Source organism: Balaenoptera ricei, chromosome 5 (assembly GCF_028023285.1).
Source record: "Balaenoptera ricei isolate mBalRic1 chromosome 5, mBalRic1.hap2, whole genome shotgun sequence".
NCBI classification, from domain to species: Eukaryota; Metazoa; Chordata; class Mammalia; order Artiodactyla; family Balaenopteridae; genus Balaenoptera; species Balaenoptera ricei.
The window spans coordinates 90,830,139-90,974,317 of NC_082643.1; the positions used below are offsets into that span (position 1 = coordinate 90,830,139).

The 144,179-nt window shown below is 44.1% G+C and overlaps 1 protein-coding gene across 5 annotated transcripts; it reads right to left on the reverse strand.

The window, feature by feature from the left end:
* Positions 1 to 6,395: 6,395 nt before the first annotated feature.
* Positions 6,396 to 67,706, reverse strand: SLC34A2 (solute carrier family 34 member 2). Of its 5 annotated transcripts, none has more exons than XM_059923240.1 (13): positions 67,633 to 67,706; positions 22,516 to 22,630; positions 22,274 to 22,408; positions 20,743 to 20,871; positions 19,117 to 19,260; positions 17,805 to 17,916; positions 14,867 to 15,062; positions 14,004 to 14,099; positions 13,453 to 13,573; positions 12,123 to 12,290; positions 10,621 to 10,737; positions 10,394 to 10,518; positions 6,396 to 8,832 (listed from the first exon to the last, which is right to left on the reverse strand). In XM_059923240.1, the coding sequence occupies exons 2-13, from the start codon at positions 22,625 to 22,627 to the stop codon at positions 8,227 to 8,229; spliced, it is 2,061 nt and encodes a 686-aa protein (XP_059779223.1). In that variant the 5' UTR covers positions 22,628 to 22,630; positions 67,633 to 67,706; the 3' UTR covers positions 6,396 to 8,226. The 5 variants fall into 5 exon arrangements, with proteins under 5 accessions (XP_059779223.1, XP_059779222.1, XP_059779221.1 ...); XM_059923239.1 differs by having other exon boundaries at positions 67,437 to 67,702; XM_059923238.1 differs by lacking the exon at positions 67,633 to 67,706 and adding an exon at positions 61,089 to 61,155.
* Between the last annotated feature and the right edge of the window lie 76,473 nt (positions 67,707 to 144,179).

Consider the following 144,179-nt stretch of genomic DNA (forward strand, 5'->3'; position numbering starts at 1 on the left):
ACCAAATGAGGAAGCATAATTTTATTTTATTTTATTTATTTTTTGGCTGTGCCAAGTGGCTTGCAGGATCTTAGTTCCCTGACCAGGGATCGAACCTGGGCCCCAGCACTGAGTCCTAACCACTGGACCGCCAGGGAGTTTCCTGGGGAAGCATAATTTTATATCATGGCAGCATAATTTATCCTCTATTCACAGCCAATACGTTAGCCTGTACCTGAGGAGGATGATTTATTCTAATATGACACACCAATAACATTGAGCTGAAGCTAATAATTAAATAATGCACTGTTGGTGGACCTGTAGTTCTGCTCTACCACTCCAGGCAGGAGATAGGAGACATTCTCTGAAGGAATTAAACCAAAGCAGCCATACTAAGAAGAGGTGCTTGAAAATGAAGTGCAGGAAAAGCACTGGACTTCAGGAAAAGTCTCTGCTTTGGAGTTGGGTTCTGTATCAGTTATCTAATGCTGTGTAACAAACAACTCCGAAACTTAGTTCTTTAAAAACAATCATGGGACTTCCCTTGTGCTCCAGTGGGTAAGACTCCATGGTCCCAGTGCAGGGGGCCCAGGTTCAATCCCTGGCTGGGGAACTAGATTCCACATGCTGCAACTAAGAAGCCTGCATGCCACAACTAAGGCCTGTTGCAACCTAAATAAATAATAAAATAAATACTTAAAAAAAAAAAAAAAGAAGGAAATCTTAAAAAAAAAAATCATGATTTTATTTGCCCACATTATAGGTCAGCAATTTGGGATGGGCTTTTTGGGCTGCAAAGACAAAATAAATTTTCATGTAAGTATGGACTCAAATTTTTTCTTTCTTTTGTACCCTGTCTTGGGTAATCCAAGCAAACTAGAGAGTAAAAATATCAAATATGAACTCGAGAAAACAGGGTAGCCATCCTAGGAGAGTGGCAAAGCCCAAGATGACAGTTGTTTGAAAGGCAGACAGAACCACTATTCCAGACTGAGTCAAGAGGATAAGAGTTTTTAAAAAAGAAAAAGAAAAAGAGAGAAACCAAAATGTAATCAGAAACTTTGGAACAATAAAGAAAAAAATATTTACAGATATGACAGCACTGATGTGTTATTGAATTATTTTCAAATCAAGAAAGAAAATAATGTTGGTTCACTATTTAGTTCTGCAATTTATCATAATCATATAATCACAGTAATATAACTATTGATTATTGGTTTGGAAAATGAGCAGCAGTGGAGGGATGGTGTGAAAGCTAAATCTCATATACCAAAAAACAGGAATAGATGCATTAAGAAAAAGCCATTATAATCATATGATGGTTATGGAGCAATATTCCAGAAGAAAGCACTATAAGAATTGGAAAGGGTTGCCTCTGGGGAACCAAACAGGAATATGTGGAAGGATGGGGCAAATGACAATGTCGACAGTTATAAACTCTCTCCAACTATTGGATTTTTAACAAAAATAATGTAAAAATCCTTGTAAAACAATGCCCACTACCACGTCCTTGACTGGGACTAGAAAGTGAGTCACTCAGAGGACAATACAACAGTTTCCTAAAGGCTAAGGGTTCTTTGCATCCTGTCTCCCCCCTCCCCCCACCTGCTTGTAGCCCTGTCCCTCAACTGACCCAGGTCCATTTGGAGACTCATCACATGACACTAGTCTAGCTCATCCTAATAATGAATCCAAGGCCAGTTCTGGCCTCTGTGGCTTGGGTTTGATAGTAACTTTCTTAACTTGGTATGACACTTTGGAAATACTCAAGCAAAATGCAAACAAGTGTGGGAAGTGTGTCTTGTACGACTGCCATGCATGTTAGTCCAGTACACTTTTGAGGCATAACTATATGCCAAGCACTTGGAGTAAACCAACCCCAGGGCTAAACGTTTATATACATTGCCTCATTTTAATAACCTTGGGAAGCCAAAGGTTTCTGTCCCATATTCCAGAAGAAGAAATTGACATTGAGAAAGTCTATTAGATTTGCTAGTAAATGACACAACCAGAGATGGAACACAGCTCTTCAAATGATCCCAACCTCCAATTTAGCACCATTCTGTGGTGCTGACCCAGCCCTCTGCACGTGCTTCAGCTGCCCTAGAGAGTTGCTACCAATTTAGAGTCTTCTTGCTCACATTCCTTAATTTAAGTCAACTTTTCCTTAACACTTTGATTGGCATGGGGTGGTGGGCAGGGCCAGCTTCTTGAGCATGCAGTCACACAGAAGGGCCTCATTCCTGGCTGAAATGCTCTGCTGTTGGGGTCCTGAAATTCTTGACAATTTTATCTTTTAACTTAGTTTTGCAAGTTAAGTCCAATAGGGCAATGGAGCATGCGTGTGAACAGAGGCAAATGGGCATGGTGTGCACCCACAGTTCTTTGCCACCCCACTCATTTGCATAGAGCATTTGCAATGCCTCATGAGTACAGAACTCCAGTAGACCCACAACAAGTGGGAGTACAGCGAGACTCAAACTACAGGTGTGTTACATCTAAAACCGATCAAGCAGGGGCCCCCAAGAGACCATGCTTTCCATTCAAACCAAAATTTTGTCCAAATACAACAAAAGAAATAAGAAGCCCTATCACATCCTTCCTCACTCGTGTTACTTCCCTGCATTAGCAATCCACTCAAGGCTGAAAATGCTGATGCAGAAGCAAAGGACAGCCGGGAATTCTTCTCCCTTCCATTGCTTCCTTACTCATCAGGAAGGTAAGGAATGTCAGTAGAATGTGCACAAACAAGAAAAGAAATTAAAACAATTGAGTGAGTTTTGTGCAGTGTCCCTGCTGCTGGGAGCAAAATACATGAATGAGCCACAACATATAAGTTGTGTACTTCCAGCAATACTGCATTTGAACTAAAAAGTTCTTGCTTGTATTTAAATCTGGCACCACACAATATAAAGAGGAACCATAAAAATTCATGCTATGATCAGAAATAAATGAAAACGAAATGAAGGAAACAATAGCAAAGATCAATAAAACTAAAAGCTGGTTCTTTGAGAAGATAAACAAAATTGATAAACCATTAGCCAGACTCATCAAGAAAAAAAGGGAGAAGACTCAAATCAACAGAATTAGAAATGAAAAAGAAGAAGTAATAACTGACACTGCAGAAATACAAAGAATCATGTGGGATTACTATAAGCAACTGTATGCCAATAAAATGGACAATCTGGAAGAAATGGACAAATTCTCAGAAAAGCACAACCTTCTGAGACTGAACCAGGAAGAAATGGAAAATGTAAACAGACCAATAACAAGCACTGAAATTGAAACTGTGATTAAAAATTTTCCAACAAACAAGAGCCCAGGACCAGATGGCTTCACAGGCGAATTCTATCAAACATTTAGAGACGAGCTAACACCTATCCTTCACAAACTCTTCCAAAATATAGCAGAGGGAGGAACACTCCCAAATTCATTCTGAGGCCACCATTACCCTGATACCAAAACCAGACAAAGATGTCACAAAAAAAGAAAAGTACAGACCAATATCACTGATGAACATAGATGCAAAAATCCTCAACAAAATGCTAGCAAACAGAATCCAATAGCACATTAGAAGGATCATACACCATGATCAAGTGGGGTTTATCCCAGGATGCAAGGATTCTTCAATATACGCAAATAAATCAATGTGACACACCATATTAACAAACTGAAGGATAAAAACCATATGACAATCTCAATAGATGCAGAAAAAACTTTCTACAAAATTCAACACCCATTTATGATAAAAACTCTCCAGAAAGTAGGCATAGATGGAACTTACCTCAACATAATAAAGGCCATATATGACAAACCCACAGCCAACATTGTCCTCAATGGTGAAAAACTGAAACCATTTCCTCTAAAATCAGGAACAAGACAAGGATCCCCACTCTCACCACTATTATTCAACATAGTTTTGGAAGTTTTAGCCACAGCAATCAGAGAAGAAAAAGAAATAAGAGGAATCCAAATTGGAAAAGAAGAAGTAAAGCTGTCACTGTTTGCAGATGACATGATACTATATAGAGAGAATCCTAAAGATGCTACCAGAAAACTACTAGAGCTAATTAATGAATCTGGTAAAGTAGCAGGATACAAAATTAATGCACAGAAAGCTCTTGCATTCCTAAACACTAATGATGAAAAATCTGAAAGAGAAATTAAGGAAACACTCCCATTTACCATTGCAACAAAAAGAATAAAATACCTAGGAATAAACCTACCTAAGGAGACAAAAGACCTGTATGCAGAAAACTATAAGACACTGATGAAAGAGATGAAAGATGATACAAACAGATGGAGAGATATACCATGTTCTTGGATTGGAAGAATCAACATTGTGAAAATGACTATAGTACCCCAAACAATCTACAGATTCAATGCAATCCTTATCAAACTACCACTGGCATTTTTCACAGAACTAGAACAAAAAATTTCACAATTTGTATAGAAACACAAAAGACCCTGAATAGCCAAAGCAATCTTGAGAAAGAAAAATAGAGCTGGAAGAATCAGGTTCCCTGACTTCATACCATACTACAAAGCTACAGTAATCAAGACAGTATGGTACTGGCACAAAAACAGAAATAGAAATATAGATCAATGGAACAGGATAGAAAGCCCAGAGATAAACCCACGTACATATGGTCACCTTATCTTTGATAAAGGAGGCAAGAATATACAATGGAGAAAAGACAGCCTCTTCAATAAGTGGTGCTGGGAAAACTGGACAGCTACATGTAAAAGAATGAAATTAAAACACTCCCTAACACCATACACAAAAATAAACTCAAAATGGATTAAAGACCTAAATGTAAGGCCAGACACTATCAAACTCTTAGAGGAAAACATAGGCAGAGCACTCTATGACATAAAACGAAACAAGATCCTTTTTGACCCACCTCCTAGAGAAATGGAAATAAAAACAAAAATAAACAAATGGGACCTAATGAAACTGAAAAGCTTTTGCACAGCAAAGGAAACCATAAACAAGATGAAAAGACAACCCTCAGAATGGAAGAAAATATTTGCAAATGAAGCAACTGACAAAGGATTAATCTCCAAAATATACAAGCAGCTCAATATCAAAAAAACAAACAACCCAATCCAAAAATGGGCAGAAGATCTAAATAGAGATTTCTCCAAAGAAGATATACAGATTGCCAACAAACACATGAAAGAATGCGCAACATCATTAATCATTAGAGAAATGCAAATCAAAGCTACAATGAGGTATCACCTCACACCAGTCAGAATGGCCATCATCAAAAAATCTACAAACAATAAATGCTGGAGAGGGTGTGGAGAAAAGGGAACCCTCTTGCACCATTGGTGGGAATGTACATTGATACAGCCACTATGGAGAACAGTATGGAGGTTCCTTAAAAAACTAAAAATAGAACTACCATATGACCCAGCAATCCCACTACTGGGCATATACCCTGAGAAAACCGTAATTCAGAAAGAGTCATGTACCACAATGTTCATTTCAGCTCTATTTACAATAGCCAGGACATGGAAGCAACCTAAGTGTCCATCGACAGATAAATGGATAAAGAAGCTATGGCACATATATACAATGGAATATTACTCAGCTATGAAAAGGAACGAAATTGAGTTATTTGTAGTGAGGCGTATGGACTTAGAGTCTGTCATACAGAGTGAAGTAAGTCAGAAAGAGAAAAACAAATACCGTATGCTAACACATATATATGGAATCTAAAAAAAAAAAAAGAAAAAATGGTCCTGATGGACCTAGGGGCAGGACAGTAAAAAAGACGCAGATGTAGAGAATGGACTTGAGGACACAGGGAGGGGGAAGGGAAAGCTGGGACGACATGATGAGAGAGTGGCATGGACATATCTACACTACCAAATGTAAAATAGATAGCTAGTGGGAAGCAGCCGCATAGCACAGGGAGATCAGTTCCATGCTTTGTGACCACCTAGAGGGGTGGGATAGGGAGGGAGGGAGGGAGATGCAAGAGGGAGAGGATATGGGGATATATGTATATGTATAGCTGATTCACTTTGATATACAGCAGAAACTAACACAACATTGTAAAGCAATTATACTCCAATAAAGATGTTAAAGAAAAATAATTCATGCTAATAATTTCTAAATTTCAACTTAGAATAGCATTAAATAGCAATTTTAAAAAAAGACAAGTCAAGAGAGAAACCGTGGAAGAAAGGAAAGCTTGGTATTTTTAGTACTTACGGCACTTTTCCCACTTTTTGAACGAGGGGCTCCACAAATTATATAGCTGGTGCTTTTGGTCAGTAGTGATATGAAATGAGAAAGACCTCAAATTTTTAGGAAATAGACCCAGGAGGCCCTCATTTCCCTGTAATTGAAAGCAACCTGCTCCTTTTGGGTTTGATTATCTTTTTTTATTTTTTCATTTCCCACAACCAGTAAAAAAAAAAAAAAAAAAAAAAAAATCAACGCAGGTACAAGGATTCAATTTTTAAAAATCATCAGAGTACAAAGAAGGCCACAGTCCTGCCCAGGTTTAACTTACATATTTACAGGGTGTGTGACACGGGTGTGGCTGCAGAAGCAGTTTAAAAGGCAGGATTACAAAATATACAAAGGTGGTCTTTCTTAGTAGAAGCCAGCCTTGTTTCCACATGAGAGCACTTCATGACACAAATCACAGAACTATTTACTATATAACTTATGAAAAATGCTGTACATTGCATGAGTATAAATATAGAGTATCAATGGCTCTGTTTGGGAATCCGTATCTACACAGGGAAGGTCAGGGGAAGGCTCATTTTGGTACTACAACCTATGAAAGTGATGGAGAAGCTAGGATGGGGGAGGGCAGGGTCTGGAGGCACGTCTGCACTGACCCCTTTTCCCAGACTCTGTTGAAGCTCACTCACTCTCTGGGGAGACCTGGGGTTGTTGAGGATGAGAAGCAAGGGAAAGAGGAGGTGTACATACCACAGGGGGCTCTCGAAGGCACAGAGAAGGCATCTGGGACAAGAAAGAGCACACTTCTCGGTCCCACAGACACACATGGACCCCACTGCCACTTGATGACATGCCCTGGTTTCTGCCCTCAGTTTTGAGCTTTGCAGGCATGGAGAGCGGGCAGAAAGTCAAAGTTCTTCTATCTATGGGAGTATGGGAGAATGCTGGGAAAGAGGTTCTGGCTTAGATGGATGGACGGGTGGGTGGATGTATGGACAAAAGTTGACCACCGAAAGCTGACCCAGATAGTCATCTTGCACAGGACAGAGAGAGGCACAGAGCTGGCCCATGCTCAGGTGCTTCCTATGATTCAAGGTGGCACAGTGGAGGGGACTCAGAAACTGCGTATCTTATTCCAAAAGACTCAGCAGGGATGATTTTTATCAGCACTAAGCTTTAGCCAGAATGTCTGCCAATTTGGCTTCTAAATGAGCCAGGTTAAGAAGCACCCGAGGCCTTTGTGGCCGCTGAAACATCTCCCCCAAATGTTCCCCGTTTCCCAGCTCTCTTCCTCCATCTGTCAGCTCAGGGATAGGACCACTCTCTTCTTATGAAGACTGGAGCGCCGGGTGAGCCAAAGCTCTCTGAAACCCTCTCTGTAGCTCAGATGTGGCTCCCATCCTGGAAACTGGAGGGCACAGCAGGTAAACTACTGGGACTAACCCTCCCTGCCCAGGTGAGAAAACCCTGACAGGGGACGTGGGGAGCACTGAGAAGGGGGAAAGGCCCACATCTATGGTCTTCGCCCAAGTCCCCAACAATGACACCATTTGCCCTGAATTGGGCTGCTCTGGGACACATGGGGGCAGCTGCTCTTGGTTGAAGTTGGTCTTTGGTAAAAGAGAGAAGTCTGAGCTGGATCATAATAAAGAAAAGTGTATGTGTATATGCACCTTTGACAAAGAACCTGCCATAAATTCCTCCCTTGGGGCTTTTCCTTTGCAAGGGGATGGTCTGAAAAAAAGTCCTACTGACCAACCCCACTGTGTGTGGGAGCGGGTGTGATCACCTCTCTGGCCAGGTTTCACTATCTAATTCTCTTTCAGTGTTGTTCTGCACCTTCCCGGGCCTGGAGGACCCAGGCAGCATGGGGCTGAGATGAAACTACTGTGCGGGCTGATACGCTGGGCCAGGGAATGAGAGTCGGGAGGGATGTCATTTCTCAACGGGGAACAAACCCTCCCAAGGTGGAGGAAGAACCAGGAGGGAGCGGGAGCCCTGTGGGCGGTAGGGCCCTCCTCCCGCCTCCAGGCAGCTCCTACCTACAAGGCTGTGATGCTGGAAATGGTTTTTGTGCCCGAGGCATCCACCTCGGACTTGGGGACCCCGTCCTGGGCCTCTTTGTCCATGGCCATGTTAGCAAAAGCCTCGGGGGACTTAACGGGGACGTCCTGCTCCTCCTGCAGGTCTTCACAGCACTTGCTGCAGCGGCAGCACTTGGGGCAACCACACAGCAGACAGCAGGTACGGCAGCAGAGCCGCCGGCAGCAGCTGGTGGACGCAGTGATGAGTTTGTCCCAGGGCTTCAGTGAGTGCATCCACGGCGGCAGGAAGTTCCAGTTCTGGAGCTTGTGGGGCAGGACGCGCGGGCAGTGGGACTGCAGGAGCCTGAGGACCACCACCAGGAAGACCACAAAGATGATGGGCGCCCCCACACCCACCAGCACTGGCCAGCCGACCAGCGAGAGGCCAAACACAGCCAGAGGGATCAGGAAGAAGAAGATGACCAGGTAGAAGACGGCAAACCAGCGGTACTCAGCTGAGATGCTGCCCAGCCCCTTGGCCAGGCGGATGGGCAGGCGGGTGAACGGGATTGGGTACCACAGCAAGATGCCTGAGATGTTGAAGAAAAAGTGGCACAGGGCAATCTGAAACGCAAGAGGTTGGACAGGTGAACGGGTCTGCTGCACGGTGGGGTCGGGGAGAAGAGGGCGTCGTCTAGTAGCGGAGGCCTGAGTCTTCCTCGTCTTCATAGCTCAGCCCAGAGTGGGACCCGTATTACCTGAGGTCCTACTATGTGTCTGGGGGGTAAGGGAGGGAGGGCGAGGGAGGGCAAGGGAGGTGACTGGCTGAATCACAGCTCAGTTTTCAGGGCCTGAAGTCCTTTAGGCCAAATCTAACAATGAACTTCATGAATGTGCCCGCTGCCACCCAGTGCCTTGACCCTGCCGCTTCCAACTGAGCAGTTAAGAGCTGGTGGGGCAGAAGGAAAGGTGTGCAAGATAGCTGGCTTTCTTGGCTCAGTGGCCCTATGTCAGGGAGGGGAGAGACAAGGAAAGATGGTTACAGTTAATAAAGATAATAGCAGCAGCAGCTGATGTTTATAGAGCGCTTACTATGGGGGAGGCAACAATTCCAAGCACTTTTATGGATTACTTCAATCCTCAAAAAATATCCTGAGTTGGCAACATTATCTCCATTTCATGCAGGAGGAAACTGAGGCACCATGAGGTCTAGCTATTTTCCTAGAGTCACACAGGTGGGAGATGAGATTCAAACCCAGGTAGCCTGTCTCCAGAGGCCACGCACTTTGCTAGGTGTGCCCACCAGGTACCAAGCATGATGCTAAGGGCTTTGGACCAGCCCTGTCCGATACATTAGCCACTATCTATTGAGATGTGGCATAAGCATAAAATACACACTGGATTTCAAAGACTCAGTCCAAAAAGGAATGTAAAATATCACCATATTTTTAGATCAGTTACATGTTGAAATGATAATGGGTTCAATCAAACACATTATTAAAATTAATCTCCCTGTTCCTTTTTTACCTTTTGAAACTGTGGCTACTAAAAAATTTCAGATTTCATGGGTGGTTCACATATTCTACACTCACTCTATATTTCTATCAACAGCATGGCTTTAGACAGTGCCTCATCAGATCCTTATAATAATCCTAATGAGATAGGGATTATGGTTCCCATTTTTCAGATGAGGGAATTGATGCTCAAAGGTTAGGTCACCTAAGGGCACTTCCTGTGTAAATGGTGGCACAGTGATTCAAACACCAAAGGTCATCTTGCCCAAGGTCACCTAGTTGATCCAGGCAAGGCAGGTCCCCCTGATTCTTCTCAATGCCAGGCTCAAGACACAGGTGACCTCCCAGTGCCCAGGCAGAGTTCACCAAGAGGAGGGCAAGGAGACGGACAGTGGTATCTACGCTTCCTGGATACCCTTTCCACCTCTAGTAAAATGGCCACCCCACCTTTGTTTAAACAACCCCTGGTGATGGGAGTCTTGACTACCACTCTAAGGAGTAGATGGCTTTGCTCTCAAATCTGTCTCTCCGTGGCTTCTCCACATCACAGTTTTGGACATAACAGAGAAAAGCTTGGCTTGGTTTCTTGGTTAAAAACCATCTGCTTACAAGACCATGGATAGGGTTGGATCCCACCCACAGAGCCCCTGCCCCATGCAGCATTTCCTGACCTGGAGCGAGCTCTTCAAAGTACTGCCTGGGCTAGCTAAGGCGGCCAAGATGGCGGTGGTGGTGGTACCGATGTTGGCGCCCAGCGTGAGTGGATACGCCCTCTCAATGGATATCACACCGATACCTGGGGAGGGGGGGGGTGAAAATACAAAGCCCATAGCATCAGCCCCAGAGGATGACAGAAGATGGTAATGTCGGCCAGAGGGAGACCCAGGGAGAAACTCACCGATCAGAGGGGTCATAGCAGACGTGAACACAGAGCTGCTCTGAACGATGAAGGTCATCCCCGCCCCCACAAGGATGGCCAGGTAGCCAGTCACCCAGGCAAAGGGGAAAGGGAAATCTGGAACGCAGAGGATAAGAGATGCGTCACAATCCTTCTGGGGAAGGCATGGGTTGGAGGCCCAGCTGGCATCTCCACAGGACCCAGGGGGCACGGCTGGGCCAGAGGTTGAGGTTGTGTAAACTCCTCCCCACCCCATACCAAGTCTGAAATTGCAAATTGGATTTTCAGCATCCTTTCACCTTGCATATTCAGATGGTGGAACCAAGGATGTGGGTACGTGTTATGAAGACAAAAATACAGTTCACTGGAGTTCTAAATGCTGAACCCATCTGTCATGGACAGAATGTTTGTGTCGTTCCCCCTTCCCCCAATTCATATGTTGAAACCCTGACCCCCTAATGTGATTGTATTAGGAAGTGAGGCCTTTGGGAGGTGATTAGGTCAGGAGGTTGGAGTCTTCATGAGTGGATTAGTACCCTTATAGAAGGGAGAGCTTGCTTCCTCTCCACTCTCTCTTCCATGTGAGGACACAGTGAGAAGGCGGCCATCTGTAAACCAGGAAGTGGGTCCTCAGCAGAACCCAACTGTGCTGGCACCCTGACCATGGACCTCCCAGTCTCCAGGGCTGTGAGAAACAAATTTCTGTTGTTTAAGCCACCCAGCCTACAAGAATTTGCTACAGCAGCTGAGTAATGACAAAACACTTGGACCATTCAGACCTCTATCTTTCCTCCTGTCCTGGTCTCCCAATGCTGCATACCCTCCACCTTTGTTTCCACCTAAAAGAGCAGTGAGGATATGAAGCAGCTTGGAAGCCCTATAGACCCCGTCCTCGGCACCACCAGCACAGGATCAGGCCCTGCACAGCCAGCAAGCGTCCAGGGCACGGGTACTCAGCTCACCCTCGTGACAACCCTGAGAGGTAGATATCCTCGGCCCCATTTCACAGGGAGAGTTTATGGGGTATATTTTCATTGGCCAGGACGCCATTCTCAGCAATGGAATCTGACTGGCTGCCTCAAGATGCTGACGTATTTATCCAGAACCACATTTTCTTCCCAAGAGTCGAAGGGAAGTAGGGACCATGGTGGACTTCTGTTAACCTTCTCCTAAGGTATCCTGACAGACCCAGTAAAGTCCTGGGCAAACAGGGAACCTGCCAGGAAGGAAGGCCTATCTCACAGCTCTCTGGATTTGAGCTGGCGCTTTCTCAGGACCTTGCAAACATCTGATGGAAGCTTGCACCTTCTCCCCAGGCTGCACCCAAGACCCTAAGGAAGATTTCAAGGGTGAATGGCATCTTAACTTCCTCAACTTTTCAGAGCCCAGAGAGAAACTCCATGCAGAGGCCACTGCTAGAGGAGAATCAAAAGGAGCGCCCCTGGAGGGACCACAGTGACACTATCCCCTAGAAGGTCCAGAATGGGGGGCAGTGTGCTTACCAGTGTTGATGGTCTTCTTGATGACAACAGCTACCTGCCCCCTGAGCACAGAGCCCAAGAGCTTGACAATTAGGATCAGGCAGCTACAGAGGACCAGCAGGGAGACTACCAGCAGAATGGTGCCCACAACAACATCCGGGAGGTTGAAATTCACGAAGATGTGCTGGCCTGGAGAGACCATACAAAGCCCTCGTTAGGAGGGCATGGAACCCTTGACAGCCACAGAGTGTTACTTATTCCCCAGCGTCCTTCTGTCTCAGAGTAACAGAATCTTGGTTGTCAGCTTGACACAGAGCAAGGCAGCCCAGAATAAAGACCACACTTTCCAGCCTCCCTTGCAGCTAAGTGTAGCCGTGAGGCTATGTTCTGGCCAATGGGATCTCATGAGGGTGAAGATGTAGTGAAATCCAGGGGCAGACCCAGGCTTCCAGCCCCATTCTTCTGCCTCTAAATCCCATGTTGTGTTTTACTCATGATAATGAGGATACCTACCACGAAGTATTTGAGGAGCAAGGTGGGATAGGATGGGCAAGTCAGAGTGGGAGCTATTGTTAATTATAAAACTCCTTGTGTTTTTTAAAAATCCCTGTGTGTCCCCATGATGATTCCAGAAAAACATGGTTATATCAATGGATGTATAGCACCTAGAACACGGGAGGTGATACGTTCACTTGATTCTGTGAGGTAAAGCACAATTGGAGTACTAAGGTATATGGCTCAGAATTAATGTGGGGTGCACAGAGAAGAGGAGAAGCAGAGATATGCAAATGGGTATATAAGGAATAAATAATTAGAAGAACTCACGTCAGGGCCATAAAAGAGTCCAGAGGCAACAGTATAGCTTCTTAAAGAACTGGAGCATTATGCAGGCTCACTGCTTTGTTCAGTGCTATAGCCCTGCTATATGGGGCCTGCTGTACCGTAGGGACTCATGACTTGAGGGTGAATGTGTTCTGTGTGTGCCCCACATCTCCTTCAAATCAGGCTGTCATCTGCCTAGAGTTACTGCCAAAGAGATACTGAAGCACATAGAAGGAGCACTCTGGTATCTGTTGATGAGTTCTGAATCCGTCTGGAACTGCCAGAGGAGCTGAATATCAAGTCCTAGTTCTGCCCCTTACCGGGGGACCTTGGGCCTGTCCCCTGTCCCTAAGCCTTAGTCTCCTCTGCTCTGAAAGCTCACAGCTCATTGGCCATTGTAGGATTGGTGTTCAGTGAATCTCACTGCCCTTCTTTCCTTCACTTACTGGGGCTCCACACAGATAGGAAACACCCATCATCACCCCAGACAGCCTGTCCTGGCGGCTGATGCTCTGTGAGTTTCACTCACACTTGGCAATGTTCTCCTGGTGGGTCACGTTCTTGATGGTCCAGGTGTGCAAACCATCCGTCCAACAGAGGGAAGGAGAGGTGCAGTTGTCAGGAGAGGGGACGGTGACATTCCTCTCAGTCTGGGTGGCAAACATGAGAAATGCTATGTATAGTCCATAACACTCATTTCTGGTGGGGAATGGCAGGAAATGCGAGGCGTCAGGGGAGACCCATATCAATTCGTGCACCGTAAGCATGATGCACTGCTTCCGTGGGTCCCTTCATAAATGGAAGCAAGGAGGCAGCCAGAGGTAAGCCAGGAGACATGAAAATAACAAGCCAGGAATAATGGGTCCATGATGTGGGCTGGTTCTGTCTGTCCTACTGTATAATGTCTGTCCATCTAGCATTCAAGGACTTAAGGATTCTCACTGGCTAGTTTTGATTTTTCAGGAATCCCTGATTTTTCTTTCCCCTTACCTTTTATATGCCCAATCTAAATGCAAGATCTTGCTTTATCAAGTATAGACACAAGAGTTCACCCACCCAGCAATATTCTCAGAAACTTACCACGTTGGTAAAAGTTTTACACCAAATCTTGATCATACTCTTGTTTTTGGCTGTTTCATCATTCATTGCAATTTGGTTGATAACTTTTTTATCCAGCTGAGGAAGGCAATGGACAGAAGAGAGTCAGCACGTTCTCAGAACTGATGTGGGACAGATGTTAAGCTGTTAAAAGGGGCTGAGGATGTGAACCGCACTGAAGGGGTGATCTGGGACTCACTCTATCTGCACTCTCAGGGCAGAGCACAGCACCCAGATGTCAGTGCGTGCTCAATAAATGAATGATTGTATGAACAATGAACCCGTATCTAAGAAGCATGCAGTAGATATTCATCAGATGACTGAATGACAGAAGAAAAAACAGAAGGTAAGAGTGAAAGGGCAAGGTCCAAACTGGCCCCTTCTCCCCAAGGCAACATCCACAAAGCCTTCTTTCATTTATTTCAATAATATGGGCAGACCCTAGTGAGCAGAGGGGTGAGATGGAAGGAAAGGCAGTAAACTCTTCCTCTTTGGCTGGGAGCAGGGTGCTACTTTAATCAGTGAGCCCACGGGTGCTGAGGCCAGTAGTGGGAACAAAGCGCCCAGGTGTCCAGGAGAGAGTCCTTGAGTCTAGAGCAGAGCTCACCCCCGCCACCTGCCCCCATCCTAATAAAGATGATACAATTGTTGAAATCAAGGAGATAATAAAGGCCAATTACTCCATCTCATTGGGTGTCCCTGAAGTTCTGCCTCCCTTGGCTTTTTTCAGAGCAGCCAAAGGGCAGTTTTTACAGACCCTCATCCATCTCTTCCGTCCCAGCCCGGTGAGGGGGGAGCAGGGGAGGGTGTTGGGGCCTTTCCCTCTCTGCAGGAAGACGGGTTACCTGTATAATGAGCTTCGTGAAGGGATCTGTGATCACTTTCAGAAGCTCCGGGGCATCCTCTCCATTCCTGAAGTTGAAGGTCTCCACTACCAGGTTGGTCAGGCGCTCCAGGTAATGGGTGGCAGCCTCCAGAGGCAGGAGCACCAACACAGAGAGCCAGTTGAAGAAGTCATGGACCGTGGCCCCTGCAAAGGCCCTGCAGGAGGGGAACCCCGTCCTGAGCCAGACTAGTCAACAAGCGACTGGGCACCATCTAGGCAGGTCATCACTTGTATCACCGGCCAGGTGCCACCTATCTGAGTGCATAGAGGTGTACAGTCTCACTTTTGTTCTCACAGCAATCCCCAAAGTGAGTGGTATGAAGATCCCCATTCAGCAGATGAGGAAACTAAAGGCCAGCGAGCACAGAGGAATTGAAGACCACTGCAGGAGCACTGGGTCCAGGACCCTTGTCTCCCACTGTCCAGCAGAACCTTTCCCACCAGATCAGACAGTACACAGTTTGCTCTGCTTGGGGAAAAGGGAACTAGATGTGTTGTGGCTGCAATTATTAGTTCAGGGAGCACTGTTTGAGAAAACTTCATCAAGACCACTTTCAAATCATGCATATGGAAGACGACCTTCCTTTTGGAAAGGCAGGGGCCAGTATGAAGGTTACCATCAGAGCCCTCTACACAATTGAATTCTTAACTGTAACATCTTGAGACTTTGATCAAATATTTGAACAGTCTCTACAGGAAACAAAGCTAATATATACCACAATTTGCATCTACCGGAGAAGGTTCACTGATTCCCCCTGAATTCCATCTTACCTATCTCCAGATTTAAAAAAACTCTATAGTTTTTTCCCCTCAGTGAAAAAATGCTCCTTTAAAAAAAATCTGCATGTCAAGAAATACCCAAAACAAATAGAAGATGGGACATGAAGGGACAGAAGCTATTAAACACGTAGGGGGAAATGCTTAACTTCACCAGTAATAAAAGAAATTTCCAATTTATTTATTTGCAAGTACAAATTTTCACGTACCATTTTAACTAATATTTTACAATATTTTACAAAGTTAACTTATTCTTCCTGGAGAGGGTGATTTAAGACATTTTCATACACTGCTGATGCAAAGTGATACAAATATTTCTTTGTAGTTTGGCAAAATGTTTAAAGAGTCTTATAGGTGTGTTTGATACAGTAATCTATCCAGGAAAAAATTACCAGGAAAGAATGATACACATCTCCAAAGATGTTACTGAAAGCAATCTATTTAAATATCCCAAACAGGGGGTGAGCTAGGCCAATTATATTCCTATGTGCAGGCACTTTCATAGATCGTATATTTATACATCCAGGGGTAAAAATTAGTGTAACAGTGAAAAGAACCCAAAATTTCCAATAAGAAAACCTGGATCGAGTCCCAGCTATGCCCCTCAGTGAAGTTACTTAACCTCTTTGTGTTCCTATATTAATAAAATGGGGCATAGAAAAGTCTGCTTAGCTTCTTGAGAAGATCAAATTAGCAAACACCCTGGGTAATGTGTATTATTATTTAGACCTCAGAACATTTCATCAGGGTCCAGACTTTAGCCATGGTTGAGGGAAAATGAATGTCTCTGAGGACATCCACTGCCACCCATGGATGAGGGATGGTGTTAGCTGACCCCCAGCCAGCCAGTCATCTGTCTGATGCCACAGATGTCTGATGATGTCTGATGCCACAGTTGAAGTATAGTTGGTGTACAATATTATATTAGCTACAGGTGTTCAATACAGTGATTCACAATTTTTAAAGGTTATACTCCATTTATAGCTCTTATAAAATATTGGCTATATTCCCCACAATACATCCTTGCAGCTTATTTTATATCTAATAGTTTGTACCTCTTACTCCCCTACTCCTATCTTGCCCCTCCCCCTTCCCTTTCCCCACTGGTAACCACTAGTTTGTTCTCATATCTGTGAGTCTGCTTCTTTTAACAAACTAGTCTCACTAGTTTGTTATATTTTTTAGATTTCACATATAAGTGATATCATATAGTATTTGTCTTTCTTTGTCTGACTTATTTCACTTAGAAAAATGCCCTCCAAGTCCATCCATGTTGCTGCAAATGACAAAATCTCTTTTTTTTTTTGTGGCTGAGTAGTATTCCATTGTGTGTGTGTGTGTGTGTGTGTGTGCGCGCGCGTGTGCGTGTATGCATCACTCTTCCATTCATCTCTTGATGGACACTTAGGTTGCTTCCGTATCTTGGTAAATAATGATGCTATGACCATTGTGGGGCATGTATTTTTTCAATTTAGAGTGTTCGGTTTTTTTGGATGGGGACTGCTTCTCTATTTTAACAAGCTGTGGAAGAAGCCCATCACCAGTTAGAAGAGAGGCTGGGAAATGTGCTTAATTTTCACATGAAACTTTTGGAAGAAAAGGGTTTCCTTTGCCTGTATTTATCCTGCCCCATTTTTAGATCTTACACATTCACAAAGGCTGTATGTTGCCTTTTATTGGCATGTGAGTGAAGAAGAAAAAGTGGCATGGGTTGAGCTGGCAAAAAATGGAAGCTTTAGGAGGTAATAATTATTTCTAGGTGAGACAGTAAATCCTATTCTAACTGGCCTTGTTTTACACCACAGGTCAAGCTTCTAGCTAGGACTTGTATTCAGGCAGCCCTGACTGTGTGCCAGGCACCTTGATAAGCATTTATCTGCATGATTGTGTTAACTCCTTTAGACAACGCGGCAGTGATAGATACTATTATCCCAGGCCTGCATATCAGGGAGCTGAGTTTAATCAACTGATAAGTATGTGATCCCAACCCCAGCCATACTCCACTGTGTCTATTTCTGAAGAGGTCTAGGGATAACAAACATGCTCTAATGTTAATAGTAGTTAGGACAACCTGGTCAACCCCAATGGCTGGTGGCAAAGGCTGATACTGAGCCTCCTACCTTCTGAACTCACTCCGGTCTCCTGCCTGCATGAGCGCCACAATGGTGTTGGTGATGGAGGTCCCAATGTTGGCCCCCATGATAATGGGGATGGCAGCCTGCACATTCAGCACTGGAGGGTGGAAAAGAGTAAGTTATCAAGTTAGTAAGTTGAGGAAGGCAGCTTGGCCATGTTCCTGGTGTGGCCCAAGGCAAGCTGGTCACATTCAGGCTGGCAATCCCCTAAAGCATCAGTTCTTAACCTCTTTAGGGTCTGCACCTCGCTGTGAATCTGACAAAAGCTTGGACAGCTCACCATAGAAATATGCACGTGTACCAAAAAAATATAAAAAATAAAAAAAATAAGTAAAAAATTTTACTTTCTGTAAAATATTGTTCAGTTTCAATTTCTAATTCCTATGGATTAAAAATAAAATCAAACAGTGTGAAATTAAAAAAAATTTCAGCACTTAATTACAGGGAATTCAGAGTCTCCATAAAGCCATTTTGTGGACCCCAGTTTAAAAGTTTCCTTCTAAATTCCTCTGTCCTCCCTATTACAGATGCAAGGGTAGCTTAAAAGAGACCAACAAACAATGTGTAAGGACTTGTGTATTTATTATGGCAAATTTATGGCAGTATAATTTCTTTTTCTAACAAAATGAATATATTGCCACATGTTCTAACATATGAAAGTATTTTGGAGAAGTAATGAATAACTTTTTCTAATTTGGCCCCCAAAAGTTCTAGGTAATTTTAGCTAAAATGCTGGTTTGGGCTGAAAATTAACCAGTTCAAACTGGTCCACCCCAGAGGGTCTGTCTCAACTTAGCCAGGGCAAATGTTGAACAGGTTCAAGTTTGGAACGTCAGCTCCCCAAGCTCAGTTGCCCCAAAGCCAGTGTGTGATGTGATTACACAGCTTTATTCTTAGCCCTGACAGCGGTGATGAAATGTTCTAAATCTATGTGGTCCAATATGGCAGCCACTAGCCACATATGACTACCGATCCCTTCAAATATAGCTCTTGCAACTGAGCAGCTGAATTTAAGGTTAAATAAAATGAAATAGCCACATGTAGCTAGTGGCTGCTGGACAGGATAACACAGTTCTAGAGAATTCAGAAGTGAGTCTTCAAGCTTTGGGGCCAATTTTCAGACTCAGCCATGGGAAGGGAAACAGGAGACTGCCTATGATCTAAGCAGAACACGTCATAGTTAGACAAGATAAGAAAGTCATGGTGATAAGCCCACATTCAGAGTAAATCCCAGCCTCCCCAGCTGAACAGGGAAATGCCTGAAATGTTATCTGGGCTCATGGGTTCTTGGACTCACAGGAGGAGGCCACCATGCTGACGACAATGGACGAGGAGGTACTGGAACTCTGCACCAGGACAGTCACTAGCACCCCGATCACCAGCCCCGCCACAGGGTTGGACATGATGGAGTTGTTGCTGAAGAACTGCCCGGCCACCTTTCCTGAAAAACAAACCCATGGCCACGTGATGGGGGTTAGGTGGGTGCTGAGTAACAGAAGTCTCCGGTCAAGACCAGCTGGCCATAGGTACCAGCCTCCAGACTTTCATCTTGGGCATCTTGCTTCCTCAGGCTTCTCCCCAGTGCTTCTCTGATGCCCTGACTCTGCCTCTGTGACCTAGTTTCCCATCCACCCCTGTTCCTCTTGTCCCTTCACCCTACACCCTCCCATCCTTCAACCACTTTCATCAGCAAGTCCCCCTCTCGTCTTCTCTTTTCATGAACCTGGCCTCAACTCTGTACTTGGCCCGATGAGTGCCAGTGCATCTCCTGATGCCCTCATTCTTGTCTCCGGGATGTATTCCCAATTCAGAAGATTTACCCAAGTGGATCTTCTCATTCTTTTCTATCTACCCCCCTTAGACCCCAACCCCTAGCCCCAGCCTATAATTGAATTCTGGGAGTGTCATTTTTGAGAATGTGCCTCTGAGACCATCAATCCACCCTCCGATACATTTTTTAAAAAAGACTGAGGCCCAGAGAATGGAGAGTGGAATGACTTGTCTGAGATAGAGTGCAAGGCCCCTTACTGATGCTGCCTTGGACCAGGGGGACCAGAGTGGCATCCAGCACGTCGGTCTGCTCCTCACACTTTCCCAGTTCTCCCAGGTCACAAAGATGAGTTCTCAAGAAAGGCACCAAGGGGTGCAGAAACCTATGGTCTTCCACGTCACTGGATCTGAGTTTAAATCCCACTATGCCAATTATGGCTGTGAAACTCAGTGCGGGGCGGTGACCTTCTTGAGCCTTGGCCTATTCCTGTGTAAGTGGGAAGGACTTTTGGGATGGAATGTTTAAGACAATGCCCCTGGAAATGCCTACATCAGTAGGCATTCAAAGTGTTGGCTCTTACTGTTGTCGCCCATCAGGGATACACAGGTGACCAAGTGTATGGTGATTACACTTCCAGGTCCCCTCACCCTCCATAGCCACACTCAGTGGTGGGAGGTGTTTAGGCAACTGCTCTGAATGCAGATCCCCTAGCACAGGACCCCTATCCCTCTCCAGCAAAGGGCCAGCTTTGATTTTTAGCAATGGCCTTAGCCTAAGAACACTCTTATTCAATAATCCCCTCAGGTGGGGAAGCCCAAAGACAGCAGGGATCTCTCAGATAAACCTTTAGGTCAAACAGGTTCCTGTCCAGTGTTCATAGACAAACACATGGAGCTGATCGCTTGGCCTTGACTCTAGCCCTGGCTCTGGCCTAAGCCACTTCAGCCAGCCAGTCATAGCTCTTTCATGGGCCTCAGTTTTCCTTTCTGTAAAATGGAGGCATGACTTCACAAGATGATCTGAGGTGGCTTCCAGTCCTAAAATACTCCAGGAGGCTGCAGCTGGAGAGGGCCTGCTGAGTTGTGACTTTCCAAACCAAATTCAATGAGAACACCGCCCCCAACCCAGACCTTTGACCTCTTCCATCCATACCTCCAACCAGCTGGAAGGCACTGCTGAGGACATCCAAGGAGCACACGAAGAAGTAGAGAAATACCAGAAGTAAAATAAATTTCCCAATCCCTTGGAAGACACAGAGAATCTTCCCTTTGGTGTCTCTCTCTGGGGGAGGGGAAAAGGCATGGAGGCTTTTAGTGTCCAAAACACTGAGAAGTTTGACGATGAGCTCGGAACTCCCCCACCTCCCCTCCCAGCCAGTCAGCTGTAATCTTATGGATCACAGGACCTAGAGATGGGATGTGTCCACGGCTGCAGTTTTCAAAGCAATTACCACTGTACTCCATTTCATTGAAACCTGTGGTGAAATGTCTCTAAAGCATTTGGCTCTGGGAGGAGGGGTCAGTGGGCCCTGGGGCACACACAGGCCAAGCAGGGCACATGCTTGTGCTGGGCTGAACCGGGGTCACTGGTGAGCCGTTAAGAGCACTCGCCCCTTGCTAAGCGTGGGGTCAGAGATAATGGCTGTCCTAAGCACCTTCCGAACCGCACGGAATACTGTCTACAAAGTGGCCACAAGGCAGCCGTCACAGCCCCCACCTGGAAGGGCTTGGGCCCTCATACATCCTGGAAGGCTACCTCCTTGGTGGCTGCTTTCGACACTCACTTTTAAAGTGGTTCTCACTTCCTCCCTCCCAGCTCCTTTACCCTCCCAGCTGTCTGATCCGCACAGACCTCACACCCTGCCTGGAAAAGAAGTACAGCATTTGCTTGCACCCCAGCTGTTCTGTCTGTATAGTCTGTCTTCTGCAAGCCTTCCCTGATGCCCACATTTAGGTGAGGGGACTCCTCTCCCCCAACCGCCGGGGCTCTCAGAGGCAGGGCCTCATCTATTTACTGCTGCATCTGCAGCACTGGACAGTACCTGGGACCTGGTTCAGCACAAAACGGATTATAAGGAGCAGCGCAGGGTCTGGCCTGGTTATAACCCCGATGCCGGCCCACATTTGTTGAATGAATGAATGAAAGAACAAAAACATGCCCCGGTCATCACAGGATGCTTGACTCTTTTTTTTTTTTTTTTTTTAAACCTATCTTCATAATAATACTGAGATGTAATTTGCCTTTTTTTTTTTTTTGGCTGTGTTGGGTCTTCGTTTCTGTGCGAGGGCTTTCTCTAGTTGCGGCAAGTGGGGGCCACTCTTCATAGCGGTGCGCAGGCCTCTCACTATCGCGGCCTTTCTTGTTACGGAGCACAGGCTCCAGACGCGCAGGCTCAGTAATTGTGGCTCACGGGCCTAGTTGCTCCGCGGCATGTGGGATCCTCCCAGACCAGGGCTCGAACCCGTGTGCCCTGCATTGGCAGGCAGATTCTCAACCACTGCGCCACCAGGGAAGCTCTCAGGATGCTTGACTCTTAAGCTGGGTGGCATCCCCTAGCCAGGACCTTTGCTCAAACAATGGAAGGGAGAGGCTGGCACGAAGGAGGTGACGCTGTGAAGCTAGTAACCTCAATCCCTTGCCGACGGGCAGTCCCCTCCCGCCTGCCCCGGCTGGTCTCGTTTACCTGACCACTTGATGCCCGTGTCCTGAAGCTCGGGCAGGTTCCAGGGGTCTTCCCCCGCCGTGGGCTCCTCTATCAGTGCCATGGTGGAATAAGAGGGCAGAAGTTCAATCTTGGTGACAGGAGTGTCGGTGTCATCTGCCCAAACAAGCAGTGAAGACCATGAGGAACGAGGAACCATGCCCGGGTCTCCTCCTGGGTGTCCTCCCAGGGGGCCAGCCCAGGGCTGGAGGGGTGGCACTTACTTTTGCCGGTCTCCTTGCCTTTTGCGGGTGTGGTGGACTGCTGACCGGCGGCCCCTTCGATGTATTTATCCGAGTTAGGCTGGGCATTTTCCAACTCAGGCCAAGGAGCCATGGTCTGTGGATGGGAAAACAGCTTACAGAAGTAGCCACTGAAACGAGGCACACTCAGTTTCTGTGACAAGAAGGGCCAGTGGTTGCAAAGATTTGGGGGAGTTAAGGGATTTCGTCCTTATACCTTCTAAGTATGGACCCTTAAGCACCATATTTCACACCTCTGTAGGCCTCCCTCAATCACTCACCCAGGCTGTCACTAAGTCAAACCACTGTTTCCAACTTTTCCAAAGCCACAAATCTATACATCAGTTGAGCCTCCTTTGATTGCTCTAACATCTGTCTTGGCCTCTGTCTTGACTCTCTCCTTTAGTCAGAAAGGGAACACGAACCCATTCATCTTCATCAACCTGTGGTACCACCAAGTCCTCACAACCCTCCAATGGGCTCCCCACCTGCTGCTCATTAAGGGACAAGTTCAAGTGCAGATCTGCGCCAAACCTCATCCAGTGGACTTAACGTCTATGTATACGCTCATACACATTCTACCTGCTTTACCTGCTGCTGGGTCTTCTATGAGAAGCGTGACACATTAGATCTGGTTCAAATCCCACAGGAGCCACTTCTCAGTGGGTGTGTGTTTAGGCAAGTCCCTTTATGCCTCTGAGCCATCTATAAAATGGGGACAATTCTTCATGCTTTGCAGGGTTATGAGATTAATGGTGACGCCTAGAAAGTGCCCGGTAAATAGTAGCAATGATTACTATGCCATGCTGCCTGGATTAACGACCCTTTGTCAGAACCACATTGTTCCCAGCCTTTGATAGAGACTTCCTCATAACCCATTTTCTCAACAAAGCCTCTCTCGGTTCCACGCAGAGGAAGCCTGGCTCCCGACAAGCCAGGACGTCCACTACTAGCATTCCTTGTCCTGACACACATCAGACAATGCGGCCCAAAGGACTGGAACGAACAATTCACAGAAGAGGAAGTACAAGGGGCTAAAATACTTATTACAAAATAGGAGTTCAGCCTCATCAGCCACCCAAGATATGCAAACCAAAACAGTGAGATAACTTTCAACTATCAAATTAGCAAAAAATAAATAAAAATTTGAGTATAATATGTCACTCTGGAGAAGATGCAGTGAAATAAGCACTGCTGAAGCTCTGGAAAGCAGTTGGCGAAATGCCTCAAATGCCCTGCATTTTTCAAACATCTCTGACCCGATAATTTCACTTCTAGGAATTAAGAATCTAGGAACAATGGAAAACTAATAAGAACCTGCTGTATAAAAAAATAAATAAAATTTAAAAAAAAAAAAAGGAATCTAGGAACATTTTTTTTTCCCTCAGAAAATCAAAACTACCTGCCTTGCTCTGATCACCTCTTTAGAGAGGGTTTTCCAGAAACTTTGTCTATTTGTTTCCTTTCCTATTTTTCTTCAATAGATCTATTTCCGGCCTACCAGAATGTAAGCCCTACCAAGAAAGGGGGCTTTGTCTTACTCATAACTGCATCCTCAGCGTCTACAGCTCTGCCTGGGACATTGACAGTGCCCAATAAATATTGGTTGATGAATGAATGTGATGCAGGCCAAAATGCACTATAATTTACAGAGTGAAAAATAAAAACAGGAAACTATTGTATTAACTATGGTACATCCATGCAGCATAATAGCATGCCATTAAAAATGTTATAAAGAACCAGCAAAACAAACCAAAAAAAAAAAAAAAAAAAACCCAGGAAAATGCTTTAGATGAATTGTGAATAAAAGGCACACTTATGTCCCATTCACAGTATGATCTCAGTAAGGAACCAGAAATGTTCAATGGGGTTCAGAGTGGGTAATAGGATTGTCTGTGATTATTTTCTTCTATCTGAAATTTCCATATTCTTTTAAGAGATGCAGCCCAACCCCCAAACCCACAAAGGTAAAATGGTTCAGGACACCTGTATTATTACTGTCACTCATACTGACAAAGCTAGAAGTTAAAAGAAGCTGATTCTGTGAGCCCCATCATGAGAGGATTTCATGAATTTGTTTGGCCCAGGGAACTTTTTGACTTTCCCCATGCAACTGCAGAGCATGGCACAGACTTCTGCGATCACAGGGAACATCCTGCAGTCATTGGCTTCCAGGAAGGCATAGGCCAGGTCTTTCCTTCCAGCTTAAGAAGCACCCAGCACAGGGCCTGACACCCAACAGGCCTCGTGCGCTTTCTGAGCAGGATGCTGGGACCTGCCTCGCCAGCAAAAGCCAATATTTATTGAGCCAGGCTGTGCTCTACCTCACTACCACCCATTTGGGGAGGTGTTTTTATTCTCCCATTATACAGATGAAGAAACTCAAGCACAAGGAGACTTATAACTTGCCCAAGGTCCCACATAGTAGAGCCTTAGACACAGGTCAGTTTGAATCCAGAGTCTCCTGCAGCCACTCAAGCATGTGTCCTACCGGTGTGACTCATCTGGCACTCCATCACACATCACTGCAATACCTTTTAATTGATTTCTGATAACAAAAACTATCATTTTAATGAGTACCAAAGAGGTGCCAGGGGCTGTGCTGGTGCTTGACACATATTATGTCATTTAGTCTTTAGGCAAGAAAGGGGTCATAGGGGCTTCCCTGGTGGTGCAGTGGTTGAGAGTCTGCCTGCTAATGCAGGGGACACGGGTTCGAGCCCTGGTCTGGGAGGATCCCACATGCCGCAGAGCAGCTAGGCCCGTGAGCCACAATTACTGAGCCTGCTCGTCTTGAGCCTGTGCTCCGTGGCGGGAGAGGCCACGAAAGTGAGAGGCCCGTGCACCGCGATGAAGAGTGGCCCCCGCTTGCCACAACTAGAGAAAGCCCTCGCACAGAAACGAAGACCCAACACAGCCATAAATAAAATAAATAAGTTAATTAATTAATTAAAAAAAAAAAAAAAAAAAGAAAGAAAGAAAGGGGTCATGAGCATCGCCATTTACAAATGGGAAAAAAACTGGAGCTCCAAGACATCTAAGCAACTTGTTCAAAGTCACCCAGTAGGTGAGTGACAGAGCCAGTTTTTAAACACAGCTCCACCTGTCAGTGAGGCTATGGCCCATATCCCCAATATCCTTGGCTGTGACAGACATATCTTCCTGGAGCACTGTTTTAACCCACACAATTGGGGCAAGGGAATGTTAAATAATGTGGCCAGTGGATGATTTACATTTGACTAATCCTATGAAGGGTTATTGTGATGATCAAGTGTGTCATGTTTTAAAAGCTCTCAGAACAGTGACTGACATATTGTAAACCTTGTGTGATTATCAAGGATCATACTAAAATGAGCATGGACATATTATAGTACAAAATGCAAGATGTATAATTAAAAATTAAAGGAAAGAAAACAGAACACAAAAAACTGCTTTGAGCTTGCAACTGGCTGTTCTGGGCTCACTCACAGACCTCCAAGGATTTAAATATCTGCCTCTCTGCTCTTGGGGGCATTCTGAAGGAAAAATTTGGAAATTGCGACCTTCTACCATCTTTCTCTCTCTTATAATCTTAGTTCACCCTAGAGTTGTTCTCCTATCATTTATGCACACTTATACTGCCTTCTCAACTAGAATTTAAGTTTTAGAGGGCAGAAACCCTGTTAGGATTTTCCTCCCAGCGCTCAGTAGACCACACATAGTAGGTACTGTACATTTGCGAGTGGAGGAGTCATATAGGGTTTGCTGGGGGAAACCCTAGAAGGTTTGCTGTGTCCTGGATCCACACTGATCATGACCAGGAAACAAATCAAGCCTGAATTTTACTGATGAGTGCTTGTTCCTCATCACCATATGCAAGTTGGGTTGGCCAAGATCTGCTGGATGGAGCAACGGTATCAAGAAGCTGCAACCGGGATGTCACAGCAGTGCCACTTGGGACATTCTCATCAGCAGTAAGGTGTTATTATTTAAACTGTTTCCGGTGACTGGATTTCTGACTGATCAGAATCATTTTCTTTCAAGAAGTGAACAAAGCAACTAGCGAACTCAGAAACAGACACGTCTACGGTCTGACATCCAAGTAATTCACAATAATACAAGCAACAGAATGGGCAGACACTCATTTCCACTGAACTGGACAGAAAGGAGTAGAATATGGCTGTAAGAGATCCCACAAGCTAGGGTACCTTGAATACTTCCTCTGTGTGAGGCCTGCGCTGGCTTCCTTCCCTTCCAGGTCCTGGGTCCTCATTTACTATTAATCAGCATCACCAAGAAGCAAAGGCAACTTTCTAATGAAATTCTCTACTCTTCCTTCCTGGAAATCTTGCTTCCCCTACTCCAAGTTCAGCCATTTGTCAGAAGCCCAAATCCCCTTTACAAATTTTCCCTGATGAAGCAATCATTTCTCCTCATCCAGTTCAGTAGGCTCTCCTTATCCTTGACTTCTGCATCTACGGATTCAACCAACCACAGATGGAAAACATTCAGGGAAAAAAACATATTCCAGAAAGTTCCAAAAAGCAAGAGCTAAATTTCCAGCACACAGGCAACTATTTCCATAGTGTTTACGTTGTATTTACAACTATTTACACAGCATTTACACTGTATTAGGTATCATAAATAATCTGTCTAGAGATGAGTTAAAGTACATGGGAGGATCGCACTGGTTATGTGCGAATATTACACCATTTTATACACGGGACTCTGGGAAAGTCCTGGAATCAATTCCCGCAGACACCGAGGGACCACTGTTCTTCATTTCCTGGTACATTCATCTACTCCACCATCACTCACTGGGCGTTCACTGTGCTAGTCTCCTGCAGGTAAGGAGAGGAGGTGCAGGTCCACACACCGAAGCACTGCCCCCCAGAGGGGCAGGCAGCCAGGAGTCATCAAACCCAGCCCAGGACATTCTGAGGCAGCTGCCCCCCCTTCGCCGGCTCCCAGCCCTCCCCCCCCACCCCCCCACCCCCAGCTCAAGTTGCTCTTCTCAGGACCTGGAAAGTGGTGAAATGCAGGCCACCTGGCACCCAACCATTGCACTAGGCAGCGTGGCTGCGGAGCCCCATTGCCCCGGACTCCCCAGCCAGCAAAGCCCCAGCGCTCCCAATAGGCTCCCCCCGCAGATTTGGAGTAAAGGAGGACTTGGAGCAAACAGTCCATGATTAGTCCCGAGACTACGCAGCTGCTCAGTACGCTGATACCCTGGCGCTTGTCACATGGCACCGGGAGAGAGAGAGCCATGCAGTAGGCGAGGGCCTTGCAGAGCCCTGCCACTCACTGTGTGTGAGCCTGAGCCTCGGTTTCATCATCTCAAAAATGGGGACAGTACTCACTGAGCTGTTGTGAGACTACTTGACTAATGAGTGTAGGTGAGGCCCCCAGCAGAGTGCCTGGCAGGGTGAACACTCAGAACTTTGTGAAATGAATTGCATCACAAACAATGAAGGGCCTCAACTCCACTTTGCCCCAGAGCATAAGCTCTTCATCTCAGTGCACAGCTGAGTGGACCTCGGTAAATATTTGCGCGACAAATGAATCCAAAGCACCTAAGAAAAAAGGATCTAACGTTTGTTTTGCCATGGGGAGTGTCCTATGTGATCTGTGACCTCATTAAATCTTATAATAAGGAAGTCTTCTTTCCAGTTTACAAAGAAACTGAGGCACAGAGAAATTTTAAAAGTCCCACAGTGAGACTTCCCTGGTGGTCCAGTGGTTAAGACTCCGCGCTCCCAATGAAGGGGGTGCGGGTTCGACCCCTGCTGAGGGAACTAAGGACTCACATGCCCCACGGTGCGGCTGAAAAAAAAAAAAAAAGTCCACAGCTACCTAGGGCTAGTCAGGATTTCAACCCAGGACTGCTGGTTCCAAAGCCGGAGAGGCTTTCAATAGAGCTCTCAGCCAGGTGCCAAGACAGGAAGGAATAGTTATGCTCTGGGCCGCATCAAAGCGGCAAGGCGCCTCAGGTCCAGGCTCAATGGGGGCTCTGAAGGTGTCTGAGATAGCTGGCTGGGCTCGCACCTCTGCAGGGGTCACTCCTGCCTAGTCATTCAGACAGCTGGAAATGCCAGCTAAGATGCTCTAACGGCAGGCTGCTGATTCCCTACAAAGGCTCAGGCATACCAGAGGCCTGGATTCGGCATATGCCAAGACTTTTAGTAGGCACTGGCCAGACAGAAGATGTAGCCTGAATCTGAGGCCACTACTCCCAGGGGTGTGGCAGACAGTAGCCTGTCTGGAACCCGATTCCCTTGGGAAGGGGTTTGGGGGCCCGAGGGGTCCTTGGAGCCTGTGTTCCCCTCCAAAGGCCTTCTCCCATCCTTATTCCTCTGATTGAGCTGTTCCCTCTCCGCGACTTCCCCCAAGGTTGTACTCTAGCACTCTCCTGCTACCTGCCAAAAGCAGAGAAGGGTAAAGTCATCCCTTTTGGCAGTTTGGTACTAATACCCAGAAAAGTGTTTTTTATTGCCCAGGCACAAGATTAGTGACTATGACTGCACATCTGCTCCCTTGCCCCCGCCCCAAGCTCCTCCCTTATAATTGAGCTGGCTGTATTGATAACTCTTTTGGCTCAATTTCCTGCATCCACATGTGTACCCAATGCCAAGAGGAACTCTTGTAGGCCAAGGAAAATAAACTGCTCAGCCTTCTCAGACCTGGGCAGGAGGGAAATGTAGGGCACCTGGAAGTCACCCAACCGCTATGCTCTGCATTGTTTGAGCCTCTCCAACCAGGACCTGTTCTGGGGACACCTGCGATCAGAATAGCAGCAGCTCAAGGCCATCTGAAGAAGTGGGGAGAGGAGGAAGGAGGCACGGGGCATCGTCCTGCTGAGAGACCTCAATACGCAGGCATTTTCCCACCGGGCTGTGGCCTCCACAAGCACAGGGAGAATGACCTTGAGCTCCCAGCACGCAGGACAGTGTAGACAGTGTCTGCCAGCCAAATACTTACTGAGTGATTTGTGCCAGGCACTGCAGTAAGCCCTGTTCACAAATTAACCTGTTTAATCTCACAAGCACTTGATATATTCCTGTCAATTTGCTTGAAGTATTTATACCTTAGTACCAATGTTATCCCCATTCTACAGAAAAGCAAACCGAGGCACAAAGAAATGAATTGCTTCAAATCGCACTAAGCCTTCAGAGACAACTCAAGCATGGGTATTCTGACTCCAATGTTCTCAATATGCTCAAGAAATATTATCTTATACTTTGAAAGAATGACCAAGACTTCAAAAATTCCCAAGAAGGCAGTGGTTACTTTCCTTCAGCTTCCTCTAGCCATCATAAAGCAAAATAATCCCCAGAGAACACGGTGGTGGAGGAGGGAGGCATGTGAGACACAGAATCAATTGGCTCAGTTTTACCTTGATGAATGGCTTTAGACTTTCGAAGATATGCACTAATAGGATTTTAAAAAGATGTTTACCCTACTGCTTTAAACTAAGGCCCTCTGACCAAACCACACCCTCCCTCATATTGCACTTCCAATCTGTATTTATGATATTTTAGAATAAATCCTGCAATTAACTTATAACCCTATCAATTATTTTGTAATTTGGGGGGCAGAGGTTTAAAAGGGTTAATTTATAAAAGATAAGCATCTATAAATATCTTGCAATCTTTTTGCAGCCTTCTTTCTGTACTGTTTTGCATTTTTAAATTCACTGGGATGAATTAATTCTCTGGGATGCCCTGACTACTCCCAGATGATACTGCCTTTCTGTCCCCAGGGTGGAGTTGGGGGGAAGGCGGGAGGAAGGCGGGGTGGAAGGTAGCTAAAAATTAAAATTTTATTCTAAATCACTGATCCCGAGAAGATGTTTTCTTCATTAAAGTGAATTCAGGCTACATTTATGTCCGATTCGTGTCTAACAGCAATAACCCAGACATCCATCCTCCCACCACTGGGGACTTGTTTCAGTGAAACAGTTGAGTGACTTAGGGTGGATTTTGGAGGGGGCAGTTTAACACCCAAACCTTTACAAAGCATGCAGTTCCCAAAGTTACAAAAAATAGAGAAGAGATCATTATCAGCTAGTTGGCTGGCAGGGGTGAGAGATTCAAACACACTTAACAATCTGAAACAATGGTTACTGCCATGAGGCACAACTTTTTCAAGAACACTCAACAGAAAACAGGTTAAAGAATTCCAGCACAGGAGCCAGGAAAGGAAGAAGTCAAACAGGGCTGGAGCAAGCAGAGCTAACACAAATCTCTTGGTGAACCTAAACAGGCAGGAAGAGGGGATTCTAAGTGATGAAATCCACAAGCCACCTCTGTGAAATCAACAAGTTTGAGAAAGTTGCCTCCTCACTAAGGGAAAAGGAGAGACTTTCTTCACCTCAGTACCAGCTACCCAGGGAATCTGAAGACTGAATTAACTCCACTCCACATGCCTCCCTTTCTGACCTGGAGATGCTTGAGCTCCCCAACACAACCTTGCACACATCTCCCCAGCCCACCAGCCTGGTACCTTGACTCCGAAAACACTGAAAAATTGTGGGCTCTGTTTTCCAAAGACAAGCGGAAGGCTGTCTGATGCTGCCTGCCCTGATGGGACCAGCAAACCAGGACTGTATCTTGCAAGTCACTTTAGATAAATAACCCTGCAAACTAGAACAGTAGCACGTGGAAGTCACACTGGGGGAGGCACGGCATCACCAGACAGCCACCCAAACCTGGAATTTTCAGCGAAGGAAAGACAGCAGAAAAGACAGACCATTCTGTTCCCCTTCTTGTAAAGAGGGAGAAACTGCAGCCCAGGGGCACACAGGGACCTCCCTCAGATCACACTGCTAGTTAATGTGCACTTCCAATCTTCTTCGTACGGGGTAGGAATCCCCAAACATCTATTATTTTAGAATCCCCAAGTATGCCACTACTAAGAGTGTAGTCATAGGCGTTGAAATAATAACAGCAGCAACAGTAAGTAGAAACAGTAAGAAGAAAAAGAAAAATCTGAACATTTGGGGGAGATTATGTTTTTCTCTTCCAAGCCCAAAGCCAGCCAAGTTCCTTGAGGTCAGGATAGAGGGAGATCTAAAAGAATTAAGTAAATTAAAAGTGAATTAAGGTTCTTTCAAGAGCCAGAAGGGAGGAGGAAGCGCCCTGACCCCAGCGGCGGTACTCACCGGCACTCTCTGCGCAGGTAATGGACCGGAGCAGGCACCCAGGTAGAGCTCGGCGCGCTGATATATATCGGGAAGGTGTTGCGCAAAAAGGCCGGCGGCAGCTGCAGTCATCACGCCCCTCGCACATTCCAGGACCGCCTGCGGCCGCCGCCGGGGCACTACTTACCCGCCGGCTTAATGAGCCCATCGTGACCTCGCCCACTGCGCCGAGGAAAGAGGCGGCCGGGCTGCGGGGAGAAACTTCAGACGGCCCCCCGCTCCCGAAAGGCGGCGAATGTCCCCGCGCCCAGAGCCCCCGGCTGCTGCACGCTCGCGCCGCCCCGTCGCAGGCCGCCCGAGATCCCAGACAAGGCGGGCTAGGGGGGCTCCCTGTCCCCAGCTTCCTCCTCCCCAAGAACCTGAACCTTCTAGTTTAGCTCCTCTAAGGCTGAAGAGGTCAGAGACATTGAGACATAGATAGAAGCCAACTGGAAACTCAGGGACAAATCTTTCCAAAACAAAGCCAGGATTGTTCGCCTTATCAGGCTCCGGGATGCTTTCTGCCCTAGTAGCTTGGAGTCAGTAGTCAGACACTTGGCCAGCTGGAGCCCTGGGTTTGCGACAGGTCGGTGCTGGCTTAGCCAGGCTGAGAAAGGCGAGGAGGGCTGATCTCACTGCCAGAACGTCCTGCCTGCCTGTCCCGGCTTTGGCAAACCGTGGCCCTTATTTCACCTTCCGCTCTGCCCTGTATTCCCTGTGTGACCACACATGTTTCTCCATCCTGGCTTTGAGAAGACCTGTCCCAGGGAGAGCCCATCATGACACATCAAAGCAGCAGCTCATTTATGTGCGGAGCAAACACTTCCTCCAGGGCCCACACAATGCCTTCCTTGGGGTAAGAGTGGCTCCCTTTCCAGCTGAGGTTAGAGGGGTTAGCGAGCATGACATAGGATTACTCAGGATTTGCTGAGCCGGGATCAAACTTGGGTTTTATTCCAATACCCAGGCACTTTCCCGCTGCCAACCGGTCCTGGTTTTACATCTGAGGAAAGGGAAGCTTAGCAAGTTTACGAGTTGCCCAGTAGCCCACAACTAATAGTGGAAGTGCCCCATTGGAACTAGGTTGGTTTCATTCGAAAACCAAGAGTTCTCTCCACCATAAGGGGGAAGAAGTCAGGAGTGCTGCTTCCAGGAATCCACAGAGCGAGGCTCTCCCTGGGGCTGAGAAGTCAGTGGTTACACACACTAACTCTGGGGTCAAACTGCCTGAGACCAGTTTCCTGTTCTGCCCCTTGCTTTTTCCCTGCCTTCATTTGCTTGTCTATAAAATGGAAATAATGAACGCTCTCTGTGAAAGTGAGCTAAAATATTTATAGCATATAGAACAGTACGTGGCATATGAAGAGTCCTCAGTACATGTTAACTGTTAAAAGTTTCGCTGGGAGCCTCTCGTGTTGGGAGATGAGTGGGAAGCTTTGATTAGACTCATCTGGAACCTTGGGACTCTGAGGTCATTCTCCACAGACTCAAATGCTGGTCACATCAGTCCAAGGGCTGAGACATATTGCTTGGAGAGTGGGCACTAGAAATCAAATCAGGTCAGCCTGTTCTTATTAGAGGGATAATGATTTTGCCAGTGGGCGCTGGTCTTAAAAGCCGGCCCTGGGAGACAGTGGGCAAGCAGCACCTTCCCAGGGAGTGACTTCTAAAGCAGAGTCCACCAGTGATAGGCATTCACTGGCAGGTGCTTCCTGGGCTCAGCTCCGCCTCCAGCCCTAGGCAGCCTGCAGATTCATCTCGGGGGGGGTTCCCTTAATTCCCTTCCCAATTAGGGCAGGCCTTAATTGGACACTCATCCCGCTGAGCCTCCCCCAGTAACTGTGGGCTTTATATGGGGTATGGATCTAACTGTGTTCACATTGCCTTCATATCACTCCCAACAAGGAGCTGACAGACGGGAATTTCAAAAACTTGGAGAAGGTCTCAGGTCTCCCTTTTATGTTCCAGTTGAAAAGGCAAAATGCTGTTTCAATCAGGAAGCTTTTTTTTTTTTTTTTTTTAATGGGAAGGGATTTCATTTATAGATCAGGGATGATATCTGTTTGAGTCTAGTTTGAGATTGTAGGGTTTTTGTATTACTTTGTACAGTGAAGAGAAAGGGTGGATGGTGTGTGTGCATATAACTCTAGAATCTGTCCCTTTAGCGGAACATATTTTCCTATCTTCATTCCAAATTTGATACTATCACCATTTAGCATTCTAAAGTACAACCTATGTTTACCCGTAAACTTCTAAACTACTTTCCTTCAGCATACATTGTTTGCCTGCTGTTGTCCTATAAAGTAGAATTGACTGAATTAGATGATATTATTAAGGTGGATCTGAGGCCCACCATTAAACCACATAGTGTCTTGCCCAAAGCTACAACACTCTGAGCTAATATATGTCCACATCCCTTACTGAGTCTCTGGGGCCAGATGTATTTCAGAATTTAGGAATTTACATTTTTCGAAAGATGCAGATACTCTAATGGGACCTGGGCAGCATCCTATAATCAAACTTGTTGATATTTCTACTGTAAAAATGTATAAATATTGGTAGTAAGTGGAATAAATTTGATTTTATACATCAGGCTAGGGCATTAAATGAGTTTTTAAATTGCAGATTAGAGATCATGACTGCTTTTTTTTTTTCTTTTGGCCACAGCCAAGTATTTTACATTTATTTATAATATTTTACATATGTAGGGTAATTTACATTATCTATACATGTGTTCCATTTATTTATACTTTTATTATAAACATTTTAATTTTTTTAAAATTTTTTATTTTTTTGGTTGCACCGCACGGTTTGTAGGATCTCAGTTCCCCGACCAGGGTTCAAACCCATGCCCCCTGCAGGGGAAACGTGGAGTCCTAACCAGTGGACCAAGAGGGAATTCCCCATAAGCATTTTTAAACATGCAGAAAAGTGGAAATATTTTTACACTGAACACCTATATACATACTACCTAGATTTAGTAATAAATATTTTACTATACTACTTGCTTTCATTACATATCTATCCATCTATCAGTTCTTCTATTAGTCCACTATTTTTTGCTTAATTTTTCATCAGTTCACTTCAGCTATAAATTCTTCAGCATGCATATTATTAACAAGAGTTCAATATTTCTTTCTGGTTTATTTTCTAGGTAAAATTTATGTAAATGGATGTGAATTGTACATTTTGACAAGTACGTATGCTTGTGAAACTCAAACTCCTATCAAGATATAGAGTATTTCTACCATCCTGAGAAATCCCCTCATACCTCTTCCCAATAAATCTAAACTTTCCCTCCCCAAAAGGCATGATGCTTACAACTGTTTTCCACCAGAGATTAGTTTTTTCTGTTCTCAAACTCCAAAAAAAGGGAATTGTAGAATATGTGCTATCTTGTGAAAGACTTGATTCATTCAGCCTAATGTGGTGTGTATTAGTAGCTTTTTTACTTTTTAAATTGAGGTATAATTGACATATAACATTATATTAGTTTCAGGTGTACAACACAATGATTCACTATTTGCATATAAAGTGAAATGATCACTACAATAAGTCTGGCTAACATCCATCCCCATACAAAGTTACAAGATTTTTTTCTTATGATGAGGACTTTTAAGGTCCTTTATTGAGTGCTTACTGTGTGCAATTACTGTTGTAAACATTTTACATATACAAAGTCATTAATCCTTATAATATTATGAGCTAGATATAAAGGCCAGGAAACGGGGCCCCAGAGAAGTCAAACAACTTACCCTAATGTTATAGGACTAGTAGGTGGCAGAATTAAGATCTTAACCCAGTTAACAAATTTCAACCACAGAATCAGCAAAGTTTTTTGCTACTTTCTTACCTCATTTTCCTTATACAGATACTTGGTTGCCCAGAGGACTTGTGTGATGAAAGGGATGAAATAAGACAGAGAACTCAGAAACACATATGGATACTTGCTTTACAACAATATCACTGCAGAGCAGTAGGGTAAAGAAAATCTGCAATAAATGGATATCCAAGTGGGAGCAAATGTAATATTCTCCACCTATACACCCACACTCTGCCTCCGCCACACAAGAATTTATCTAGAGGTAAAAGGCAAAACAATAGGACTTCTAGAAGACAAAATAGGCAAATAGTCATGAACTCAAGGTAGGAAAAGACTTCTTCAATAGAATACAGGATGCATTAACCATAAAGAAAAAGATATTTTGAGAGAGTGAAAAGGCCAACCAGAGTCAAGGGAAAGATTTGGAACACATATAATTGACTAAAAGCTTATTCCAAAATATGTAAAGAATGCCTGTATCTCAAGAAAAAAGAATTCAATTGAAAAATGATCAGGAATTCCCTGGCGGTCCAGTGGTTAGGACTCCATGCGTCCACTGCAGGGGGCGCAGGTTCGATCCCTGGTCAGGGAACTCAGATCCTGCAAGCCGCGCAGCGCGGCCAAAAAAAAAAAAGAAAAATGGTCAAGACTAGAACAGGGACTTCACAAATGAAGATCGTTAATAAACACATTAAAGGTTTATTTATCATAATTGAGGGGAATGCAAATTGAACCACGGTGAGATTTAAACCCAGTGTATATACGTCCACTCCCAGGCCTCTGCCCAAGAGAAAGGTGCACCTATGTTCACCAAAAGGCATACACAAAATAGCCCACAAAATGGCTTGGATGTCCATTTCCATTCATAGAATGGAATATTAACTGTGAAACACTCCTACAATGAAATACTATTATGAAATTGCCATTCTTTGTAGTCAAAAGTTGTCAAATAATATTCATCAATGAAAATGAACCATTTATTTATTGTTCCATGGAACTAAATGGATAAGTCTCATCTCACAAACATAATGTTAAGTTAAAGAACTAAAGGTTCGGGACTTCCCTGGTGGCGCAGTGGTTAAGAATCCTCCTGCCAATGCAGGGGACACGGGTTCGATCCCTGGTCTGGGGAAGATCCCTACATGCCGCACAGCAACTAAGCCCGTGCGCCACAACAAGAGAAGCCACCGCAATGAGAAGCCTGCGCACCGCAACGAAGAGTAGCCCCCGCGCGCAGAAACGAAGACCCAAAGCAGCCATAAATAAATAAATAAATTTATTAAAAAAAAAGAACTAAAGGTTCATACTGTTTGATTCTACTTATAGAAAAGTCCCAAACCAGTCAAAACTAAATCTTAGTGTTCAATAATGCATGCGTAAGTGGTAAAACTCTGAAGAAAAGAAGCAAAAACTGGGAATTCCCTGGCGGTCCAGTGGTTAGGACTTGGTCCTTCCACTGCAGGGGGCATGGGTTTGATCCCTGGTCAGGGAACTAAGATCCCACAAGCTGCGCAGCACTGCCAAAAAAAGAAGTCAGGTAAAGGTCACTTTGGTGGGAAGGAGGGAGTAAGAATGAAGGGATATTAGGGGAGTTCTGAGGTGTTGACAGTCTCCTTCTTGGTTGTAGCTGTTTGTTCTGTGATAAATCCTTGAGTTATACTAATCTTGTGTATTTTTTTCTATGAATATGTCACAATTAAAAATTTCATTGGTATTAGGGAGGAAAGCAGGGAAGAGGGTACGTTCTGAGTTATGTCACTGAGTTGAATCCTTTTAAAGCCAGTAAGTTTGAGCCACTTACTGGCTATGTCACATAAATGTTTAATCATCAGCAGAGCTAGTACTTTTATGTGGCTTGCTCTGTCCAGGATGCTTAACCAATTGTTGGTTCGTCAATTGGCCCCATACACAGGGGCAGGGAGAGACCAAAGAGGCAGCCACTTCAGATTGATAGGTGGCAGGTTTAATAAGCTAGGGAACTCACACATGAGGCTTGTCTTGGGCAGCTGCAGGACAAGTAGATTTCTGCAGCCACCCGCCAGAATCTTACAAGTTTATATGGAAGCCTTAAATGGACTCAGTCCCATATACCACCCAGATGGTCTCAACAACACTTTACTCTCCCAGGCTGTGTCCTTGAAACTGTTCCCACCGTGGGAACAGTTGGCAGAATGTACATTCCAAGGACAGGGGAAGGGGTGAGGAGCCCCCAGTTGCCTGGGTCCAGCTCGTGGGTCAAATGGCGGTCACGTCCTCTCTATTACCTCCTCTAACACCAATTATGTGATAAACTTTTAAAACAGAACACACAGACTTTCCTGCTGGGAACAAACTGAATATAACAACCTCCTCATGGCTTATTGACTTATGATCATTTTACGAAATCCAATGACAATCCCATAACTCCTTAAGCGCTTCAGAGTTGTTTTTATATCCTAAATAGGTCCAGACTGCTACTGCGCTTTAAAATTTTTCCTGTGTGCATATGTGTATCTGTGTGTATATATCTGTATGTATATGTGTGTGTATATATATACACACACGCATATATATACATTTTAAAAAATTTTTTATAAATTTATTTATTTACTTCTCTTTTCATTTTTGGCTGCGTTGGGTCTTCGTTGCTGTGCACGGGCTTTCTCTAGTTACGGCGGCTCCTCTTATTGAGGAGCACAGGCTCTAGGCACGCGGGCGTCCTTAGTTGTGGCACATGGGCTCAGTAGTTGTGGCTTGCAGGTTCTAGAGCATAGGCTCAGTAGATGCGGCGCACGGGCTTAGTTGCTCCGCAGCATGTGGGATCTTCCCGGACCATGTCCCCTGCATTGGCAGGCGGATTCTTAACCACTGTGCCACCAGGCAAGTCCCTATATATATGTTTTTGGTAATTTTTCTGCTTCTTCCTTTGCAGCGTGGTGTTGGCAATTAGGCCATTCACAGGCACTTTCTGAGTTATCACTATAACTACATGTACCAGTAACCTCCCTACTTTATCATCATCATCATCCAACATTATTATATTGCTATTTCTAACCTGTTGTGGATTAAGAAATGAGCTCACCTCATCTATCTGTTCCACTAACAGTCATTGAAACCGTGTGTCAAGCAAGAGTGGGTAAGCCTGAAAGTTCTATTCATATTCATCTTTTGCTACCTAGATTTAATAACATTTACTTAGGATAATCAGAAAACTTTCCCTTACGTATTGATACTTACTGGGCCGGGTTCTAAATAGTTGAGGCCAAAAAATAAATAAATAAATAAATAAATAGTTGAGGCCATTGGCACTAAACTCCCATTTTATTTTATTTTATTTATTTATTTTTTAACATCTTTATTGGAGTATAATTGCTTTACAATGGTGTGTTAGTTTCTGCTTTATAAAAAAGTGAATCAGTTATACATATACATATGTTCCCATATCTCTTCCCTCTTGCATCTCCCTCCCCCCCACCCTCCCTATCCCACCCCTGTAGGTGGTCACAAAGCACCGAGCTAACCTCCCTGTGCTATGCGGCTGCTTCCCACTAGCTATCTATTTTACATTTGGTAGTGTATATATGTCCATGCCACTCTCTCACTTTGTCCCAGCTTACCCTTCCCCCCACCCCATGTCCTCAAGTCCATTCTCTACATCTGCGTCTTTATTCCTGTCCTGCCCCTAGGTTCATCAGAACCATTTTTTTTTTAAAGATTCCATATATATGTGTTAGCATACGGTATTTGTTTTTCTCTTTCTGACTTACTTCACTCTGTATGACAGACTCTAAGTCCATACGCCTCACTACAAATAACTCAGTTTCATTCCTTTTTATGGCTGAGTAATATTCCATTGTATATATGTGCCACATCTTCCTTATCCATTCATCTGTTGATGGACACTTAGGTTGCTTCCATGTCCTGGCTATTGTAAATAGAGCTGAAATGAACATTTTGGTACATGACTCTTTTTGAATTATGGTTTTCTCACGGTGTATGCCCAGTAGTGGGATTGCTGGGTCATATGGTAGTTCTATTTTTAGTTTTTTAAGGAACCTCCATACTGTTCTCCATAGTGGCTGTATCAATGTACATTCCCACCAACAGTGCAAGAGTGTTCCCTTTTCTCCACACCCTCTCCAGCATTTATTGTTTCTAGATTTTTTGATGATGGCCATTCTGACTGATGTGAGGTGATACCTCATTGTAGTTTTGATTTGCATTTCTCTAATGATTGGTGATGTTGAGCATTCTTTCATGTGTTTGTTGGCAATCTGTATATATTCTTTGGAGAAATGTCTATTTAGGTCTTCTGTCCATTTTTGGATTGGGTTGTTTGTTTTTTTGATATTGAGCTGCATGAGCCGCTTATAAATTTTGGAGATTAATCCTTTGTCAGTTGCTTCATTTGCAAATATTTTCTTCCATTCTGAGGGTTGTCTTTTCATCTTGTTTATGGTTTCCTTTGCTGTGCAAAAGCTTTTCAGTTTCATTAGGTCCCATTTGTTTATTTTTGTTTTTATTTCCATTTCTCTAGGAGGTGGGTCAAAAAGGATCTTTTTTCGTTTTATGTCATAGAGTGCTCTGCCTATGTTTTCCTCTAAGAGTTTGATAGTGTCTGGCCTTACATTTAGGTCTTTAATCCATTTTGAGTTTATTTTTGTGTATGGTGTTAGGGAGTGTTCTAATTTCATTCTTTTACATGTAGCTATCCAGTTTTCCCAGCACCACTTATTGAAGAGGCTGTCTTTTCTCCATTGTATATTCTTGCCTCCTTTATCAAAGATAAGGTGACCATAGGTGCGTGGGTTTATCTCTGGGCTTTCTATCCTGTTCCATTGATATATAATTCTGTTTTTGTGCCAGTACCATACTGTCTTGATTACTGTAGCTTTGTAGTATAGTATGAAGTCAGGGAACCTGATTCCTCCAGCTCTGTTTTTCTTTCTCAAGATTGCTTTGACCATTTGGGGTCTTCTGTGTTTCCATACAAATTGTGAAATTTTTTGTTCTAATTCTGCGAAAAATGCCAGTGGTAGTTTGATAGGGATTGCATTGAATCTGTAGATTGTTTTGGGTACTATAGTCATTTTCACAATGTTGATTCTTCCAATCCAAGAACATGGTATATCTCTCCATCTATTTGTATCATCTTTCATTTATTTCATCAGTGTCTTATAATTTTCTGCATACAGGTCTTTTGTCTCCTTAGGTAGGTTTATTCCTAGATATTTTATTCTTTTTGTTGCAATGGTAAATGGGGGTGTTTTCTTAATTTCACTTTCAGATTTTTCATCATTAGTGTATAGGAATGCAAGAGATTTCTGTGCATTAATTTTGTATCCTGCTACTTTACCAAATTCATTGATTAGCTCTAGTAGTTTTCTGGTAGCATCTTTAGGATTCTCTATGTATAGTATCATGTTATCGGCAAACAGTGACAGCTTTACTTCTTCTTTCCAATTTGGATTACTTTTATTTCTTTTTCTTCTCTGATTGCTGTGGCTAAAAGTTCCAAAACTATGTTGAATAATAGTGGTGAGAGTGGATAACTTTGTCTTGTTCCTGATCTTAGTGGAAATGGTTTCAGTTTTTCACCATTGAGAACGATGTTGGCTGTGGGTTTTTCATATATGGCCTTTATTATGTTGAGGTAAGTTCCCTCTATGCCTACTTTCTGGAGGGTTTTTATCATAAATGGGTGTTGAATTTTGTAGAAAGCTTTCTCTGCATCTATGGAGATGATCATACGGTTTTTCTCCTTCAATTTGTTAATATGGTGTATCACATTGATTGATTTGTGTATATTGAAGAATCCTTGCATTCCTGGGATAAACCCCACTTGATCATGGTGTATGATCCTTCTAATGTGTTGTTGGATTCTGTTTGCTAGTATTTTGTTGAGGATTTTTGCATCTATGTTCATCAGTGATATTGGCCTGTAGTTTTCTTTCTTTGTGACATCTTTGTCTGGTTTTGGTATCAGGGTGATGGTGGCCTCGTAGAATGAGTTTGGGAGTGTTCCTCCCTCTGCAATATTTTGGAAGAGTTTGAGAAGGATAGGTGTTAGCTCTTCTCTAAATGTTTGATAGAATTCGCCTGTGAAGCCATCTGGTCCTGGGCTTTTGTTTGTTGGAAGATTTTTAGTCACAGTTTCAATTTCAGTGCTTGTGATTGGTCTGTTCATATTTTCTATTTCTTCCTGGTTCAGTCTCAGAAGGTTGTGCATTTCTAAGAATTTGTCCCTTTCTTCCAGGTTGTCCATTTTATTGGCATATAGTTGCTTGTAGTAATCTCTCATGATCCTTTGTATTTCTGCAGTGTCAGTTGTTACTTCTCCATTTTCATTTCTAGTTCTATTGATTTGAGTCTTCTCCCTTTTTTTCTTGATGAGTCTGGCTAATGGTTTATCAATTTTGTTTATCTTCTCAAAGAACCAGCTTTTAGTTTTATTGATCTTTGCTATCGTTTCCTTCATTTCTTTTTCATTTATTTCTGATCTGATCTTTATGATTTCTTTCCTTCTGCTAACTTTGGGGACTAAACTCCCATTTTAAAAGGACGTACTATATCAGGAATAAGTCTAACAAGTTGGTGCCAATCTGGACAAGTATATATGTGTGTGTATATTTTTATATATGTATACACACACACACACACACACACACACACACACAGACACACACACTCTTAGCCTCACAGCCTGGGTGGTGGCCAGGAGACTATTGTGGAGAAAGAGGTGGCTTTCCTGCCATTCTGGCCTTCTTTCTGCTTCCATCACTCATTCCTACCCCAGGAATTGCCATCCCCTCTGCTGGGAACATTCTCCCAGTTTTTTGCAAGGACACACCACCTTATCATTCAGGTCTCAGAGACCTTTTCTCTTTCTATGAGCATTTCCTTGGTCCACAACCATTGTCACTCTATTTTTATTTCCTTCACAGATTATTGTATGGCTTCTTTTTTCAACAGTAGACCTCCAAAGAGATGGCTTCTTCCTGGGCTGAGGGATTGGAATTGGGGTCCAAATTGCTCCCTAAATATTTCACTTTTGACTTAAACATTTTTTAACCAAGAGGATTTAAAGTTTAGAATAGGGAATTCCTTGGTCCAGTAGTTAGGACTCAGTGCTTTCAATGCCAGTGCCCGGGTTCAATCCCTGGTCGGGGAACTAAGATCCCGCAAGCCACGTGGCACGGCCAAAAAAAAGAGTTTAGAATATATATCTTTGATCACATTTGAACTTTAGCCTGAACGCCATCCAGAAGGCTTGCATCTCCCCTCTATTCTCCGTTGATTCTGGGTCCAAGAGGCCTGGTCGGAGATGCCAAAGGAAGAGATGTGAGTGATTCCCAAGCACCCCACCCACACAGAAAGATCTCCTAACAGGTCTTTAGGGCATCTCATATTCCCACCATGTGTAACTACACCCTTCAGAAAATGAAAGGTATAGAACCCAATGTGGGTGGAGCTATGGAAAAAAAAAAGGGGGGCATATGTATTATCTCAGGAGACAATGCTGACAGTGTGACAGTAGTGCTAAAAAATGGTCTTCGGGACTTCCCTGATGTCACAGTGGTTAAGAATCTGCCTGCCAACGCAGGGGACATGGGTTCGAGCCCTGCTCCGGGAAGATCCCACATGCTGCGGAGCAACTAAGCCCGTGTGCCACAACTACTGAGCCTGTGCTCTAGAGCCCGCGAACCACAACTACTGAGCCCATGTGCCACAACTACTAAAGCCCACACACCGTAACAAAGAGTAGCCCCCGCTTGCCACAACTAGAGAAAGCCTGTGCACAGCAACGAAGACCCAACACAGCCAAAAATAAATAAATAAATAAATAAAATTTTAAAAATGGTCTTCTAGGTATCCCTTGGTGGCCCAGTGGTTAGGACTCCATGCTTCCACTGCAGGGAGCATGGGTTCAATCCCTGGACCCGCAAGCTGTGTGGCACAGCCAAAAATTAATTAATTAATTAATTTTTAAAAAATGGTCTCCTACTCTGCTTTAGCTCCTAGGCCTCATGACCTTTCCCCAAAGCATTATGTATTTAGATGTTCCTAAAGGCAATATTTATGGTGACAAATAATTGGAAACCATTTAAATGAATGTATAATGACTTCAAACTTCACAACCTTTTTCACATCGACATCTATTATAATGCTGTAATATAGTCTAGACACTGTATTTTCATACATAACAAAATCTTTATATCCAGCCAACTGTGAGCCATTGGGGTACTACTGAAAAAGCAGAGAATAGCTACAGAGAGAAGAAGATTGGAAGACATATACCAGCTTTAGCAGAGATAATCTGAGGATTTAATAATTTTTTCTTATGGATATATATATCCATATATACTAATTTTGAAATTAGAAATAAAAGTTTAATTTTTAACCATCATCCATCCATTTATTCTGTCACTCATTGACCTGTTAAATGGGGGCAACATTTAGACCTGCCTTACCTAACTCATAGATGATGAAAATTTAGTAAGATAACATAAGGAAAGGGCTTTGTAACTGTAAAGAGTTACACAAATGTATGATAGTTGGACTGTTTCAACATCATATACACATACACAAATATTGTTATGTTCAATAGGTAGAAAACAGGGGAGTCCCTCTACATCCCCAGTAACCTCTACCAAACATGTACTTGTGCATTGACAAGGATTGGAAGTGCATTTGGAACATTTTTATCAGTTACATGCCCTTGGCTTTACCTGAAAAGCTGCTGAAATGCATAATAAATTATAATAACACAAACTCTAGCCCTTTGGGCTCCTATTCTCATGCATATAACAACCCAACCCGAGGTTATGTTAAGGGGAAGCCTGGCCTGTGCCGAAATGATGCTGTCCTATCTCTTCCTTCTGAAATGCATCCTGCTTTCACCCACCCTGTTACCCACCTCACACTTTACCAGCTAACAGAGAAAGGCTTTCAGACTTTTTTGCCCATAAGTAGTGTCCTCTCCCACTGTTTCCTTCTTGAAAGATTTATTTCCTAGAAATCCAGCAGCCTCCCCAAATATCCCTGCTTTCCAGCAAACCCCTCCCACCCCAATGTCCCTGCCTTTGGAGGGGGAAGACACACCAGGGGTAAGACATCTTATCTTTAAACAGTGCTGTTGTTTTTAGAGGTCATCATCAGTCCCGCTTAGCTGTTAAGGACACAGATAAAGTGCCTGAGCACAGAGTGGGACAGGAGTCACTCCCAGGGGCAGGCCCCAGGCAGGGATAAGACAGGTGTGTTCTGTGATAGTCTGGACAGGGAACGCCCAGGCTGGGGCTCGGCTCCAGATGCTGCATGAGAGACAGGCACTGGTACTGACAGATCTTTGGACTTTCCTGGAGAAGCCAATTTTTCATGTGAAATTTACCACTAAAAATAAAAAAGATAATAATAATAAAATTGGGCAGGCCAAACAAAGCAGGTCTATGGACTGCCAATTCAATTTTCATCTTGATGCCAGAATATGTTCTCAGGTGTTCAGACCTTGGCCCAGTGCCCTTTCCACCAGTCACGTATATAGCTTGTCTTCTGGGCCCCCAGGTGCTTCTTCCTGCTGGTTTCCTAATCCACTCAGTGGGGCTGTTGTTCTTGAAAGTGGCAGAAAGAGGCTCCCGAGAGGAGACAATGACACTCTTGCCCGGGAGACAGCTGTGCCATGAGAGATGGGCACCCAGGAACCAGACCCTCATTTCTCTTCCTTGGCTCAGTGCCCTGCCCTCTGAGTCACCAGGCCTGGGAAAACCAAGGCACTCAGACTGATAGGAGAACCAACCCCTGGCCTTGCCCTGTTCATCCCTAATTCCTCAGCATTAGGAAGCTGCCAGTGACTGAAACAGAAAAGAAGGGGATGGCAAATATGCCTGTTTGACTCGCAGCTGTCCAAACTGGGCCTGGAGAGACGGAAGCTGCATTCTGAGCCTGTCTGCTCGGGCACCAACCCCAGAGGGCAGTACACAAGCAGCTTGGCGCTGTCCTGGCCGCAGTGGTTGCAAGAAAATGGTCTAAAGTGGATTGTACCATAAAAGCCTGAAAAAGTGGCTCCAAAAATAACACCTGAACAAAACCACTTAGAACTTTTGTATCCATTAGGAGCTTCTTCAGAGCCTGTGACAGTGTTGATAATTTTAGAATTGTTCAACCAGGCCCACTGACAGGGTATCTATCCCCTCCGATGCAGCCAGAATTCAGGAAATGTCAAAGAATGTACTACATAGTTGTGAGAAAGCACTAGACTTCAAAGAATCAGGTTTAAATGGGGAATGGTTAAAGGAACAGAAGACAGACTGACATAACTATAGGCTGTTCTCAACTTTGCTTAAATATGTGTATAAATATGCAGAGAAAAATTCTGGAAAGCGATGCACAAAAATGTTCAGAGTGGCTATCTCTGATAGTGGGAATGAGCGAGTTTAATTTCTATCTATTTGTATGCTGCTCCAAAAAGGATTTAAGGAAACCTACAAATAGACAAAGGAAAATTGATTCAGAAATAAGGAAGAAAGAAGGGGCAAAGAGAAATGTGGGGAAGTAAGATTGAGGCAGGAAAAAAGGCAGGTGCTATGGATTAAGTGGAACAATATGAAATTGCCATTTTTGTAAATCAAAAATCTTCCTCAATCTCATGGGGTTCAACTTAACACAAAATGCAGATCTATACTCGCTGGAGCTAAGGCAACTTTGGCGCTTAGTTTTCTAATCACCAACTAGAAGGGGAAAAGAACACTAGTTAAAAACCTATGGCGGGACTTCCCTGGTGGGGCAGTGGGTAAGAATCCGCCTGCCAATGCAGGAGACACGGGTTTGAGCCCTGGTCTGGGAAGATCCCACATGCCACAGAGCAACTAAGCCCATGCACCACAACTACTGAGTCTGTGCTCTAGAGCCCATGAGCCACAAGTACTGAGCCCGCGTGCCACAAGTACTGAGCCTGCATGCCACAACTACTGAAGCCCGTGTGCCTAGAGTCCATGCTCCGCAACAAGAGAAGCCACCACAATGAGAAGCCTGCGCACCGCAACGAAGAGTAGCCCCTGATCACCACAACTAGAGAAAGCCCGCACGCAGCAATGAGGACCCAACGCAGCCAAAAATTAATTAATTAATTAATTAATGTAAAAAAAACCTATGGCATTCATCAGGTAAAAGCAAACTAGATGTGCAAGACTTTCCTTCTATAGTTTCCAAGACCGTATTTTCCTTTTGTAACCAGAGATTTTTAAAGTAAATGCTGTTTAAAGAAATTGGTGCTGGACCTGAGGCCTCCATCCCTGAGTTCTCAGATTTGGGGCAATGTCACTCTACCTCTCAACAAGAAGATAATGTCTACTCAACCCACTCCAAAGGTGGTTTTGAGTATTCAAATAAAATGATGTTCAATCAGATTCAAATAAGATGTGAAATTAATCAAGAAGCCTTGCAGAATTGGTAATGGCACCACTTATTAAGTGCTTGCAATAGTCAGATACTGTGCTGGTGCCTAGTAACAAATAAGCCCTAGAGAGTTATAGTCACAGATGTAACAGACTCACACCTTATGAAACTGGTGAATGTGAAGTGCCTTGCATGTCTGACACACAGGATATCAACCATAGTAATGATTGTTAGTATTAATACTTCCAAGAGATTTGGATGCTTTGCTTGAGTAATAACTAACAGGTCCTAATAATAAAGTTTGCAGAACTTTGCATATTTTATAAGTTGTTTAGTAAATTAATGAATATCAAGTATTATCATAGTGCCTAATACATAGTAGGGACTCAGGGAAAAGCTATTATTCCATTTATTTCTTGTTAAAGGTCTGTTACAGCTAGAAGCAAAGTCCAGATCTCAAACCCTAGCCTCTCTTGCTCTCAAACCCGTCTTACCACATTATACACACATTCTGAACACATAGTAGGTACAATATATAATTATCAATTTAATGAGTCAGGCCTCAGTAACTTGAGCTTTCTTTTTTTTCTTTTTACCTTGAATCCGTTTTTTAAGTTGTAAATGATCCCTTAAAATTCCCTGCTACCCTCTTTTGTTTCACTGCTATTTAATTTATCATAACCAATTTCTCCTCCCACCTCTCCTAGGGGGACAAATTATTCTGCATTTTATTTTCCTCTGGAATTTGAGGTCTCCTCTGACACTTCTCTCTGGCCAACAGAGAGACTGGGACCCTCCCACAGCAGCCAGTCAAGAAGCCTTTATGGAGCACCTACTATGTGTCAGGCTCTATATGAAGGCCTAGTCCCTGCGCTCATAGAGCTTACAGCAGTGGACTGTCATGAAGACTAATTTAACTGATGCATGTACAGTGCCAAATATAAAGCTTGGCACACAGTAGGACTCCATTGTGGTTCTTATCTTTAGTTCTGGGTGGGGAGCCTCTTTGTTCCAAGCCCCAAATCTAGTCCTCATGCATTATCTCATTTCATACTCACAGTGACTCAATTATTAATTGTTCATGAACTAGAGGAGAAAAATCCAGTTTGTCTAACTCCAAAGCTTATGCTTCTGTCCAGGGCCTGGCACAGGGGGAAGCATGAAGCACTTAAAGTACAAAACTCAAGGAGGGACTCACGCTCATGTTCAAGTGCAGACATTTCCATTCTCTCCAGGATCCCAAAAGTTTACTGATACCTGCATTGCCTCCCACCTGGTAAGATTCTAGCTTGGAGGTTTTCTGTGAAATTAACGTGTTCTTTCTCTACCCCTAGACTTACTTTCCTTCTTCCTTCCTTCCTTTCTTTCTTTCTCTTTCCCTTCTTCCCCTTCTTCTTCTCCTTCTCCTCCTTCTTCTCCTCCTCCTCCTTCTTCTCCTTCTCCTTCTTCCTTTTCTCTTCTTTTCTTTTTTTTTCTTTGCCCCAACCCAGCTCAGAGTTGGCCTCTGTCCTGCTCCAAAACCATAGCAAGGAGGCCTATCTGTACCTGGTTTTCTGGCAGCACAAATCTCTGAGCCAGTGGTTTCTAAAGAGAAAGGCTGCTCCATGCACTGGGTTAACTTGAATTTAAATCACAGGGCAGCAGTCTAACAGCAGGACCAGACACATCTCCAACAGCCAAGGATGTTTCATACTTTCCAAGGTATTAAAGCAAGAGTCAGGCCAGCTGGCAGGAGAGACCAGAGAACTCACAATAGCTCCTCGTCATTTAAACAGTAGTTCCTAAAGTGTGGTTCCCAGACTAGCAGCATCCGAAGCACTGGGACCTTTTCAGCAATGCAGCTTCTCAGCCCCGCCCCAGATTTTCTGATGGGAAAGTCTGGAGATGTGGCTCAACAGTCATACAGGTGATTCTGGTATGCACGTAACTTGGAGAATTGCTAGCTTGTAAGATAGAACCCAAAGTCTGCTGTAGCAGAACCTCCATGGCTCTGCCTACACCTCCAGCCTCATCTCTTTTCTCCCCTTGTCACCTCCTCTGGAAAGCTCTCCCAGGGATGGGCAAACACTGTGCCTTACTAGTCTTTGTGTCCCTGGTGCCTAGAATAGGATCTGGTTCTCAGTGAATACTTGTTGAATAGTAATAAAACCAAAGCAGACATGAGAAAGTGGGGCTCAGGGTATAGTTTCCATAGAAGTGCAACAACTCCCGAACCAAAACTCTGGCCAATAGCCAGTGCCACGGCCAGGTGTGTCTTCAGTGAAAAAGCTCGGATGTAACAGAAGGTCTCAGAATAATGAACTGACCCACTTATTTCCTCCTAAAAGCAGCAGCCACTACCCAGCTTCAGCTCATTGTTGCTATTGGGAGTGAGGACCAGTGTTGCTACGTCTCTCACGTCTCAGAAACCAGAAACTAAGACCTTTAGCTAAAATTTCAGAATTTTTGAGGTTGGCTCAAATTTTAAAAAAAGCAAAAACCTACAAAAACTCAACTGGAGGAGCCAAACAAAATACACCTCAGGCCAAATGCAGCATACTAGCTGCAGGCTGGCTCACTACCTCTGCCTGGCGTCACTGTTTAGTTCTTTCTAGAACTTAAGTTCTTAATGACAGTAGAATATACACTGCACGAAGGCAGATATTTTTCTCTTACTCATTGCTGTGCCCCCCAAACCTGGAGGGGTGCTTGGCTCAGAGTAGAGCTAAATTGACATTTGTGGAATGAATGAATGACAGAGAGGACAGCCCTATGCCATCAATATCATGGCCTGTCTCTGTGCCAGTTCCCCTTTTATCAGAACCTGGCTCATCTCAGGAAGGAAGGCCCCCAAGAGCCCACCTGATCGCAGACATCACACTCCTGCCCCGACTCTCCAAAACACCAGTGCCTTCCCACTGCTGATGACGATTAGTGGTTGCCCCTCTGGCTCTCTCCCATCACAGAATGCAGAAGGTGAGGAGGGGCTCCTTGCCCCTGTGATGTGTCCATGTTTGCACTGGGCAATCCCAGAGGATTTTATCCTGGGAACAGCTGCTAGTTACCAGGAATAATAAAGCCTCTTTGTCCTTATAGGAACTCAGTAAAATTGAGATATTTTCCCTCCCTTGCTAGAGGCTTTATAACCCCTGAGAAAGGGCAAGGAGGTTTGCCATTTTTAACTGCTACTGTTGGCTGTTATTTCATCCTTTCTGATCTGCTGGAGGTGGGACCCTTGAATGTAACTCAGAAAAAAGCTGTAGGCAGCCACAGTGGAGCAAACAAAATCTAGTCTCATCTTGTTTCAGGAAGTGAGCCTCTTCTAATTTGGGGTCACTGCACAAGTCACAGTCCCTGCCCTTAATGGTAATCCGGCCAAATTTCAATTCTTTCCAGAAACTTCCAAAGTAACCCCTTCTGATCCATGCACTGTGGTACCTACTGAGTCCTCTCACAGGGAACCTGTCAAAGCACTTTCCTCTCTCCCAGGAATTTAAGGCACCATCCTGTGTATAACTCCATGGAAACCTTTGTTCAGATAAAATTGCAGTGCTGCCATCATCTCAACAATTTACAGCTAACACAGAAGCACAGAATGTTTAAGTTGGAACAAACCTTAGAAATCAACCATTCCAGTGATTTTTTTTTTTTCTGTGCAAACAGATAAAAGAGATAAAAGCAGAACTGCATGATCTGATCCCCCAGCCTCCCATGCTCTTTCCTCCTCCCGATTTCCCTTCCAGCCCTAATAACCTGGGGGGTAGAGGGGGACAGGGGTGCATTTGGGAGGGAGCTCTGTGAAACCCCTGTGATTTCCAAGTTGCAGTTTGAAAACCTGAATCAGTCCTCACATTCAGAAAAAAAGAAGAAAAGAAACACACACATTTATTGAAGATTTCTATTACAAAAGGAACCTACGGTTGCGTGAAAATTGTGAAATTTCAAAAAAAGGAGGGAAGTTACTATCAATGAATAGTCACTATGACAGTTTGGGTACATTTCCTTCCAGTTTTTTTATTTTCCTACACACAGAGGGTTTTTTGTCTGTTTGTTTGTTTTTGTTTTTTGCCTTGGGCTGTGTGCCACCAGATTGAGGGCACCTTTTCCCAATTCATACAAAAAAGTGAGGCAGGACTAGGACCTGTGTTGGAGGTCCACAAACCTCCGGCATGCCAGGCTCATTCCACAGATCTGGCTTCATTCTGTTTGTAACCACAATCACCCTTTTTGGTGACCTCACTATTTACCACGGATGAGTGTTAAGTGGCAGATTCAGGGCCCTAAGGAGAGATTTTAATAAGAAAGCAGATACCAAGCCCCAAGTGAGACCAGAGCTAAAGCCACCACATGGACATTCAAGCATTCAGCCACAGGTCGGGGAGGAAGGTGGGCAGCGTTCCAGTGGCAGGCTGCAGACCACCGGAGGGCTTTCTCATTTTCTGTTGAGCAAGTGAGCAGGGATCCCTAATTCCCTACCTCACCCTCAGCTGATGATACTGTTTTTAATCTTGATGAGAAAATGGAAGCCCTCAGAGCAGACCTTCCCGTGCCTCCACCAGATTAACTCATCTCCCTGAATCTGTACCCATATACTCTGCACTCCCTCTTTGTCCATGGCTGAGCTCTCCTGGCTCCTATCCCAGACAACCCTTTACTAGATCCTCTCCCCGTCACCTGCTCCAGGACAACTTTCCTGAAAGTGTGCCAACCCCCACCTGCCTCATTTAGTTCTTTCCTCAGTGGGGATTTTTCCCATTGGCACACACGTGGGAATCTTTCTCATTGGCATACAACTTGCTGGGTTTTCTGCCATCTTTCGAAACCATCCTCCTCCTTGACCTCGCATCCCCCTCTTAGCTACCGTCCCATTTCTCTTGCTCTTCTTTTAGCAAAACTCCTTGAGTCATCCACATTCTGTCTTTACTTCTTTCTTCCATCCCATTCTCTCTTGAACCCATTCTAACGAGGCTTTGGCCCCCAGTATGCCACTAAAAGAGCTTTATCAAGATCACCATCACTGGGCTTCCCTGGTGGCACAGTGGTTAAGAATCCGCCTGCCAATGCAGGGGACACGGGTTCAATCCCTGGTCCGGGAAGATCCCACATGCCACGGAGCAACTAAGCCCCGTGCGTCACAACTACTGAGCCTGTGCTCTAGAGCCCGCAAGCCACAACTACTGAGTCCACGTGCAGCAACTACTGAAGCCCGCGCACCTAGAGCCCGTGCTCCGCAACAAGAGAAGCCACCGCAATGAGAAAGCCACGCACCACAACGAAGAGGAGCCCCCACTCACCACAACTAGAAAAAGCCCGCGTGCAGCAACGAAGACCCAACGCAGCCAAAAATAAATAAATAAATAAATAAATAAATTAAAAAAAAAAAAGATCACCATCACCTTCCATGTTGCTAATCCCATGTTTAGTGCTTGGTCATCTTAACCTTGTGATAGCATTTTTGAGACACATGATCCCTGTCTCTGACTCGAATGTTTGATTGCTTAGCTTCTTTCTTAATGTTCCTCCTACATCATGACCAGTCATTCCTTCTCATGAGTTGCTTGTTGGAGTCCTTTCCTGACCTTTACATGTCAAAGTGTCCCAGGGATCAGTCCTCAGTTCTCTTCCACTCAGCCCTTAGATCAATGACCTTCAAACTTTTGACCATGACTCACAGTAAGAAATACATTTTATATCCTGACCCAGTTTGTGCATGTACACAAACACAACTGAAATAAAATATTTCACAAAACAATGACCAACCTTACTATGTACATCAAACTGTGAAATTTTTTATTATCTATTTTCTTTTTTTAAAAATGCTGGTCAGGACCACCGTTAGGTCATGGGTCATGCCCTTGTCATTAAATGCCTTTAAATGCCATCTCTATGCTGACAACTCCCAGATACATTATCTCCCCCCTGGACCTACCTGAGCTTCAGACATAAATTTCCAACTGCCTCTCAACAGTCCCCATTATAGGCATATCTCGCAAGGCTTTCAAACTTGACCTGACCTAAACTCCACTCCTGACTCCCCCAGACTTCCTCATCTCAGTAATGGGTCACTCAATTGCTCAGATCAAAAACTTTAGAGAATAAAATTTAAAACGATGTAATACCTATCTTTCCCAAATTATTTTTAAAAACTGAAGAGGAAGGAATGTTTCCAAACTCATTCTATGAGGCCAGCATTACCCTGATACCAAAATTAGACAGGCACCACAAAAAAGAAAAAGAAAAAGAAAGAAAATTGCATGCCAATATCCCTGATAAAAATAGATGCAAAAATCCTCAACAAAATATTAGCAAACAGAATTCAACAACACATTAAAAGGCTTATACACCATGATCACATGGGATTTATTCCAGGGGTGTAAGGATGATTCAATATTCACAAATCAACATGATACATCACATTAACAAAACAAAGGATAAAAATCATATTATCATCTCAACATACACAGAAAAAGCATTTGACAAAGTTCAACATCCACTGATGATGAAAACTTTCAATAAAGTCAGTATAGAGGGAACACACCTCAACATAATAAAGGCCATTTATGACAAACCCACAGGTAACATCATACTCAATGGTGAAAAGTTGGAAGCTTTTCTTCTGAGATCAGGAACAATACAAGGATGCCCAGCTCACCACTTTTATGCAACATAGTATTGGAAGTCCTAGCTACAGCAATCAAACAAGAAAAATAAATAAAAGACATTCAAATTGGAAGGGAAGAAGCAAAACTATCACTATTAGCAGATGATATGATACTATATATAGAAAACCCTAAAGACTCCACCAAAAAACTATTAGACCTAATAAGTGAATTCAGTAAAGTTGCAGGATACAAAATTAATATACACACCTTGCTGTACATCTGAAACTAACACAACATTGTTAATCAACTATACTCCAAAATAAAATTAAATTAAATTAAAATTAATATACAGAAATATGTTGCATTTCTATACACAGACAATAAACTATCAGAAAGAGAAATTAAGAAAACAATTAAGAAATAATAAACTATCAGAAAGAGAAATTAAGAAAACAATAGCATTTACAATTGCATCAAAAAGAATAAAATACCTAGGAATAAATTTAACCAAGGAGTAAAAGACCTGTACTCTTAAAACTGTAAGACATTGATGAAAGAAATTGAAGACAACACAAATAAATGAAAAGATAGTCCATACTCATGTTAAAATGTTTATACTACCCAAAATAATCTACAGATTCAAAGTAATCTCTATAAAAATACCCATGGCATTTTCCAGAGAACTAGATCAAATAATTCTAAAATTTGTATGTAACCACAAAAGACCCCAAATAGCAAAAGCAATCTTGAAAAAGAATAACAAAGCTGGAACCATTACACCCCCTGATTCCAAACTATACTACAAAGTTACAGTAATCAAAACATCATAGTACTGGCGTAAAAATAGACACATAGATCAATGGAACAGAATAGAGAGCCCAGAAGTAAACCTACACTTATATGGTCAATTAATCTATGACAAAGGAGCCAAGAATATACAATGGGGAAAAAAACAGTCTCTTCAATAAATGATGCTGGGAAAACTAGACAGTCACATGTAAAGAATGAAATTAGACCACCTTCTTACACCATACACAAAAAGAAACTCAAAATGGATTAAAGACTTAAATGTTAAGACCTGAAACCATAAGAACTTTAGAAGACAACATAGGCAGTAAGCTCTTTGACACTGGTCTTAGCTGTATCTTTTTGGATCTGTCTCCTCAGGCAAGGGCAACAAAAGCAAAAATAAACAAATTGGACTACATCAAACTAAAAAGCTTTTTGCACAGCAAGGAAACCATCAATAAAATGAAAAGGCAATCCACTGAATGGGAGAAGATATTGGCAAATGACATGTCCAATAAGGGGGATAATATCCAAAATATATAAAGAACTCATACAGCACAATATATTAAAAAAAACACAAAAAACCTCCAAGTAATCACTTCTCACCATCTCTGTTACCATGCTAGCCTGCCCATCTTCTTCTCTCACTGGATTATTTCTAGTGTCTTAATGGGCTTTCTGGGTCTGCTCCAATCCCTCTACAGTCTATTCTCCAATATAGCAGCCAAAGAAATATTTGACATGAACTAGATCATGTCCTTTCCTACTCGAGCCTTCCCGTGTCTCCCCATCCCACTTACAACACAATCTAAAGTCTTCCCAGAAAGAAAGAAAACTACAGGCCAATATCACTGATGAACATAGATGCAAAAATCCTCAACAAAATACTAGCAAACAGAATCCAACAGCACATTAAAAGGATCATACATTATGATCAAGCGGGGTTTATCCCAGGAATGCAAGGATTCTTCAATATATGCAAATCAATCAACATGATACACCATATTAACAGATTGAAGGAGAAAAACCATATGATCATCTCAATAGATGCAGAGAAAGCTTTTGACAAAATTCAACACCCATTTATGATAAAAACCCTCCAGAAAGTAGGCATAGAGGGAACTTTCCTCAACATAATAAAGGCCATATATGACAAACCCATAGCCAACATCGTCCTCAATGGTGAAAAACTGGAATCATTTCCACTAAGATCAGGAACAAGACAAGGTTGCCCACTCTCACCACTATTATTCAACATAGTTTTGGAAGTTTTAGTCACAGCAATCAGAGAAGAAAAAGAAATAAAAGGAATCCAAATTGGAAAGAAGAGGTAAAGCTGTACTGTTTGCAGATGACATGATACTATACATAGAGAATCCTAAAGATGCTACCAGAAAACTACTAGAGCTAATCAATGAATTTGGTAAAGTAGCAGGATACAAAATTGATGCACAGAAATCTCTTGCATTCTTATACACAAATGATGAAAAATCTGAAAGTGAAATTAAGAAAACACCCCCATTTACCATTGCAACAAAAAGAATAAAATATCTAGGAATAAACCTACCTAAGGAGACAAAAGACCTGCATGCAGAAAATTATAAGACACTGATGAAAGAAATTAAAGATGATACAAATAGATGGAAAGATATACCATGTTCTTGGATTGGAAGAATCAACATTGTGAAAATGACTCTAGTACCCAAAGCAATCTACAGATTCAATGCAATCCTTATCAAACTACCACTGGCATTTTTTGCAGAACTAGAACAAAAAATTTCACAATTTGTATGGAAACACAAAAGACCCCAAATAGCCAAAGCAATCTTGAGAAAGAAAAAAGGAGCTGGAAGAATCAGACTCACTGACTTTATACTATACTACAAAGCTACAGTAATCAAGACAGTATGGTACTGGCATAAAAACAGAAATATAGATCAATGGAACAGGATAGAAAGCCCAGAGATAAACCCATGCACATATGGTCACCTTATCTTTGATAAAGGAGGCAAGCATATACAGTGGAGAAAAGACAGCCTCTTCAATAAGTGGTGCTGGGAAAATTGGACAGATACATGTAAAAGTATGAAATTAGAACACTCCCTGACACCATGCACAAAAATAAACTCAAAATGGATTAAAGACCTAAGTGTAAGGCCAGACACTATCAAACTCTTAGAGGAAAACATAGGCAGAGCACTCTATGACATAAAACGAAACAAGATCCTTTTTGACCCACCTCCTAGAGAAATGGAAATAAAAACAAAAATAAACAAATGCGACCTAATGAAACTGAAAAGCTTTTGCACAGCAAAGGAAACCATAAACAAGACCAAAAGACAACCATCAGAATGGGAGAAAATATTTGCAAATGAAGCAACTGACAAAGGATTAATCTCCAAGATTTACAAGCAGCTCATGCAGCTCAATAACAAAAAAACGAACAACCCAATCCAAAAATGGGCAGAAGACCTAAATAGCATTTCTCCAAAGAAGATATACAGATTGCCAACAGACACATGAAAGAATGCTCAACATCATTAATCATTAGAGAAATGCAAATCAAAACTACAATGAGATATCATCTCATACCGGTCAGAATGGCCATCATCAACAAAATCTACAAACAATAAATTTTGGAGAGGGTGTGGAGAAAAGGGAACCCTCTTGCACTGTTGGTGGGAATGTAGATTGATACAGCCACTATGGAGAACAGTATGGAGGTTCCTTAAAAAACTAAAAATAGAACTACCATACGACCCAGCAATTCCACTACTGGGCATATACCCTGAGAAAACCATAATTCAGAAAGAGTCACGTACCAAAATGTTCATTGCAGCTCTATTTACAATAGCCAGGACATGAAAACAACCTAAGTGTCCATCAACAGATGAATGGGTAAAGAAGATGTGGCACATATATACAATGGAATATTACTCAGCCATAAAAAGGAACGAAACTCAGTTATTTGTAGTGAGGTGGATGGACCTAGAGACTGTCATCCAAAGTGAAGTAAGTCAGAAAGAGAAAAACAAACACCGTATGCTAACACATATACATGGAATCTAAGAAAAAAAAAAAAGGTCAGAAGAACCTAGGGGCAAGATGGGAATAAAGATGCAGACCTACTAGAGAATGGACTTGAGGATACGGGGAGGGGGAAGGTTAAGCTGGGACAAAGTGAGAGAGTGGCATGGACATATATACACTACCAAATGTAAAATAGATAGCTAGTGGGAAGCAGCCGCATAGCACAGGGAGGTTAGCTCGGTGCTTTGTGACCACCTAGAGGGGTGGGATAGGTAGGGTGGGAGGGAGGGAGATGCAAGAGGGAAGAGATATGGGGACATATGTATATGTATAAGTGATTCACTTTGTTATAAAGCAGAAACTGACACACCATTGTAAAGCAATTATGCTCTAATAAAGATGTTAAAAAAATAAATAAATAAATAAATAAATAATAAAGTCTTCCCAGGCCCTCCACATATGGCTGGTCTAACCTCATTTCCTTCACTCCAGCCACATCAGCCCTCCTGCTGTTTTGTAAACTTGGATATGTTCCTATCCCAGGGCCACTGACCTTGCTGATCTCTCTGCCTGCATGGCACGGGTATTGTACAACTTGTTTCCTTGCTTCACTCAGATCTCTGCTCAAATATTATCTCCTCTGAAAAACCTTCCCTGACCAATTGGGGGCTATTTAACCCATTATTTTGTCTTGTTTTCCTTTTCTTCATGCTCATCACCACGTAACATTGTTGTATATTTTTTACTTTTTCCATTGTCTATAGACCATAAGTTCCATGAGGGAGGGTTTATCTTGTTCACTGGGTCTAGTAAATTCCTAATACCCAGTAGGAATCTGATGAATTTTATTGAAAGGAATGATATTCAAATGGCTCCATTCCAAGCAGGTCAATGTAGGAGTGGCCGCTGCAGGATGATAGGGAGTAGTGGGGCTACAGGCGCAATGGCTAGAGCTTGCCCTGCCCTAAAATATTCATGCAAAGAAAGCTTACATGCAAAACAAAGCTAATCTAACAAAAAATGCCACTGTGCTGACAAAACCAGAATCCTTCAACAGGCTACCAAGGGAGGGGCAGGGGCTAAACTTTAAAACTCAGAGAATGTTAGAGTTGGGATCTTTAAGATCTTTGAGACCTTCCTCATTAAACAAATGTAAATGTGGTTACTTGGGCACCATTGGCATGGAAATGAGATGGCCTACAGAGATGTTAGTAGAACAGTTATCACGCTCTACAGAAGCTTTGATTTTCTTATTTTTCTCTTTATTATGTTGTGAGTGTTTTTCTTTGTCATTAAATTTTCTTTGAAGTTGTTGAGGCCACAACTTGCAGATGCCTCTTCCCAGTCTTGCTGAGAGCTCCTCCTCCCTCTCCAGACTGTCCTGCATCTTGCAAAAAGAGAGTTGTGTATGGGGAACTAGGTGGTTCTCTCCCGCGTTAATAGGGTCTTGTGAGTGCTTCCCTAAGGATGGGGTGGCCCTGAACACCCTAAGGAGGACTACCCTCCCCTCCTATCCTAAATCTCCAAGAGCAAGTGGGGTGGGGGAAGGAGGTAAGGAGGTCGTGTAATTCTGGAGGCAATGCCAGGGGCATCCCCAAGGCTCCAATTCACACAAGGCCCTGCCCACACTTTGCCTGGGGGAGGTGGAGCTGGAGCATCTGCTGAGTAAATAGAATATCCCCGAGGCTCTTGAAATCACCGTATTTGCCAAGAGTGGAGTAACATGTGATGGCCCAGGGTTTGGATTTATCTCATTTAATCTTCATAATTGACTTATAAACTTGATCCCATCCACATTTTGCAGAGTACCTAAAATCACACAGCTAGTAATGGCAAAGCACAGGAACCCAGGATACCAAAACCTATTGCTTTTCTTCTCTAAACTTTGTGACAAACCACAAGACTCATCATTTAACTTTCATAACCTAAGCAGTCCAGTCATTTAATCTCCATCTTACAGATGAAGAGCTTGGGCTCAGAGAGGCTTCCATATTTTGCCCAAAGTTACAAAGTTAGTTTCTGGTCCAATCAGAATTCAAACCCAGATTAACTACTGCTCCAATGGGACACAAGCTCTTGAACAGGTGTCCCCCAGTGAGAGGCTCAGTGACAGACGAGAACACCACTGTTATTCTAGGCACAGGGACTCTCCCCTTTGCTCTACTTCCTCCTTGTTGGATCACTCTGACTTCCTTCATCACTATCTGCCAAGCATGGGGTGCCTGACACCCCACCCTCCTCCACTGACCCAGAGACCAGCTCTGTTCACCCAGGACTTTTAAGGAAACCAAGCACACTGTGGTTCTAGGTCCCTGGGACCCCACAGCTGTCTTCATAAAGGGAAGGATGCAATTGGAAAGAGCTGGAAACTGCTGCCGCCTGAGAAAGAGGAAGATATTAGGCATTACACAGGTAAGCCAAGATGTAGCCTAGCCTTCAGCCTCTCTAAATCTACTCCACCCAGCTCCCACCTCAGGGTTCAACAGCCCCACTCATGCCAGCTCCCCCCCTAAACACAGCTGGAAGAGGGGATGTTACTGGCATGGAGTGGGTAGAGTCTAGGTTTGCTGCTAAACAGCCTGCACTGCACAGCCCCGCACGAAGAATGATCCAGCCACAAATGTCATTAGTGCCAAGGTTGACAAATCCCAAGCTAGAGTGTTTCTGTTTTCTTCAAAATGAGTGGAGACTGCCACTCTGCAATTTATGCCCTGATTCTCTGTTCCGTCTACTATGTGGCACTGGTCTCTACTCCTGTTTAGGAGGCTCATAGTGTAAAGATTAATTAATTGCTCTCTTCAAGAGACATAGGAGGGACTTCCCTGGTGGTGTAGTGGTTAAGAATCTGCCTGACAATGCAGGGGACACGGGTTCGATCCCTGGTCCAGGAAGATCCCACGTGCCACGGAGCAACAAAGCCCGTGGGCCACAACTACTGAGCCTGCACTCTAGAGCCCGCGAGCCACAACTATTGAGCCCACATGCTGCAACTACTGAAGCCCGAGTGCCTAGAGACCGCGCTCGGCAACAAGAGAAGCCACTGCAATGAGAAGCCCGCACACCGCAATGAAGAGTAGCCCCCCGCTCGCCGCAACTAGAGAAAGCCCATGCGCGGCAACGAAGACCCAATGCAGCCAAAAATAAGTAAATAAATAAATAAATTTATTTAAAAAAAAAGAGAGACATAGGAAAGTGACCTGAAGGAAGGTCAAACGATCGATTTCTTCTTCCAGAACCCAGGATAACAGATTAAGGGAGTTTGACAGAAATTTGAAATGCCTGACATGACAATATGGAGCCTGTGTGGAAACATACAGGCTGCCTCTTGGACTATAATATAGTATGGGGGACCCAGGCATTCTAATATATCCAAACACCCTCCTGCAAGGCTGCTGACCTTTGTGCCCGGGACCAGAGAAGCTTCAGCTAATGGTCAGTTTTGGAAACCAAGCTCTGATAATCCAACCTCATCCATCTCAAGTCCTCATCCATCTCAACCTTTCTAGTTGTACTGACATTTCTAATAAATGCTCCTTTCTTGAGGCTGTGGCTTCTATGACATTGCACTGTTCTGGCTCAATTTGTGTTGCCTCTGATGGTTGACCCTTGCCCCCCACGACTCGTTCACCCCCTTTGAACAAGTTCTCTTCTCTTCTTTCTCTAAATTCAATGTTAATCCCACTTGGGGGTCATAAGTTGGGGTCCGTGGGCCTCTTAACAGCCTTGCTGCTGTCACGGGAGTGGCCCAAGATTGTTGTGGACTCAGCAGAGCCTTGGAGGATCCCACCCGACATTCTGGTACTACCTGTGAGCTGTGGGGTGCCACCAGAGTGGACCACATAAAAGAAGAAAGAATTCCATCAAGTTCAAGGTCTTCTTCGTGGTTAAACAGAAAAGATATTTAAGTATCCTGAGAACAAAAAACTGAAGTTCAGGAAATCAAATCTGATTTTTAAAAAAATGTAATCTTAAAATGTAGCAACATGGGTGGAGACACAGATTCTTGGGATTACTCCTTCTAGATTGTTGGAGACCTTAAGATAATGACTATGAAAAAAAGCTCAGGACTGGAGTAACATGAATTTTTTTCCCTTGATGGGTAAACAAAATTAACCCTGGGAGAGGTTTAGAATTAAGAAGAGCTGCAAAGTAAATCAAACCTAGAATAGCAACATTTTTGTGATAAATTTAGAAATAATCTGTATGTATCTGTTCTTTTAATATCTTGAAGTGTTACATACAATTTAGCATATTAGTATTTACAATAGGTTAACCCAGAGATTTTCATTTAAAATAGGTAATTGCATAATTGATTTAGACTTGTGAATTTAAATTGAATTTTTAAAAAAATAATTTTTAAAAATATTTATTTATTTATTTTGGTTGCACCTGCTCTCAGTTGAAGCAGGTGGGCTCCTTAGTTGCAGCACGTGGGCTCCTTAGTTGTGGCATTCGAATTCTTAGTTGTGGCAGGCATGTGGGATCTAATTCCCTGACCAGGGATCAAATCCGGGCCCCTTGCATTGGGAGTGCAGAATTTATCCACTGTGCCACCAAGGAAGTCCCTAAAACTGAAATTTTATTCAGTTTGTAAATCATATTGGAACACTTAAGAGTACTTAAAATCCATCACTTTAAGGTTTAATTTGTTAGATTTATAAAAATGAGGTAAATATCTTGGAAGGTTTGTTATATTTGACAATTGCAATAACTTAAAGAAACCAAACATACTGAAAGTATAAATGAAGTTTAAAATGTAAATAAAGTGATTTTAAAATTAGTTGTTTAAACTTTGGTAGATTTATAAATAGTAAAAAGATATTTATAAACTGAATTTAAGATGAGCAAAAAGAAGAGTTTTCAAAATTTGAAACTTGAACAAATTTAAAATGAGATTTTAAAAACTGAAATCGGGCTTCCCTGGTGATGCAGTGGTTGAGAATCTGCCTGCCAATGCAGGGGACACGGGTTCGATCCCCGGTCCGGGAAGATACCACATGCCACGGAGCAACTAAGCCCGTGCACCACAACTACTGAGCCTGCATTCTAGAGCCTGTGAGCCACAACTACTGAGCCCGTGTGCCACTACGGAAGCCCACACGCCCTAGAGCCCATGCTCCGCAACAAGAGAAGCCACGACAGCGAGAAGCCCATGTACCACAACAAAGAGTAGCCCCCGCTCGCCGCAACTAGAGAAAGCCCACGTGCAGCAACGAAGACTCAATGCAGCCAAAAATAAATGAATAAATTTATTAAAAATAAATAAATAAAATAAAAATAAAGACTGAAATCTTTTCAGAATAATCCTTTCCATACACAAAAACCAATCTCCAGGGCACACAAAAGATAAACAAACAAAAAACACTCATTTGACAACTGAGTTGAACTTGAATGCAAGTTTTTCCAGAGTATGTGGATCTGTGCATTTTTCTAGGGACTGGATCCAATCTTTTTTCATATCCACAGGGTCCTTGACCCCAAAAGTTTAAGAATCTCTTCCTGTGGAAGGAGTGACTTGTACATCTCTTTTCCCAGCCCCATGGGTCCTAAAGCTGCCCTGGAGCATCACCTGGACATCCCACCAGCACCCCATATGCAACAGTCTGCAAAACCATTTTATCAGAGACCCTCCCAAACCAGTCCCTCCCACAGAGATCCCTCTCTACCCTGCAACCCAGACACTGTCACCTTTCAGGGGCCCTCTTCTTTACCAAAAAATCCAACCACTTACCTAATTCTATTGGTGTCTCTATTGGCTTTCCCTAGCCTATCGATTTCTGCAGCTGCCTGATCTATTGATCAATTCCAACTGATTCTATTGCGAATCAATAGAATTAGGTAATTGGTTGGCTATTTATTTCCCCTTTGCCACAAAGATCCAAACTGCCCCAAAACCCTAGTGATTCTTCCCTCTGAGTGTTCCCTGCGTTTTCCTTTCTCCCAGTCCTCACAGGAGCATCAGTATTGCAGCAGACCGATAATTCTCCCTGCCATCCCCAGTGACTTTCCCCAAAATAGTTCTCAGGTATATTGCTCTAGAGCTTTCTGTGGCTCCCTGCTACTCCAGTAGAGATTTAATCACCCAGGCATTTGGTGACTTTATGCAAACTCTGAAAGTCAAGCCAAGGGCAGACTCCTGTGTGCAGCTGTTCCCGCCTCCATCTTCCACATGTGGGGAATGCCCTTGGAGTGTCCTTAACTTTGCCTCTGGAAATCGCATTTTCCTTCAGGACTCAGCCTACTCGGGGGACGCTCTTTTCCTTTGAACGACTCAGATAATACTTAATCACATGTCCTCCTTCTGCTACTGTGTCCTCCAGCCCTTAAATACTCAAAGCTCCTGGAGGATGGAAACCATTCCCTCTGCAGATTTGAAACCTGTGAAGGGAGGCCCTGCTTCCACTCATTTATTAAGCACCGACTGCGTGCCAGGCACTGTTCTACATGTTGGGGAGAATGAGGGAAAGAAAGTTCCTGCTATCAAGGAGTTTACATCTTGGGGGGAGCAGAGAGGAGGTGAAAGGCAATAAATAAACAAAAACACATACAGTTGGGCTTCCCTGGTGGTGCAGTGGTTAAGAACCCGCCTGCTAAGGCAGGGGACGCGGGTTCGAGCCCTGGTCCGGGAAGATCCCACATGCCGCGGAGCAACTAAGCCCGCGAGCCACAACTACTGAGCCCGCGTGCTACAACTACTGAAGCCCACACACCTAGGCCCGTGCTCCGCAACAAGAGAAGCCACCACAATGAGAAGCCTGCACACCGCAACGAAGAGTAGCCCCCACTCGCCGCAACTAGAGAAAGCCTGTGTGCAGCAACAAAGACCCAACGCAGCCAAAAATAAATAAATAAATAAATTTATAAAAAAACAAGCAAACAAAAAAACACATACAATTGCTTTAGTAGTGACACATACATAAGGAGAATATAACAGAGTTATGGGATAAAGCGTGACAATTTTGGGGGGAGGCCACTATAGATCTGGGTGGTAGCAGAGTCTTTTCTGAGATGGTGACATTTGCACCAAGACCTGAATGATAAGAAGCAGGCCTCATGTGGAGATCTGGGGACAGCATCCTGGGAAGAGGGGACAGTGAGGGCAGATGTGCGTGGGGTGAGGGGACTTGTCATAATGAGGTGGTAGTCCCAGTTTGGTGACTGAGGAAGTGCTGTACCAGAGAGGCGAGAGTGAGGCCACAGCCCATCATACAAGGCCTTGAGAGAATGTGCTGAGGGCTGCCTGTGGGTTCAAGTGCATTGGAGGGTGTCAAATCCCGGGTCAGTTGTCTAAAAGCTTACTCTGCCGTTGTATGGAGCATGGCTGTGGGTCCAGAGCAAAGCAGGGAGGCCAGCTAGGAGAGTATGCAGTAGTGCAAACTGGACTAGAGTGGCCATAGCAGATTAGGGTGACCGACTGCTCCAGTTGGCCTCGGACTAAGGGGTTTCCCAGAACATGGGACCTTTAAGTGCTAAAATGGAAAAATCCCTGGCCTGAGTGGTTGGTCATCCTAGGCCACCATGCTTGGAGGCAAGACCACCTGACTCGCTGATGGATGGGATGGAAGGAAAAGAAAGAAATCTACAGAGACTGCCAGGAATTAGCTTGAACAGCTGGGTAGATGGTGGTGCCATTTACTGGGATAGGGTGGATGAGAGAGAAACAGGTTCAGGGATAAAATCAAGAGTTTGACTTTCTGAGAGCCCCAAAATGAGCTCCATAAATCTCTACCAAGTGGCAAAACCACTATAATAACTTGGGAGAGAACTACTGATATCCCATATCTACAGAGAACTAAAGTGGATACAAAAATAGGCATCCAGTCAATAGCAAAATCACTCTGGAATTGCTTAATTGCTGGCTAACAGTCACAGATGAGCCAACCTTCCGAGAAAGAGAGAATGCATCCATTTCCTGCAGATGCGACGTTAACGAAATCCAGAAGTGGGACTGGGGGCTGCACATACCCTGGCTTCGGCAGTCTTGTGACAGATCTCACCCCCAACAATTTGTGATGGTTGCCAATATAATTCAAGATGAAGATGGGAGACCATAGGGAGGGGTCACATCAAGTTACCACAGTAGCATCCTTCTCTGTCTCCCCTCTCCCCTCCAGGATCCTCCAGCCCAGCTCCAATTCAGCGCTCTTTCCTCTGTTAGACAACAGCTTTCCCTTTTCTCTGACTCCAGCTGTCAGTGATGCTCTGGGTCTGCAGCCTGTACAGCAAGTGGGCTTCTTGAAGCATTTCTCAACAGAGATGGTCCTCTCTCCCGCTGAGGCTAAGAGAAAACACTCTCTTGTCTCCTGTTACAGCTTCCCTCCCTCAGCCTTCCCCTTGCTAGCCTGCACTTCTCTTGGAGGGAATACCACTTCTTGGAATTCCTCTAAGCCCAGCCATTCCTTCTGCTTTGCAGCAGCTACTCCTACTTCTCCTAGACATTTCCCGCCCACTTGCCCAAAGCGAAGTAAGACCAGAAGGACAGGTCCCGGGTCCCAACTGGTGGGAGGGGGACAAGGGGCTGGCCTCCCTCTCTCCATTGACCCGCCTGGAGCAGTTCATGCTTTTCCCTCAGCAGGGGAGTAGTGATCCTCACTGACACTGATCCTTTCTTTATTTAAATTGTGTTATTTTGTTCATCTTGAATTTTTTACATTAATTTTGATTATTTTTAAAATGCTGCATTAAAATATTATTTCTCTTGATTAATGAGTGTTCGGCCCCCGCCTTAAATTTTGTGCCCAAGGTGAGTATCTCACTCATTTCACCCTGGCCTGGACCTTCTGCTTTTTTGGGAGGTGGATCTTTCCATTTTAAAACCAGGATGGTCCTGGGAAAGTCGGGAAGAGTTGGTCAGCCCTGGACTGCCAGAAATGTAATCCTGGAGTGGCTGCTCTGTAGCTGGGGGCAACCCCTCTGAGTCTCCACGTCCTCATCTACACAGCAGCAATGGAGCAGCAACTACCTCAGAGAGCGGCAATTGTGAGCTCATCTGCAGTGAGCTTGTTACAGTGCCTGGCACCTAGCAAGTGCTTCAAAATATTAGTGGTGATGGTGATTTATTGAGTGTCTGCCACGGGCCAACCTCTGTGCCGGGGACAGTGCATCCAGTGGTGCTGGTGACAGACACAGCCTTGCCCTGCAGGGGCCCGGTTCTAGTGGGGAAGCCAGACCATGAACAGGTAATATCAAGAATTATTTGCGGGGACTTCCCTGGTGGTGCAGTGGTTAAGAATCCGCCTGCCAATGCAGGGGACATGGGTTCGATCCCTGGTCCGGGAAGATCCCACACACTGTGGAGCAACTAAGCCCGTGTGCCACAACTACTGAGGCTGTGCTCTAGAGCCCGCGAGCCACAACTACTGAGCCCACGTGCCACAGCGACTGAAGCCCGCGCGCCTAGAGCCCATGCTCCGCAACAAGAGACGCCACCGCAATGAGAAAACCGCGCACTGCAACGAAGAGTAGTCCCCGCTCGCTGAGACTAGAAAAAGCCCACGCACAGCAACAAAGACTCAACGCAGCCAAAAATAAATAAATTAATTAAATGGTTAACTTAAAAAAAAAAAGAAAAAGGAATAAAGTTTAAACTCAAGTTTAAGGAAAAAAAAAAAAGAATTATTTGTGTAACACACGTGCCTGAGAATGTCCTGTAGACGCATGTGACGTCATGTCACCCTCTCAACCTCCCAACCCACTTGTAAAGGAGGTTCTTTTATTGCTCCCAGATCTTTTAGACGGGGTCAGTCAGTGCAAGACCAGGACTTGGATGAGATCCCACAAGGAGTGAGAGACAGATTAGGGATTCCACACCTGCCCTCAGAGCTGATCTTTGTCCCACTGCTCCTGGGCAGCTCTGGGAGATGCCCAGAGCAGCTAGGATTCAGGAGGAATGAACCCCAGCTCATACTGTCTTACAGAAAATTCCTGACACCAACAACAACTAGTGTTCATCAGACAGGTTCTCCCCTAGAGGATGCAAATTACGCATTACCTCTGGCTGCTTCTACATGATGGAGCTGGCTGCCTGGGGAAAAGGGAAACATGGTACTGCCTACCCTTTTGCACTTCAGAACTGTGAGCCATCTGAATATCATTACTACCTATTCCAAAATCAATGCTAATATTAAAGTTCAAAAAGCGAAGAAAGACTTACAAATTATCTTCAGGAGAGTCCCAGAGTGGATTAGCCCCTAAACAAGTTCAGTTTCAGCAAAATCTCTGGTGAGTCCCCCAGAACAGTCTTCCCTGGCTGGCGAGGGGAACCATCCTCTCTCGGGTTAATTCACCGCTTGGGCCGCATTCCAGATTCCCCGGATATATGAGTTTCTGTTACTCTCAGACAGACAGACCTGGAGCGACACTGGGCCTAGAAGGTTTTCCTCAGGGCCCCAAATGATCCAGACTCAAGCACAAGCTTCACAGGACAGCTCCCGAAGAATGCAGAGGAGCTGTAACCGGCCTGACCACTCTCTCGGTTCATTGGAGGGGAAAAAGGAACACCGCAGCCAATAGCTCACATTTGGGATTAACTATAGAATCCAAGGTGACACCAGACCCACAGCCCTTCTGAGGGAAGATCACGTCCTTCCTTTTGGTTGGGTGAGAAACTCAGAATAAAGGATTTTTCTAAAATAAAACACAGGAGATGGTGTTATGAGGTGAGGAGTGTCCCAGGCAAAGAATTCAGAGACCTAAGGGCAGGTCCGGGCTCTGTTACCAACCCATGGCACTGGGTAAGGCCCCATATTCCTGACCCTCTGAGTCTGTGGTAGCGGAGTTGGGCTGATGTCCCTCAGTCCTCTCCTGGGTTCTCACACCTCATTCTGGGCTTGTCCTCTGTCTCCTCCCTCCCTGGATTCACCGTCTCGGACCCCAAGAGCTGGAGTCCTAGCTACCTGGCTGTGTTCCGGGGCACGGCTCCCCAACGCAGGGAACGGGGCCTTCACTCCTTTTGTACGTCTTCCCACAGAACACACAGTCCCAAATTCTGCACATGTCGGAGGAAGGTGGAGGAAGGGTCCCCTCCGGAGGGTCCCCTCCCTCCACCTTCCTCCGACATCTCCAGGGCTGCCTCAACCAATGAGGCAGTCACTTTTGCCTCTGGCCTCACAGGACAAGTGTCTTGCCATCTCTGTCCTGCTGAGCTGCGAGGGTGTCTGAAAACTGTCGGTACTGGGTGTGACCCCAGGCTAGACCAGCCCCCCAAGGTGGGCCTGGAGACGTCAAAGCATTGCACTACTATTGAAGGTAGTTTAATACAGGCAGGGACTTACAAATTCCACAGACTGGGACCCATATCCTAGGGAAAGTCCCCGAGCCTGTCCTGCAAAGCGCTCCCTCCCCAAATCCACACTGGTAGTGTTCAGACTGTCTCCGCCCCTCTGGCCTCAACTGATTGGAGCAAAGTAGACAACTGACTTGAGCTGGACCAATCAGTTCCTTGCCTGGAAAATTGAAATTGTTTTCAATCTTAGGCCCTTCCTGCTAAGAGATTCAGTCCAGCTGTGGCTGGACCAGTCAAGAAATCCTGAGGCTGTGGACAGCCATTTTCTACCTAGGATGCAGAGAAAGTCAGTTTTCAGGGAAAGCGAGAAATGAACGAAGCAGAAATATAAAGAGGGCTGAAAATGGGAGTTGGAGACAGTCCCGTGGGCAATCCTGTCTCTGGTCAGTTCATGCTTAAAGAACAGGTTTTTGTGTTTTCACTCTCCAGCGCCCATCGCCTTCCAAATTATGCCCCTGTTTCCTTTGGAGGAGTGGCCTCTCTCCACTGTGTCACCTTGCAGGGACAGGTCATTCCAGGCACTGCCTCACTGTGTTGGTTGAGGAGCCAGATCCTTCTTCCCTCCCCAGGGACCGCCATGTACGGTCGTATGTCCTGAGCTGAACAAACACAGTGGCAAGTGGCTGACAGGGACCGTTCACCCCAGTGGACCGGATGGTGGTTGCCTGCTCTGGCTATCCCTGCTGGGCCTCCTGCTTCTGTTTTTCCAGGCAGCCTTGGGCTTTGCCCCAACTGCAGTCAGCCGTAAGCTCTGTGTGCCCCCGTCACTCTTCCTTTAAATTTCCTTTCATTTTTGCAAAACCAGAGCTGCATTCTCTTGTTTACAAGTAAGAAGTCCTGATTGATATTTGCAGTTAAAACATGTGCTTGGGTTCCGTGAGACATCGGGTCTACACCCCACTTCAGTGAGCTGGCGTGGATTTCCATTTCCTATGACCAAGAGTCCTTATAGGTTAGGGTAGCTCCTGGACAAGTTGTTTTACTTCTCTGAGCCTCTGTTTCCTCATCCTGAAAATGCTGTTACTGATTCCTACTGTGCAGAGAAATTGGAAGAATAAAATAGCAACAATAATAAAGTACTATAAGAATAACTTTTAGATAAGTGCTTAGGATGTTCCATTGACTGTCCAAAGAGCCTACATATAGTAACTCATTCACAACAACCCTACGAAGTAAATGCTTTTAGCTTCATTTTAAAGGTTAGGAAACTGAGAACCAGAGAGGCTAAGTGATTTCCCTGAAGCCACACAGCTAACAAACACCAGCGTGCCTCATACATGTTTTGTTGTCCGGTAAATGGTAGCTCTTATGTGTGTTAGTCAAAGGATTTAACAAGTCTGAAAAGTCAGTTTATGATTTAGGTAGCACCCCACGTGTGAGGGTGGGGCTGTGCAGGCCTCCATCAGAACAATAACTAATTGACTGTGGCCAAGGCTGTTGCAAAATGTGAAATAACTCAGTCTGTCCCCCTCTCCCTTTACACAATCTTCCAGTGACCTCACCACTCCCATGGCTTCAACTGTCCCCTCTATGTCCCCTGGCTCAGGTCTCTCCTGAGCGCCCAGCACAGCCACCAGCTGCCTGTTGGGCATTTCTGTTTCGATGGCCCAAGGGCCGCCCAAATTCAGCACAGCTCATGGCTGACCAGAAACACTGCATCTTTACCCCGAGCCTGCTCTGCCTCCAGAGTTTCCTGCTTCACTGAATGTTGTCGCCAACTGTAAGCTTCCTAAACCATCTGCCCAGGGCTCACCTCGCTTTCTCTCTCACCCAAAATCCATTCACTCCACCTCTAGACTCAATGCATTCTGCCTGGATAATTCTCATCTCTCCACTCCCTAAAGCAGACTGCCATCACTCCTGCCCCATCACACAACTGCTGCTCGCCAACCTCCTGTCCGCCTCTGATCCCATCTTACCCGGCAGCTGAAGTGATGCTTTTAAAACACAAATCAAGCCATTTGTTGCTCTGCCTAATTTTTAGTGGCTTCCCCTTGACCCCAAGATAAAGTCCAAACCTCTTTTTATGATTTATGGGACTTCCTGATCTAGTCCCTGCCTACCCCTCCAGCTGTAAACCTTGAGATTTTTCACTCCGACACTTCCTGCTTCAGACATGCTAAACTTTCCCCTGGGTTTTTCACCATTCATTCACTTACTTATTAATTCAACAAAGATTTACTGGGCCCTTGCCATGAGCCAGGCACTGGGAATTCAATAAGATAAACATGATATTTGCTCTTATGAGGCTTGCACTTGTCTGGTTGATTCGTTTTCATCTTTGAGATCTCAGCTTAAATATTAGTTCCTCAAGGAAATGTTCCCTCTCCCCTAAACCAGGGTAAATCCCTTGGTGTGTGTTCGTAGGATACCTTGTTCTCTGTATAACATACACCACACCTTATTATTGTTTAACCCCTCTCTTCCCTGCCAGACTGTCAACCCCGTGGGGATGGGCACTGGCTCTCTTGCTCACCTCTGTATCCCCAAGCCTGGTACATAATAGACACTCAAAAATAGTTGATAAATGAATGAATACATGAAAGAATAGCATTATTATATTCAGCAAATACTCATACTTCTGGTTTTCCTACAAGGCTGTAAGCTTTTTAAAAAAAAAAAAAAAAAAGCAGGAAAGACCATGTCATGTTTGTGTTTTTCTCCCAATAGCTTCTACATTAGTGCTCAATGAGTCTTGGTTGAATGAACAAGTGTGTCTTCATGTAGGAAAATAATAGTTAATAAGGATGGTCAAAGCAGGAAGGCAACATCTTTAGGAAACTGAAGAGTGTAGGGACCTCTGGAATTCACAATCACATGATCTGATTGTTCTACGAAGGGGCATGGAGCCCCTTGCTTCTTAGTCCTTGCTGTACAGTGGATTGATGTGGGAAGGTTGACAAAATACTGATGCTTAGGCCCTTCCTGCAGAGACTCCAGTTCAATCGGTCTGGGCTGAAGCTTGGCAATGGAAAAAATTTTTTTTCGTTTTCCAGGTGATTCTAATGTGCAGCCAGGGATGGACAGGTGTGGAGCGCCCTGGAATTTAAAAGGCTTTGGCCGGATCTAGGTCCGCAGATGAGTAGATAATTTGTCGGGGATTCCTGGGTATTGGATGTGGATCAAGACTTATGACATAATCAGAGATGAAACCAAGGGAATGAAGACAGAGAAAGAATTCAGGACCAATTAGTCATTGCTTCTAGATATACACTTATTGAATGAATGAGGGAATAAATGAAGTGAGTGGGCAAGAGCAGGTCCTCCGTACCGCTGTGGACTCACTGGGAATAGCTTTCTTTATGGACATCAAGCTAGTAGCTACTCACAGGCAATCAGGAAAATAAATCCTGATAAGATTAAACAATATTAAGCCGGTTGAATCTTCTGATACCATAGACTCCCAGGAGCTACAGGGTCATCCACTCAATCCCCATTCACCCATTCAACAAACATTTACTGAGCATCTACTATGTGCCAAGCACGTTCTAGATGCTAGGAAGGATACATCTTGTTTGGGGCTGAATTGTTTCCACCCAAAATTCACATACTGAAGTCCTAACCCCCAGCAGCTTACAAAGTGACTGTATTTGGAGATAGGATTTTTTTAAGAGGTAATTGAGTAAAAATGAGGTCATTAGGGTTGATCTTAATCCAATATAACTGATGTGCTTATATGAAGAGGAAATTTGGACACAGACAGACACAGAGGGGAGACCATGTAAAGACACAGGTAGAAAAGGGCCATCTATAAGCCAAGGAGAGAGGCCTCAGAAGAAACCAACCTGCTGACATCTTGATCTCAGACCTTCAGCCCCTAGAATTGTGAGAAAATAAAGGTCCATTATTTAAGCCACCCAATCTGTGGTGCTCTGTTTGGTAGTCCTAGAAAACTAATAGCTGCAAATGAGACCAAGTCCCTGCTTTCTAATGCATATATCCTCCAAGCCTTCATTTCCTAAGGGCTATGTGCGTACTTTCAACGTATCTTTCTACTGCTATTTTTCAAAGCTTTGTGGTCATAAGTTGCATTTAATAAAATCCACATTCATTGAAAGAGCTCCTTGATTCTAAGTGGCATTTTGTCATTGTATATATTTTGTACTAGATAAAGTCTCAGCTGGGTACTAGCATGTCTTTAACACCTGTCTAACACTTGCTAATCTCTCTTATATAAAAAAGACCTCTGGCTCAGAGCCATCGCCAAGCAGAAATATCTGGCTAGAATTGAATAACATCACTGTTTTATTTTTTCTGTTATATGTATTTGAAGAGTTACTTGTACTTAATAGCAAGTTACAATGACTTTCCATTTGTAGTAGTTATAGGGTGTTTTCATTTCAAATAAATTTTTTAAGGCAAAAACTAAGTGATTAGACTTTAAGAATGAATATTCAACAAATAATGGTAATGTAGTTTGTATATAAGGTAAAAGTCATGATGATGGTATGCAATGACAAAAGATTGGAAAACACTGAATGAGGTGACTTCATAGAAATTGCTAGTTTTATTCCACCAACACTGATCGAGCATACACTAGCTTCCAGGCGTTGTGCTACGTATTTTCTCATAAAATATCTTATTTAATTGCAGAAATATCCTAGAAGACAGGAACCACATCTGTCCTATTCATTGCTGTATCTCCAGCACCTTGTACAGTGAAAAAGCGCTGAAAACTTTTCCTTTGAGTGATGCATGTGCATTTTTGAGTCAAGATTCAACATATTAAAGGATGAATATTCAAACCCAAAGTGCCTGCCACTAAGAATTAGTTGGAATGAAGGGCCAGTTATTGGTTTTCTCTACTTCCCTGGCCTATATTCTCTTTTTAAAAAATATTGTTATGGGGAGGGCATTTGTTATTCAGTGAGACTATGGTGCTTTCTTGAGACATTAGGTGAGCTGCCCTATAACCTGAAATGGGCCCCTCGTCCCATCTATCTATCATTTATCATCCTTTCGTCCATCCATCTATCCATCCAATGAAGAACCTCTAAAAAAAACCAAGAAACCTATATCCTTCTCTGAAGAGAACTTGATTAGCATTTGCAAAGCAATTACTAGAATTCCATCAAGTGCCAGGCCCTGTGAAGGAGTAAAACTGGCTACCACTTCCCCCTTTTTCCACTTCCAGGGAGCAGTCCAGGTACCCCTTATAACCCTCAAGCACTCTGGGGCCTCAGCCCCAGTAATTAAAAGTTTGGAATTTGTGACAGGATTTGGCATTGGATTCCCAACTTCTACTAAGGACTAGCTGCAGCCTCCCTGTGCAAACCAGGAAATATAATAATATAAAAGAAGATTAAATAAACATGCTTCAGCTATTAGAAGAGTAGCTGGCACATAACCAGTATTCAACAAATTTCAGCCATTACAATTGTTATTATTATCTGGAATGACTGGACTGCATTCAAGGACAAAAACTCCTGCTCCTCAAGGTCAAGTTCACTTTGTCTGGGATTTAGAATTTAGGCACATTCTAAATTGGGGAAGAGGTTTCAAAACAAGATTATGGCATTCTGGGGAAGAAATAACAGCAGACCTGCCTGTGGTCACTTGCTATTTGGGAGATAACGAAGGCAAGTCACACCTTCAAGGCCAGGGTGAGAAATTCACTATCAATGGAAGAGACTGTAGGTATTGATTAAACATTGTTGATCGGTTTCTGCTCTGTCTTACCAGGTCAATTGCTCAGCTGTGGATGTCACCCCAAGTTTTAGCATGGCATGTGTGGCCCCATCTAATTCAACCTGATCCCTCTTTCCAGCTTGCCTCCCACTGCTCCCTTTCTGGAAACTTCCACACCAGAGAGACTGTTTTACTTACTTACCCCTAAATGTTGCACAGGGTCTGTTCCCATTCTTTTGCTTGTGCTGTTCCCTGAGCCTTGATCACCCTCCCTCACACACACTCCTCTCTACTTAGATAAATTATAACCCCCCTTGGGCTCCAAATCCCATCATACCTCTTCTTTAAAGCTTAATGTGATCTCCTTAGTGTACAAGGATCCCTCCTTCCTCAGAATTCCTGGCTTATTTGGAGTCTACATAATTAATTTGGGGACTCAAAAGAAAGGACATTATGATGCTTCTTCTATTATTGCCTGTGATAGTTAATTTTATGTGTCAGCTTAAGTGGACTAAGGGATGCTCAGGTAACTGGTGAAACATTATGTCTGGGTATGTACCTGAGGATGTCTCTAGGAGATATTAGCATTTAAACAGGTAGACTGAGTACAGAGGATCACCTTCACCAATGCGAGTGGGCATCAGCCAGTCCAATGAGGGCTTGAATAGAACAAAAAGGGGGAGGTACTGAGCCCACGTGCCACAACTACTGAAGCCCGTGCCTAGAGCCCGTGCTCCGCAACAGGAGAAGCCACTGCAATGAGAAGCCTGCGCACCGCAACGAAGAGTAACCCCCGCTCACTGCCACTAGGGAAAGCCCGAGCTCAGCAACGAAGACCCAACGCAGCCAAAAATAAAAAATAAAAAAAAATTTGTTTAATATGTATATATTTTAAAGAAAAGAACAAAAAGGTGGAGGAAGGGTGAATTTGTTCTCATGTTTGAACTGAGACATCCATCTTCTGCCCTCAGACATTGGCACTTCTGTTTCTCAGGCCTTTAAACTTGGACTGAATTACACCAACAGCTTTCCTGCTGTTCTCCAGCTTACAGATGGCAGATCCTGGGTCCTCTCCTCCTTCATAGTCACACGAGTCAATTCCTATTATAAATCTCCTCTCATGTTGTTAGATGATAGATGGATGGGTAGATAGATAGATAGGTACATAGACAGATACATAGATACATAGATAGATACAGATAGGTAGCTGGCTAGTCTATTGGTTCTGTTTCTCTGGAGAACCCTGACTAATACATTGCCTCAAACTAGTTTTGTATGATTTCCTCATGTAGACTGTAAGCTCTTTGGTGACATAGAATCCTTTTCTATGAGCTCTCCCTCAGGACTTCAGAAAGTCCACTATTTTCTTGCAATAACCAACATCAGTTTCTGTTGCTTGCAGTCATGAACTAGAGGCAGAAAAAAAAATTGAATTAAGTTCAGTAAATGCCACCAAGGATGTCTCAATACTCACATCTATAGCCAAGAGATTCTCTTCCTTCCTAGGCAGGACCTATTTACTTGTATTTTGTATTCATGTCTCCCAAGCTCAACTATTGTTTCATCAAAATTACAAATGACTAGTAGAAGAACAGTTGTTGTAGGTGCTTCAGGGATAGAAAGAAGAGCTGATTGGCCAAAATGAAGAGAGAAAAGTCATTAAAAGCAGAGCCAAAACTTCAACAATCACAACGGTTTGTGTAGATGCAAAACAAACAAACAAAATCATGCCTTCAATAGGTCTGGATGATAGTCCAGTATAATAACCAACATTGATGGTGATGCTCTAGATCATTCAGAATAGGTTTAATTTTCTGGTATCTTCTATACATGGAAAGCATGAAACCAAATAATTCACCTTAGTAAAATTTCTAATCCTAATGTCTAAATTTTTTTTAAAGTATGAGGCTCTGTAGAATATTCACACCCAGTGCATACATACATTCATTCAAGAAATATTTATGAGCACCTGCCATAGACCAGGAACTGTCTAGTGCGGGAGGACAGAGGGGTGAACAAGACAGATAGGATCCTTGTTCCACTTGAGTTTACATTCTAGGTGGGGAAGAGACCTTAGACTAGGAAATACTTAAATGAACAGGATAACTTTAGATAAAAAATAAGTGCTATAATATATGTAGAAATAGATCAGAATGATGTATCAAAATGATGGGGTAGACAATGCCTGGGGTGGGGACAGCCATGAAAGGCCTCACCAAGGAGGGACATTGGGAGTCATTCCCATCTCCCCTTCCTGCATTCGCATCCCACTCTCTTGGCTCCCAGAGATGCCCCTCCCCAGCTGGAAGACTGGGGAGCCACTGACTGGCTTCCCTGAGGTGGGGAGAAGAAAACAAAACAAACACATTCTTTTGTTGAAGAGGCATTAGAGCAAACTCAAGAGTCCTGCTTTCTCAAAGGAAGTTTTTGCAGTGCCTGGATTAACACATCCTGCAGTTAACCTGAAGGCTGTCCAAGTATAAATGACCCAGAATATACATCAGCGACAGGTCACCAGCTCTCAGTAGAGCAGGCTTTTTTATCCCCCTTTGTTTAGCAACCAAGGCTCTGCCTCCCACACACCCAGGAGTTGATAACACAATGACTGTCAGTAATTCAGCAGAAGGTTTGAAGCTAGTTTAGCTCTGATCGGCTCTACACTCAGTCATCCAGAAATTACCTAGGGCAGAGATTTTTCGTGGCCTGACACTTGGACACAAAGCTTGACACTTTGACAAAGAAGCCTCTCAACAATTCCTCCAGAGCCAGCAACCATCTCACTCTGGCTCCAAAGTACAATCTGTGACTCTATTCATGTCCTCTGCCTGCCAACCCTCCCAGGAAAGTTACTTCTTTCCCATCTGGGCATCTGGCATCTTCTTTTAAAGTCTGGTTAAAAAGCTTCCGCCTGCTTCCAGCAAGAATGTTGGAGCAGATTCCTGTTTCGCTTCACATGCCTCAGGAATGCGTGTAATCCCATTTAAGAAGATGCTTGATTAAGTCTTTAGAACCCAAGTCAAGTTGGTCATTCTTCATTCCCTAGAGCATGGCCCCGTTCATGAGATGGAAACATTCCTAATCGAATATTGTCCTACAGAGAAGCCTGCTTTGGCTGGTTCAAAGCATACAGAAATGAGTTCCTGTAAGAAATAACAGCCATTCCCACATACAAATTCTCTTAAGCCAACTCAGATCCTTCGGCCAAAGGGAACGCATGTGCCGCTAGACACCTGGCCTCTGACAGAAGCCAATATGTGTAAGGCAGAGAGAAGGAAGGAGCTGTATCATCAGGCCTCATTGTACAATGCACCCTCCCCAGCCGCCCAGACTTGCGGGTGGAAGCACTTATATGAAAAGTGTGTCATGCATCATGTAACAGGTCAGTAGAAAAATCTCTCTTGATCTCCCCCTGCCAAGTGCCCCAGCAGCACCCGTCCACGGAAGCCATGAAAGAGAGCTCAGAAGCTAGGAGGTGAGCTGTCTCAGCCCTTGCAGAGCCCATGCCATCTCCCGAAGCCATGCCAAAGAAAGCACAAAGGCTTAGAGGTAGCAACCCAAGGTGTCAGAGCCCTCATCACGACATGGAAGGAAAGCAAAGGACTTGCTTCAAGACCAACTCTGGGTTAATTTGAAAATTGGTGTGTATTTCAACAGACGAGAATTCACTTGCCAAGTTCTATCAAAGGACTATTTTTCCCCTGAGAGTACCCGGTGGGATTTGGCATATATGAAAACCTGAAGAGTTTCCCTCCATGACTGCTGAGCTGGAACTAAGGGGTCTATAAAGTGTGAAATGAGAAAGGGACTCGGTGTAGCTTAATGCTAATGACTGCTCAGGTTATGGGGCTGAGCTTCCACATCCTTACAGCTCCCCAAATCAGAATCTGATTAGCAATTCTTTCACGACTGCATTATAGAGTCTGCCCCAAATGCTTTCTAAATAAGGGGAATGTTATGGGCTGCCACCAGGCTTTTCCTCCTGCTAATCATTTCAAGGATGCGTGTTGTACACACAAGGTGACTCTTAAGCCATTAACCCATTAAGGGTACTTTTTCTTTAAATTTTATTTCAAGACTTGGCTGAACTTGACAATGATCCTCCTTCCCCCTCCCCACCCCCATCCCTTTTAACTAAGTACCTGAGTTCATCTATTACAGTCTGTTAAAGGTACAAATAAATAAATTACTAAATAGTCTGACGATAAAACCCAGGGAAATTATTTCTATTTTTAAAAAGCATATTTGTATTAGGATGATTGCCCTTGATTACAGAACTAGAAACAGTTATAAACCTGAAATTTCCTTTTCCCAAGTTGTGTCGCTATCATTGCTTCTGAGGTGTGGAATAACCAATCTATTCACTTCATTCCGCTCCCTAGTTTTTCGATTCTGTGTATTTCTACAAAAAGATGTTGGTGATTCTTTTGTTCATGCGGTGATTTGGGGCTGGGGTCCTGATGGGGAGAAAGGAAAGGTGTGATTTGAAGTTCAGAAAAGCATTTAGTGCTATATTGCTCTCCCAATAGCTTTACTGATTTGCAAAATTACTAAGAATAGGCATAATCTTTCCCTCCAAACTGGCTTTCTTACTGTGTCTGTGTATCTGCCCAAAGTCAGGAGTCAATTAGTCTTTTTAGGATTTTCTTTCAACTTTAATACCCACCCACTGCCAATCACCAAAGCCAGCTGATTCCATTCTGAACTAACTCTCGAGTACACCCCCTCCTGTCCAGGAGGAGAGCCAGGTATTCCGCTGTCGTTCAGGACCCATTGCCGTCTCCCAGGGCAGCGAGCTGTCCCATGACTGGGATCCCTAGCGCCAGCCTGGCCTTCCACAAACCCAGCCTCCACGCTGTGCCGGTGTGACTTTCTAAAAAGCTATCAGAGCCCCAGCTCCCCAGACCTACAAAGTCCCTCCTCGCAAGGACCCATCAGTGATCCCTTCTTGCCTCCCACAGGCCAACTAGGGGCCCTTCTCCAAAATGCCCCTCACCCTCCTCCCTTGTAAGGGATCACACTGGATCTTAACTGCTTGCTTATAAAACTATCTCCCTCACTAGACTGTGAATGTTCTGAAGTTTGGAACTGTGACTTCCCCGGGGCGCCACACACTGAGAAAATGCTCCACAGATGCTCGTGGGAAGAAGGAAGGGCAGAAGGGTGATAGGAAACTCTTTGAGTTTGTTTTTTTTTTAATTTTATTTATTTTTGGCTGCGTTGGGTCTTCGTTGCTGCGCATGGACTTTTCTCTAGTTGCTGTTGTCTTCGTTGTGGTGCTCGGGCTTCTCATTGCGGTGGCTTCTCTTGTACTGGAGCACGGGCTCTAGGCATATGGGCTTCAGTAGTTGTGGCGCCCGGGCTTAGTTGCTCCACGGCACGTAGGATCTTCCCAGACCAGGGCTCGAACCCATGTCCCCTGCATTGGCAGGTGGATTCTTAACCACTGCACCACCAGGGAAGCCCACTCTTCGAGTTTTTTGTGTCATGATTACCCGACAAGAAATCGCTTGTCACCCTGCTCCGCTAACTTCTTAGGATGAAAAAAGGGCATCCCAGAAGAGGGGCCATTGTTAGGCATCCAAGATCTGCTGCTCTTTGGGGAGAATCTCCTAGCTGCAAGGCCAGCTGCGTGCACATGTGACCTGTGCAGTTGCCCAGGACGCCACACCCAGAGGGTCCCCGCACTTGCTTTGATGTTCTATTGTCACTATATTGAAATTCTTAACACATTTTTAATAAGGGCCCGATGTTTTCCTTTTGCACTGGATCTTACAAATTAGGTAGCTGGTCCCGCCTGGTGAGTATGGAAGTCAGGGGGCCTGGGGGCTCAGATCCTCCTACTTTCTATCCCCTGGCAACAGACAAGACCAAGTCCCTGTCCTCTGATGTATAGATTCACCAAGCATTCATTATCTGAAGGCTGAGCGAATACTTTCTGCATATCTATCTACCACTATTTTTCAAAGCTATTTAGTCATTGATGAATTTAATAAAATTACATGTTTATTTGAAAGAGTTCCCTAATTCAAAGCGGCATTTTAGCATTTTACGTCGTTTGTACAAGAGAAAGTCTCAGTTGGTTTCTAGCATATCTTTACTACTTTTCTAACACTCAGTGTGTTCCTTTGTCTAGGATAGAAAGGGGGCTGCAGGCTCAGAGTCTTCCCCAAGCAGAAACAGCTGGTTAGGATTGAACACCCTGGTATTTCCCACCCCCTGGGAGCCAGGAGCCCAGGCTCACCTCAGCTCCCACCCAGGAGATGAAGGGGTGATGAGATACTCTTTTGGGGCGGCCATGGCAGTGGATTTCAGCAAGAGAAGAAAGGACACTGCCCATCCCTCTCAGGTTCCTCCCAGCTCCTGCCTGTTTTCCCAGCCTGCACCTTCGGGCACCCACTAATTGTGGGGATTCCCCACCGACGTCCAGTAGATTCTCTTTTTATCAAGGAAGTGGGGAGACTTCCTCCAAGGAACTAGAAAGAGCCAACCACTTCTGCTGGAGCTTCTTCTTTTCACCCACCCACACTGCCCACATCGGAGGTGGGGACATTCAGTGACAGATAACACACCGCCTTCACACTCAGCCTCGAAGTGCCCTCGTCCCAGGCCCACAGGTGGGACATTTTTGTCATTTGATGGAATTCGGTATTGTTGTTAGTTCCCAAGCTCACCTCTCTCCCTCTACCTGCTCTTCTGAGTGATAACAGCTAAGGATTATTTCAGTCTGACCTGGTGCTCGGTCTGCCCTGGGTCCTGCATGTGTCCTGAGAGGAGCATCCTGGAGCCATCATGAGCTCAGAGTCTGACTGCAGACTGTTGGATTAGAATTTCAGTTTCCATATCTGAGAGATGCAAACAAAAGAAAGTACCCATCTCCAGGATGGCGTGAAGTTAAATGAGTTAAAGTGTACGCTACACTTAGCCCAGTGCCTGGTAAGCACTGTCTGTGTTTGCTATTATTGTGAATCCTGCATCATGTAACCTCCACAGCAGCCCACTGAGGGAGGTTTTATTATTATCATCATCACCCCCATTTGGCAGATAAGAAAACTGAAGGGCAGAGAGATTAAGCAACTTGCCTCTGGTCACCCTTTAGTAAGTAGTGAGGCCATCAAAAATGGCCTGAGGGCTTCCCTGCTGGCCCAGTGGTTGAGAATCTGCCTGCCAATGCAGGGGACACGGGTTCGAGCCCTGGTCTGGGAAGATCCCACATGCCGCGGAGCAACTAGGCCCGTGAGCCACAACTACTGAGCCTGCGCGTCTGGAGCCTGTGCTCCGCAACAAGAGAGGCCGCGATAGTGAGAGGCCCGCGCACCGCGATGAAGAGTGGTCCCCACTTGCCACAACTAGAGACAGCCCTCGCACAGAAACGAAGACCCAACACAGCCATAAATAAATAAAAAATAAATAAATAAATAAAAATTTAAAAAAAATTAAAAAAAAAAATGGCCTGAGATGGTCTCAGTCTGGAGCCAAGCTCTTTCATCACTAAGTACCACCACCTTACCCTGGGGAACATCTAGGTGACTGTGGCCCACTGTGACCCCAGATATTTTTCCAGGTCTAACGCATTGTTTGCAATCCTGTGCCTGGGTCTTATATGTCTAAACCTGCCGTCTTATTACAGTGCCTATGGAATTGCCTCTTGTTTTTCACTGAGTCCTCTGACTGCCAATCCCCAATCTATTATGGAGGCTGGGATAGGAGTTCAGAGTGGGGGTAAAGGGGGGAGTTAAGGGCTGGGCCCATGTGGTGTAGGGGCAGCAAGAGATTATGTGATGGAACAATATGGCTCCTGGGAGAAGTATGGTGCACCAGCATTTCTTACCTTCTCCTCATGTGTCTTCCTCCACTGCAGAGGCTGAAAGTTAAGAACTATAATTCCCAGATGCACGTGGGGTTCCAGCAACCCGAAGGAAGTGAAACCGAGGGGGGACCTGGGCAGGGAGGCCTCCTTTTGTCCTCCATTTCTTAGAGGCAACACTCCAGCCTCCACGACCTTCCCTGAGTTCCAAAGGGCGGATTTGAACAGTTGCTAATCAGGGAAGGAGCAGCCAAGAAACCACCTGAGGCAAGGTTAAGAGACGACCACCTGAGACGAGATTAGGGAGTGCAAGCCCTGCTCACAGCCTAATCTTGTCAGAAACCCCACCTTTGAACCACTGTTATAAAACCCTTCATCAAATCCTCTCAGGTTGGGACACATAGTTTTTCGAGGCAGAAGCCTGGTGTGTTCCGCTTTGCCTGACAAAGCAATAAAGCTATCCTTTTCTATTTCACCCAAAACTCTGTCTTGGGCATTTGATTCTGCACCGGTGTAACAGAGAAGCTGAGCTTTAGGTAACAGAAGCAGTGATGGGAAAGCCACGCTTCTGCTGCTTCCACTGTTTCTGCTGGCAAGTGTCATTGCTGCAGAGTCTGGAATTTCCAGTGTTCTTTCCAATCCAACTGGTAGTGTCCCGATTATAAAAGACAGTGCTGCTCTTGGTGCCCACTCCATACTGCAGGATGGTTCTCAAAGCGATAAAAGCTCAGCGTGGTCCCTCCAGCCTCCTGAGTAATTCTGTAAACACTATTAAATCTCCTTCAGCCTAAACTCACTAGGGAGCTAGAGTGGATTATGTCTCCACCATTGAATCCTGACCAATACAGCATCAGAGAGGTGGAAAATTGACCATGACTGAGGGGTAACATGTCTCATTATCAAATATTGTATAGTTTTTATAAAAAAGTATAGAGAAAAATATGACAAATATCTCTGTATCCACCACCTAGATTAAGAAAAAAAATTACAAATAAAATTGATGAGACCCTGTTTCTCTTTTACCATTTGAAGCCCCTTCTCCTGCCCCAAGGACCTACCATCATGAAATGCCTATACATGTGTTTATAGTTTTGCTTCTTATGTAGTCCTGCACCAAATATAGCATGATTTTGCATGTGTCCTTCCACAACACTTTTTGTTGTTCAACATTAAGTTTTTGAGATTTGCCAGTACTGATATTTGGTTGCCTCATTTTATTTTTTTAATGGCTGGATGGTATTCCATACATGAATGTATTTCATGCGTGATTTTATCACAGTTTAGTCTGCTATTGATAAGGGACATAGTTTAACTTTCTAAGGCATTTCAAATGTCTTCAGAACAGACAGGCTAGAGAAAAGTGCAAAATGCTCTAGTGATAATAAGGACTAGTGCTCACGATGACCGAGACATTTGCATTTACATCTTAAAACAGTGCCTTGGCTCAGCAAATCTCTAGAGTATGATCATCATAGGGTTCCACTCTGCTGTCCCCAAGACGTACCACAGAGGCTGTCCACGATAGCCAAGGCCTCACGACAGACAGAAACAGACTTGCTACCAGGAAATGAAAATCAAGATGAAGTGGGTAACTGGCTTATGAAGTCCCCGAAGCCGTGTCCCCCAGGTTCTGGGAAGATGTTGATGAGCTCACTGACCAATCATGGAGAAATTCCAACACCTTTGCCAGGAAATCTGGATGAAAGGATTGAGGAGCATTTATCCCCAGGGCTTAAAATTAGTTAATTACTCTGTCACCCAAAGTTACTGAATCATAAAAAGTGGAGATACATTTGCTATGATTCAGTTCCGGTCAGCAGAATTTTCCCCTGCATAGCATTGTGGGGAGAGGGGAAAAGAGCAGGGCTTTGCAGTGGAGCACACCCTTTCCTTTCACTCTCTATGTATGACCTTGGACAAACAGCTTCCTGTCTCTGAGCTGTGGTCACCTTGTCTCTAAATGGGATATTAAAATAATACTAAGTGGACGTGGTTGACTTGGTACCCCATTCCCACTTCTTTGGGTAACAGCACCCAGATTTCCTTCTGGGGAACCACCCCTTCCCCACTCATAGTGCATATATTTTGGATGGTGCCTCCACCCTTTGCTTCAGAGGTGGATGTGGGTCTCAGGCCTGGGTAACAAGATCACCCATGACCCTGGTCCTCACCATTTGTTCAGAGGCAGGCACATGATGCAGTCAGCGCCAATGAGATGCAATGATACTTTTGTTGGCACTTCTGGGGCTCTTTCCTGCTGAACTTGAACTCGGGAGCCTGGAGTTGCAGGGAGTCATCAAACTTTCTACAAGAATGAAGGCCATACAGCAGACTGCATTGTTTAGAGGTAGAAAAAAACCCAAGTCCTAGTGGCACTATTTGAGTGCCTAGATCAAGTTATACTGAAGGCCAAGGTCAACTCTTGGGATTTTTAGTTTCTTATTAATCTGTTTATTTGTTTTACTTAAACCAGTTTGAGTTGGGCTTTCTGTCACTTACAGGATAGTAAGCCTTGACCAACACTGTCTCATTAGGCAACTGTGAGGATTAATTGAGATGACATGAATGATACCTACTATGGACCAGATTCCCTTTCCCTGCCTTGTTCTTGTTCTGATTCAAATTTATCTTCATTTAACTGCTTCTTTTTTTTTTCGGGGGGGGGGGGGGCGCCCCGCACTGCGCGGCTTGTGGGATCTTAGTTCCCCGACCAGGGATTGAACCTGGGCCCTCGACAGTGAGGGCGTGGAGTCCTAACCACTGGACCGCCAGGGAATTCCCTTCATTTAATGCCTTTAAAAATTTTATGTAATTCTAAAATCATTCTGGGCTTCTAGAAATGTCTCAAAACTATGATATATTAGAAACTTGAAACAAATGAAAATGCTTACCTTAACCATATGGGCCAGCAATCCCACTCCTGGGCATATGTCCAGAAAAGATGAAAACTCTAATTTGAAAAGATATATGCACCCAGGGCTTCCCTGGCGGCACAGTGGTTAAGAATCCGCCTGCCGATGCAGGGGACATGGGTTTGAGCCCTGGTCCAGGAAGATCCCACATGCCATGGAGCAACGAAGCCCGTGCACCACAACTACTGAGCCTGTGCTCTAGAGCCCGCGAGCCACAACTACTGAGCCCGCACACCACAACTACTGAAACCTGCGCACCTAGAGCCCATGCTCTGCAACAAGAGAAGCCACTGCAATGAGAAGCCTGTGAACCGCAATAAAGAGTAGCCGCTGCTCGCTGCAACTAGAGGAAACCCGCGCGCAACAGCGAAGACCCAACGCAGCCAAAAATAAATAAATAAAATAAATAAATTTATTAAAAAAAAAAAAGTTATATGCACCCAAATGTTCATAGAAGCACTATTTACAATAACCAAGGCATGGAAACAACCCAAGTGCCCATCAACAGATAACTGGTTTAAGAAGATGTAGTATGTAAATATATGTATTACTCAGCCATAAAAAAGAATGAAATATTGCCATTTGCAGCAACATGGGTAGACCTAGAGATTACCATACTAAGTGAAGTAAGTCAGGCAGAGAAAGACAAATATTGTATAATGTCACTTATATGTGGCATCAAAAAATAATACAGATGAATCTATATACAAAACAGAAACAGACTCACAGACATAGAAAACAAACTTATGGTTACCAAAGGGGAAAGGCAGGGTCAAAATTAGGAGTATGGGATTAACAGATACAAACTACTATACTTAAAATAGGTAAACAACAAGGATTTACTGTATAGAACAGGGAAATACATTTAATATCATGTAATAACCCATAATGGAAAATAATCTGAAATATATATATATATCTAAATCACTTTGCTGTACACGTGAAACTAACACAATATTGTAAATCAACTACACCTCAATAAAAAATAAAATAAAAGTTTAAAAGATGCTTAGCTTAGAAAAGATTGCTTGGCAAAATAATAGATTTCTCGAAATGCTTAAGAGGCTGTCATAGGGAAAAGAATTAGACTTCAACTTGAAGAGCAGTATCGGGCAACTGGGCGGAAGTCAGCGGAGGATGCATGGCTTCGATGTGAGGACGAACTGCCTAGTAACAAGCTCTGAATCGCACCTCTGAGGTAGAGGTTTCCCATCACAGGAGACGATCATGTTGAGAATGGACAGCCACTGACTCTTGTAGAGGGGACTCCTACTGCTACTCCTACTTCAAGGGCACAATTACATGGTGATGACCACTAAGCCCTCTCTCTCACTTACAGGATGCTAGAATTCTAAAGTGCCAAATACAACTACTACTATTTATGCCCTCAATATAAGAGTATCTCTGGGACTTCCCTGGTAGTCCAGTGGTAAGGAATTCGCCTTCCAATGCAGGGGATGTGAGTTCGATCCCTGGTCGGGGAACTAAGATCCCACATGTCAGAGGGCAACTAAGCCAGCGTGCCACAACTACTGAGCCCGCGCACCCTGGAGCCCTAGAGTGAAGCCTGCAACACACAGCTAGAGAGAAGCCCGCATGGCGCAACAAAGATCCTGCATGCCGCAACTAAGACCCGATGCAGCCAAATAAATAAATAATTTTTTTTAAATGCTCGTTAAAAATATGTACAGGTATGTAAGAGTATCTCTGATTTTTCTATTGAAAAGGGGTTTTGAGCAATTCAAGGATCTAAACTTATAGGAATGTGGAGGAATATTCAAATGTGTATTCATACCTTCAATTTATTATATCAGCTACATAAAGCTACATGTTTGTATATTATATAAAATTATCATATGTGAATTTTGAAAAGTTGCTTTTCCCATTCTCACATTTAGTGAAATAACATTCAAGCCCTTCACATGCACTTTGGCATTAGTTTCTTTTTTATTAGAGTCATTTTTGAACTATGTAATGTTGGATTTGTTCAACAATGTTTAACTTTTAGAGCTGTGCCTTTATGACTATAAAAAACAACTCTAAAATAGACATTCTTGCAGGAAAAATACCTTTTTTATTGCGAGTCTAAAACTTTCTGGCTCCTAACCTCTCTGGTTTCATTGTAAGAGATTTTTTTTAAAGTGAGTTTTCTTAGAAACTCACCTATTAAAATTTAGCAGAATAAACCATGCTTAGTAACTAAGAATGTTCTCTGAATAAAGGAAGATACAAAATCACATATACAGAATGATGCAAAATATGATGAAAACTTAGATACGTAGGTGCAAACAAAAATATGAGAAGGAGTATAGCAGAAGATTAGCAATAACTGTCTCTGAAATGTCATTATTATGTATGCCATTGTTTTATTTTTCATACTTGTCCGTATTTCCAAGTTTTTGCAATCAGCAAGAGTATCTTTACAATGAGAAAAAAGAACTAGTTATAAAAATAAATGCCTGAGTGGTAGTTATAGAGTATAAACCCCTATTCCAGCTTCTGTGAGGTTTACAAGATGCAGTGGGACCAGGGGTCACAAACTCAAACACTTCCATGTCACATAAATGATGGGAGTGGGCTAATTATAATAGGGAGTGGTGAGAACTGTGGCAAACTGGAGAATGTTTGCCTAATTAAAGTAGGGCAGCCAATTATTGTTAGGTAGGAATGTGAGCCCAGTGGTATCAAATGCTCTGATACTGGATATATATGTAAAATTCCCCCCACCTTTTTTTTTTTTTTTTAATAGTGAAGGTCAAATACAATCCTTGTTCCAGTTTGTCCTTGTCTGTGACCTCTAAGTTAGACAGGGTTTCCGATCTCTATGAACTGGTACTCAAACTGGCCTTTACTGCCAACTAGAGATTTTAATTGCCCTGTTCCTCTTCAGTCTTTCCAGCTCTCTGGTATCCTATTTCACCATTAGCACCTAGGTCAGTATTTCCCTACATGTGTTTCATGGAATACAAGTCCTTTGGGATGTTCTGTGAAAAGAAAAGGGAAGTTTCCATAATTAAATGTGTCTGAGAAACACTGCTTTATATTTCCCACCCAGAGGTTCACAGTGTACACTCTCATTTTAAAGTCCCTGAGAAGTTCTGCAGTTTACTCAGCAAGTAAACTTTGCTTAGTCTAGCATTTCCCAAACTCGCTTGGCCATGGAATCCTTTGAGGCATAACTTCTATTAACATGTTATTGCTACAGATGTAGTGGACCATGGAACACAATTGCAGTAACACAGATCTAGGTTATTTGGAGCTCTCGGTGGAGAAAATAACCTAAGCTAAATGAAGGTCAGATTTTTTTCCTGGTTGAGGAAATGCTTGAAGTTTTGCAAAAGAATAAAAAGAGAGAGGGTGTAAGATGCTGAGTGTATTATGACACATCCATGTACCACATACTGAATACAGGTGTGGTCCTCAAAGCCAGACTTCCTGGTTTCGAAAGCCAGGTCCTGCCACTTACTAGTGATGTGACCTTGAGCAAGTTACTTGATTCCACCGTGCTTCAGCTTCCTTGACATAAAATGGAGATAATTATTGTGTTCATCTCAAGGAGTTGTACAGAATGAATTGTACAACTACATTGTGAAATGTAGAAACATTCCTAACGTTATGTAGGTGCTCAATAAATTTTTATTGTTATTCTCACTTCCCTGTTCACATTTGCTAGTGCATAGATAATAATAATGGCAATTTTTTAAAATTAATTAATTAATTAATTAATTTTTATTTATGGCTGTGTTGGGTCTTCGTTTCTGTGCGAGGGCTTTCTCTAGTTGCGGCAAGTGGGGGCCACTCTTCATCGTGGTGCGCGGGCCTCTCACTATCGCGGCCTCTCTTGTTGCGGAGCACAGGCTCCAGATGCGCAGGCTCAGTAGTTGTGGCTCACGGGCCCAGCTGCTCCGCGGCATGTGGGATCTTCCCGGACCAGGGCTCGAACCCGTGTTCCCTGCATTGGCAGGCAGACTCTCAACCACTGCGCCACCAGGGAAGCCCCAATGGCAATTATTAATATATCAAATGTTTGAATAGTTAACATATATTGGGAGCCTAGTATGTATTAGGCACTATGCTAAGTAGATTAACTCTTACACTCCTTACAAAAACTGTATGAGGTACATATTATTATTATTCCCACTCTATACTTATATGTCGGGAACCAAGGTTTGGAGAGTTGATGTGACTGGTCCTCGATTAAAGAGCTAGCAGTTTGAGAGCCAGGATAAACCCCTGCTGGTCAGACTTGAAATCCCACCCTTATAAATGCTGTGTTCTGCTTCCTCGAAGGCCCAAGTCTTCACATTTTAGAACAGGAAGAGACCTCGAAGATGAGTTACAGAAAATTCACTGGTGCCTCTGTTTTACTGAAACTAAGGTCCAGGGGGTCGTGTGACCCACTTGAGGTGAAATAGATGAGTGCAGAATTGGGATTAAAGGAGAGAAAAGAAGGAAAGAAAGAAGGACAGATGAGGGAGATCCAGAGGAGAGGTGGGAGGATGAGCCCAAGACTTCTTATGTTGGTCATGAAGGGGATGAGAATATGCCACCCCAAAATATACCATTTTGGCATAAGGATTATTCTGAGCTGAAGGCAACTGAGAATCAGCAGATGCAAGAAAAGCTCTGTATCCTCCTCCTTTCTGTCTAAAAAGGCAGGGCATAAATTTCCCTTTGTGAAGATGTCTCCACTCCCTTCTTCTGTACTAGGAAGAGGAGATGACTCATTGCTAGAGATAGTACAACTTGAATCTGCATTAACAAAGCTTACTGGAAGAACATTTATCTTCCATTAGTTTCACCCGTATGTATCCCTTCACACAAGTTACCACCCCTAGAAGCCTCAACCATTTTCCTTCATCTTATCGCTTCTCCACAATTATTTTATTCTTTGTTAAACTGGTATACAAACTCTCAGGGCTAACTGTCTTCCTTTTCTGTGAGAACCTTGTGTACATATAAAAATTAAAATATTAACGACCAATATCATTTTTATGCCCTTTCTCCTGTTAATCTGTCTTGTGTCAGTTTAATTTGCAGGACTCTAGGTACTGAACCTAAAAGGGTAGAGGACAGTTTTTTCCTCCCTTACAGCCACATGTAGTTAGAAGAACCTGTTAGTCATCTATAAAGATGGTCAAGAAGTCAGTTGAGGGACTTCCCTGGTGGTCTAGTGGTTAAGACTCCATGCTTCCACTGCAGGAGGCACGGGTTCCTTCCCTGGTCAGGGAACTAAAATCCCGCATGCTGCATGGCGTGGCCAAAAAAAAAAAAAAAAAGAAGTCAGTTGAGTCTTCAAGCCTGGAGCTCAAGTGCCAGGTTGGGTTTACACCATCAAGTACACTTCCAGATGCATCTCCTATCCCAGGAGCCATACTAGACACTGCCCCTCCCATCGCCCCTCATATCCTATGGAATCTCCAACTCCTGGAGGCCCTTCCTCCATGAAGCTCCTATAGCATATGCACTTCTCTCCACCCCTTTTCACCTCCATCCTAAGCAAGTCCACCGTCATCTCTCCCATGGATGCCTATACCAGCCTTCAACTTGGACTCTATTCCAGGCTTGCCCCTTTCAATCCAACCACCATACTATTGCCAGGGCAAATTTGGTCATATCCTTCTCCAGCTTAAATATCCTTCCATTACTTTCTTTTTGCTCCAAACTCCAGGCTTACTAATGCCCTCTTTGGCCTCTGCTCAGTTCCCCAATCTCATCTCCTCCAGCTATACCCCACAATATGCCATGTTCTCTCCCTTCTCCCTGCTTTGGCATATGCTATTTCCTCTGCCTGGAGTACTTTCTGTTCTTTTCACCTTCTTCATCCCACTAATTCACACCTGTGTTTCAGGTTTTCCTCTAGAGACCCTTTCCTGCCCCCACCTCTGGGCAAGTTCCCTCCAAGGGTCCTCATCAAAGCATCATCTTATTGAACTGTAATTGTCTCCACCTATCTGTCTCCCCCAGCAGAATGGGAGCAACTTGAATGCAGGATGCATCTTTGGCCAATGCCTGGCACATAATAGATGGACAAGACATACTTTTTTTTTAAATTTTTAAATTATTTTTGTTGCCACTCATGGGCTTTCTCTAGTTGTGGTGAGCGGGGGCTACTCTTCATTGCGGTGCGCGGGCTTCTCATTGCGGTGGCTTCTCTTGTTGCGGAGCACGGGCTCTAGGCGCGTGGGCTTCAGTAGTTGTGGCACATGGGCTCAGTAGTTGTGGCTCGCGGGCTCTGGAGCGCCGGTTCAGTAGCTGTGGCCCACGGGCTTAGTTGCTCTGCGGCATGTGAGATCTTCCCTGACCAGGGCTCTAACCCGTGTCCCCTGCCTTGGCAGACGGATTCTCAACCACTGGTGAGAATGGTGACTCATCTGCGCCACCCGGGAAGCCCCAAGACATACTTTTTGAATGAATTAATGAATAAGCAGGCAACTAATACTAATTTATACCCTTGCAGTTTAGATTCCCATCCCCTGACCTCACTCGGCATTTTTATTAGACAGCATTTGCTGTAGGCTGTGCGTGCCAGCTGCATATGTAAGTTAGGATCACCTACAACCAACTTTCTTAGAACGTGCAATCTATGACATTTCTACCAAATTTTATATATAGTTGTTTGGTTTGTGTTAGTTGGTTCCAGGGGGAAAAAAATATCTTTCCACGTCCAAATTCTGAGCTCCCAGCTTCTAGCTGGGCTGCGTCACTGGCGTACGTGGCCTGGTGCCAGGGAGAGGAGAAACCAGTTTACTCATTCAAGTGGGACACATTCATGGAAAGCTGACTCCGCAGCCAAAAAGACAAGGAGGGTGTTGTGTCTGTCCATCTGGGGCAGTTTTAATAAAGGAGCCTGAAAACCAATCCTTCTCAGTAGCCTCATCTGACAAAACTGGATGCCCCAATCCAGGCCCAGACAGCTTCACCTCAGATACCCTCCTTTTAGAAGGCCTGGTTGCTGGGAAAGAGAATCTGGATGGCCAGATAAAATACAGAACACCCAGTTAAGTGTGTATTTCAGATAACAATGAATAAATCTGTAGTATATCCCACATACTGCTTGGGACATACTTATGCTAAAACAGTGACTCATTGTTTACCTGAAATTCACATTACCTGGGCATCCTGTATTTCCATTTGCTAAATCTGGCAACTTAAATGAGGTTGGGGGTTGGGATTCAGAATGGGCATGTTTTCTCAGCAGGCCCACTCTGCCACTAGGCTGCCCAGGGATAATGTGTGGATTCCAGGCCTGGGAGGAGGGGTTTGAACAGTCAGAAGCTGTCTCCTTTGAGGGCACAGGACTGGGTCATGTGGTGTGGGAAACAGAAAGAGGTTCCCAATCTCAGCTGCATGTGAGACTCACAGCGGTGGCTTTAAAAACATCTCAAAGCCCAGGCCACACCCAGATCAGTTAAATCAGAATCACTAGGGCTGGGATACAGGCTTGGGTATTTTTTAAGTCCCCCCCCACCCCCCGCCACAAGAAGAAGCCACTGTGTAGCTAAGGTTGAGAAACACTGACTACAACCTCTCCTCCCCTTGCATGAGTCACATGCTAATCATCTTCTGCCTTTGCAGAGTGTGGTAATCTGCCATTCAACTAGCAAAGGAGCAAGGAGGCCAGGGTCCCTAATCAATGGAGTCTGGTATCTGTCGCCAAAAGAAATGGAATTGCAACTCCCAACTTGGCCACATACTAGCTGTAAGGCCTTGAGCAAGAGGTGCTTTTACGGCTCCAAATGTCAGCCTCCAGTTTGTAAAATGGAACCGCTAAAGCAGAGCTAATGGTGACTCATCTGCCTGCTTTGCAAAAGGGCAGCATGAAGATAAGAGTTGGGCAAAATGTAAGAAGTCACTGAAAGTGCCTGATGAGTTCCAAGTCTCTAGAAAATTCAGTTGTCATCATGCTGACAACCTTCTGGGCTCAGGAGCAGATCTCAGGGTTAACATTCAAAAGAACTAAACGAGAATCAGAAACTGCATTTTAGCAAGATCCCCAGGTAATACGCAGGTAGATTAAAGTTTGAGAAACACTTAGGATACAAATCTGGATTCAGTGGACCTTGATGGGCCGGGGCCTGAGAACCCGATTTCTAGCGAGTTTCCAACTGGTGCCAGGCTGCAGCGTGCGGACCACACCTTGAGCAACGAGGATTTGGAACAGTGATTCTCAGCTCTAGCTGTTCTCTGGGATCACGTCTGGGGCACATCTGACCCCACTTCAGGCCTATTGAATCAGAATCTGGGGTGGGCCCTGGGCATAAGCATTCCCACTCCCGAGGTGTGGTCAGATGCACCTGTTTTCCAGAGCCCTGGAAAACCTGGCTCAAAACTGTGAAGGCAAACAGCTGCTTTCTTGTCCATGCTCCCAGCATCCATTTGCTGTGTTGCTTTATGATAACTCTACAACCACCTTTCTTTCCATTGCCAAGTCCTAAAATAGATCACATCCGGGTCACCCCAGGCCTGAGCCAGCACTTGGACAATGGCCCCTGAGCCTTTTCTAGCACGCCCTTCTCAATCCGTCTCGTGCACGCCTTTAAGATCCATCATCCTGAAGCATTATACTTCCCTGGCTGAGAAACTTCCAGTGTCTTCCAAGCACTGGTGTACTGGAAAATGCTTAAATATTGCCCCCTGCCCCTACCCCGGGGAAAAACAATCCTGTGATTTGTAACGTTTGCCGGCAACTGCGCTTCTCACATAGGAAACACCCACTCACAGTCGCTCTTGTGATTATCACTATTACAAGTAATAGTCCGAGGCTTCTCCAGCCCTACAACCCTTCCCCGGGCGTTTCACGGTCCAGTTACTGATCTGCACACTCTGTCCCCCTCGGCCGGCCAGCTTCCTCGATCGGGAGACGGGCTCCGCGTTTCTATAGCCTAATCCCCAGGCTCCTCCAGGACTACAGAGTGGCAGGAACAGTGGTGAATCTTCCTCTGGGACTTCTAATTAGCGTGCGGAAAGAGTCCTTTGTGATCCACAGATGAAAGGCCACTCTCCCTGAGAGGTCATTACGATGATGAGAGCTTCCCCATCTGTAAAATGGGCGTCAATGAGACTACTTGTTTACAGAGTTCCTGAGATGAAAAGGTTTGTGATGGGACAGGATGCTGACCAGTCTGGCTCAGGGGCCAGTTCTGAGTTTGCTGGAGGGGGGGCAGGGGCAGGTGTGGACTAAGGAGGCCGGGGGCTTCTCCCTCCCCTCACTCAGCTGGAATCCAGTGCGATAGAGGAAATGGGGTGACATGAGGGGGAAAGCAGAGATTAGGCTCTTGTGTGTGTGTGTGTGTGTGTGTGTGAGAGCATGTGTGAATGTGCATGTGAGAGTGTGTATTTGTATGGGGGCAAGAGTACTGTGTGTGTATGTGTGAATGTGTGTACGATTGTGTGTGTGTGTGTATTCATTGCCAGGGTGGACAGATAAGGTCCCAGCCTTGAGGTCAGGAAGAAATCACAGGTTTCTAGCACAAATTCCAAGAACTCCTTAAGCCGAAGCTCAAGTAGTTATCCCTCGGGTGATGTTGCCGTTCAGTTTTTCATCCAGCGCCCCGTGGAGCCCCTCTGGGATCCAGATTCCACTGCTGGGGGAAGGGGACCAGAGTGTGGTCGTCAGCACCCCCTGTCAACCAAAACTGCTCCTCGTGTACCTATTTTTACATCAGATTTCCTTACAGATTTCACTTGAAAGGAAGGGTCAATGGCTTACAGATGCTTCAAAAACACATTTTAGGGGCAGGAGAAAAAAGTAAATGAAAAGGCATCTCCCCAGTGTCAGAATAGCATACAGTTAAGGAACACAAATGTTAGGGACAGATGGCCTAGGTCGCAGCTGTGTGATCTTGGGCAAACTGCTCATGTCTCTGTGCTATTTCCTGAACAGTAAAACACAGATGATAATAGTAGCTGCCTCACAGGGTTGCTGTGAAGTTTAAATGTGTTTGTACGTGTAAAGCACCGGGGGTGGCACCTGGTACATGGTGAGGGCTCTGATCTATCTGCTATTATTACTGGAGGCCACGATTTCTCCTTGTCAAACTTGCCAGGTGCAGTGCCTGATACTTCCACATACATTTCTCTATGGCATCTTCTCAACCACCCACTAAACTAAAAATATCGTTGACCCATTTTACAGATCAGGACATTAAGGCTTAGGGAGGTAAGTGGAAGAATCAGAGCTGGAGCCTCCATCCAGGCCCTCCAAGCCTAGGGCTTCCCGCTGCTGCCCCTTAGACAGGAAGAAGGAGTTGTTTCTCAGGCAGATATGGTCCCCCAGCTCGGCCCTTCCCCACACTGTGTCATTGTCCACCGTTACTCTATCCATCCAGGCAAGGGGCCAACTCCAGGGATGAGCTCGTCTACCCCCCAGACAGCGGGAGCAAAAAGGCCCAGCAGTGACCAGTGGAAGCTGATGACCTGCCCAGTGTCAAGAGGCCCCAGTAGCCAGGAACAGGTTTAAAGTTTTTCTAAGCTGTGCCCAGTGATGTAAGTCAGTGTCTCTCCAAATGCTTTCTGGGAATCTCTGTTTCAGAACCCCCCAGGGGCCTTCATTAAAATGCAGATGTCTTGGCCCCCAAAGTACTGAATCCTAATCGTGAGAGAAGAGGCCTGGAATCTGAGTTTAACAAGCACCCCAAGGGATTCTGATGCTTCAAAGGGGAGATCCCTGTGTTCCAGCCCTGCACAGGATGAGGGCAAGATGGATTAGCTCCTCTGACCTTCTCTCCGTATATCCGGCCCCGGACCCAGGCTCACCCGCCTCTCTTAGAACCATGGCCCCAGAGCCGTGAGGTCTTTTCTGCCCAGGCACCAGGCCCACCTCCCTCTGCAAAACTCTGCTGGCATGAACTCAGGTCCCACGAGTCTTCGTGAGCTGTGCTGCTGGGTTTGGGCTCTGCCTCAAAATCTTCTTCTCCCACATGTGATTGTCCCTCTTTTTTCCCCTCCCATTTGGCAGGTTGAACCCCCCCCTACCCCATGACACCATGATGGCCTTTTCTTCATCTGTAAAATGGAGGCGTCGACCTCGTATTTCTCTCCTGGCCCCTTTCTCGATGCACGGCCACCGCACCCCACGCGCCACACCTACACATTTTCATGAAGTGACTATGGATTGGGCGGGGGGACAGAGGGGTGATAAATGGAGAGAGGTGTGTACCTGAGGACGTTCTCAAAGTCTGGGCGAGAACAGCGAGATTTCTGGGGCCCCAATTGTGGCTCTCTTCCTCGCAGGAGGGTACCATGACCCTGACAGAATAAGGAACGTGAACGTGGGCCAGAGGAGAAGGCAATTCCACAGAGAGTGTAAAGAATATAAGATCTGACAGGACTTTGTTGGGAGGTGTTTTGTAAAAAGAGAAAATGCAAAGATGCTCTTCCTTCGGTAACTTGTTGTACAAGTCCTGGATCTATGAGGAAGGTAGAATGTGACCCAACTGAATGCAGGGAGGAAGCAGGGGGCTTCTTGAAGACTGAGCAGGAAGCAGTATCGAGCAAGGGCCTGGGCTCTGGCGTTGGATCCATCTGGGCGCTCAACGCAGGCCCATTACGAGCCGCGTGGACTCAGACAAGGTACTTAACCTTTCTGAGCTTCAAGTCCCCATTTGCAAAATGTTTCACCAGCAACACCTCATGGGTTTGCGGTGAAAACCAAATGAGATCAAGTATGCACCAGGCTTAGCCCAGTTGAGTGGCATTTACTACGTGTCCAGTGTCATATCCAAAAGCCCACGATTCCTAGTCTTTCTGAACATCTCCAAACTGACAGTTCAGGGAGGGTCAGGACTGAGCCACTGACCAAAACACAATTGCAGGTTCTGGTCCCCAGGTGTGAAGAGGAAAAAGAAGACGTGTGATTGTGAACCATGGTGATACATTAAATCCCTTATAATAATACAGAGTAAATCAATATCTATAGGCTGGGCTTAGACATTTTCCCAACAGGCAGCAGTTTTGCTTCTGTTCCAGTGTTCAAGCCCATTCTCGTGGGAGGCCTCTAAAGCTTAGAGACTATTTTTCTCTCTACCTACTAATCTCCTGGAGGAAAATGCAAATTCACCAACAATAACATGAACCACATCAGTAGCAATGACAAGGCCCTGGGCGAGGCGGTAGGTGGTCACTGTTCACTTAATCCTCAACAACCCTCTGAAGTGCGTGCCGTGATTCCCCATCTCCATCTTAGGACACTGGTGTTGGGAGAGCATCTCTCCAAAGTCACACAGCAGGTACGAGGCGCAGCCAGGGCAGGACTCCCTGCGTGGGCTTGTGAGCCTTCTGTCACACGGCCTCCCAATATTAGTCAAACGGTCATAGGGAGAAATGCTGCCGGGGACAGAGAGAGAGAAGGAGAGAAGAGCCTAGAAAATTCTGAGGATTGGATAATAAACAATGAGCCCTGAATCATCCACCCTGTCTCTGAAATTAAGACTAGGAACAACCAAACGGGGATGAGAGAGCAGACCAGAAACTTTCAAGTCAGGGTCAGGGTTGGGGTATAATCTCTCCCTGACATCCTGCTTTTTCATGTGACCCTTGTGATTAAAGTCAAACTCTCAGAGCAAAGTCTGACTGTGACAGCCTGTTTGTCCCTGGCCACTGGTATGTGGAAAGACGGTAGGGAGGGTAATGTGCCTTCCCAGGCAGTGCCCCAGGGGGGTTCTTTGTGCTGCGAGGGGGCTCTTGAGGTGGGAAGATGTGATGGGCAGAAGATGCTGGCAGTGAACCTGATCCAAGATGGCGACAGAAGACACAAGTGGCCCTGAAGGGAGGGAAAGGAGTTGTCCCGGATGAAGGTGGCAAGGATTAAAAGAAGCCCAGCCAAACTTTCTGCAGAGGACCCAGGAATCAGGAATGGAGACGGGAACCAACCTCTTCTGATTGCCCACGGCCTGGGTACTAGGCTCCCTCTCCCACCTCCCAGGGGCCCAGAGGCCTCCTCCTCCCAGGACACACTGAGGAAGGGGACTTTGACACTATCACATAGGAACTGGAAGAAACGTGCTGCAAGATAAGATCCTGCAGTTCTGGAAACCAGAGTTTAGAAGATGGGAAGAAGGAAGGAAGGAGGGAGTTAGGGAGGGAGGGAGAGAGGAAGTTAGTTTCAAGTTTAAAAATAAATTATATTGTTTTCTACCCCCACCCCCCACAAAAAAAAGTGTTCTAATCTACCACAGCTTTCTCTGACTAGAAACTCTTCTGCTCCACTTAAGCATATGTTTAGACCTCATGGAGTATGTTGGAGAGGGGCAAAAGGGCAAAAAACCTTAAAATTCCAGGCATTTGGTCATCCACACAAGATCACTGAATCTCAAACCAACATACTGATGGTGTAAGCTAATGGGGAAGGGAAACGCTTAATGATGTTGTAAACCAAGGGAAATTTTATTTTAAGGACAACTTATAGAACTTACACATACATACCTCAAACCCCTAGGGTGGTCAGAACCAAAAATATAAGTATTGTAAGAAAGACATAGACTCACAGTGAGTCATGAGTAGGTCCAGGAATTCTTTACATCCCAGGAAAAATTGTCTTTTCACAAACAATCCTCAGAGCTGCTATCAGAGACAGAACAACACACAGTTGCTGAATGAGCACTGAATTGGCAGTCAGAGAGCAGTCAGAGGTACAAATTCCAGCTCGGCCTTACTGTTGCCCTAATTGCCCTGTGTGAGTGCCTTAATCTCTCCAAGGCTCAATGTTCTGAGCTGTAAAATAGGGTTCATCGAGTTGTAAGAAATAAGGACATTGAAATATTTATTGAGCACCTATTATGTGTCAAGCCCTGTTCTAGGCAATGCAGATACAGAATGAACAAAACAAAAAGTCTGCCTTCGTGGAGCTTATAACCAAGAGGGGCAAGATGAACACGAAACACACAAACCAAAAAAGGCAGAGTAGATCAGATGGTGATGAGGGGCGATGGGGAGGAGTGAGAGGGAGGCTATTTGATTTAAGGCAGTCCCGAAAGGCTCATGATATAAGAGACATGAGCAGTGAATCATGCAAATATCTCGGGGAAGAGGGTTCCTGGCAGAAGGAACAACAGAGCAAAGATCTTGGGGCAGGAGCCTGCTTGTGTTCACGTAACCAGGAGACCGACGTAGCTGGAGCAGATGGACCCAGGTGGGGTGAAGAAGGAGATAAAGTCAGAAGGTTTCCCAACAAGCAGCAAAACTGCTGCTTGTTGGGAAGATGTCTAAGCCCAGGTTTGAGAGCGAAGAGGCAGGAAAGACAATCTGGAGTTTACTGTGGGTGAGCTGGGAAGCCAACAAAAGGATGTGATTGGCTTATATTTAGAAAGGATCACGTTGCTGCAAGAAGAAGAGGCAGTAGGGGGTAAGAGCAAAGAGGGAGAGACCAGTTAGAGGCTACTGAAATAATCCAGGCAAGAGACGATGATTGTTTCAGGCGCTTGGGTTGAACAACTAGAAGCAAGGAGTCGCAACTTACTGAAATGAGGGAAATGAAGAGGGGTAGGTGGGCTTCCCTGGTGGCGCAGCGGTTGAGAATCTGCCTGCCAATGCAGGGGACATGGGTTCAAGCCCTGGTCTGGGAAGATCCCACATGCCGCGGAGCAACTGGGCCCGTGAGCCACAATTACTGAGCCTGCGCGTCTGGAGCCTGTGCTCCGCAACAAGAGAGGCCGCGATAGTGAGAGGCCCGTGCACTGCGATGAAGAGTGGCCCCCGCTTGCCGCAACTAGAGAAAGCCCTTGCACAGAAACGAAGACCCAACACAGCCATAAATGAATAAATAAAAATTAAAAAAAAAAAAAAAGGGGTAGGTTTGCAGAGAAGAAATCAGTTCTGTCTGGGGCGTATTGAAGTTTGAGAAGTCTACTGGACAACCAAGTGGGAATGCTGGGTCAACAGTTGCCTATATGTGCCTGGAGTTCAGGGCAGTTTTTAATGCCATGGGTTTGGATATGCTCAACCAGGGACGAAGAACAGATGGAGAAGAGAAGAGTTCAAGGACTCCAGGGCTTAGAGGTCAAGGAGATGAAGAGAAGAAGCAAAGAAGGCTAGGAGTGGCTGGTGTGGTAGAAGGAGAATCAGGGTCCCCAAGGAGTCTATGCCAGCAGTTGGTAAGTTTTCTCCATAAAGGGCCTCATAGTAAATAGTTTTGGCTTTGTGGGCCATCTGGTCTCCATTGCCACCACTCAACTCTGCCACTATAGCATGAAAGCAGCCATAGACGATATGTAAATGAATGACCGTGGCTGTGCTCCCATAAAGCTTTATTTGCAAAACAGGCAAAGGGCTGGATTTGGCCTACAGACCAAACCTGTAGTTTGGCCTACAGTAGTTTGCCAAACCCTGGTCAACACAGTGTGGACTGAAGACAGGATGCTCTGGAAGCCAAGTGGGCAAAGTGTTGCAAGGGCTTAGAGGGATAAATGGTATCAAATGCTGCTGACAAGTTGAGTCAGATGAAGAAGAAGAATCGGCCATTGGCTGTAGGAACACATCAGTCATCAATGGCCTCAACAAGAGCCTTTTCACTGGAGTGATGAGGGAGCCTGATTGGAATGGGTTCAAAAGAAGCTGGTAAGAGAGCGTGGGCATAAACACCTCTTTTCGAAGAGTTTTAGTTCCTGGCAAAAAGGAGGTGTTTAATAAATGGTTATCCCTTTTCCATAAATGGACCTAAGATCCAGCAGTTATTATTTATATAGAACTGCAGCGTTTACAAGGCACGTGCACAGCGTTGGGACCATACAGTGATGGCAACGGAGCATTTTCACATAAGTTTCAAGCAACTCAAGTTAGCTATTTGGATTCACAAGAAAAACAGAACCTTGGGGTCTAGAGTTGAGTTAGAAGCCACTAAAATATGGCTGGAATTTCATGGAGTGATGCCCAGGCACCATTCCCAGAGGCCATTGTATTACACATCCCAAACACGGGTGCCTGCCACTTATTTCTACCCTGCCCTGTGATGAAAAAGGCTTGAGACAGGTTATCTGCATCGTGGTTAGAACAAGTCTGCGCTTGGTCAAAAGATTACATTCTGAACTCAGATAGCTGCCTGCACAGTCTATACCGCCAAATGAGTTTTTCATTAACTGGGGTGAGTTATCGACATGGGGTCCATCCAGTGAAAAAGCCTGAATTTATGTCATACTTTGTTTCCCAGGGAGTCCAAACTATTTCATATAAATTACCTCATTGATCTCCAAAGCCCTTGCGTAAGATTTAGAATTATTATTTCTTTTTCATCTTGACACCCAGTCTGTAGGAGGGCAATAAATATTATGTTCTGATGTTTATGAGGTGGAACTGAGGACTCTTGTCAGTGAAATTCGTGTTGTGGCTTTAGCCTCTGAGAGGACCCCTGGAGTGGGGAGATGAGTAGAAGTTTGGTCTAACAGACTGTTCCAGGCATGTTTCCCGGGTCCACACACCCACAGCTCGTGCTTGCATGGGGGACCACGTTTTGTGCCTTATGAGCCTGCTTCTTTCTGCATTTCCCCTCACCAGCCACAACTCATTGGACCGGGAATGGGTCCCATCCCCAGAGCAGTCAGTCTGTTAGCTGAACTAAGCCTATGTCTATGCCTGGCATGACATGATGATCTGGGCCAATGCCAGCCTCTCCTGGGAGAGCATTTCCCCACCAGACACAAAGAGACAGAGAGGAACAGACACAGAGGGAGAGCCCCACCACACTGATGGTGCAATCCCAAAGTGCAGATCCATGAGTTTCTGGATGCCAGGGGTCCCTGGCACCATCTTGGATACAGATGTCTGACAGGTCTATTCTCAGGGACCCTGGACCCCACTGTAGCCCCACTTCTTACCTTTCTAGGAGATTCTATCTACATCATCACTACACAGATAGGTCTGAGCCCAGCTCTTTTTCTTTTCTGGGGCGCATTCCAGGGGATCCTTGTTTCTTGTAGCCAAACATGCTCAACTCGAATCCTGATAAAACTGACCCAAATTGGCCAAGGCTTGGGAATCCCAAATAAGAAACTATCCCAATAGTCCATTGCTTTTGAACTTCTGTCTGCTTACAAACAAACACCAGGTGGAGGGGGCAGAAGCAGGGCGCCCAGGGCCCCTCTCCCTTTGTCTTTCTTCTCCCCAAAGTTCTGCACTGTTCTAGACCATCTCTATTGCCTCAGACCCAGAGACGCACCCTGCCCTAGGTCATCTTTGGTTCATGTATTCAACAAACATTCACTGGGTACCTACTATAAGCTCACCACCCTAGGCACTAGGGCTAGAGGAGTGAAAAAGACAGATCTAATCCTTGCCCTACAGGGCTACAATCTGGAAGGAGAAACAGACCATCACTCAAGCAAGTACATTACAATGTCATGTGGTCTAACAGAAGAAATTGTGGGTAGTGGGAACCACAGAGCAGGTGAAGCAAATTCCCATCTTGGAGAAATCATGGAGGACTTCCTGGAGGAAGCAATACCTAAGCTGACACTTGAAGAGGGAGTTGGCATTACTCAAAGTGGTGGCAGAAGGGTGTTCAAAGCAGAGGAAGTTATACCTGCGAAGGCCAGGCCACACCAGGGCCCCTTGAGCAATCAGATTAAGGTGAGACATAATCCAGCATCCCCCACAGGATGCCCTAGTGGGAGACTGGACTAGTCACACTTCCAAGTTCCTTCTCACCCACAGAGTCCTTGACTCTAGGTGAAGCCCACAATCTGGGTCCACCTCAGAGCTGACCTAAATTTCCATCCTGGACCCAGAGAATCTTTCAGTCAGAAACCAGAGCAGAGCAAACACCAAGGCAGCCCCACCCACAGGGCCCCAGTTGACCAGCACCCACAGCAGGGTGAGAACTGAGGCTGTAGCCCATGGACTTGGGCTCATCTTCTGCCAGTGCAGGAGGGCACACCAGAGGCACAGCTTGCTTGAGAGGCTGTAGACACCCAGAGTCCCCCAGAGAGGGATAATGACACATTTTTCCCAGGATCTTCCTTCCACCAAGGTATGCCTAGGGATTGATTCCACACATCTCACCAGCCCAGAATGGGGAGACACAAGATCTGGACTTCATGTGTCCAGGATGTATGTGGTAGAGAGAATTCAGCTTTCTACTCTGCTCAGCTCTAGGAAAAACCAGCACATACTTCCCCCTTATTTCCTGCTACGGTGGTAAGAGTGAAGTGAGCTGAATCTGTATTATAAAAGTCTTAAGTTCCTGCTGTAGGTTAGTGAGGGGAAGATAGCTCTCAGGAGCCAGTTTAGACTATAGGCCATGGAATACAACTCATGCCCAGAAAACAAGTATTCGCTGTGTGCCAGATAGGTACTACTGCCATCATCCCCCTTTACAGGTGAGAAAACTGAGGCCCAGAGAGATGAAGTAACTTGCTCAAGGTCACCCAGCTAGGAAGTGGGGAAGCTGAAATATGGATTCTGCTAATCTGCTACTAGAGGTCAAGGGTTAGAAGTCAGGAGCTATATCTATTTCACTTCCTCTGCGGAGCCCTTATCTCAGCACAGCTGGGGCCCTATACACACACCGTGTAAGCGGGTTTTAATGATGATCTGAAAACTAGATAGCCTTTCACTTCTGCAGCCAGAGCTCTACCCTTGTGCCGCTGAGGCTCTGGAACAAACTTTAACAGCTTAAATTGCAAATGTTTGCTGAACAAAACAATGAGTAAATAAGAATTGGTTTGGGCTTCATTTTCCTTCACTGTCCACCTCTTCCCTTGGCTGCTCTCTCAAAGCATCATTTCCCCCAGGACACTTCTTACCTCTGCAGAAAGTCTTCATTTCCGCTGTCTTCCCACTTCCACCATCTTACACTTCTTCCTTTCCCCCTCCTCGCCACAGTCCCCAGCCCCATTTGGACTCTGGGTTAAAATCATGGCTCAGCCACTCAGTAGTTCTGTGACTGTGCAAAATGTCTTAACCTCTCTGAGTCTCTGCTTTCTGATCTGTTAAATAGGAGCTCATAGCCCTAACCTCTTATAGCAGTGGATCAAAAAGAATAATGTAGAAAATCACTTGACAGTACCTGGCCCATAGTAGGTGCTCAAAGGGTTTTTGTCCTCTCAAGCACAAACCTTTGGACCTTCCCTCTATTACTCCCTCTACTCAAGGATAATTTCTTTTTTAAATTAATTAATTAATTTATTTATTTATGGCTGCCTTGGGTCTTCGTTGCTGCGCGCGGGCTTTCTCTAGTTGCTTCGCACGGGCTTTCTCTAGTAGCTTCGTTGCAGTGCGTGGCCTTCTCATGGAGGTGGCTTCTCTTGTTGCAGAGCACGGACTCTAGGCACACAGGTTTCAATAGTTGTGTCTCGCGGGCTCTAGAGCGCAGACTCAGCATTTGTGGTGCACAGGCTTAGTTGCTCTGCAGCATGTGGGATCTTCCTGGACCAGAGATCGAACCCGTGTCCCCTGCATTGGCAGGCGGATTCTTAACCACTGCGCCACCAGGGAAATCCAAGGATAATTTCTTTTCTCAAAATATCTGGAAGGCACATGATTCTTTGATCTTGGCTTCGAACCAGTTCTAAGCTACCACACAGTTGCAAAGCCGTGAAACAATTAGCCATAACTGCTATCAAACAATTAATTATGAGGAGTGTAAACAAGTGCTCAGGGTTCCAACTTACAGGCTAATAAAAGGGTATAGAAGTTTGCAGTTCTTTGAAGGCTTGAACCAAATGGTTTCCTGGAAACCCGAGTGGCAGGAAAGCACAGCTGGAGGCTACATCCCTCTGGAGGCCATGTCACCAGGAAGTGGCCAACAGAATTGGGCCCTGAAAAAGCTGAGACTGAATTCTCGTGATTGACATCTGAGGCCACTGGTTTCTCCCCAGGGATAGAAAGCTCTCTGGAGAGTTGGAGGGATAAGGATTTGAACGCAGGTGACTAGAAATCTGGAGAGATTAAGAGCCCCATGCAGGATCAGGAAATGGACCTCAGGAGTTCTGGCTTTCAACATTTGGTCCAAGCTGCATGACCCCAAAGAAGTCAATGAGTCTGAGTTCTTGGAACTGCCTTACTGGTCAGCTAGCAAGACCTTCAGTTCTTCCTTCATTTCTCTGCCAACCAAGATGTTTTTCAGATCAGCAGTAGGAATATTGGAAGGGCTCTCTCCCTTCTGTTTCTAAGACCCTTCAGAATATCTTAGCAAATGTTTTGATTCAGATGATTTGCCAAGAAGGACTCTTTCCTTGGGATTTTTCTCAACACTAAATATTTGAGTCGAATCTGAAGAGAAATTGAGATGTTCGGGAAGTTAAGAGAGAACTTAAGATGTTTTGGTTCCGCTCAATTTCGCTTGAGGGTCAACTCTTTGAGTTATAAAGCAAATACATCTGTATTTTGTAATATATTATTCTTATGTAATCTCTCTAGACTTCCAAACGTTAAGAAAAAAGGTTGGAGATAAGTTAAAGGGTTTCTATTTACTATAACTTAACAATACAAACTTTGACTAGAAAGAAATAAGGGTGACTTTTAAGCACTCCAAAGTTTTCATAATATTCAATAGAATGAGAGTTGGCTTCAGAGTGGTTACCTTCAGAGACTATGTTCCAATTTGAAAAGTGTTGTTATAACTCAAGACACATTCTGCAATTCCTCTTTGACAACTGCCTTCAAAGCCAATTTACAAGACACATAAAAATCTACTTTGGGGGCTTCCCTGGTGGCGCAGTGGTTGAGAGTCTGCCTGCCAATGCAGGGGACATGGGTTCGAGCCCTGGTCTGGGAAGATCACACATGCCACGGAGCAACTAGGCCCGTGAGCCACAGCTACTGAGCCTGCGCGTCTGGAGCCTGTGCTCCGCAACAAGAGAGGCCGCGATAATGAGAGGCCCGCGCACCGCGATGAAGAGTGGCCCCCGCTCGCCGCAACTAGAGAAAGCCTTCGCACAGAAACGAAGATCCAACACAGCCATAAATAAATAAAATAGTGTTTAAATAAATAAATAAATAAAAATTAAAAAGCCAGCTTGTATATCACCTGCTCTTAAAAAAAAAAAAAAAAAAAAAAAATCTACTTTGGACCCCAAGTAGCATTACATGATTTGTCTCCTCTATTAGTCTGGAGATTTGACTACAAATGGTTTGTGTCTATTTCTAAAAATCAAATCCACCTTCAAAAGATTAAGATTGGCCATCCCCAAGGATGTACTGTAATTAAAAATGCACTGCGGGCTCTGAAAAATAATTCTCAAGAAAGGGTTTCTAAAATGGGAACCAGAGAAGCATTGCTTGAAAGCGAAGCTTTCTAAGGCGGTGACTTTTAAGACCACATACCTCATTTGTATGCCCTGAATCACAAAGCCTAGAAGAGGCCATGAAGACAAGCTTGGGACGAGGGTGAGGAGTCCCCAGTGAGCACCTCCTTGGAGTTTGTGCCCCAGGTGCCTCACTCCCCTCACCCTAGCCCCCGGCCCTGGATCAAGATTTTCTAGCATAAGTTTAGGCTGCCTTCCTCTGCCCCCTGGCTTTGTTAAAAGCATCAATCATGTTACTTTATACTCACATCTTGGGAATAGGGTTCCAAACAATGGCAACAGAAACTGAAGGAGAAAACCACTGGGCAGGCTTATGTTGGATTTAGTGCCTTCACAGCCTGGTGGATATGCTCTATAATGATGAAATGAACTGGACTCGAGATGCAATACTAAGAAATATATTTTAGGGAGTTCCCTGGTGGTCTAGTGATTAAGATTCAGAGCTTTCACTGCCGTGGCCTGGGTTCAATCCCTAGTCAGGGAGCTGAGATCCCACAAGCCGAGTGGTGTGGCCAAATTAAAAAAAAAAAAAGAAAAAGAAATATATTTTAACTAAGAACTATATTATCCCTGTTATCGTTGCCGGCGTTAACCACCGGTCCCACCATTCTGCCTTGCACATCGTGCTGAGAATTACAAATGCAATGCTATTAAACCACCACAAATGGGTGCTTTGTGAATATTTTTTAAGCTTAAACTGTTACTAGTATTGATTTGCCTGAACACTGACCCATTGTTAGACACTGTAAAGTACTCTGCTCCATAGATTAGCATTAAAATACAATCCCTGCCAAGTCACAGAGAGAAGAAACGAGAAACTGTGTTCTGCCAGAGACTAGTGGAAGTCAGGTGAAGGGAGAGCTTGGGGCAAATCTTAGAGTTGAACTGATCAAGAGCAAAATTGCCAACCTCATGCAGCGGTGACTTGGCTGTCCTGGAAGTATTGAAGTGGAGGTGGGTGGGATGACCCCTTTAGGGGGATGGCAGAGGGCCTCTGCAATGAGCCCTCTGGTCCCTCACAGTGACTGGGTTTCTGGAATTCTATGACATCAGCGTGTAGGATGAAGATGCTCATAATACAGAGGTCCATACATTCCTTAAATAAATCGTTATCTTCTGCCTTTTTTCCTGTTTTGATGAAGCAAATTTTCTTGGGCATTTTTTTTTTTTTTTTAAATCAAAACTCTCGGGCTTCCCTGGTGGCGCAGTGGTTGGGAGTCTGCCTGCCAATGCAGGGGACACGGGTTCGAGCCCTGGTCTGGGAGGATCCCACGTGCCGCGGAGCGGCTAGGCCCGTGAGCCACAACTACTGAGCCTGCGCGTCTGGAGCCTGTGATCCGCAACGGGAGAGGCCCGCGCACCGCGATGAAGGGTGGCCGCCGCTCGCCGGAACTGGAGAAAGCCCTCGCACAGAAACAAAGACCCAACACAGCCAAACATAATAAATAAATAAATTTATAAATCAAAACTCTCAGCCCTCTTGCTGCAAAGAGTCTTCCTGATTTGCCAAGGGAGGTACTGACTTCATATTCATTTCCCACCTGAATCGGGACAGTCCTTGCCTTTGCAGCAGGATTTCTGAACAGCAGTGGGCATTGATGGGGCAAGGAACTAGCATCTCGGTAAATTTTCACACATATCCTGTGAAGCAAAAATTCGGATCCGTGTTTTATCAATGAGGAAACTGGGGTCCCCAGGGGTCTGGTCACCTGCTCAGGGCCTCAAAGCTGGCAAAAGACAAAGTGGGCATTGCTATCCAGGTCAGCTGACCCCAAAGCATGTGTTCTTTCCATTATACCAGGGTATACATTGTGTCCGTGTGTGTATAAATATTGTACTGAGTCATGAGGCCACATATTGTTATTTTACTTTCCATGGATGCATCACCAGTCTTTACAATACAGTTCAACAAAAACAGCTAAAACTTGTCAAGTGGTAGCGTGTGCCAGGCATGATTGTGGGAGCTTACCCTTAATAAACTCATTACCTTAGAGAGTAGGTACTGTTATTATCTCGTTTTTTAGATAAAGAAACTGAGGTATAGGGAGTTTAAGTGACTTGCACAAGTCACACAGTAAATAGTAAAACCAGGGTTTAAACCTAGAATTTCTGTCATCAGTAAACAATATCCCCCCCACCTATAACCACTGAGCCATACTGTCTCTTATCTACCAGAGGGTGAAGAGTCACTTCGTATTTCTTTAAATCATCCATAGTGGTTAGCACAGTTCTGTATTCACAGTAGGAAATTAATAAATATTGTATTAACTGGTAAATATGAGAGGGGTCATGAGAGGAAAGGAAATGACCAATTTCTAAGTGGGCAGTTAACTAAAATGGCCTGGTGGATGGTCAGAGTTGAGAGATGTCTCAGGGCCATTCGCAACCAGTGGAGGGTCAACATCCTTTGAGAAAAAGCTGTAGTTATTCAAACGCAGTTCTGCCTTCCCATTCCAGAAACCTAAGCACAGGGGTTGGAAAGAGGGAGAATCCCTTAGCAACCCCACCATCTGAAAAATTGACCCTGCCTGTTTGTTCTGATGCCTCTGAAGAATTAAATCAGTGTCTTTGGATTTTCAAGCATTCATTCAATAAATATTTGAAGAGATGGAGAGATAACTCCATGCCAGGCATTGCTCACTACCCTAATGGAGCTTAAATTCTGGTAGGGAAAATCAGAGGAGTAATGAACAACATATAATATGTTAGGTGGTGCTAAATGCTATGAAGGAAAATAAAACCAGAGTGAAAGTGATGGGCAGGTAGTAGAGCGGGGTGGTGGTGTGTGGTTGCTTTTTTTGTTTTTTTCGTTTTTGGTGGGGTGTGTTTTAAATGTAGTCAGATGGGACTCCCCTGGTGGTCCAGTGGTTAAGAATCCGCCTTCCAATGCAGGGGACACAGGTTTCATCCCTGCTCGGGGAACGAAGATCCCACATGCCACGGGGCAACTAAGCCCGTGGCCGCAACTACTGAGCACGCGAGCCACAACTACAGAGCCCATGTGCTCTGGAGCCTGTGGGCCACAACTAGAGAGAGAAGTCTGCACGCCGCAACAAAAGATCCCACATGCCAAGGAAGATCCCACGTTCTGCAACTAATACCCGATGTGGCCAAACATAAAATAAATAAATAAATATTTTAAATAAAAATAAATGGAGTAGTCAGAGAAGGCTTCTCTAACAAGAGCTTTGAGCAGAACCTGAATAAAGTGAGAGGGCAAACAACGCTAATATTTGGGAGAAGGGTGTTCAGGAAGCTGTGCAAAGGCCCTGGGTTGGTTCAAGCAAGAGTAAGGAGGCCTGTGAACTGCAGCATGAGCACTAATTATTTTGCTAAGACCAAATCAGTCATAAGAAATTTGAAAGTTCCTGTGTGGCTCTCCAAACTTTGTCAGGGTAGACCCAATCAATTTTTCTGCCTTATGAGGGAGAAAAATGTACATGATTAAGAACAGCTTATATCTATATAATATTTTATAGTCTTAAAGTGCTTCTACATGCACAATCTCACAGGCCCTCACAACCTGGCAAAGTAAGCGTTGTGCTCCTTCCCTACATTAAAGAAACTGAAGTGAATCACGGTGAAGTGGCTTGCCCAAGGTCACGCAGGTATATGGCAGGTCCGAATCCAGGACCCTCGCCTGCATCATCTTCCCTCTTCAAAGCCAGGCTACATCTTCTCTCTACTCCCTGTAACCAACATCTGGCCTCGAACCTGCCAGAGCCCTCTAGATCCACAATAAATCCCTCCTGGTGCTGTTGCTGAAGGCTGTCACAAAGGGTGCCAACGGGGACTTCCCAGAAGAGATGAAGTGGCCCAGACTAAGCAGGGTGTGGAGTCTATTCTTGGCATCCTACGAATGGAAATTCCAAGACCTAAAGAGGAAAGTGACCTGCTTGAGTTCCCAGAATGAACAGAGATCTCAACAGCTGATGCCCAGTTCCCCTGTTATCTTCCCTGAAAAAGAATACATACATATGTATATAGCTATCTATCTATATAGAGAACTATTAAGAATAATGAATATATGTATTTCATTTACTTGAAAAGGCATGAAGCAAAGCAATTAAGAATTTAGAAACTTGACTCCAGAGTCAGGCAACCAACCCTTGATCTGAAACCAGCCTACTTTCTCTCTGTGGCTCAAATAGAAACATACTCTTTTAAGACTCAGTTTCAGTTTTTAAGAATTTTTTTTAGAGCAGTGTTAGCTTTACAAAAAAATTTAGAAAAAGGAACAGAAATTTCCCCTGTACTTCTGCCCCCTACACGTGCATAGCCTCTCCCATTATCAGTATCACTCACCAGAATGATACTTTTGTTTTTCAAAGTCCATTTTCTTTTTCTTATTTTTTATTTTATTTTATTTTATTTTTTTGAGACCTTCCTGCAGGATAGGCTTAAGCCCTCCCCCCCCCTTTTTTTTTGGCTGCATTGGGTCTTCGTTGCTGCACACAGGCTTTTTCTAGTTGTGGTGAGCGGGGCTACTCTTCCTTGCAATGCACGGGCTTCTCATTGTGGTAGCTTCTCTTGTTGCAGAGCACAGGCTCTAGGCACACGGGCTTCAGTAGTTGCAGTGTGCGGGCTCAGTAGTTGCAGGGTTCGGTCTCTAAACACACGGGCTTCAGTAGTTGTGGCTCATGGGATTAGTTGCTCTGTGGCATGTGGGATCCTCCCAGACCAGGGATTGAACCCACGTCCCTGGCACTGGCAGGCAGATTCTTAACCACTGCGCCACCAGGGAAGTCCTGGTACATTTTTTTGCCATAGTTTTGCCTTTTTCATAATGCCATATGGTTGGAATCATACAGTATGTAATCTTTTTACACCGGTTCCTTTCACTTAGTAATATGCACTTAGGTTTTCTCCATGTCTTTTCATGGCTTGATAGCTCATTTCTTTTTAGCACTGAGTAATATTTCATTGCCTGGATATACCATAGTTTATTTATCCATTCACTTACTGAAGGACATCTTGGTTGCTTCCAAGTTTTGGCAATTATGAATAAGGCTGCTATAAACATCTATGTGCAAGTTTTTGTGTGGACATTAAGTTTTCAATTCATTCGAATAAACACCAAGGAGTACAATTGCTGGATTGTATAGTAAAGGTATGCTTAGTTTTGTAAGAAACTGCCAAACTATCATCCAAAGTGTCTGTACCAATTTGCATTCCCACCAGCAATAAATGAGAGCTCCCATTGCTTCACGTCCTTGCCAGCATTTGGTGTTGTCAGATGTTCTGGATTTGGGCTATATCCTAATAGGTTAAGACTCATTTTTCACATCTGTAAAATAGAACTAACAACAGTGCCTAATTTTTTTAATCTATTCATCATCAGTGGACAGTAGGGTTGCTTCCACCTTTTGCCACTATGAATATGGGTCTATAAATAAGTGAATTCTTTGGGATATATACCCAGAAGTGGAATTACTGGATCATACAGTGATTCTAATTTTATTTCTTTGAGGAACTGTCATACTGTTTTCCATAGCAGCTGCACCATTTTACATTCCCACTAGCAGTGTACAAAGGATCCAATTTTTCCACATCCTCATCAATACTTGTTATTTCCTGTTTTTTGATAGCAGCCATCCTCATGGATGTGCAGTAGTTTTAAAATATTCTTCTATTTTAAAAACTGTTTAAGACTTTATTTTTTTAGAGCAGTTTTAGGTTCACAGCAAAATTGAGAGAAAGGTACAGAGAGGCTGCAGGAAACTGTTGAAGAATAAAGGAGACTAAAGAGTTAAGACAACAAATGCAATGCCTGATCTTTCATTGGATCCTGGATTAAAAATGTTTTTTAAAAACTTAAACGGATAAAAGATATCTTTGGGACAACTGGAGAAATGTGATCATGGACTATATATTAATTTAAATTCACTCCATGAAACAATTATATTGTGGTCATGAGGGAGAATGCCTCTGTTGTTGGGAGGTGCTTGCTAAAGTATTTAGGACGATGTTGTCATGATGTCTGCAAGTAAGACAAATGGTTGAGCAAAAATAAACAAGCAAACAGGTAAATCAGGGTGTATACATATACAGAAAGAGAGCATAAATGTGTGGAAGATGTTAACAGTTGGTAAAGCTAGGTGAAGGGTATAGGGATGCCCATTGTTCTAATCTTGCAATTTATTTGAAGATCCAAACATTTTTTTTTTTTAATAGAAGGAAGGAGAATCTCTGCCTATAAGTCCTCGCAGTGATTTCTTTCACTGTGTGACTTTATTGCCACCTTACATCCTTCTTGGAATAAGGAGTGGAGTGGAGTGTAGATAATTTTTAAATAGCAGCTCCTTTCCAGACATTTTTAGTAGAGACAGTGGAAAGTGTGATTTAAAAAAAAAAAAAGAAAGAAAAGAAAAACAAAAACCACAGCTGCCTTGTCATTTAAAAATACCTATTCTAAAGACAAAGCTATAGAGGTAAAAATCTGGCCAGGGCCAAGGGGCAGGGGAGGATATTGCCTACAAAGGCGCATGAGGGAACTTCTGGGGATGATGAAAATATTCTATATCTTAATTGTGGTGATTGTGGCACAACTGTATACATTTGTCAAGATCCTAGAACTATACACCTAAAAAAATGTGAATATTACTCTGTAGAAACGATACCTCAATAAGCATGATTTTAAAAAAGAAAAAGAAAAGGAAACACTTTGTTCTTTCGCATCATGTCCATATTTCTTTCTACTGGCCTGAAGGGGGTCCTTCCTGTCCCTAGGTTTGCCTACTTGCCCATAACAGGGAAGAAAGGTGAGACGAGTACAAATGGAGACAGGCAGACAGGGTGAAGCAAAACAAATTAGGGAGCAAATCGGAGGCACCAAATCTAAGAGGAAAGCTTGTTTTCCGCAGGGTGTTCATTGTAGGAATGCTTTCCAGAGCCCGTGCTGCATCTGCTTCCCTCCTCAGAGTCACTGCAGGGACGTTGGTCTCCCTGTGCCAGCGGAGCCAGCGCCTGCCCTGACAGCCAGACAGGAAGGCATCCTTGGAGGCCTCACTTGCTACAAACTTCTGTTCCACCAACCTACCTTTGGGCCGTCCTCCCCCTTCACCTGGGTTCCGGGTCCCACTATTGGTCATGGGTTTTTTTGTTTGTGTGTGTTTGTTTGTTTAATTGAAGTACAGTTGATTTACAATGTTGTGTTAATTTCAACTGTAGGTCATGTTTTTGGACACAAAAAAGAGGATCCATTGTCAAGAAGCCACGGCTGGTGGGAGTGGGAACATTTATGCTTTTAGGGGAAGACAGTTTCCTGCCTTTTTCCTTATAGATATTCAGTAAACATTTACCAAGTATCTACCAGGTACCAAGCAGTACACTCAGCATTGCAGATTAATGGGCAGAATCCCCATCATAACAGATGAAGATTCAGCAGAATCAAAGCGTTTTAGAGTCAGAGCATTTTGGGGGATTGCCATTCCATATCTTCATTTCATAAGTAGGGTAACTGAGTGTAATGGACTGAATGTTGTGGGGTTTTTAAAATAAATTTATTTATTTATTTTTGGCCGCATTGGGTCTTTGTCGCTACGTGTGGGCTTTCTCTAGTTGTGGCGAGTGGGGGCTACTCTTTGTTGTGGTGAGCTGGCTTCTCATTGCAGTGGCTTCTCTTGTTGTGGAGCACGGACTCTAGGCACGCGGGCTTCAGTAGTTGTGGCACACGGGCTCAGTAGTTGTGGCTCACGGGCTCTAGAGCACAGGCTCAGTACTTGTGGCGCACAGGCTTAGTTGCTCTGCGGCATGTGGGATCTTCCCGGACCAGGGCTAGAACGCGTGTCCCCTGCATTGGCAGGCAGATTCTTAACCACTGCGCCACCAGGGAAGCCCTGGACTGAATGTTTGTGTTCCCCCAAGTTCATGTGTTGAAACTCTAATCCCAAACAGATGCCTTGAATGGGTTTTCTAGTCCCTTCATAAGAAGAGACACAAGAGAGACGCTCTTTCTTTGTGGGTGGGGACACAGTGAGAAGACAGACAAATATAAACCAGTGAGAAGCTCCGCACCAGAACCCAGCCATGCTGGCACCCTGATCTCAGACTCCCAGCCTCCAGACCTGTGAGAAATAAATGTTTGTTGTTCAAGTCACCCAGTCTAGAGGATTCTGTTACAGTGGTCAGAACAGACGAAGTCCCTGAGGTCCAGAGCAATGCAGGGACTCACTCAAGGTCGTGCAGCGGCTTAGCTGATAAATTAGAAGCAGAAGCCAAATTCTCAAAATACCCTTCATGAACTTATGGTGAGAGGCAGAACCACCTCAAGGCGAGAGCTAGAGCTTTCAAGCTGAATGCATTCAGATCTGAGCTCAGCCTCTCAGTTTGCTTAGCGGTGGCAGGCCTCAGCTCCACATCTGTAAAATGGGCATGACAGTCCCCTCATTGCAGGGTCTCTGGTAGGAACTAGAATAGTTTATGTAAAGTCCCTGGTGTAGAGTAGGCTTCTCTTATTAGCCATCGTGGGAGACTCGGGGAATATGGACCAGCCAAGGGGCAACAGTCGTCTTTAAGTATCGGAAAAGGAGGTGGTGGGGTGAGGAGGCACAGAGCTCTCTGATCAATTCACCATTGTCACCACTCTGCTTGGGGCCAGTCAATGATAAAATTAACTCAATGTGTTGAGATGACTCTGTATTAGAAACGTGTTCTAAATGAAGTTTACAACTAATACTCTTCTCTGAAAGGCAGAGGAGAGAGGGCAGGGGTTCTGATAGCAAAAGCATTTTCTGAATATTTGAAAAATGCACTCAGCGTTAATGGTACTTTATATCTGGAAATCTAAATTAATGGAAAGCTCAAAGTCCAACTGTGTGATGCAGGCAGGGAGGCACTTTCGGGTCCCTAGAGTCACTCAAACTGGGCTCTACCATCAGGTTGCAATCCTTTAGGGATCTGCTTGTTATGAGGAGAAAATGGGACTGTCTTATTTACCAAATCAACATGTTTGTGTGTACATGACTGCCTCTGGGGTGGCCAAAACCAGAGTCTACCCCAAAAGATCAAAAGCCTCATTTGCAGCCTCCTTCAGACAGTCTGGCATTGCATGCTTAAGGAGCAGGATGGATTTCAAAGGCCCATCACATCTCCTTCTGGGTTAGGCACGTGCAATATGCCAGCAAACGACTCTTTGTTGATGCCTTTGCTCAAAGCTAGGGCAGTTGGTTCTGAACTGCAGGAACAGTGATGCGAAATAGGTCATCCTTCCTCTAGAGACTGTGTCTCAAATGGACGAAGACTTACTCTTGGCTGAATACAGCATCCTCCCTGGCCGTCCCTGGCCAGGCTCTATGGGCCAGCTTAGTAGGTGTGGTCCTGGCATCGCTGAGCAGACATCTGGCCCCTCCATCCCCTGCTCCTCTATGAACACCTCAGCCCTCCCTCACTGGCCAGGGAAGTGGGTACCACCCCCCCCCCACCACCTTTGCATTCAGGTAGCAGGCACCTCTTCTAGTGGGTTGGGAATTGATCCCTAAGTAATGTTTCCAAAAATGTGGAAGGTGAATGGCATCATGGGTCAAGAGGCTGGGCTCCAGACCCAGTGTCTGGGTTTGAGTCTCGGCTTAGCCTCCCACCAGCTTGTGTCCTTATGCACAAGCTAATGTCCCTATGTCTGCCTCCACCTCTCCATCTGTAAAATGGAAATAATGATAATAATAATAGCAAACACTTGCATATGTCTTCTCCCCAGCAGACACAGTTCTGAGCACTTTCCATATATCAACCAGCTAATCCTCACACGGCAACAGAAGTCAGCACTGCTATTAAGCTCCTCCTTCTCCCCCCCACCTCGCCATGAGGATTAAATACATTTACACCCAGGAAGGAAGCAACTGGAACAGTTTCTGGCCCACAACATCCAATAAATCTTAGCTACTATCATGAAAGGACTTTAAAGTTCACAAGGATAGCATTTTTAAGTTCATAGTGTGCATTTGTAAAATTAAATGCATGTTAGAAAGAAACCATATACTTTTGCTATTATTGCCTAAATTAAGGACAAGAATGGTACTTAAGTAAAAATATAGAGTCAGTTTAAAAAAAGATTAAGTAAACAATAGCATAGACTTTAAAATGATTGCAGCAGAAACTATTGATACTAAGGTGGAACATAAAGGCCTAAACACTGGAAAATACTGCTCTAGATCCAAATCAGCCAAACAGTGCCTGTTTTTAGTAGGTGTCTTCCCTGTTCTTTCTTCCAAATGCCCACCTCTGCCTAGTTCTGCAGTCAAGAAAGAAGTCCCATTCCCTTCCTGAAACTAGCCTGTCCTTTTCAGCTTGTGCTGTTTCCAGGGTCAAGTACATGCCCTCAGGAAGAGGCAAAGGGTGTGTTTCCCACTCTCTAATCTAGAGGTGAGCTGGAGGGAGCTCCCCCTAAACCATACCTGTCAGGCAGGTGGTGATAACTGCGTGGGTGAGAAGACACCACCTGCCCCACTAATGACAGGACCCCAGGCAGCAGAAGCCCGAATGGCTCCTGTGGCCTTTGAAGTCCACTCCCCACATAAGCGTGAACAAGTCCCTTGTCCAGGAAATTGGAAGGCACTTGAGCTGTTGCCTAGAGCTCTTAGAGACAGAGGGAAGGGCTTGGCTGGGTGGCGATACCTACCTTGGCAATATTTACAAATCGGTAACTCTTCAGCTTTCCGGTAAGATCTTGAATCAGGAGGGAGCTGTTGAGGCTCTGGTATGTCTATAGAAGTCTTGGTCACAGGTTTGTTTTCCCCTGGAGAAAAAGCACGTGGCTGTCCCAGTCAGCTCAGACTTCCTCCTGGGCTGACTGGGAAAACCAGGATGGGCGGCTGGGCTTCCTAGGACCCGCCATGTCTTGTAGCTGCCAAGCTGCTCTCTTTCAAACTCACCTTCAACATCACCTTCACAGATTTAGTTTCACTCCTAGCGGAAAACATGCATAGAAAAACAGAAATAACTTCTTTTTAAAGGGTTCCAAACCTTGTGCCACCAAAAACTAGAATTCCCGGTGTCTCTGGTCTGCAGTCTCCTCATGCTTTGTTATTGTGGTCCCTTCTTCCAGGGACACTACTGTGCTTCCCCTGAGGAATTACTCTGCCTTCATTAGTCCCTGTACCTAGAAATTTAGACCCACGTCTTGGCAGCTTATGAGGTACCAAAGAGTCTGCAAAGAGCTTTTCAACCATCATCTCATGCAAACCTCACAATGACCTTGTGAGTTTGCATTTATTTTTTTCTGCGTTACAAGAAGCCACTTAATAAGTCTGGAGTTAAAGTCAGGGCTGCTTCAATGGTTCCATCTGTCATCAGTCTTCCTAATCTTCCGTCTTTCCTCATTGCCATCCTTCTCCAATGAAACCGAGGTTCAAAGGGCTTAAGCAACTTGCCACAAATCGTGAAGCTAGTTAAAAGAGGGATGGTATTTGAACCCAGTACTGCCTACCTCCGAAACTGTTTTCTTCCATGCCAGATGGAATCTCCCTGGGGATGGAATAAGGGGAGAGGGATGACAGACAGGGATATGCCAGCTCAACCCCAGGGGCACTGGCAGTATCCTTTATCACACCCCCAGCTCGAGTCCCAAACACAGGGAGGACTTGGAACGGTAACTAGGAGCCAGGTGGAAGAGGGAGGAAAAGGGTCTGGGGCCCTCACCTCCTGGGCATTGGCTCACACCTCTGCCTGACGCAGATTCTGGTCTTTTCAACTCCTACAAACCTCCCCACCCAGGACTTCAGCCTCTAGACCCTCCTCACACAGGGTTCCCAGATTTAGGGAAAAAGCAAGACAAAACAGAACTCCCAGTTAAATTTGAATTTCAGATACACAAGGAAGAATTTTTTCAGTTTAAGTACTGACATCCATTCAATGGAATAACAGGCAGGTTAACGAAGATGATTCATTAAAATATTATCACAGTTCTCTGATATCCCAAGAAACAAACTATGTAAGCATAAAACATTATGACTAGTATACTATTATTATTTTATATTTATAGTTGAAAGCACCCTTATCTTAATACACTAAAATGATATAGGTGTTAACCAAAGACATGAGTATTAGACATAGAGGGTGAGACTTTAAAGACCGTAACACAGATAAGTTATTTCACAGTACAGCACTAAGAAGCAAAGTCAGCTTATAGTATATATTAATTCCTTTTCTCATATGATTTACTGGAGCTGGAAGGATAAAAGTAAGTGCTCGAAGCTATCTTATAAATCTTTTATAAATATCAAAAACTGAACAAAAAGATGTTAAAAGTCATATGATCAACCTCACTAATATCAAAGAACTTAGAACAAAAACTATTATTTTTTTATTTATTAAATGATTATGTAAATTAAATAATTGAATAAACCATGCTGACAATGGCTAGTGTTGTGATGGAGGTGGGTACAACGTGGCAGGGTACTCATATTCAACACTAGAAGGAGTAAAAATCTCCACCTTTCTCAAGAGGAATTGGGCAAAATACATCAAAAGTCTTAGAAATGGGCATACGCTCTGACTCAAAGGTACTTCTAGGAATTTGTGCTAAGAAAATTATTTGGGATAGGTGCAAAGATTTCATTACAAAGATGTTCACTGCAGCATTGTTAATGTATATATAATATTATCATATATACCATTATGGTTATTATACATGTTATTATTAGTAATATATATGCACATATGTGCATGTATATTTACATCATATGTACACCGTATATATATATACAAAATTCACACACACCAAATAAATTTTGGCACATGTATTCAACAGCAGGCATTTTAAGTGATGTTGTAGAAGACTACTGCAAGATTTAACAGTGTTTATGAGCACCTTCCTTCTTCCTTATGTGGATCTGAGGCTGGAGGTAAAATAGCCGTCTTGCAGCCATGAGGTGATAAGCAGGAGGACAAAGCCACCTGCTAAGGATGGAGAGGCAGAGATACGAAGGACCAGAAATACTGACGATGTTGTGGGGCCATTACACCAGGTCTGAGTTTCAACCCCAGACTACTTGTGAAGTGATTGGCCTTTTCTCGTTCAGAACTTTTAGAATGTTCCCTTTCAACCAAAAATATTGCACACCTAGAATATTAATAAATTTAGAAATGTATAAAATCTGCGTAAAGAAAAATTTTATTATTTATTTATTTATTTTTAAATTTTTTGGCTGCGTTGGGTCTTCGTTGCTGGGCGTGGGCTTTCTCTAGTTGTGGTGAGCGGGGGCTACTCTTCCTTGTGGTGAGCAGGCTTCTCATTGCAGTGGCTTCGCTCATTGCGGAGCACGGGCTCTAGGCGCACACGCTTCAGTAGTTGTGGCACGTGGGCTCAGTAGTTGTGGCACACGGGCTTAAGTTGCTCTGCGGCCTGTGGGATCTTCCCGGACCAGGGATTGAACCCATGTCCCCTGCAGTGGCAGGCGGATTCTTAACTACTGCGCCACCAGGGAGGTCCCAAGAAAAAATTTAAATCTTATTGAAGGACACAAAGACTCGAACTTGTATTTTCTCCCAGTCTTCACAACAATGCTTCGAGATGGGCATTATTTCATCTTTTTACACCCAGGAAGATTAAATAAGTGGCTCAAGTCCCCAGAGTGGCAGAGCTCAAGTTCAAACCTGGGTCTGCCAGAGTCTCGTGTTTACGTTCTGTATGGTAATTCATTCTGGCCAAAAGGAACTGACGTAAATTAATAAAATAACACGATGTGACTTCAAGTGTTCCTTTACCCAAAATTACTCCCTCATGCACATTCAGGATGACAGACTCACAAATTACAGGAAGTTTCTCTTTTGGTTGTGAACACAGTGTGAATTTTATATTTGTAGCAAGAACCATCTAACACTGGAAGGAAATTTAGAGATTCTTGGAGTAAATGTTGATAAGATTCTAAAACTGTGATTGACAACAAAAAGTGCCTCAGGGCATTTGCACTTGCCATTCCGTCTACTTGGAAAGTTTTTCCTCTAGATGTTTACATCACTAGTTTCCTCACTTCTTACGTCTTTGCTTAAATATTACCTTCACAAAGAGTTCTTCCCTGATCACCTCATTTAAAACTGTCACTTCTCCTGGCTTTATATTTCTCCATAGTACTTACCACCCTCTACTATACTATATAATTTACATGTTTATTTTGCTTATTGTCTCCTCCCCACCCACGCCCCCACAAAAAATGTTAGCAGGATTTTTGTCTGTTTAGCCATCAGCACCAAGAACAGTGCCTTGCATGCAGTTGGCACTTAGTGCTTGTTGAATGGATGTATGAACAAATGAAACCAGAAGCACACAGTGTAAGCACCACTCAGAGCTGGCTGGTACTAGCAAAATAAGACCTCGTTCCAAGGTTATCTTAAGACGGGAGGGGAAAGAGACAGAAGTGAGTGAGGAACACAGAAGAACTGCTGGATGGGAATATAGTTTATTCTACTAGATTTTGCACTTTATATAAATGATACATTTTTTACATGTCCTTTTGTGACTTGCTTCTGTCACTCATATTCTGACTGCAGGATTTATCCATGTTGTAATGCACAGCTGTAAACTACCGTCACTTCTATTGCTGTATGGAATGCCGTTGCAAGAAGAATATAAAATGTATTCTACTGTTTTAGACATTTGGGTTGATTCCAGTTTGGGGCTGTTTCGATCCATCCTGGTATGACCATTCTCTTCAAGTTACAGGTATACCTGTGTAAGAATTTCTCTAGAAGGGCAGATAGAATTTCTCTATTTTGCCGGTAACAGATAATACCAAACTGTTACCCAAAGTGGTTGTACTAATTAACACTCCCATCAGCAACGTATGGGCGTCACTGGTACTCCACATCCTTGCCAATGCTTGGCATTATTAGGTTGTTGCCAGAATTTTTGCCATTCTCATGAGAGTAAAATGGTATCTCCCTCTGGTTCTATTGTGAATGTCCCTGATTATAAATGAGGTTGAGAACATCTTTATAAGTTACATTTTCAGTTTTTCTTTTTTTTTCTTCATTTACTATTATCAAACCTTACTTGCACCCAGCCACCTCTGTTTTCTTCATTCACATGGATTAGCAATGGAACAGGCATGTAAGTAATTCAAAAATAATTTTAATCAAACTTTGGAATTATCAGACTTTTGTCTGAGGAGGAGAGAGGAAGGTCAGTCAGTGTGCAGCGTGGATAGACCTCGAGCTGTTGAAATGACGAAGGAATTCTTCAGTTTGGGGTTTGACAATGTCTTTTGTTGTGTCTGTTATACAACATGCAGTGCCTTACAAGTGCTTATGTTTTTTGTCTGTAAAATTTTCTCATATGGGGTAACATAGTGTGGGAGTTAACACAGCCTGTTCAGCATATAAAGGCAACTCTCAAACGGAACAAATTCACCAGATACTGAAATTTTTAAAATCTGTGGCCAAGCTTGAAGACAAGAAAGGAATATCCCCAAGTTCCAGAGCAGGGAGGAGGCACTAAAAAGAAACAGTCCATGTGGGTATTGGAACCAGGTAAATATTACAGAGACTGGTGATAAAACAACTACCCAGAATCTCAGCCCATGAGAAGTGGGGAGCTAGAACTGAGCCTCCTCCCAAGTAAAGCCAGAAGCCATGAAGCCTCTCTGTCCCTGAAACAGGCAACCTAAGAAGTCCTTTTATTGGCCAGGGTTGCAAAAAGGAAGCTGACCATCTTTCAGGGCCATGGAAAGTAAAAGAACCACCCTAAAGAAAGCAGAATATCAACCAGCATCACGCACACACATCTGATCTGAATCCATACCTACCAAAGAGACACAAGAACCCATTTTGAACAACTACCATAAAACTGGTCTGGAATCTGTAAAATCCCAACAAGTACACGTGTTTCATGGAAAACCACTCCCACTCAAGATGAGCTCACAAAAAAAATTACTAATCACATAAAGTAAATAACTGTTGGGAGAAAATCAGCAAACACAACAAATGCAACAAAATTCAGAACCAAGAACTACAGATATAAAGCTATCTCAAAGAGGCCTAAAAATCATACCATTCAAACGTGCAATAATATAAATGAATAACATATATGAAAGTAAGAAAGAAAATAAAATGAAAAAACATGACACTAAGGGAGGGACTGTGAAAAATTTTAAAAGAATTCAACTGAACTTACGGAATAAAAAACAGTCACTAAAATTTAAAATTCAGTGGACACTCATCGGAAGAGAGAACTAAGGAACTGAATGATAGATTTGAGGAAAGCATCTAGAATGTAGGTGCAGCAATAAAGAGGTGGAAAGTATGAAAGAAACTGAGATGCATAATTTAGGATGAAAAAATTCAACATACATTTAATAGGAGTCCCAGAGAAGGGAGAGAGAAAATAGGAGATTCTACTGAGAGTCCAGGCCAAATCATTATGCAGGAGAGAGTAGATAAAGATATTTTAGACATGAAAGTCTAAGATGATTTACTGTAACATCCCCTTACTAAAAGCAATACCAAAGGCGATACCTTAGCAAGAAAGAAACTCAACCCAGAAGAAAGGGGTGAGATGCAAAACGCAATGGTAAGCCAAGAAATTCATGAAAAATTTAATAAATCTAAATAATACTGACTATAAAATTATAAAAACAATGATGATAACCAACTGGGAGATTTTTGTTTTTTTTTTTTAAGGTGGAACTAAAATATTACCCAACAATAATAGAGAAGATGAGAGAGGGTTTTAGGAGTTAAAGCACTCTGAGTTCCATGTATTGTTTGAAAAAATGATAGGGATATTAGATCTAAATCTTTGATCATGCTTGCTAACAACCACCAAATGAATAGAAATCATATGTTTAATTTCTAAACAGGTGAATGGTAAAGAGATAGGTGGAGAAGCAAAAAAAACCCATGGTGGATGGAAACAAAAAACATAAAATAAGCTAATAAGAACAAGTCCACACATATCAATAATCATAACAAATATAAATGACTGTAGAGAAACTCTCCCACATACGCCCAAGAAAAAATATACCGAAGGTTCCTCACAGTATTGTTTGTAACAAAGACAGCAGTTAGAAACAACCCAAATTTACCATCCTTAGGAGACTGGATAGATACATTGTGATATATTTATAAACTAGAACTTTCCAGAAGAGTTAAAATGAATGAAATTGATTTATATATGAAACTGATTTTCATATATCAACAATGGGTAGGGCTCAAAAATATATTGATAAATGAAAAAAGCTAGTTTCAGTATGGTATATACAGTATAATGCCATTTGTTTAAATTGTTTAAACACTCAAATAATGCTACATAGTGTTGATAAATAGTTAAACTATAAAAACATAGATGGGAAGGATACACACGCTTCTGGGAATGAAGTGGGGCGGGGCACCTAAGAAAACTTCAATTGTATTTTTAATATTTTATTTCTTTAAAAATATCTGAAGCAAATACAGCAAAAGGTTAACTCTGTGTGTATTCCAGTTGGTGGTTTATAGCACCCTCTGTACTTTGCTGAATATTTAAAAATACTTCATAATAGAAAATGTATCTTTGACTCAAAATATTATAGAGCTGGGCTTTCCAATAACTAAATTAAATGTGCATTTACATTTAAATTTAATTTAATTAAAAATTCAGTTCCTCAGTCATATTGGCCACGTTTCAAGTGCCCAGTAAGCACAGGTACTGTATTGGACAATGCCATTTTAGAACATTTCCATCACTGTAGAAAGTTCTCTTGGGAAGTTATAGAACCCCAAGAGCAGCCTGGTTCACATTACTTCTCATTATTTAATACTGTGAGTAGATATTGATGATAGTAATATGCAAAATGAAGCACTGAACATAGACCACAGCTCTACACCCCTACGGGAATTTGGTTAAGTTTTATTGTTGTGTTGCATTTCATCAAGTTACTCAAAGTCCCAGGAAGGCTGATGTCCAGTTAATTGAGATGTTCCTGTAGTATTTCAAGTGAAAACAATCACAGTAATTTCGAGCTGGTAATAACAGAAATGTTGTTCCAGCCACTATATATTTGATTCCCCAACTATTCCAATTCTACCCAGTCCCTTCCCAAGGTATAAATCTGGTAAAATTAACAAAAAAGAGATACTTCTCAGATTTTCTCATTTACCAAAGTAAGTGCTTTAGAGAGTTATCTGAGTGGCCAGTATTTCACTAGGAATTTCAACATTAACGACAGCAACAAAAACCCATTACAAAAGCATTGAGAAAGTTGGAAAAGCAAGCATTGGCTTCAGGAAGGGAGAGACTTGAGACTTTGCCCTCAGACCTCAGAATTACTGCAGGTCAGTAAGTTCTTTCCACTGGGGCTTTAACTGACTTTCTCACGGGCACACATTTTCCTGCATCTCCCTTAGCTGTCTTATCAAGGGTGACCTGTGAAATACACTAAAGCAGAAATGAACTGGGTTCTGTATGTAGATGACTCCCCAAATGCAGAAGTTTTACCAGCCATTGTCAGGTTAACACATGGAAAATTCTTTGAGCTACAGAAAGCTTTGGAGAATGTAAAACTACTGATGATGTATGACTAAAGAACAAGTCAGTTTCAATACTATGATTCCAGGACTTCCCTGGTGGCGCAGTGGTTAAGAATCCGCCTGCCAATGCAGGGGACACGGGTTCGAGCCCTGGTCCGGGAAGATCCCACATGCCATGGAGCAACTAAGCCCGTGCGCCACAACTACGGAGCTTGAGCTCTAGAGCCCATGAGCCACAACTACTGAGCCCACGTGCTACAACTACTGAAGCCCAGGAGCCTAGAGCCCGTGCTCCGCAACAAAGACAAGCCACCGCAATGAGAAGCCTGCGCACCTCAACGAAGAGTAGCCCCCGCTCGACGCAATTAGAGAAAGCCTGTGCGCAGCAATGAGAACCCAACGCAGCCCAAAATAAAAAATTAATTAATTAATTTAAAAAAATACTATGATTCCATGAATGGGTGAGATAGATACAACAGTTCATTTGACAGTTGCATTTTGAGCACTTCCTGGCATCAGGCACTGCCAGGGGACACCCAGATATAGAGACAGACGCGGTCTCTGTCCTCGCACTGCTGAGAATCCCCAGGGAAGAACTCTCATCCTGGCCTACGGCACCAGGTAACTCGTGAGTTAATTCTAGTCGACCAAAACGCTAACAGTGCTTTGAGGCCTGGCGGACTGTAGAGTCGGGTTCTCTCTGCAAAGAGAATTGAGGTCTTTATAAAAGGTGAAGCTCCCCAAATTCCAACTCTCAGTGAAGACAAGTTCTCCTTGGCCCTGCCGCCCTTTGAGCCATATGCGTGGTTTCCATTAAACACCATAATCTCCCTAATCCCGCTGAGATAAATATGCAGTTAACACCCCGGAGACTTTCTGAGAAGGACCCAAATTCTACCCAAGGGATCTAATTAAAAGGAGAAATGAGATGTTCCACTGGGGTCCAAGGCTAAAGATAACTCTTACAGAGCAGGAGAGAAGGAAAGCACGGTGGATGTGTACAGCTTCCCCGTGGGGAGGGGTCTACCCTTTACTGAGCATCTCCTTGGTTTCAGGGGCCATTCAGTCATCACTCATTCAATCCTCCCAACAACTCTGCAAAGCAGGCATTTCCACTCCTAACTTATCAGTGAAGAAAACAAGCTTCAGAGAGGTGCAGGGTCCCCTCCAAGGCCATCAGCTAACGAATTGAGGTCAGAACCTGGGTGTACCCGCTTCACCTTCGTGTTCTTTAACCCACCTGCTCTGACTGACAGGTAAAAACAACCTCTAAGTTTCCTTCCAGTGTCTCCAGATCAATGAGTGCACCCTGTCATTCAGGGGGAAGAAGAAAGCCAAAGGAAAGTCAGGAAAGGCAGTTAAGCTGCTGATAATTAAGGGATTAGAACTGTAAACCACAATGAGCATTGTTTCATGAGTCTCTTTTTATTACTTTCAAGTTTTATTCACTTGATAAGGTATTGGGAGAGTAAAACCAATCCGAAAGGCCTTTCATTCCCCTCAGTACTCAGGAAGCAGACATCTCCATCATTGTGCTTTGTGGACAGATTAAGTATTAAATTATGAAACTAATCTGCTCTGATATCAGGAAGAATGTCAACTTTGATAAAGCTTTGTGCTCTATGAAGATTGCTTTCTAAATGACCTGATCTGACTCAATGAATAATTTTAGAATTGATTTTCTGGCAGAGACACTAATGAATAAAAGACACTGTCTCCCAAGATTATATTGGGAGGAGAGCTTTCCTTTTTCTGGAGACCTTTATTTCACCTTAGCTTTTTTTTTTTTTTTGAATTTTATTTTATTTTATTTTTATACAGCAGGTTCTTATTAGTCACCCATTTTATACACATCAGTGTATACATGTCAATCCCAATCTCCCAATCACCTTAGCTTTGACGGGGTTGATTCCACCATTTGTCCCCATTAGTGCTCGATGGACCAGAGATTTACAGCTTTTCAAGTAAATGCTGTTTATTTTGGTGTGAAGATATATGTCCCAATCCCTGTCCTGGGCAGCAAGGGAACGGATGCTTCCCTTATGCTTGAACCTGGGCCAGGCACTAGGACTAGAGACCAAAAGAATATGGTCTTTCCCTTGGCAGAACTTAAGATCTCAGGGCAGAGGCAGCAAACAAAGAGAAGCCAACACAGGCTAAGAAGTGTCCTGGGAGCCCAGAGGGGGGACTCTTACTTCACTCTGGGGTGTCAGGGGCGCTTCTCAGAGAAGTTAGGGAGACATAGGGAGTGCAAAGTCCAGGAGGAAAGAGACAGCATGGCACCTTCAGAAAAATTCCTGGATCTGAGCCAGCCCAGAGCATAGGATGGTGAAGAGATCAGCAGAGGCCAAATCGTGGAGGGACCTTTAAGCATGGGAGGAAGCTTGGTCTTTCTCCTGACGGCTTTGGTTCAGTCCTCCTGGCATGGGGACTTTTTTTGTTAAATATCACCGTGAGGTTTTTCTGACCTCACGTTTCCATGAGCCTCCTCCACTAGGCCAATATCAGACACAATGCCTCATTTTCTAAAGAAATAATTTGTAACACTGCCTTTGCTATCTTGATATAGAATGCACAGGCAATATAACCTACCTAAGAAAAAAAATACCTTAAAAAATCACTCTAACTGTAATGGAGAAAAAGAGGGTAATTTTAATATAAATAAGTAAATAAATTTTAATAAATAAAATTTAATAGGATGCATTTTAGTATGTAACTATTTGGGCACAAATTACCAGAAGCCAAAAGGGAGCCATCACATGTTTATACCGATATGTGGAAACACAGAGAATGCAACAGCCATAGATACTGGCTGATACAGTGGTGACAATGACAATGTTGTATCTGATGAAAATACTATGAGTCATTATCATAACAACCCTCAGAGAAGTTCTCAATCCACCACAGTGTAATCAGCACTGAATTCCCACAGTATTTGCTTCCTTAGAACATTTAGTGTAAAGTGTATATCAAATTCTGCAAAAAGAACTTCCATTATATAAAAACAGGCATGTTCCAGATGTGGCTAATTAGAACCATCATTCACCTGTAAGAACGTCTGGTGGGACATTGGAGGTTCATTGCAGAATTAAGGTGAGTTCTTTACAGAATTGTGCCATGTATGGCCATGCCTAACATCACTGACCCCCAATGCTTTAGTACCCCACAAATGACACAGCACCCAGGGAATGGAACCACCGTTTTGGTGGAGGGTAATATGCCTGGTCTCGGTCCCCACTCTTTCCTGACTCTTCCCCTTGGGAAGAGAAGTGACTTTTTCTTTGGTGCCTTTGGGAGAATATCATCCCTTCTAGCTTCTCCTGTGGAGTAGGCGTGCTGGAGGAATTCGGGACCCTCTCCAGCCAGGCAGAAATGCTTGCAAATGTCCAGCGTAGCCCAGAACTGGTGGGCGAGTTAGCTCTGGGAAGAAAGCAAGCCCATTTGGCTGTAGATTTAAAGCCAGTAATGAAACTGAGCTTTTGTTCCCTGTCTCCTGTGTCTCATTTCTCAATTGCTTGAAAGAAGCATTGGGTGTTCTTTACTGCGCTCCGCACATACCACATTCGGAAGAAGGAGAGTGATTTTTACTCTTGGGAAGGATGAGACCATCCAGAGAGAGTGAGTAGAGGGTGATGTGAAGAGGCCAAGTCAGAGGCCTGGAAAACCTAGCATTCAAGGCTGTGGTTTGCACACTGTACTTCCCGGAGCCCCAGGGTCTGGAGAGGTGCCCTCGGGTTTTCTGGGAGAGGAGACAGGGGAAGGGAGTACCAACAGCCTCAAAGAACCACCTCTATTTTAACCGCAGCAGTTGTGATTTTCTGTTTTTTATATGATGCTTGGTTTTACATAAAAGTTCATTTGTAAAAACAAAAAGTTTCCACTGCAAAAAAAAAAACAAACTTGAAAACCAGTGATATAAAGTATAAAGAATGAACAGAGAAAAGAGCAATTCACAAAGGGGACTGAGAAGGATCTGCCAGAAACACAAGAGGAAGGAGGAGTGTTTGCGACCAGGAAGCCTCAGAAATGAAAATTCTCAAGACGGAGGGCCGGTCAAAGGCACCCGAGGCCAGAGGGATGGCGGGTGGGATAGGGACAGAAGAGTGACCACTGGGTCTGCTGACACTGTGATCTGGCAGGGGGCCAAGCGCCAAGCCCACATGGCAGTGGGTGAAGAGGTGAGTTAAGAAGTGAGGAAGGTGAGCCGTTTGGACGTCACCATGCAGAAGGTGATGGACACGGCAGGTATCAGTTTCCCAATGCCTCTGAGTAGTCAAAAGGATCCATGCACGAAGGATATTCAGTCTCTGCAACATGCCGGATAATGAGCATTCTTCGTGGTAGAAACGGAGAAATCCTTCTTCAAATAGAATGGCAGAAATGGGGGCAGCAGGGGCAAGGGGGAGTAAGTACAAGGGCACATCTTGGGCTTCTTTCCTGGAAGGACGAGGTGGAGTTTTCTGTTTGTTTGTTTGTTTCATGTTAAGGAGAACATTCATCTTTCCAGGAAGTCCTGGTGTCAGGTGGGAGCTGCAGTTAACAAGGCCTCCTCTGTTTCTAAAAGAGTGATGAATGTCAGACCAGCAGGAGAGAATGGCTCCTCCTCCCCCCATATTCCGTGCCCCGCTGGTAGCAAGGACATAAATGTTGCTGACTGGCTGCCTAATGGCCCGTGGAAGACACTAAAGTGACATCATTAGTGTTGGAGACCTCAAAAGAGCCTCTGCCTTCATTCTTAGAGAAAAGCACTGGAAAGAATCAGAAAGCAACAGCTAGACGGAACAAAAACTTCTGAAGTAAAGAAACATTGGAAAAGTGATAGAGAAAAAATTAAGAATCTTAAGTGTCATTTTGCTAAGGGCAGCTCTGACATTCAAATTACTTTTGACCTCCCCACACAAGGGCACGGTAAGGAGTCAGAAATATTTACATGGCCTTCTGAACTCCACAAGACAAACAACCCACAAGAGGCACTTCAGGCCACTGGAAGGAACCAGGACCCATGTTCTTCTGGCTCCAACTCTGATCTTATGAGCGACCCTGCTTTCCACCGGTTGCATTCTCTGTGTCTTCCTCCACTCCTCAACAAAACTGCTTTTATAGACCTAATTCATTAGGCCTCCCATGGTGCTCAGCTGCTTAAGGTCAGGTGGGAAAAGGTGCCCATGTCCTTAATTAGGTTTAGTCCTCACAACAACCTTGAGCGGCATTGTTACCCATTTTATAGATGGGAAAACAAAGGCCAGGAGAACACAGGTCATTGGCATAAGGTCTCTCAGCAGATAAGTGGCAGAGTTAAGTCAAGAACAGAGAGATATCTAGCTCTAAAAAAACATGGAATGATGAATGAATGAGAGGAAATTGAATGAATGATAAAGGAATAATGAACTAACATTATTATATATTTTAGAAATGTAAAGTCCCACTTGGGACGCTGTTTCTTTCCCTGTTTACTTTCAGGGTCCTCTCTTTGTCCATAAAAAAGTTAGCCAGACAGTCCTGTTTGTGGTGGGAGATTTAATGTTCAAAAAGTGGTAACTAAGCAAGTTCTGGCACCTTCCTCTTGTAGCACAATAAGCTGTGCCAGATTGGTAAATCTTAAAGTATCCAGAAGATATTAAGTGACGGGCAGATGAAAAACACCACTTTGTGGTTAAAGAAATTTTTATATATCCACCAAATGGAATGCAATGCAACCATTAAAAACATGATATTAAGGAGCTGCAAATGGCATATTACAAGGCTAATTGGGAACAGAGGTGTGCATGTGTAACACTAACAATAATTGACTTTGGAAATGGGATTGCGGTCAATTTTTTTCTTCCCTTTTATACTTTCCTGTGTTTCCCAGATTGCCTTCAATTAGCATTTATGATTTGGGGAATTAAAAAATAAGTCAAACTTTCCATTGTTACTGAGCACTTGCCAAAATCAAGCCACTGGAGTTCATCTTTCTGTAGGGTGCAGTGTGTTCGAAACCTCAGGTCATCCTCTCCTCCCGTTCTCCACGGACTCCCTGACTCCTTGGGGCGTGGTTTCCCATTGTACAAGAGCACACCGTTTTGCTTGTCCCTTGCCTGGACTTGGCAGGAGGCTGGAGGCTTCCAGGCAGCACTGTTGAAGTCAGCTTTCCTCCTGCCTCAGTAATTGCCACAGTCAGGGTTGAGAACCAGGAGGAGGGCTCATTACACAAAACCCAGCTAAGAATCTCCTAGGATGGGCTGCTTCCCTGAGGGAGCCCTGAGAGGCAGCCCCAGCACCCCCGCCTCGCCTTGCTGACCCCCACAAAACTGACTTAGAAGTAACACCTACCCACTGTTTTACAGCCGTTTTTCTCCATGCCTCGTTGGAACCCCTCAACAGCTCTTACCCTATTTGACTCATAGCAAATTGAGGATTCGGAGGTTATATGACCTCCCAAAGTCCTGTGGCTAAAAAAGGCAGAAGTAGAACCAGAGCCTCAGGTCACCTGGTTCTAAATCCCATGTGCCTTCCAGGGCAGCACTCTGCTGCCTGGGGGTTCCTTTCCTTTCAGAGACACAACCTGAGGGGATTCATGGGCCATCAGGAGACACCCTAAGTTGGCTTTAAGGATCTGCTGCTCTGGTCACAAATAGTCCCTTTGGTGAGAGCCAAGTTGTTAACAAATATCCAGTGCTCACTTTCCTTGAAAGGAACCTAAATCCCAGAATAGCAGCCAGTGCCTCTGGCAGAGCTGAATAAGATCACCAATAATCCCAGGAACAATTCCTAAAAATGAATTTATGCCTCTTAAACAGAGGAATAAAGACAGTCAAAACCCAATAACAACTCAACATCATTACCTATCAGGGAAATGTAAATTAAAATCCTTATGAGATAATTAATCCCTACACATCTACCAGAAGAGCTAAAATTTTCAAGACTGACTATAACAAGTGTTGGCAAGGAAGTGGAGCAATGCAACCCTCCAGTATTGCAGATGGAAGGGTAAACTGGTTCAACCACTTGGTAAAACTATTTGACATGATATGTTAAAGACAAACATGCCTATCTAAGATACAGCAAATCCACTCCTAGGTACATATCCAAGAGAAATGAGTAAATGAAGGCACACATCTATTAAAATATATGTACGTGAGTGATCATAGCAGTTTACTAATTAGTAGCAGAAAACAGGAAATAACCCAATGACCATCCACAGAGAAGTGAATAAGTAAATTATGGAATATTCATGCAATGAAATACTACACAGCAATACAAAAAAAAAAAAAAAAAAAGACTGATACACAGAGTGAGAAGGATGAAACTCACAGACATTATGATGAGGCAAAGAAGCCAGACACAAAAGATTAGTACATAACGTATGATTCAGTAGTGCGCCAAAGACAGCTCATAATAGCTCATGAGAACTGATTATTATGTTTTCAGGGATTTTGTAAGCCAAATAAATAAACGTTGTTAAATGCAGCCTTTATTAAAAATTAAATTATAGAAACACACAGCTAAGTATATTATATTTAAGACAAATGTAATAAATACTCAGAACTTTCACTTCCTAATTCTTTTGCTACATTTTTACTACTATCTATGCAATTGAGGCTACTTACAGCTTTTGTATCTACATGGTGAAAATACTATAGAATTGTGTTCTACTGCACATGGATTCCCATCTCTCTCTGTTCAAGGACCTCACCCTAACGGCTTCAAATCAGTGGTGGTGACAGCCAGGGAAAATGGCTACAAATCAGGCTTTTTTTTTTTTTTTTTTAATTTTGGAGAGCCTGCTGTCAAACATTCACCAGCACACTACAGATATGATTCCATTTTTATGAAACTCACGAATAGGAGAAACTGATACATGATTATTAGAAGTCAGAAAGGAGAGTACCTGGAGGAGAGGCCACCTGCCTGAGATGAGGCAGGTGGGAAACTTACAGGGTGATGGTAATGTTCTACATTTTGATCCTGGTGGTGGTTGCATGGGTGTAAACATATGTATGCACTTTACTATATGCAGGTGATACCTCAGTTTCAAAAATAAATTTTTAAAAAATTTCCAAAACAGCTCTCCTTCTGGGAGTCCCTGCGGTAGGAAGGTGAGAGGTTTGGCGTCCCCAAAATATCTCCTGTTCTGTCTCCGCAGGACAGCCTGAGTTATGTGAGACCCTGGAAGGAGAAAGAGGTTTCAGTAACTACCTTTTGTGACCTCTGGAGAACAAGACCTGAATTGGGGTAGTCTTTATAATTGGCAGCAAGTCCCCTACATGCTACGGATAATAACAATGGCTAATGCTTATGGAGCAGTGTTTTTCTTTTTTTAATTTTTATTTGATATTGGAGTAGAGTTAATGAACAATGTTATCTTAGTTTCAGGTGTAGAGCAAAGTGATTCAGTTATATATATACATGTATCTATGCTTTCTCAAATTCTTTTCCCATTTAGGTTACGGAATACTGAGCAGAGTTCCCTGTGCTATCCAGTAGGTCCTTGTTGGTTATCTATTTTATATATACTAGTGTGTACATGTCAATCCCAATCTCCCAATTTATCCCTCCCCCCCACCCCCCGTTATGGTTACCAATGGAAGAGTGTTCTAAGTGCCTTACCTGGGTTAACTCATTTAATTCCCTCAAAGCCTGAGGGCGTTTTATGATTCCCATTTTTTCAGATAGGGCAATGAGGTTAAGGACCCGGATGCAGGTCACATGGCTGGGAAGTGGCAGAGTCAGGATTTCCACCCAAGGAACCTGCGTCCCGTGCTGTGCTCATCACTCCACCCTTCTAGTAATAAATTATCAAAATAATCCATTACGTTGTTAAATAGTTAGCACCCAGATAACATGGCAGGCTGCCCACTTCTGCATCTCCATTATCTGTACCTGTGAAAGGAGATAGGAGCCAAACATTTGGCCTCAGTAACCTGCTTCCCTGCCCTTTTGGACATGGCAGGCAGATGCATCACGGAACTTGTCTGATGTGAAGTTAAATGAAGGGGCAATCAAGGTGATCAGTTGCAAATGATCCAAAAGGGGAACCTTGACTGGCAGTTTCAGGGGTGCAAGCGGGTTAGCTGTGCCCGGTGAGGCCATCTGCTTTCATCAGGGAAATGGAAACTCAGAGATAACCCATTATCCCTGAACTTGCCAAGTTGAGTTCAGCCTCCCCAGCAAGAGAAACAGCAAGATCCTAAGGTGCGGCCCGTTGCCTCTGGAAATAATGATCCTGAACCCACCCTGTCTGAGAAAGCGACTCTCCCCACATACATCTCTGCAGCACAACCCGTATACAGTGAAATCCTCTCACCTCTGAATGAATCTGATTTATGGAGTCATGGGTGGGCAGAGCCAGGAGGGGCTTTCTGAATCATAGAGCCCTTGCTTTTATGGGGGGGAAGCCTGAAGCACAGAGAAAGGTTGTGGAAAGGGACCCCATGAAATAGGTCAGGGAACTCCATCTCCAGCTCGCCATTTAGCCTGCTGCACTGTCCAATGCGTTTGGTGCCAAGAAATGTTTCTCCAGTATCTCAGATCCCATCCTCTGTGTTAGGACCTCTAGCCTCACCAGTGGCCGGCTCCACCGTGATCATTCAGTTCCAGCAATGATATTCATTCAGTGCCTATTTTGTGCCAGCGCTGTGTCTGACTGGCTGGTCAGTTGCTGGATCTCACCAGTAAAAGAGCCCTGTCTAGTGCCAGGTGTAAAGGGGGCTGTACGGAGAATACAGATGGTCCAGAAAAATCTGGGAAAGCAAACCAGAGCCAGCCTCGGGCTTCTGGTGCTAGCACAGCTCTGCAGTGTGGCCACAGGGAGGATTGCACGCATCCTGGAGCTTGAGTCAGGGCAGAGCAGAGAGCAGGGCAGAGCCCGGAAGGATCTTGGAGGGTTGAAAGTCCCATCTCCTCTTAGACTTTCTCCAAACCCTCACATAGCCTTTCCTCGTCTTGGATCCTGTCTCTCCTCTTCTCCATCTCTCTCCTATTTCCCTCTCTCCTCCTGAGAAAACAGAAATATATCAGAGTGACATGGTACCAAAGGGGTGGGCTCTGCAGACATACATCTAAGACCCTGACCAGCTTACCTCTTGGCCGCTAAGTGATCCTGATCTATAAAATGGGGGGGGGGGAGACACATTTCATAAGCCTCTTAAAGGGTTTGGAAGAGGCTATATATATGCAAGTATATACACGCACACATACATTATTTGTGTTAACGTGATAGGAACACTAAGGAAAAAAAAATTGAACTTTCCCCCTTATTATCTCCGTCCTCAGCCTTTCCTCCACCCCCCGCCCCAGAAAGAGAGATCAGGCTTTTAATTTAATTCTGTAATTTTGCTCCTGAACCCAAATGAAAGGCATTTTGGGCTTTCCAGGCCCTTGATCTCCCAGCCTTTATATAAGATGGCCCTTCATCCTGGAACTACTTTCTCCTCCTCCATCTTTACCTGGTTAATTCCTAATAATGCATAAGACTCAGATCAATTGTTCCTTCTTCCTAGAAGCCACTCCTTATCTTCCCAAGATACGCTTCCCTTCCCAGGGTCCCTTAACCCCTAGGTCACAGCCTCATAATTTGGAGTTTCTGCTTTGTTGCCCTTTTCTGGACCACATTAATAACTGTATCCAAGGTCTAGCAGGGTACCGGGCAGAGAGCTGGTGCCTGTGAAAGAATACCCTCAAGTCAGTAACAGGGTAGTAAAACGCACTGATTGCAAAGTGTTGGTGACTTACAATCATCACCTTTCCCTGATGACTTTGTTTAAAGGAGGACAAGGAAAATGCAACACAGAAAGATAAACTGCTAGCAGTGAAATTTCAGGAGGATGGGGGTCTTTTCTAAGGCTCCTGATATAAGACACAGAATTTTTCCAACTAAAAGGAACCCGAGAGATAATTATGTTTTGGCTGTTTTCCAGCTGTGCTCTCTGCCTGCTGGAGGTTCCTCGAAAGTTGGGAAGGAGTGGTAAAGAAGGATAAGTGTTGGGGGATAGGACCCCAGAGCTCCCTCCCCCAGTCAAGAAAGGAAGCTCTGCTACTACCTGTTTTCCATATTGGGTTTACATGCAAGATTTTATTTGAAGAACTGGCTTCTACAGCAGGGGGGAAAAATTGATCTAGTCCAACTCACCCACTTCATAGATGAGGACAATGAAGCCCAGAAAGTTAATGTCAGTTGCCCAAAATAACACCATGGGTGTCCAGACTTTTTGATTCTCTAACCAGTGCTTATTTCAGGAGCTGCATTGGTCTCCAAAGCAGGTTGTGCACTCAGCTGGCCACACGGGGGCAAGAAGGGAGCTCCCTGTGTACTCTTCACCTCCCCCAACCCTTCCCAGATCACCCTCCCTTAAAGGAGAGGGAAAGCTGATTTGGTGAAATCACTGGATCTTGTGATTCCCTTTTTTAGATGATAAAACCAGGGCTCAGATTCTGTAGCTCATCCTTGGTGGACCCCGGGCTGATCCAAAGTGAGGAGAAACACAATAGCCAGAGTGAGCTCCAGAATTACCACAGCTCTTTCCTGAGACTGAAAAAAAGTCTGTGATCACTCGTTCCTCCTGCTAAGACCATTTGGAATAATTCTCCTTTTAAGCGGTAAGATCCTCTGGGTCCTTATATCAAATTAAATACTGCCTATTGACTCAGGCCTGCCCAAGACTGAGCCAAAGAGGCAACACAAATAAAAGGCACAAAGGGTCCTGTCATCCTGGGAGATGTTTTCTTTATTTGTGTCTTCTGGAAACCAGATGGCAGAAGACAATAGCCCTTTAAGGATTTATCACCAACTGGAACTGCAAATTACTGTAGGTGCCTCTTGAAAGCCCAAGACAAAATGCACCACAGGGAGAAAACAAACAAGAGCTACTTCATTTTATGTGGATTCCGCTCTTAAAGTGCCCTTCCCTCCTAATAAGATTTTTTGCATTCTTTTTCTGTGCCTCCAATTTGACTGCCTTATTGTTACCGTGGGAAGTGCAGTCCTGTAAACTGAACTCAGATCAGGAGCCAAGCTAAACATGCACGGAGAAAAATAATAGTAACAGCTAGAATGTATCTAATTCACACAATCGTCATGGTCCCCATTTTACAGGGGAAGAGACTGAGGCACAGAGAGGATAAGCATCTTGCCCAAGGACACACAGCTTGTGAGAGGTAAAGCTAGGCTTACAAACCGAGGCAGTCTGGGTGGAAAACCACAGCCTTAACTACTGTGCTACAGAGACTCAGCATCTAGCAAGACTACAGATCAGGGTCTCTGCTGGAACTAAGCAGAGCATACAAAATAGCAAGACAATTGGGCATCAGGAACTTGGCTGGCCTGGTTGAGAAAGGTGAGCAAACATTCCTCTGGGCAAGATCTTATTTATTCTAAACCACAGGACAGAACCCCCAGGGTGAGTCAGTGACTTAAGTCAGGAGGACGGCAGGAGCCATGTCATTTAGCCGCTGCCACGTAACAGCAAAACGCAAAGAGAGGGCAGGACTTTGCACTTAGGCAGATGTAGCCCTGTTTCTCCACTCACCAGTCGTTAACTTTTGGTAAAGTGTGTCATTCTCTGCATCTTGATTTTCTCATTTGCAAAATGGGGAAACTACTATTAATCTGCAAGGGCTGCTGTAAGAATGAGAGGAGAAAATTCGTGTCGATGTGTGAGGCACTCAGAACGCATGATCATCTTTCCTTGCCACCCAGGGACATGTCTGCCACTCACCTTACACCACCTGAGCCAGCCACCACCCTTGGTTTGATTGGCTCTTGTTCATCCTCACCATACACTTTGTTCCACTGTCTCCTAGACTCACCTGGGCTTCATAGAAAAGATGTGGACTCTGAAATCAAACTAATATAATTGTGAAGCCTGGCTCTGACATTCACTAATTTGAGCGAGTGGCTTTCTCTTTCTCTTTGAGCCTCCCTTTCCTAATGAGCAAGTGGAGATGCCAGTATCACCTGATCCCTAAGCCCTTGGTTAGGGTGAATGTGTGAGCACACTGCGGGCAGTGAGCTACATGAATCTCCCCTTCACTCCCAGCCTTCATTAAAATAAAAGCTGCTTCCCTAAAGTTCCTGCCCTTTGACACTACTTATATACTGTATTTGTTTCTTAGTGCTGCAGGAACAAAGTACCGCAGACCGGATGGCTTAAACAGCAGAAATATATTGTCTTACAGCTCTGGAGGCTGGAAGTCCAAGATCAGGGTGGTGGCATGGTCAGTTCCTTCCAAGGGCTTTGAGGGAGAATCTGTTCCAGTCTTCTTTCCTAGTTTCTGGGTGGCCTCAGGCCTTCCTTGTGGATGGCTCTCTTCTCCCTGTGTTTTCACAGCATCTTCCCTGCATGCTTATCTGTTTCAGTGCCCAAATTTCCCCTCTTTATAAGGACCCCAGTCATATTGGATTAGAGTCCATCCTAATGACCGCACTTTAACTTGGTCATCTGCAAACACCCTATTTCCAAATAAGGTCACATTTACAGGTAGTGGGGTTTAGGACTTCAACATCTTTGAGGGGACATAATTCAGCCCATGTCATGCTCTATGGAATTATGCCAAAGAAGTCAACTTTCTGCTCCAGACCTCAGTACTTGGAGCACTTGGACTCAGCTATCATGTCTCCTCTGAGTCTCCCCTTCTCCCGTCTGGAGACAACTGTCTTCTTAGTCACATTTCCAGATGGCTCAGAATCTCTGCCCTCTCCTCTAGGCATTTCCAACTTTGGTAGGATTTCTTCTTTTTTTAACCTTTTAAAAATGCTTTTTTAATGTATTTACAAGGTCAAGCAACCATCGCCACAATCTAATTTTAGAACAATTTTGTCTCCCCTAAAAGAAATCTCTTGCCCATTAGAAGTCACTCCCTACCCCACACATCACCTCCAGGCAACCACCCATCCGCTTTCTGTCTATGGATTTGCTAAGACCATTCCCAGAACAGAACAGGTTTCTCCATATACAGCAAGTCCGCACAGAAGACAGTGAATCCATGTCTTCCCAAGAAAGAGAAACTTCCATTCAATCAATGCAGCCTGTCAAGCTGGTTTCCTCTGCCCATCTGTGCACTCGAATTTTTGAACCTGGGTGCAAGAGTGTATATTTAAAACTGATTGGTGAGAAACTAATGATTTTAAAGAGTTGAATCTGGATTCTATCATCTGTTATATCCCCCATCCCTCTCAATATCGTCATCCTAGTCTCATTAGCATGCCTTCCTGTCCTTCTCTCCAAGTCATCGATAAGAATATTGAGAGCCTGCATTCTCAAAGAGGATGACATTACCCTCAAAGGGGCAATAAAGCATATGTATAAAGCGTAGATGTGCATATGGTATGTAAACAGGTATCCAGTATACCATCTGTGGTGTTAAAATTTCATAAGAGGAATGGGTATTCAGGAAAGAGTGTCTAATAAGGCTCCTTAAGGGAACAATAATGAAAAATAGTTGAGAAACCCTAGTTTAAGGTTAAGGTTTTTTTTTTTTTTTTTGGCTGTGCCACTTGCAGGACCTTAGTTCCCCCACCAGGGATTGATTCTGGGCCACAACAGTGAAAGCACCGAGTCCTAACCACTGGATGGCCAGGGAATTCCCAAGGCCGGCTAGCTATTTTCAGATAGGCAGGAATCCATAAATGTTCTAATCTATTCTAATATACTGTACAACAATACTTTCAACAACTAACAAAGATGGCACATAGATTAACAAATCACTCAGCTCTAAATGGTCATTAAATCATTCATCAATTCATTCATTCAACAAATATCTATTGAGTGTCGACAATATGGCGGGCAATGAATAGTCTAGGTGCTGGGACTACAACAAGGACCAAAATAGATAGAAATCTCCACCTTCATAGAGTTTACAATCTAGAAAGGGTTGGGGACGGGGACGACAGACAATAAACAAAAAAGTAATTAAACTGTAGAGTATTGTCAGATGGAAAAAAATGCCTCATAAAAGCTATGGGCTAAGGGGATTGTTAGGGTGGGGAAACTCTTCTGTACTAAATCGTAATGATGGATACATGTCATACCACATTTGTCAAAACCCGTAGAAGTGTACAACACAAAAAGTGAACATTAATGTAAACTATGAACAGTAGTTAATAATAATGTATCAGTATTGGTTCATTAATTGTAACAAATGTACAACGCTAAGGCAAGATGTTAATAACAGGGGAAAGCGTGGAGGTAGAGGTGGAGGTGGGGTGGGTATGTTGAATTCTATATACTATCTGCTCAATTATTCTGTACACTTAACACTGTATTAAATAAATAAAGTCTTTTTTTTTTTTTTTTTAAATAAAGCTGCAGTCTGAACCCATGCAGAAATAGAGAGAAAAAGATGGCACCTCCAGTATGCTTGGAATTGGAAAGTTTGGCAAGAAGAAAGAGTTAAAAGGAATGTGAGGGTGAGTGACATTGACTCTGTCAGGTGAAATGAATCCAGGTGCCAATAGGAGTCTGGTGAAATAGTACAACTAGGAAGAAGCAGGAGGAATTGATTCCAATAGATGATGCAGAACAATGAGAGCAGAGGAGCTCAAAGAAGCCACACACAGCAGTTCTGGAAAGAGCTTTAATCATAAAATAGAAAAGCCACAACTCTACTAGGAGGAGAAGGAAAGGAAGCCAAGTTGTAATCAATTTTAAAGGGAAGTTCAGGGCCAGAAACCAGGGAGATGGTAATCAATGCACACAGCAGAATTTAGGAAGTAGGAGTGGAGAGGAAATTACATGCAATTTTTAATACCCTTCTTCCAGACACAATTTCCAGCTTACAAGTAATTAGAATTAGTTTTATGAGTTTTCCCAGCTACACTGAACTATGAAAAATAAATGAAGATGAGTAACATTTCATTATACCTAGTTTAATTCATCACAGGAGTCCAAAGAGCTGATAAGTTTCTCACATGGGGACTTTAAAAACCACAAGCTTGCAATACATAGACATGTGAAGAAAGGAATCAGACCTTGTGGATAAGCTGACAGGGGGAGTGACTTCATCAGCCCATGAGTCACACAGGTCAACATTGAATCTACTATCTATACGTCCAGAAAATCACAGGGGACTGTCTGATATCCAAAAGAGGTGCACACCCCTGCTCCTCTCCTTAGGGCGATTAAAGTCTTATTGGAAAGGCTATACTTACTCACACAAATAAAAAGAGCATAAACATGAATAAAATAGGGTTCCACTGAACAGAATAGAGAATGAGTGCTGTGGACTGAATGTGTGGGTCTCCCCAAAGTTATGTTTGAAGCTCTAATCCCCAATGTCATGGTATTTGGAGGTGGGGCCTTTGGGAGGTAATTAAGTTTAGATGAGGTCATAAGGTTGGAGTCGCATGATGAGATTAGTGCCCTTAGAAGAAGTGGAAAAGATTCCTCTCTTAGCTGTTTGAGAACAGCAAGAAGATGACTGTTTGCAAATCAGGAAGAGGGTTCTGGCACCCAAGGGCTGGCACCTTGATCTTGAACTTCTAGCCTTCAGAACTGTGAGGAATAAATGTCTGTTGTTTAAGCCACCCAGTCTACGGTATTTTTATTATAGCAGCCCAAACTGACTAAGACAGGGGGTAAAAAAGGGGGATTAGATTATGTGGGCTCAGTTAGGCTCTAGCTTTCTCTTTAACAAGAGGAAGTTTGTATATTGAACCAGGAATGGACACTCCTGGGAGTTAGGATTGTGGCAGCAATCAAGGGACCCAGGGAGGTCACTGAGACAAGAACAGTAGTTCTCAAATGAGAGAGGCTACTTGACATCACACACCTCAAACATAGAATAATGTAGTGTGTATTCTCCTCTTCTTGCCCTTAGCCAAGTCTCCCCTTCTGCCCAGGGGCCCTCATTCTTCCTCTGCCCTTTAAGGCCAAGTTCAAGTTCCAAGTCTGCCGAGCAGCCTAACATTGATCGCATTTTCCTTAGAATTCCATGGATACACATGTTCTATTCCATTTACCTAGCATCCTCGTATGCAGTATGGTGTGGTGGGCAATATTGAATTGGCAATAATATCTGGGTTTTGATGGAGATCCACCTCTCACTAGCTATGTTATCTTGGGTGGATTATTTAGCAACCCTGAGCCTCAGTTCCTGACTTGCAAAATGGGGGAACTGAGAGAATTCAAAGCATCTCTCCTTGAGGATGTGAGGCAACTGGGACCTCCCATTCATTGTGGATTGGGTGCAAATTGATCCAAGCCTTTTGGAAAACTATTTGCCAGTGTCTCTTAAAGTTAAATCTATGCCCACCCTCTGAGCTAGCAGTTCCACTCGTAGGTATAAAACCAATACGAATGAGTGCTCATGTTCACCAGAAGATATACACAACAATATTCATAGCAATTGTAATCGTAATAGCCCAAAGCTGGAAACAACCCAAATGCCCATCAACAGTAGAATAGATTTTTAAAATGGTGATCTATTTGTACAATGCATTTTGTATAGCAGTGAAAACAAACTACTGTTACACACAGCAATATGGATGAATCTCATAGGTACAATGCTGAGTGAAAGAATCAAGATGCAAAAAAAAGTACATACTAAATGATTTCATTTACACCAAGTAGGGAACCAGGGAAAGGCATAGGAAATCTTTAGGGGAACTGGAAATGTTTTATATATGATCCAGGTATTAGTGACACATATACATGAAAATAATAAGTAAAATGTTAAAAATAATAAGCAAAATGTCTATACTTCAGTACAAGTTGAAGTATAGAAATCTACCCAGCCATGCCCTTGAGATCTGTGCATTTTACTTCAAGCCATTTCAACTTTAAAAAGTAAATAAAAAGGAAAAAGAGCACCTAGTCTTGCCCAGATTGTGTATCCTCAAAACATGCATCAATAATGGCCAAAATATGCATCAATAATGGCAGGAGGGGTCTTGACAGCTGCGTGACTGGCTCCTTCAAGTCTCAGCCCCATGAAGTGGGAGGCCCTCCTATCTCTACCCCAAACCCACTGTCACATTCCCTTGTTCTAATTTTCTTTATAGAACTTGCTAATAGAATTGAAAATTGTCACATTTTCTGTTTGTTTGTTTACTTGTTTAATGTCTGTCCCCACCCCCATGAAATGGCGGCATCTGTCTGAGTGATCCAAGCCCAGCAAGTACCTGGTTCACAATAAGCCCTAATTAGTATTAGTTGGATGGATGCATGAAGGACTGACAGAGGAAAGGAATGCATGTGTGATACTGTGCTAGAAAACTAGGAATACAAAGATTGATAAGACACATTTCTCTCCCAAAAGGAGATCATGGTGATCAATTCTGTAGACTCTGAAAACTTAGAAACCCAGCACTCCCCTCTGTCTGATCTTCGTCATCATTCTCCTGACTGGTTCAGCAGCTCCCTATCTGGTCTCCCTGTCTTTGGGCTCTCCCACCCCACACCCCCTACACACGCACACGCACACACACAAACACACACACACACACACACAGTCTCTGTATTGCCACTAGTTGACTTACTAAAAACTAATTCTGATCTTAGTACCCCACTGCTTCCAACCGCCTTTGGCTCCTCTCTCCAAGTCTGAACTGCTCACAGTGACACAGGCTGACTCTCAGCACTTGCCTCCACTCCCCTCCCAGCCCTGAGCAGCCCCCTCTCCATCTTGTCTCCAAGCCTCTCCTCCCACTGTGCTCCAGCCCCTTTCATGACATTCAGACCTTGCACCACCCTCTTATTTTCCTGGGTCCCTGGCCTCTTTTTCAGCTCCCAAAACACCCTGGGTGATGCCTCTTTGACCAAGGAGTCTATGGCTTGAGGGCTGGAATCATTGGAGTGAGGCTGAAAACCATGGGAGGCTCTTCTCAGTTTGCTTCATCAACTTTTACTGATTTTCTACTCCCGATTTTTCTCAAAATACATACACATTTTAGATTATTGAGAAAGGCAAAGAAAACAAATCAGAAGTCATATTTTAATATCTAGACTTCACCACTATTTACATTTGGGTAACCAGAATGGCAATGAGCGAGTGACCCAGAGTCACTATCTCCATGGCTGTAGTTTCTTCTGGGCACCTTGTCCATTCTTTTTTGTCTCTGCATGTTGATTTCATTTTGTTTTACCCATCCCCCTCAAAAAAGAAAACCTGATTACTGAAATCGTGTTTTGTAAACTGCTTTCTCTCCAAAATTTATATATAGTAGTATGTTTGATTCGAGGGTAGAAGTATACATAGCAGATATACAATCCAGCCAGATCTTTGAAACTTGAGTCATTAAAAACCACATCTAGGTGGAAAATTCTACATGAAAATATGTTCCACGGGCACTTCAAGAAGAAATAGTACCTTCTCAAGACAGAGGGGGATGAAGGGGAGCAAGGTCAAATTTATTTAGGGTTTAACTCTTTCATTTTTATTCCTTCAGTATTTCCTCCAAGCATTGAGTTCATAGAGTCAGGGTAACAGATGTTCTCATTCCATCTCAGCTGAGCCCTTGGTATTCACCACGAACAGACACAGGGCTGGGACAGAGCATACATAAAAATAAATATCAAGTTGAATAGGATCAAATTAAACTCAATTTCTAGCTAAGGGTCCCTAATCCCTCTCTTCTCCAGCTACTCTGACTGGAAAACTCATTGTTTCCCATTACCAT

Coding starts and splice junctions, on each gene's coding strand:
- SLC34A2 (XM_059923237.1), bottom strand. CDS start 31,783: ATGACTGCAGCTGCCGCCGGCCTTTTTGCGCAACACCTTCCCGATATA. Junction 22,631..31,672: donor TACCTGCGCAGAGAGTGCCG/GTGAGTACCGCC, acceptor TCCCATCCACAG/ACCATGGCTCCTTGGCCTGA. Junction 20,872..22,273: donor CACGGGCATCAAGTGGTCAG/GTAAACGAGACC, acceptor CCCCTCCCCCAG/AGAGAGACACCAAAGGGAAG.